General features: G+C 46.4%; 3 protein-coding genes and 1 non-coding gene across 6 annotated transcripts; 1 reads left to right on the top strand and 3 right to left on the bottom strand.

The window, feature by feature from the left end:
• Positions 1 to 23,165: 23,165 nt before the first annotated feature.
• Positions 23,166 to 133,496, bottom strand: LOC142803614 (uncharacterized). Of its 3 annotated transcripts, none has more exons than XM_075888991.1 (4): positions 133,439 to 133,496; positions 102,590 to 102,670; positions 91,672 to 91,864; positions 23,166 to 23,295 (listed from the first exon to the last, which is right to left on the bottom strand). In XM_075888991.1, the coding sequence occupies exons 1-4, from the start codon at positions 133,444 to 133,446 to the stop codon at positions 23,197 to 23,199; spliced, it is 381 nt and encodes a 126-aa protein (XP_075745106.1). In that variant the 5' UTR covers positions 133,447 to 133,496; the 3' UTR covers positions 23,166 to 23,196. The 3 variants fall into 3 exon arrangements, with proteins under 3 accessions (XP_075745106.1, XP_075745093.1, XP_075745101.1); XM_075888978.1 differs by lacking the exon at positions 133,439 to 133,496 and adding an exon at positions 128,533 to 128,946; XM_075888986.1 differs by lacking the exons at positions 23,166 to 23,295; positions 133,439 to 133,496 and adding exons at positions 85,753 to 85,934; positions 128,533 to 128,935.
• On the top strand, positions 46,862 to 78,269 carry LOC119183420 (glucose dehydrogenase [FAD, quinone]-like). The gene is made up of 11 exons (XM_075888970.1): positions 46,862 to 47,085; positions 47,844 to 48,046; positions 49,043 to 49,229; positions 53,743 to 53,874; positions 55,153 to 55,277; positions 57,185 to 57,352; positions 69,817 to 69,964; positions 71,981 to 72,141; positions 73,993 to 74,170; positions 75,223 to 75,445; positions 77,857 to 78,269. The coding sequence occupies exons 1-11, from the start codon at positions 46,905 to 46,907 to the stop codon at positions 77,996 to 77,998; spliced, it is 1,848 nt and encodes a 615-aa protein (XP_075745085.1). The 5' UTR covers positions 46,862 to 46,904; the 3' UTR covers positions 77,999 to 78,269.
• On the bottom strand, positions 97,228 to 97,299 carry TRNAP-CGG (transfer RNA proline (anticodon CGG)). The gene has a single exon. It is a non-coding gene; the product is annotated as a tRNA-Pro (tRNA).
• Positions 133,497 to 135,453: 1,957 nt separating the features above from the next.
• On the bottom strand, positions 135,454 to 136,880 carry LOC142769091 (uncharacterized). The gene is made up of 2 exons (XM_075871979.1): positions 136,675 to 136,880; positions 135,454 to 135,765 (listed from the first exon to the last, which is right to left on the bottom strand). The coding sequence occupies exons 1-2, from the start codon at positions 136,809 to 136,811 to the stop codon at positions 135,465 to 135,467; spliced, it is 438 nt and encodes a 145-aa protein (XP_075728094.1). The 5' UTR covers positions 136,812 to 136,880; the 3' UTR covers positions 135,454 to 135,464.
• Positions 136,881 to 144,179: the final 7,299 nt, after the last annotated feature.

The raw sequence follows: 144,179 nt of genomic DNA, 5'->3' as shown, positions 1-144,179 counted from the left end.
GTACCCACTCTGAGGGATTGGCAAAGAGAACATATAGTCTCATACGGACGATAACTGCATTATTGCTTACAACGAAAAAAAAAGGGGGGGGGGGGGGAGTTGTATAGTGAAGACAGTGTGTTAAAAAAAAGAAACCAAAGATTTAGAGATTGAGAAAAAGAATCAACAAGAAAGTAGACACAAATAGCTATAATTTGATTTTGGGAGCCGACCAGACAGCTGGTTTTGCCAAACCCGGTCAATTTTGTATGTCACGGATTTATCCAGATTTGAAAAATTATTTTTCGACGCGGTTTTTTTTGAGTACCTGTTAATGTGGGCTTTATGTTGAAAAACTTTTAGAGTCTTGATAAAAAATACACACCGCATCGAATGCATCTCTGCGGCAATTTCCCAAAACAGAGGCACCAAAACTTGAACATTTTCTGTGGTTAAATATAAACCTAGCTTCGCAAATGGAATATCTAAAAGTCGTTTCCTAATTAATGCATAGTTACGACATGAGCCAAAATATTGTTCAATAGTTTCTGATTCTTCGCAAAACGGACAAAGGGGGGAAAGTGTCAGACCAGCTCTGTGTAAATAAAAATTTAATGAGGGGACACGGCACCGGAATATGGAGATTACAATTTCAAATTTTTTTGACGGACTCCACTGGGCTTCCCATGGAAATTTGAGGTGTTGATAATCTGTCCACTGTGTGATCTTTTCTAAACTATATGTAAAAATAGCGAATTTGCTATGTCTAACCCCTGATAAGTATTGTAACTCGGGAAGTACTGAAATTACTGGTCTATCGAGTGATACTCGTGCCAAAGCATCTGCATATTCATGTAATTGTAATCCGCAGTGACCTGGGACCCACACTAATTTGAGGAGTTTTAATTGCGGCGGTGCTAATGTGTAGAACGCTGCTAGGGCTTGATATTGTTCGGGAGTGTCAGAGCTGCACACACCGAAAGGGAGTCTGTTAAAATGATTGCACTGGTCTCGGTCGTAGGAATTTTACGACGAGCTAAAATATTAGCTACTAGCTCGGCTTCACTTATAGGAGTGAAATCTGGAAGCCTTACTGAAAAAGACCAGCCGAAGAAATCAGACGCCATTTCTACGCCTGCCTTTTCATTGTTGACAGAAGCATCTGTAGCTATGACATTTTTGTTTCTGCATGTAATAAGTAATCATTAATTGTAGTGGTCAAAAATCTAAGAGACTGCAACTTGGCTTGTGGGGGAAGATTTCATCGTACTCTATTATAATGTTGAGGGTTGAGGAATTAATTTCAATTACTGTGCTAATGTTTACATTTATGTAATCCAGTTTCCTTTTAACGAAAATTATCTCAGGGGTATGAAATCGAGGCCATTGTGCAAGAAAGAAAGAGTCAGGGTCGCTGATAAATGCGTACTCTGATCTTCGCGCCGGTAAACTGTAAAGCTTTAAGAAGGTTTGAACCGTTAGAATACGGAACCGACAGAGGAGTGTTGGCAATCGCGCTTCTTGATACAATATACTATTCGCCACGAACCTGGGAAGTCCCAGGCATATTCGCAAGGCTTTTCGCTCTAACGTTACTAGCGGTTTAATTTTATAACCAGCGGCGCCCGAGAATAGTACACACCCAAATTCCAATATTGGTCGCACGTACATTTTATATATCATTAACATCGTGTGTCTGTGCAGCCCGTATTTTCTGTTGCTTAACATGCGTAATAAACCTAACGCCCGTTGTGCCTTTGCTGTTATATATTCAATGCGTGGGCTCCAATTTAGCTTTATATTATAAATCATTCCTAAGTACTTGACTGAATCTACTTGTGGAATAGGTTCCCGATTATACAATACACAAATTGAAACTGTATCTGCTATAGGAAACACCAAGAGCGCACTTTTACTGATGTTCAATGACAATGAAACGGAGTGCAACCAAATTTCTAGTGTATCAATATATCTTTGCAGTTTTTGATGTAGTGAGAAAATGTCGCTCTCTGCAGCCAAGAACGCGATATCATCTGCATAAATGTAGACACTAACATCCTGAACAATTGAAATAGAGCTCATCAGTATATTGAATAATGCTGCAGATAGGACGGACCCTTGGGGAACACCACGTTTCTGTTTAAAATTACGCGAACAACAGCCATCCTTCACGCAATACAACTCCCTTGATTTTAGGCATTCTGCAATCCACCCAGTAATATACTGAGGAATCTTCAGACTCTGCAAGGTGGTCAGTAGAATAGAGTGCTCGACACTCTCGTACGCTTTAGCTATGTCGAGAATTACTAATGTGGCGTACTGTTTCCTTTTACGAGCAAGCTGTATTCGACTCTCTAAATCCGCATGGGCGCATCAAATTGAGCATTCAAAACGAAAACCAATTTGATTTGGCTTTAATATGACCTTATTCGTCATCCAGGAATTTATTCGACCCTTTAGAATCCTCTCTATGAGTTTCACCATGTTCGAAGTTAGCGAGATGGGTCTGATATTTTCTATGGTAAAACCTAATCCTAGCTTTTTTAATAATGGGATTATCTTAGCTATTTTCCAGTCATACGGTATCCAGGCATTCTTTAAAGAGTAGTTTATCAGATTGAGGACGTCGCCGGCGGATAGCTTAAATAAAATTTTAATCATAGGAACTGTGATTCCATCTGAACCAGGAGCTGACGATGGTAGATCTCGAATTACTTTTGATGCTTCAGACAGCGTTATGTTTTCGAAGCCAGTGCTTATGCTAGACTTTTGCCAGTTGAAAGCCATAGTCGAAGAAAATCTAATTTATAGACCTCTGCCAATTGACTCTTAAGAGTTCTTCGTTTCTTCCAATGATAGTTCTTCATAATCAGTATTTCCTGTAGACGGCAGGATTTTGCGAGATCGCATATATTGAAATAAAGCTTTCTTATTTTTAGGTTTCGAGAGAAAATCGAAATGTCTTTTATTATATTCTTCTTTAGCTTGGGCCACCGTGTGTTTAAATACAGCGGCAAGAAATTTATAATCTGACCAGTTCTTAGGGAACTGATTATGTATTAACTTATTCCAAGCTGCCTGTCTTCGTCTGTGATCTCGTGAACAGTTGGGATTCCACTAGGGGCTATAGGGTACTCTCTTCGCCGATTTAACAGCAAATTCAGTGGTTTTGTATGTCCTTTTAATTGCTGCGCTTAATTTCATAGCTTTAGTGTCATCTCCATCCTGAGAAGGAGCGTCTAAACCAGTTTTTAGGTCGTGTTGAATTTTTGTATAATTTATGTGTGTCCGGGCATGGAAGCATGAAGGTTTGACGGGGCAAGTGATCTCGAACATTATTGGAAAGTGGTCACTGTTGGAGGCGCAATCAAGGGCTGTCCACGATGTACTCGCAATGGCCGAGCTTACAAAGCTTAAATCTAAGGCGGAGGGTGAATGACCTCGAATAATTGTGGGAATTCTAGCGTTGAGGCACAATAAGTTGTTGTCTACCGACCAGTCCCACAACCGTTGTCCACACTGATCAGTTCTAAAACCCCAGCAGGTATGGTGAGAGTTGAAGTCGCCAACAATAATTTTTTCTTTACAGCCTGAATTAGCAGCCATATCTAACAATCTCGTGTCTTGAACGCCTACAGGAAAGTAGACGTTTATTAGTAAAATAGGCAAATATCCTGGCAAGGTAATATCTAACGCGAAAATTTCGCATTCAGAAGACATACAATTGTATGAGTTTTTGACTTTTAAACTAATTTTATAGTTTATAAAGAAAGCTAAACCTCCACCTTTGGGTGGGCGGTCTAGACGAAAGATTTGAAAGTTGGGTAGGTGAAATAAATTATGTTTGGAAAGCCAAGTTTCTTGTAATGCAATAATAGCCGGATCGAATTCGGAAGACATATATAACAGATCTGTTATGGCTGAGTGAAGAGATCGGCAATTCCAATGTCTAATTTTAAGAGACCCTAGGATTTCCTTAAAATGGTTTCGGCAACTACCTTATCTAAAATACTTTCCTTTAAAAAATCGGTTTTTGAAAGGTTGTCTTTCTGGTATTTCTTTCTTTTTACATGTTTCGGAGAGCCAGGTTTTTTCGATACAGGGGATCTAGAATGCTTTAGGCATTTGACATCTATGTCCATATTTTTTGTGTCCTGAGAAGCTTCCTGTGTACCCTCGCTTTGCCTCTGAACGCCTTCTTCAGAGGGCTCTGCAAACTGTGCATCCGGTGGAGTTATCTCAGATTCTGCCTCACTTGTCGGGTGTGCAGACTCAGCATTTTCTACAGCCGTACTTATATCTATCTGTGTTCTATCGACTTGTGCGATTTGGTTATTCACAATGTGCGACAGTGACTCACATAGGGTGGTAGCAAGGCGTTGCATAGTCTTATCCACAACCTTCTCGATCATGTCCGCAATTGATAGGGAAAAGGTGCTTTCATTGCTATGTTATGGCGGGCAGCTGCTCCTGCATACCCTTGAGTTCGGGCTTGGATTTCAGCAATGGCATCCTTTCGCGAGCATCGCCTTCGGTCTACAATTTCAAGGATTTGGATTTCACGTGCCTTGGCTGAGCAGTTAGGGTTATCAGCGCAGTGTGCTTCATGGCAAAGACAGCACTTTTCTTCATTACTTTTACAGTCGTTTGAGTTGTGCGTCTCATCACAAATTCTGCATCTAGGTACGGACCTGGATCCTTTCACTGTGTGCCCATAACGCCAACACTTAATACACTGTAGGGGAAGAGGTGATAGTGGCTTCACTCTGTATATTAAAGGCCACGCTTTGATTTCGGGTGCGTGATTCGACCCGGCAAATGTAGCAATCATGGACTCCGTTGGGACATTGTTCTTGTCCACAACTCGACTACATCTATAGATAGCTATCACACCTGCTTCTGAAAACATATCTATTATCTAGGTTGGGGTCAAGTTGACATCGACACCCCGAAAGATGCCTTTGACGCAAGCTAGGTGAGATAGAATGAATGCGCTCACTGGGTTGGTAGCGAATACCGAGCATTTAGTAGGCCTCGAACACAGAGCTGGTCAGACGAGAAGCAAAGAATGCCACCCTTGCCGAACTTCCTGACCTCTGTGATGCTTTGGTAGTGAGTTGTAGCGGCTCTCAACTCCGTCTGAATAATTTTTGGATTCTTCATCCGTATAATACCATCGTTGCTTGCGACCAATGCCACAGGAACAGATGAGATGACATTGCGTGAAAACAAGTCCACTGGCAATTCCTGCGAAGGAAGAGAAGCAGACCAGAGGAAAGCCCCTGGTCCAGGTGAGGAAAACGGCATCTGCCTGGTCGTACTATCTGAAAATACACTCGCTAATCAATTAGGACACTATAGCAACGCTTATGAAAAAAAACAAACAAGATCAATCACAACTACTGAGTTCTTGGCCAAACACTCAGAGCAGGCAAACGTCAGTCGCGTTCGAGCACACCAGCACGAGTGACTCCAAGTGGAGACCACACTTCGTCCTAATCATCCCGCACACACGCGCATCGCCCCACAAAATGTCAAAATGCATGTGGCATAATTCCCGGCGGCAGAAGCACCGTCTCGGCGCATCTAGATATTAATGTCAGAGGGAGAGTGGTAAGGCTTCAAGCGTGCTACATGTAGAATTTCGGTGGTCTGTGGGGCAGTTGAAGGCGATGAGGCAGCAGGGGCAATTTTGTATGTCCCAGGAGTAACCTCATGAAGTACTCGATATGGACCTGTGTAGCGGGAAAAAAGTTTTTCCGACAAGCCGACTTGACGGGTCGGGGACCACAGCAGTGCCAATGAACCGGGTAAGAAGTGCACGTCACGGTGCCATTGATCGTACAAACGCCACTGGTTCTGTTGAGAGGCCAGAAAGCGAGTGCGGGCGATTTCGCGTGCGTGGGCAACCCGAGTGATAGCGTCAAGGGCATATTCGCTGGTCGGTGTCGGGGTAGACAGAATGACTGTATCTAGGGGTAATGTAGCTTCTTGGCCGAACAACAGAAAAAAATGGGGAGTAAGCGGCAGTGTCATGGCGAGAAGAATTGTTGGTAAATATGACGTACGCCATCGCGAGATCTCAGTCGGTGTGGTTGGTAGAAACATACTTAGCGAGCATGTCTCTAAGAGTTCGATTTGGAAACTCCGTGAGTCCATTGGTTTGCGGGTGGTATGACGTAGTCAGCTTGTGTCTTGTTTGACAGGATTGCAAGATGTCGGCTATGACCTTCGACAAAAAGGTGCGACCACGGTCTTTAAGCAGCTGCCGTGGGGTTTGTGTAGCAAAATCACGTCCTTGAGTAGGAAGTCGGCGACATCTGTGGCACAGCTTGTAGGAAGAGCTCGTGTGATGGAATAGAGCCTGGCGCAGCCGGTGGTCACGGCTATCCACTTGCTCCCCGAGGAAGACAAGGGGAAAGGGCCAAGTAGGTCCAAGCCAACGTGGAAGAACGGTTCTAACGGAAAGTCGAGTGGTTGAAGGCATCCGGTGGGAAGTATCGATGGTGTTTTGCGGCGCTGGCATTTCTCACTAGCCGCAACCTCTCTTCTGACCGAGCGCGCAAGTCCTGGCCAAAAGAAGCGCCGGCGTATTCGGTCGTAAGTGCGTGACACACGAAGGTGACCAGCAGTGGGAAGGTCATACAGTGGGAAGGTCACGAGAGAAGTCTGACCGAGTGGACTGCTGTCGATGTCAAATATGTCGCGGTAGGAAGCCAGAAGGCAGAATCAGGCGTCGGATTGCTCAGGTTTGAGTTTCGGGTAGATCATGGGGCGCTAGGCCGCATCGAGAGATGTGGCATCCTGTGGGTGACATGGAAGATCGGAGCATGCGTCTGCCGCGAAAGCAGTGACGTGGGCGTTTATTAAGGGTCGAATCGTGGCGACTGAAATTCCGCGTGGTAAGACTCGCTGCATGAAACCGAAATCGATAATGGGCAGACATGTTCGCTTAGAGGTCATGTATACGACGGAGTGTGGCACAGTGATGTCGCGCGCCAGGAGAACATCAGGGATAGTCGTGACGATATAATCACCGTCAACAACGGGTGAACATGTTGCCAAATCAATTTATTTGAGGCTTTTCGCGGTATCCGACTGAAGTCTGTGGTACAGAGGCTTTTTGGTAGCTCGGGGCGAGAATATAGAAGAAGAGGAAGTTCTAAACAGAGAGTGCCGGCGGAACAGTCAGCCAGGGCGGAATGCGCACATAAGAAGTCCATACCGAAGATGAGGTCATGAGGGAAATTGTCGAGCACGGTAAATAAAACAGTAACATGGCGGCCGGCAAGGCTAATACGAGCGGTACACATTCCAATAACGGCCACATTTCCACCATCGTCGACACGGATGGCTTGTGTTGCGGCAGGCATGAGTACTTTTTTGAGGCGGTGACAGAGACGAGCACTCATTATATACACCTGATCTCCAGTGTCAACTAAAGTAGTCACAGAAAGACCATCCACATGCACATCCAGCAAGTTCTTATTAGTAGGTAGCGTCAACAAAAAATTTGTGTAAGTCGCACTTGATGCAGCACTACCTCCAGGAGCTGCATAATCTAGTTTTCTATCCGGAGAGATCCATAGTTAGTTGGCGAGGATAGCGGCGGGGTTGGGGCGACGGAGAACGGCGGCGTTGCGGTGACGGTGAGCGAGCGGTAGAGCGGCTGTTAGGTGCGTCGGAAGCAGGATACTCACGGCTGTGCGAATACCGACGGGGGTCCGCGTACGGCTGAGGAGAAGAAGAAAATTGACTCCAACGGGGGGGGGGGGGGAGGCGTCGAAGTGTGCGGCAGTAGCGGGAGACATGGCCAACTTGGTGACAACGGAAGCGGATTGTCTTGTTGTCTGCTGTTCTCCATTCCGTCGGATTGCGCAATCTGGGCAGAAAGTATGAGTCGTGGCGTGGTGCAATTATTGGCATCAGTCTGTATTCCGGTCGGTAGATGGAGCAGACGACAGAAAAACCAAGGTTAGCAATTTCTTGCCGCACGACAGCCTCAATAATTGACACCGCCGGAGTTGTTTGAACGGTGCCGTGGTCGAGTGGAAGTGCATTAAACGGCGCCGGACGGGCCACCTCCAGCTCGCACCGGACGATGCGTGTGACATTCTCGTGCAAGGGTGTTGCGGCACCGAGATCAGTACAGGTTGACGTGACAGCCGTGTTAGGGAGCAATGAAAATTGAGGCCGAACTCGGTGGTGTTTGGCCATTTCGAAGCGGCGGCATTCCTTACTTATGAGATCGACGGTCGTGATGTTGTTGTACACGAGCAGGTTAAAAGCGTCGTCCGCGATGCCCTTGAGTATGTGGCCCAGCTTGTCCCTCTCGGTCATTTGCTCGTCCACTTTGCGGCACAACGTGAGCACGTCCTGTATGTACGACACATACGACTCGGTGTTCTCATGATGTTCTCATTGTCACTCGAAACAGGAATTTTACCAGACGACTGGAAGGAGGGAAAGGTCATTCCAGTCCACAAATCAGGTGACAGACAGTGTCCCCTAAATTATCGACCCATCTCTCTAACAAGCGTCCCCTGCAAAATCACGGAACATGCCATATATTCACACATCATGAACTTTCTTGACACCAACATTTTTTTTCATTCTTCCCAGCACGGATTTCGTAAATCATTATCCTGTGAAACCCAACTTGCTATATTTATTCATGATATACACTATTCTCTCCACCGTCACTTTCAGACCGATGCAATCTTTCTCGACTTCGCAAAAGCCTTTGATAAGGTACCGCACAACCGCCTACTGTTAAAACTTTCCCAGCTGAACTTGCACCCCAACATTCTTGCATGGATCACACAATTTCTTACTAACCGCTATCAGTTTGTCTCCATTAAAAATACCCGCTCTAGCTCCCTCCCAGTAACATCCGGCGTCCCCCAAGAATCTGTACTCGCACCCCTCTTGTTCCTAATATATATTAATGATCTTCCTGTTCATGTATCTTCCCATATCCGTTTATTTGCCGACGACTGTGTCATATATCGCACAGTTACTAACATTTCTGATCGAACTACTCTCCAACAGGATCTGGGTCTCGTGCAACAGTGGTGTGATTTTTGGTTAATGAAGCTTAACCCCACTAAATGCAAACTCGTCTCATTTCAATGCCAGTGTAATTATTTATCATTCTCATACCTAATCTCTAATTCCGCTATCGAACAAGTGCACTCATATAAATACCTAGGTGTCACCTTAACATCTGACCTTTCCTGGAACACACACATCAACAACATCATATCATCCGCGAACAGATCCCTCGGTTTCCTAAAGCGTCATTAGCGTCACGCACCACTAGACATAAAACTTCTGGCTTACAAATCGTTCATCAGACCTAAACTAGAATATGCAGTGCCCATCTGGAGCCCGCACCAGATATACCTAATAAACGAAATAGAATCTGTACAAAATCGTGCCACTAGGTTCATTCACTCTTCATATTCATACGACATAAGCATATCATCCCTAAAACGTGACATTGATATTGCTAATCTTTCTGTGCGTCGCCGCATCGCCAGCCTCTGTTTGTTTCACAAGTTCTTTCACAGTCCCCTCAATCAAGCACCTTACATCATCCCACCAACGCGCATAACTCACCGCACAACCCTTCTTTATTCAATCGCACGCGCGCGCACTCGACTACTACTTTTGCTGCCTCCTTTTTTCTTCGCACAGCAGTGGACTGGAATGGCCTTCCCCGTGACATTGCAGCCATCACGTGTTCATCAACGTTTGCACAAAACATAGATACATATTGTTTGTCAGAAGATCACTCTCTGTAACCTCCATTTGTTAACTCACCCCCTCAGTAATACCCCCTCCCCGGGGTCTTTAAGGTAATAAAGTGAAGTGAAGTGAAGTATGACTGTACTCGGGTGGCGTGTTCTTGTTGTGCGGCCGTTTGTCGACCGGACAGGTCCCCAAAGATGTCGCGTAGTCGCTCCTTGAAGATGTCCCAGCTGATGAGCTCGGCATCATGAGCGTCGAACCATACACGCGGGGTGTACAAGTAAAAGATTACGTCGATGAGCATTATGGTAGCGTCCCATCGGTGATACAGGCTAACGCGCTCGTACATGCGGCGCCAGTAGTCGACGTCAAGGCCAGGCTGGGCGGAGAACGTACCAGGATCACGGGGGTGGCGCATGGCAAGATACGCAGTAGCTGGAGCTCCAGTTGATGACAGTGACGGGTTGTTATCATTAGAAGCCATGGCCGGAGGCTGGATGGTGCGGCCACTGCAAAGCATCATGGTGAGGAAGGGGAACTTTCCACCTCCACCAAATATGTTACGGAAGAGAGACGCCGTATAGACGAGGCTGTAGATGAAGTATACTTCAAACAAGCAGCAGCAGCGGCGTGACCGGTAGACCAGACACCGAGCGGAGACCACTCTTTGTCCTCTTCATAAGACACACACGCGCATTGTCCCACGAAATGTCAACATGCATGTAGCAATATACACAAAAATGTACAGTCTGACGTTGGGTGGCCCCGACACCACTGTGCTCTGCCTTGTCATCTACGGCGGGGTCGCCGAAATGGAAACCGGATGACGAAGCCCGCGCCAGCTGGTATACCATAAAACAGCCTTCCCGAACTGAGCGACCGGTGTCGCTGAAAGCTGTCGAGGCGACCTGGACGTCTGCGTCGTTCACGATGCTAAGCCGCACCCTTCATCATCCTCGTCGTCATCGCCGTCGTCTTCATCGTCAGCCCACTGTACGTCGTCAACAAGTCATCGGTCTATCAAGGATTCAGATGCTCCTACAATTAAGAACCTGACTCGAGGCGGACCAGGAACGCAGGTCTTCCGGAACATGTAAAGCCTTCGGCCAGGCTTCCTTCTGATGGCGAACTCTTCGCGCCTTCTCCACGTGACGACAGCGGTGGAGTGAGCGACAGCCTTTTGCTTCAGCGTTCGTTCAACACAAGTGCGTCCTCCTTCCAGTGACGATTTCGAAAGTGACTCACCCGAACACTTACTTGTCCAAATGCCCGATGCTACTGCCTGATGACGGGGGTGCAGCCGAGTAGCGCATTTTTCACTGAGCTTTCTTCCCGGAGTTACTGTCATCGTCGTCGTCGGAGGCCCACCTCGAAGCCGGCACATCGAAGGCTTGGTCCATGAATGCCTGTTCCGGTATTCAGAAATGTCGCATTGAGGCTTACCTTCATCAGCTTCCTGGTGCATCGCGAAAACGGTGCAGAGTTCTGGAATGTTTGCTTGCGTGCTTTACGGTGATGGCGCCGGTGGCGAAGTGTCGGAGCCTCTGCTGTTCGTGAACCAACCCGAGAATGAAGACTTCGTGTGGAACTTCTTTTAGGGGCGAAGCTCCTTATAGCGGCACCCGTTAGTCCCTCGTAGTCGTAGTAGTTGTGTGTAACCAGTCTTACATTTTGACTATCAAGATGGTGCTGGTGGAATATTTCTTCTGTGCGTTGTTGAACAATAAATATTCGCAGAGTGCGCGTTAACTAAAAGCCGAAATCTTCTGTATCTCATTCCCCCTCAGCAGCCATTGGCATGTACATTAAGCGCTATCAGACAAGAAAGGTTTGCTACGTTATACTCGCTGGGCGTAACCTCCTAGGTTTTAGAAAGGTTTAGCAAGCGTTGGTACGCAGTGCCATGAATACAGTGAACTCGTTTATACCATAAACTCGAGGTGGTTAAAGGTGGGAAGTAGACACGAAGTGCAAGCCGTAAGAAAGTGTGCGTGTGCCCCCTGTCGTTCAGTCCTTGGAGTGTCCGCTGGATGGCGGTGCTTTTATATGAGGAATATATGATGAAAAGATGCGAGATTGTGGTACTTGGAGTGTTGAATAAGTGGACGAACGGACACACAGACAGATACATGGACGGACGCACGGATGGCTGCACGGACGGTTGGGTGCATGGACGGACGCAGGAGCGGATGCATGGACGAACGCAGGGATGCACGCACGAACAGACGCACGCACGTATGGGCAGGCGGACGCACGGGCGGCCATACAGACGCACGCATAGACGGACGGAAGCAAGAACGAATGGACGGACGGATGCTTCGCCCCACTCCCCACGGATGCTTCGCCCTACGTCCGTGGATATGCTGCCATTTTTTATTCCTTCTTGCCTTGTGACACGTTGGTGAAGCGACGAATGGTTGTCTCGGTCCTGGAGTTCGAGACTTCGATTGAGCGCCGCCGAGGGATTTGGTCGGTTTGGTACTGGAAGCCAGATTCCGAAGGTGGGCGTCGTGAAACGGTTTGGCCGCGAGCTCAAGGACGCGGAGCTCGAGCACGACCACGCTTCGCAAGGTTCGATAGTGAATGGCAGTCGGGGCCTTGCCGGTTCAAGGAGCACGAGGTCACGGAAGCACGCTGGTGGCAGCTGCCGATGACCGCCAACGGCTTTCTTTTCTTCCCCGAGAAATAGCGGCATGTTCTTGGTTGCTCCGTTCCGGATGCCCTAAAGGAGCAGCTTGCTTCTGTTAATTTAACTGATGCGCACCAAAAGACTGTAACCCCTCCAATACCTTGCCCGCAGTTCATTACTTCTGCGTTATTTAGCGGTGGCGTTAACTCAATGAAAGAGCTACACAGCACAGTGTACTGTGCATCGATCACACGTGTGAAGGGGAGGGTTTGTAAAGTGGGTACCTAATGCCTGACAAAGTGCAGTGACCCGTCATGGTCGTTACAGCGCAAAAGGAACTGAGTGATGTAAGTCACGTATGTCGAAAAGTTCTAGACAAAGAAGCAGTCTAGATTACAGATTTCTTGTGCCAATTTATGAAATATCGTCGGAAGAAAGTTCATACTTCCAGACCTGTGTGCAAGAATCACTTTAGAGCGATGGTGTATTGTAACATTATGTTATGTTGGGCTAGTTTGTACATATTAGACTGAAATACGTGGCGCAAGGTTGACAAAGAGAAAAAAAAGACGAGATAGAAAGAGCGCCAACTCACAACTAAGTTTATTTTCATGAAGGATTCACAATATATAGGCTCTTGGAGGAGGCGCTCTTTCTGTCTCGGCTCTTTTTTCTCTTTCTCAACCTTGCGCCACGTATTTCAGCCTATTGTAACATTCTTCTTTCATTGCCACAGAAGAAATCTGTGGAAACACCCCCAACTTGGTGAATAGCAAAGATACAGGAAGAAGAACAAGAGAGCAAGAGACAGACTGAGTAAGCTCTGGATGGTCAAACGCACAGTGCCGCGCTCAGCCTGAAGTTCTGCACACCCGCAGAAAGGCCCAGAGATAAAAAAAGTGGTAATGAATCTTTTAGCTTTTGCTGTTATGCAGCCATCTTGACTTACTCTGCATTAAATTTCTTTTAAATATACTCGGCATGTGCCAAGCTTTGCGGTAAACTTGCTCGAGCCTCCAAAAACTGCATTGTACGCAAATCATCTTAGAACTTGAACTGAGAACTACTTTTTGCGCGGGCACTCAACTAAGTGGTCGATTCACCCAGAGTGTAAATAACAGTATGGGACACCAACTAAGCGAAGAAACTAAAAACACGACTCATCATGTTCCTTCAATAGTCATTAATAACCGGAAACGTCACACGCTCCATCACAGCAAAGCCGAGTAATCGCGTACGAACACAAGTACCCTCGGGTCATGAGGGCACGGGGTGAGAAACAAATAGTATCCGTCTTTACTCGGACGTGACTCATTCATTCGTCTCGTCACGTGGCTCGGCGACAATTTGAAAACAGCGACGACGGCATCTTACGCGACTTAAAGGCCCGAAGTTTACGCGTGCGTCAATATATAACACGCGCTCGACGACGTCTCCTCGTTATTTCATGTCATCTATCTTTCGAAATCAGACATTTTTGAAGGAAGAAAAAACACTGGGAGGGGGGAGTTTTATGTGACAATCTCAAAGAGTTTGTAGTCATAAAAACAAAGTGGGGGGAGCAAGAGTAGCCGTGTGAAATTTCAAGGGACACTAAGAGAAAATCATTTGGTTTAGATTGATAAACCGCACTCTGACAACTCTGATGCCATAAGTTTTCTCTGTCATAAGTTCAATATTAGCAGAAAAAATTGAGGTTCAAGCTTTGTTTTGAAATATGACACCAAAAAGAAAAAAAAGAACTAAAGAACGCTTTGGCATCACCTCGAAAACGAGAGTCGATTACTTGCGCCCTCTTCCCTTACGTTTTTTAAGGCACGTTATTATTGATCTTGTTTTTATCGTATTGCCCTTTTGCTCTTTCCTTGAACATGCAACGAATAAAAATTTACGTTATAAGGTACAGTGTGGCTAATCCCCCTTGGGGGTATGAGCTAAGGTCTTCTAGGCGAGAAAGCAAAACAAAACCGGAGGAAAACCCAATAGCGTGATTGGACAGCGTTCGCGTGGCCTCCTCAAATGGTAGTCAGTCATCGCTTTTCGGTGGGCAACTATACACGCCTCAAAGCTAGGAACTATACAGCACGCAGAACATTGGCCGTTTCAAACTATGCTCGTTGACGTGCGGAGTGCCCCTTAGGCCACAATATTTTCTTTCAAGGGCGAAGCTCCTTAAAGCGGCACCCGTTCATCCCTCGTCATAGTATGTAATTGTTTTACGCTTTGACCTGCAAGGTGGTGCCGGTAGGAGATCTCTCCTGTGCGTTGTTGAACAATAAAAAAATTCGCAGCGTGCGCGTTAACTAAAAGCCTAATTCTCCTGTCTATCATTCCCTATTAGCAGCATTAGCATGTACATTGAGCCCTATCTGACAAGAAAGGGTTGATACGTTATACTCGCTGGGCGTAACCTCCTTGGTTTTAGAAAGGTTTAGCGAGCGTTGGCCGCAGTGCCATGAATACAGTGAGCAAGTATGTACCATGAACTTGAGGTGGTTAAAGGTGGGAAGTAGACACGAAGCACAAGCTGTAAGAAAGTGTGCGTGTGCCACCTCTCGTTCAGTCCTCGGAATGCCCGCTGGATGGCGGTGCTTCTATATGCGGAATATATGATGAAAAGATGCGAGATGGTGGTACTTGGAGTGTTGACTAGATGGATGAACGGACTCGCAGACAGATGCAGGGATCTATCTATCTATCTATCTATCTATCTATCTATCTATCTATCTATCTATCTATCTATCTATCTATCTATCTATCTATCTATCTATCTATCTATCTATCTATCTATCTATCTATCTATCTATCTATCTATCTGTCTGTCTGTCTGTCTGTCTGTCTGTCTGTCTGTCTGTCTGTCTGTCTGTCTGTCTGTCTGTCTGTCTGTCTGTCTGTCTGTCTATCTATCTATCTATCTATCTATCTATCTATCTATCTATCTATCTATCTATCTATCTATCTATCTATCTATCTATCTATCTATCTATCTATCTATCTATCTAATCTAGCCGAGCACGACTTTTTGCCATCCTGGCCGTTTTGATAACGGTATGGATGCCAAACTTGGTATAGCATAACACGACTGTATGAAGAACATATTTGACTAGTTATAGCATGAAAATTTTGATATGTATGTCATAAATGTCATGATTTACATTTCATAGTCCTGCAGCTCTTGCGGTGGTTTTGTTCACATGGCATGTTGCAAAACTGCTATGGTATGGCATGATTGCATGGCTAACACCAGCGACAGACCCTAACATGAAAATCATGAGAGGCGTGTTATGTAACAACATGACTACATGCCACGCTCGTGATGCGCTCGCGGCTCTTTCGCTAGCGTCACATACGGTATACTAAATTTGGTATTACAGTACGTGAATGGATGAAGAAGGTATGTGACTGGTACAAACATGATAAAATTATGATGCGTGTCATGTAACATCACCACATGACATGCAGATGTTGCCCTGGTGGCCATTTCGCAAGCTTCACTTGCACCAAGTATCGTATTACGGGACGTGAATGGCCCCGCCGCGGTGGTCTAGTGGCTAAGGAACTCGGCTGCTGACCCGCAGGTCGCGGGTTCAAATCCCGGCTGCGGCGGCTGCATTTCCGATGGAGGCGGAAATGTTGTAGGCCCGTGTAACCAGATTTGGGTGCACGTTAAAGAACCCCAGGTGGTCTAAATTTCCGGAGCCCTCCACTACGGCGTCTCTCATAATCATATAGTGGTTTTGGGACGTTAAACCCCACATATCATTATCATCGGGACGTGAATGGATGACGAAGGTATAATACTGGTGCAAACATAATAAACATGAGATGCGTGTCACGTAACAACATAACTACATGCTACACTCATAATGCGCTCGCGGCCGTTTTGATAGCTTCACATGTACCAAACTCGGTATTACGCGACGCGAACGGACGACATAGGTCGTCCGTTCACGTCGCGAACGTGATCATGTTTGGATGTGTCGTGAACGGACGACATAGGTCGTCCGTTCACGACACATCCAAACATGATCACCACGAGATGGCTGTCATGTAACAACATGAATACATGCCAAATGATGCGCTCGCGGCCATTTGTTTACCGTCACATATGTCAAGTTTGGTAGTACGTAACGCCATAGGATGATGAAGGTATGTGACTAGTGCAAACATGACAGTACAGGCGCCAATGCATTTTGACCTGACGCGGTGCGCGTAATCACCGGCGTTCAATTCGTCGCGTCATGCCGGCGTTGCCATGCCAGGCAGGCACCGGTCCTGCCATAGAGTTTCTCACAAATACGATTGTGAGAAACTACATGGGCCCTGCCATATACTCGAAGGCACGCGCCGCGCTGCGTCGCTTTGACGCATGCGCGTTTCAGCGCGTCTACCGCCCTCCGTAGCGAAAAGAGGGAGACGCAGTGTGGTCTGGCTAACGCATCGGCGCGAAATGCAGCATGCCGCATTTCACGCCGGTAGCCGTCGGGCCGCGGCGACGGAGGCTGGTCGCTCCGGTCGCGCCTGGCTTCAGACTATAGAGTGCTCGTTTTTTGGTAACGTAGCGTCGCTGTGCCCAACGTGCGCGTGCGTCAACGCTACAATGTAGTATAATGGGTCCTTCATGGTACACCTGTGTCCGTTTCGCTAGCTCCACATATACGAAATTTGGTTTTACGTGACGTCAATGGATGACGTAACATATGACTGATGCAAACATGATAATCCTGACACGCGTGTCATGTAAGAACATGACAACATACCTCGCTCATAGCAAGCTCACAGCAGTTTCGCTAGCTCCACATATACTAAATTTTGTATCACATGACGTGAATGTGAATGAATGAATGTGAATGAATGTGAATGTGAATGACACATTCAAAAACGATAATCATGACACGGAAGTCATGTATGGCATCATTTATCTCTACTACGTAACGTTGTACTGATTTTAAAGTGACATATGAACATTTATAGTTTGTGCTTCGCATATCATCATTCCCACTGTACGTGGGATCTGCCATTTTTTCGTAAATTGGCGAATTATCCACTACGTGTTCCATAAGGCAACACGCACACCAACGCAGCTGCATGCTTTGACAGATTATACTGCTGGCAATAATTAATGATGCCCTAGCACCTAGTTATGGCTGCGAAGCACGCCATAGTGAAGGTGCTTCCGATTATTTAAAGTTTGGGGTGCTCTAAAGTCAATAAAATTGATGTGCGTCCATCGTCTCGAATTTCGCGTGCGCCCATCGAAATGCCGTCGCTGTGGCCGGAAATATTAACCGCGTTCACGCCATCACAACAGGGAAACACGGCAATCACTACGTTTCAAACAGTCGCGTAAATTCAGAAAAATCAATTTTTTTGAATTAGTCGAGTGGCTTCTGCTAATTTCGTAGTCCTGTACCGATGAAAGGTATTGAAGGCAGTTACACAGTAAGGAATATTTAACCTTTAGAGGCGCAGAATGTGCTATGGTTAGCTCAAATATATGATGTTCTAGCCCTAATTCTCAAGAGGTGCCCCCCTCCCCTCCCCCGCAGACTGGGCATTGAGAGGGGGGGCTCCGACCCCACTGACCCCCCACCCCAATACTTATGCCAATGGTCTCAAGGCCCGTTCGACGACTGGGCAACAGACGGAAGAGTGACCGGATTGCCGTGGTCTAAAGAATCTTACGATAGCCAAATAACACTATTTTAATCGGCTACGGAACTATATCTATATACAAGAACATCTGATACGACGAGAATAGGCCCAGGCACAGCTGAAGCTTGGCCTCGTCATCTCCGTCGTCTTCGCAGCAATAGGCGCCGGATGAAGAGGTCACCGAAAGTCAGCACACCATTTGAAAACAATAATGGCGCTAGACACCGGGTGTCGCCGGAACTTGCTGCAGACGACGTCATCGTCTAGCTGCTTCCTTGTAGAGGCCGCAAGCAGTTATTGTCTTCGTCGTCGTCGTCGTCATCTGGCCCCAGAAGACGACGAATCCGAGCTGGGCAGAGTCCAGCCCACGAAGTCCAACGACGCTTGTCTGCCCAATTTGTGGATGTACCTTCGACATCGAGTCGAGCCCGAGACGAAGCAGCCGCGTCTTCCTGAAGGTAAACCTCCTCCGGCCAGGCTTGCCTCCGATGGCGAACTCTTCGCGTGTTCTCCACACGACGACTACGGTGAAACCAGCGACAGCCTTCAGCTCCAGTAACCGTTCAAAACAAAAGCTTCCTCCTACGAGCGACGTCTTCGAGAGTCGCTGGGGCCCTGAACACTTCCTTGTCCGAAGGCACGACGCTGCAGCCTGATGATGGTGGTGCAGCCGAATATTGAGTTTCTGACTGGCCGTTCTCCCAAAGTGTTCTTCGTCGGTGGTCCACCTCGGCGCAGGTGCACTGAAGGCTTGGTCAGCTCTTCAAAAATGTTGCGCTGTCCTTTACCTTGATCAGCCTCCCATTGCGTCGCGAGAAGGGCGAAGAATTCTGGAAGGTTTCCTCGCGGGCTGCACCATGATGACGCCGGCGGAGAAGTATCGGAACCTCGGTTGGTCTGGATGCGACACAAGAACAAAGACCTACATTTGCGGGCTTCTTCCTCTTCCTCCGGACCTTGAGGCGCGTTGGAGCAGCGACGATTGGCATGTCGCGGTTCTGGTGGTCGCGACATCGATGGAGCGTGGGTGAGATCTTCGGCGAGGTTGGTACTCGGATCGAGATTCCTGTGGCAGGCGTCGTGGAACGATTCGGTCACGAGCACCAGGACGCAGAGCTCGAGAACGACTGTGCTTCTCGGGATACGGGTAGCAAATGGCAGCCGGGGCAATGCTGGCGCGTGGGGCACGAGGGCAGCCCCACACGCTCTCGGCCGCTGCCGATAACCACCAACGGCTTTCTCTTCTTCGTCGAGAAATAGCGGCACGTTTTTGGTTGCTCCTTTCCGGAAGTTTTGAAAGAGCAGCCGGCTACTCTTCTTCTCGCCGATGTGCACAAATATTGTAATCACTCCAATATCTCACCCGCAGTTCATTGCGTCATTACGCGTTCGCGTTCATGCAGTTACACAAGCAGTTACACAGTACATTGATCACACGTGTAAGGGGCAGGGTTGGCAGCCGTAACCAGTCACACTCAATACAGCTCGCAAGGGGCAGTGAAGTAACGTACCCCCAATAAAAATGTTTTGAAAAATCAGCAGCCAAGATTACGAAAATTTCGTAGATGTTTTTAAAAGATCGTACGGAGAACATCCCGGCCTGTGTCAAAGACAAGCTTTATAAGAATAGGCTACTGTAACGCTATTTCTTAATTGACACAGAGCAGGAAATATGTGGAAATACCCAGACCCGTTGAATAGGAAACACGCGCGCAGATAATTGGAAGTTCAAATTAACAGTGCTGCACTGATACTGGAGTTCAACACACGAGCAGAGAGCTCCCGATATAAAAAAAAAAATGCTAAATCACTTAGACTTCGCGGCCCCGCCGCGGTAATCTAGTGGCTAAGGTACTCGGCTACTGACCGGCAGGTCATGAGAACGAATCCCGGCTGCGGCGGCTGCTTTTTTGATGGAGGCGGAAATGTCGTAGGCCCGTGCGCTCACATTTGGGTGCACGTTAAAGAACCCCAGGTGGTCAAAATTTCCGGAGCCCTCCACGACGTTGTCTCTCCTAATCATATGGTGGTTTTGGGACGTTAAACCCCATAAATCAATCAACGTCTACGTGTGATCGGCTACCAGCCCGCTCACACGAAAAATTACTTGTAAACATAGAGGAGAGCCATTTTACTAAGATAAAGATTGCACACCTTTAATGTATTATCCGGCTTACAGTACAAAGACATGTAACAAATTTGTTTAAGTGCATTTAAGCACATGTTGCCCATGTGGAGCACTGGATACTTCTCTTTTCTTGAAATATTGTTGCCGACGCAACACAGTGGGTAATCACAAAACAAAACAAGTAATTAAGTACACTCATTCATGCACTTATACACAGTACTTCAAAAGAAACATCTCTTCTACCGAACAAAAAGCCAAATCTACATACAAGTTCGTTTATCTCCATAACAGGAATATTTCGGCAAAATATGCACTGCAAGTAATACAGCGTAGGTTGGTAGACAAATCACGTTCTTTAAACAAAGTAGTAGTACTTCCGTAGTATTAGCTTTGTAGTAAGTGTCCACTACTTATGTATGTAATAACAACATGTAGCAACTGCCATGTTGCGAACTTTATTAGCATTACAGTTAATACTTGCAGTAACTACCTTCGGAGTAGTAAGACCATGGCCTTAACTACTTTCTTAGTATAGTTACAGACACCAGTAAAGTACACTTGCTCAGCAATAAATTTACACCTGCTCGGTTTATCTGTGCCAATGGCATTTTGATATCACGTCGAATTTTTAGCGAAACCATCACATCAAATAAAAAGAGAGTTACATGGCACGGCCTAATTTTGTTACACAAATTCACGATCGATAACTATTACTTCATGTGGTTACCCAAGTAAGTACACGCTCGATGACGTCCTCTGGTCATAATGTCTACACAGAGGCACGAACCCGCTATAAACGAGAACCAAGGGGGCTTGACGAGAACACGCACACGTACAGGTCCATGCACGCAAAGAATATGAAGAGAAGGAAGCAAACAAAGAGACACGGAGGTTAACTTGAAAGACCGAACACTGGGGGGTTAAGAAAAGAAAGATGAGGAAAAGAGGGGAGGAAAGAGAAATAGAAAAGAGAGAGGCACTGCTGCGTCTAGAACTTCACCGCATGTCAGAGGGGTTCACACAATATCGTTGTACTCTGAAAGTACAGGACGGCTCTCACTACCTTGTGGGCTGTCGCGAGATGTGGATGGTGCTGTAGTAGCTCCGCACAGAAAGTGGCCGAACGTCCAGTCACCGCCACGCGTTGGAAAGTACTCATTTTTCCGAGGCAAAACGAGGTGAGTGGTCAAGAATGTGAAGCCTTTTGCATGACTCATTACAATGGCAAGTGCATGGCTATCTAAGGTCCATGTATAACACGCATGGTACGGGCAGCGCATGTTGTACCGCTGAATTGACGCGAACTTAGATATCCAATAGATTTTTTGTAGACGATAGTCTTTCTTGGGGACCTTCGACGAAAAAATTTTGGTCTGTCTGTATGTCTGCCTGTATGTTTGTCTGTTTGTCCGCCCTTATTGACTGATTGATTTGTGGGGTTTAACGTCCCGAAACCACCATATGATTATTAGAGACGCCATAGTGGAGGGCTACGGAAATTTCGACCACCTGGGGTTCTTTAACGCGCACCCAAATCTGAGTACACGGGCCCACAACAATTCCGTTTCCATCGAAAATGCAGCCACCACCGACGGAATTCGATCCCGCGACATGCGGGTCAGCAGCCGAGCACCTCAGCCACTAGACCACCATGGCGGGGAGGTTTGTGTGTTTAAAAAAAGTGGGTAACGATTTAGAGTACTTGGTACTCTACTAAGGGAGAGCTGAAAGCCGTCCCGAGACGCTGGATGCAAGCGTAACTTTGTGCTGTCATAGGGGCGAAGCTCCTTGAAGTGGCGCCCGTTTGTTAATGCGCCCTTACGATACCCTTAATTACTACGGCACATACCGACACCACAGACCGCCAACCCCATCCGCAGTGCCCACTAATATTGCTCAAGATTCAGTGTTCATACTTGTGCGATTGTCAATTAAAAAACAATTATTGCGCATATCGGAGGCACCATAACAACACGCCAATAGTCTGTATGTGTGCCTTTTTACTAGAAAAGGCATACATACGTAATTCTAAGGACCGCAGCGCTTATCACGCTGGGCTGACCATGCAGCGCTTCCACGAAAAGGCAGGTGTTTCCAAGGCTTTGATAAGACGGCACGGTGGTGGCACCTACCCTTGGCCTTGCGTTATACACCTTATCACCTTATCACCTCCGAGACGTGCGCCCACGCCGCGCGCTTCGTTATCCAAGATAACTGCCAAATAGCGCTTATGTCTCACGTATGGCGTGACTTGATGCCCTCGTTCGCCTCCGCTGCACGCTCGAGGCACTCTAACGCAGTGCCTCCAGAATACCATTAACCGATTTTTTTTTTGCGCAGAACATAAACGTTTTGTTGCCTCTCTTTAGACGCAACACTATGGTATTTCAATGACATTTGCAGTGTAACATGCAGATAAGGTGGACGAACTTTTTAACTTATATTTTTATACCCTGCTGCTTTTAAACATGCCCGTGCTTTGAAGTAAAGCAAGACTGTTTTTATAGCATAATAAAAAAAATTCGAAAATATTGCAAACATGGTATAACATGCTATAGCCAGTAGGGGAGTGACGTTTACAAAAGCGTCGTACATGCAGTAGCTATTCAAACATTATTTCGCTGAGAAGTAATGACAAGGTATACTACGCCTACTATATTTATTTATTTATTACGATAGTAAAATGAGAGCGGCGTGCAGTGAAGCTGACATTCAGGTAGCCAGTGTGTCACTTACAGACCTTTTTTATACTTCTTTTGAAAAAGTGCAGAGCGTGCACAGATGAATGCAGCGTTTAGGCGAATTCGATTATATAAAATGCTGCGGGGAACGTGACGTCTTTGGCAATTCACTCCTTGCACTTTACCGATAAAATCATCAATAATCGCGCACCGCTTTCATTCAGGCTGACCGCCCCACGGGAAAATTGAGCGGCCTCCCCGGGCTTTGCGTTAAGCTCCAGCAGATGCGCGCGCTTTCAGTTGAGACAACGGGAGATAAATGAGCACTCACCCCCCAGGGCTTTCCCAGAGTAAAGATTGCCACAGAAGGCTTACTTTTCCAAGGCTCTGCTGCTTTGTGCTGACCGCTGATATGCTGTATGAGAAGTCGTGGGGAAAGCGGTTGACGATTGGAAGCCCGAACTCTGCGTCTGAAAAAAAATAGAGAGAAAAGAGCTTCACAATTTTGCTTGGGTGCCTCAATCTTTAACGCAATAGCGGTAAAGAGCTCGTTTCGAAGAAATTCTGGTGCCGGCGTTGTTGTCAGCTCCGTTGGTTGTGAGCGAAAAATCATCATCTTTGCTTGACCGAAAAATAGGCCATCTTTGCATAACCAAAAAAAATTGATAAATATGCAAATAGAATAGAGAAGACCTGGGGGTGAGTGGGAATCTAGCCTGTGTTCTTTTCGTGGAGAGTGGGTGTTCTACCACACAGCTACGCCTTTTTTTTCTTTATTGCTTGTTCTCAGACACTATAGGTACATGAATAATGATAATGCTTGGGAATAGAGTGAAAATAACTTCCTCCGCTTCAAAATGAGTGAAAGAAACCCTCACGCCTTGCGAACACATGCCTCCTGTGTACATGTTTAAAATGCGACATGAAATACTGCCATAATAATGCGTGGGACAAGCGTTCAGGGCCACCGGGTGTCAGAACATGGAATCATTATGACTTAATAGCATAAAGCCAGTCACCCACTATACAAGACACACATGCTACTGCACCCTTATCTTCACGAACTTACATAGCAAGTTCGAAAAGATTTCATAGACTAACCCCCGTATTCTAGAACGTCCCTTCACTCAACGCTTCACCTTCACTTGAGAAAGCCGATGGGAGCGCAGTCTCTAGGCACAGCATGTCACTGCATATCATCGATTATCTGCTGCAATTTTCGAGTAGCGCAGCGCCATTTTCAGCTGAGCGGTGGCGCAGTGCTCAACTCTGTCAAGTGAAGGGTGGAAGTAGAGTAGAGGAGCGTTTGAGAATAAGGGGGTTAGTGTTTGAAGTACGCACTAGAAAAAGGCTATCGCTATCGCGTTTCACAGCAATTGAAGGATCTCTTATATTTTTGTCGGGGCATGTCCGTTCAGAGACAAACATATTAATTAAGTCCAAACAAGCTGCTGCTAAACGGTATCAGGGAGAGGGAGAGAAAATATAACTGCCATATTAAAAAAAAGAAGGAAGGAGACAGTTGTATCAGTACCACATTGCAAAGCCTAAGAGGATGGAATGCTAAACCTAGTTAAATTCAGCTGTTTTAGTTACAGATGTTTTTTTTTTGCGTGCCTATTATGTCATTATTTTCAAAGGTATCTGTTTTTTTTATATACTACAAGTTTTAAATTATTCGTTGTAATTCCTAATGAATTCAACTCGTTCTTTCAGGAAGTGAATTAGTTTATCAAGCAAGGCAACGTCCGATTCATGGCATATCCCCCTAAGTGGGTTGCGCCAAGCTGTTGGGGAACCAACCAACATTGCAAAGTGTTCTTTCGTAGCATGACAAGCAAGCATTTAGAGCTTGTATTTCATGTTACTCACGTAAGCACACACCTAGTAATCATTCAAAATAAACAAACGTGAGCAACGGCTTGAAAAGCTTGATGCACCATAGTGATATTGGCATATTTGAACGGACACTTGGAGATCATGAGAAAGAAGAAGAGCGGAGATACGGCTATTTAGTATCTGACAAGCGGAACTAACAAAAATGAAGGGCATAGTACTGGTATGACTTAATAGAAGATGGATGGGAGAATCTGAATGCGTGATGTCTGTCTTCATCCGTTAAAAAACTTGTTTTTTTTTTTTTCGTTGAATGAAATGTGGCGTCCAACAAGCAATTACGAGCCTCAATCGTATAAAAAAAATCATGGCCGATCCCTCCATCATGGGAATCGGTATAACACGAAAGTCTAACGTGTTTTCATAGAAGTAGTACTTATTGTGTAGTGAAATGTGACAACTACAATTTCTATAGGTGTTTCAAAGCTATAGCTCTGTTTGGCATGGACACAGCAATGTTAACGCCTAGCGACACTTCTCTGTCACTACGCCTAGCACCTGTGAAAATCATTTAACCGTTGTGACAACTGAAGTTATTAACACAAACTTGAACACAGCGTATCGTCAGTCACACACAATGACATCAACAAGCCCACACTGAACTCTGCTACTCGATATGCGCAGCTTCAAAGATCATGAGTTATAGAGAAGAGCAGCATGGTGCGGGCTCTTTAAAACTACGCTAGCGCCCACATATACTGCGCTTTCGCGACGTGGGACAGAGAGTTTCGTAGCTTGAGCCGCGAAAGTGCGCCGGTGTTCCACGCCATGTTGCCCTCAGTTTCACTCCACCAAAGCGGGACATTCACCCATAGACATCGTTGCCTTACTGCAGTGCTTACTGCAGCAGTTTTATCAAAGAAGCTGGTGCTATCGTACTAGAAGTAGCCGGCGGTAAAACATCGTTGATGACGTGTAGCTCATCGACTTTAACGAGCTGTCACGTGCTTACACGAAGCGAACGGCTAAGAACATAACCGCGTCGGCGACTCTCCGTTGCTGGCTCGGTCAGTGTTTTTCCTTGCTATCGAGAAGCTTTAGCCAAGGCCTCCAATACTGCCCACCGGCCCACAGTCTTAGACGCCACACTTTAACTGCGTCATGCCGCATTACTTCTCATGAGCACAAACAGATGGTGGCACCACCGCTTCGCCAACAGAGAACGCCCAGGGAGGGAGAAAGGATGTATGAATTATAATAAACCGCGTTTGTACGCAACCCAGAAACTTTTTGAATAGCTCAGTTGATAGAGCACCTGGCGCGTTGCGTTGTTTCCCAAGGAGTCAGAGGCTGGATTCCCAGCGAGGGAACGTTTCCTAAATGTTTTCTTTCTAAATAGGTAGCGTTAATTTTACAAAGTCATATCTTTGACTGAAATAGGTCACTGAAGCCTTGGTGGACCCCGGCATTAAACACTTTCGCGTTAAAAAAATAGAAGCAGAAGCTTTCAGTAGGAAGAGGCGAGTGTCAAATACGTCCAATCAACGGCACTTCGTGCTATCACCTGCTTGCTCTTCTAGCGAACGATGTGGAGGACTTCCCCTTTCTGGCACAGTCCAGGATACCAGCCCTGAGAGCCTTTCTCAAGTGTGCGGTTCCTGCGAAAATCTCTACGTCATAGACGTGCGCTTTGTTTTTTGTACTAACGGCTGTGCGGTTAACTCTCTTTTGCCATGCGCCTTATTTTTTAGTTCTCTCATCTCTTCTTACCACCTTTACGTCCCCCTCTCTAAATGCGCTAAACCTGACTGTACCGTTCAGGATTACAAGAGGCCATTCCCTATTACAAGACGCGTCAGGAAAAACCCATTAACAAATGAGACAATGAAAGTAGCTCTTATCTGCAGATGCTGAGAATGCCGTCTTGATGGCGTGAATAAGATTTAAAGAAGCACCCAATTGTGTTCCATAATACGCAGGGTAATACATTGTATACGCGTGAGTACACAAACATTTCATTGATACATATGGTGTATGGTATAAAAAGCAGCAAAACATAGGTCCAGAGGATGTAGTTGCGGCCTTCGCACTAGCTAGCTATTTATAGCGGCCGCCGTTCAACATGCCAGCACGAATTGAGAACTGCTCAGGCATTTGATCTGGCAGCGTTCTGCGTTCACATACAGCACCTGCGCTTATATGTTTGGTGCTGGTGATGCTCGGCCTTCTACACAGCGCCCCGAACGAACGTCGGCGAGAAGAAAGATCGTGTCGATCATCCGGAGGCAAGTGTGCAACGGCCACAGCGGCGAGCGCAGTAAGTACGGACTGGACTGCGAGTGTCACGTCCTGCCGTCGTCCCAAGAGGCGCGTGAAGGCCACGTACCCAGCGTTGTCACCCACGATGGCGCAGGTGTAGCAAAGGAGGGCAGCCTCGCACCGCAGAATAGCCGGGTACAGGCTTATGGTGAGAAAAAACAAGAACGCGACGGGAAGGGTCAGCGAGAGTCGCATCGAAACGGGCAAGATGGTTTGCCATGGTGACAATCCCTCCGTAGGCGTGGCGAAGGCGACAGCAGACGAAGCGGCGAACACCAGGGTGGAGATGGCGATGGCTCGCTTGACTCCCTGGTCATGCTCCAGGATTGGCCAGACGATGACGAACATGGGACCCAAGCAGAGTAGGGTGGTACTACGCACGTAGGAGTCACTGGTCGTGCCTCGTTCTTCTACGTGGTGGCTGTAGGCCCAGCTAATAACGAGCCAGACGAAGGCGAGGATGAACGAGCGTTCTCGCAGCCATTCCGAACGGAGAATCCCCATGGTGTTATCGGAGGGCAGGTCAGCTTGTTCTCGTCGGTAGCTCTCCACTTCGCGGCGGAACTGCCTGCGACACTCAACCTGTGACACGCAATTAACACTACCTGCTCTGCGGACTACCTTCTCGGCTGTCTCGACATTGTGTGTGGCCAAGAGCCAGGTGGGCGACTCTTCGACCACGTAGAAGGTTGCCAGAAGCAGCAGGGAAAGCGTGGCGACCACGAGCTGCGACCGAGACCAGTCGAGCTTGAACATGTCCACGAAGAACAGCAACAGTGGTACAAAGACGCTCGGGAGCACCGGTGCGATGAAGCAGTAGAGTAACCTGCGGGATGCCGTCGTGACCTCGTACAGAAGTACGTACAGCACCGCCATGCTCCTCGACAATACCGAGACCGCAGCTTGCGTCATCACGAACGTGTGAAAGTCGCTCGCCATGCTGCTCCCCACGAGCGTGAGCAGAAGGCCCGTGTTGGAGACGAAGGCGACGGTCTTGCGCCCAGCTCGATCCGCCGCCACGCCCAGCAGTGGTAGCACGAGGATGTTCGTGGAGAAGACGACCACGTGCGCGACGTCGCTCAGCCAGCCACGCCGGCACACCAGGTTCCACTCGCTGACGACGGTGTTGCCGTGGTCGCTCAGGTTGAACTCCCAGGCAGTACACGGCACTATTCGAGCTGACACGCCTCCGTCGGGTGGTTCCCGCACCGTGCAGCGACTGAAGTTCCCAGCGACGCCCCGCGGAATGGCCAGCGCTTTCCACGCGGCGGCACTCATGTTGGAGAATTTGGGTGGTCTCGCGCACCAGTGGTCCAATTCTCGCAACGAATTCCTGAAGAGGCTTGCCTGGGTGAGCGCGATGCTGGCTGCGATCGCTGTGACCAGGAGCAGCCTCACTTGGAACACGCCGTCGCCAAAGGGAACGCACACCCGGGCACCGTCTGAGCTTTGGCGACGGTGCAACTCGGTCTCCTTCGACCGCAGCTCGGACTCTCTCGCGCGCTGGCACTTCTCCCTGGCGTCGCTGTCGCTTTTGTTCCATAGATAGTTACGCAAATGTCCGAATGGCGGAGGCCAGGAACTTCTTGCTTGCATAGCAGCCTGATGCTTCTTACTCCTCGAGACACTTCTTCTTTCTCGCGGAAGTGGGCGAGCGTGCCGCCGATCGCACCCGCGCAGCGGGGAACGTTTTTTTCGTCACTGAATTCATTAAGAAAAAGTGATGGTTAATTACTCTTTGAAAACTTCTTGGATACCGGCGGATTGGAAACTTTCCAAAATAATTCCGATACTTAAAAAACAGGGGCTTGGGTATACACTTGACAATGTGAGGCCAATTTCTCTTACATCTAATTTGGTTAAACTAACTGAAAGAGTTTTGAATGCACGTGTGATAAAATACATTGAGGAGAAATCAATATTGAACCCCAGTCAAATTGGTTTTAAATCGGGATGCTCCATATGGTGTGCGCACGCGGATTTGGAGAGTCGTATACAGTTGGCTAGGCGTAGAAGAGAGTATTGTGCATTAGTTACTCTGGATTTGGCCAAGGCGTATGACAAAGTGGAGCATAAAATACTAATAGAGCAGATGGAAAGGTCACATTTACCAAAATACATGACATCATGGGTAGCAGAGTTTTTAAGGGAGAGAGAGTTTTATTGCTTTCAAAGGGGTTGTTTTTCTAACAGATATCGACAATACCGTGGCGTACCACAAGATGCAGTGCTCTCACCGGTGTTGTTTAACATCTTCCTCAGTTCGATTCCAACACATAGCGATATTCATTTATATCTTTACGCAGATGACATTGCTTTCTTTGCGACAAACAGTGATCTGCAATTACTTTATCAGACATTACAGAATTACCTAAACATGATAGAGGAATGGCTTCAAAAAATTGGAATGTCTCTAAATGTAAACAAAAGCGCGCTTCTAGCGTTCTCGTTCAGGGATCCTGTTAACATCTCCTTGATGTATGGCACAGAGCAGATTCCCCAGGTGGATTCACTTAAATACTTAGGCATCATATATAACAGCTCGTTAAATTGGAAAAGCCACATCGATCACATTGCGTCCAAAGCAACACGAGCCATGGGGTGGTTACGCAAGCTCAGCAACATAAAAAGGGGGTTGCGAAGAAATACATTGGTAATGGTCTATAAAATGTACATTCGTCCTATCATGGAATTCGGCTGCGTCTTATTTTCGGGCAGTGCGACATATAAAATGAGACCACTAATACTATTAGAAAGGGAGGCCTTACGACTGTGCCTTGGACTGCCCAAGTTTGTTGCTAACAACGTGCTATACATAGAAGCGCGTCTACCGTCATTGTTAAATAGATTCAAAATGCTTACTATCCAAACATTTTTAAAACTATACGCTGTGCCCCAGAGAGCATCCTTTTATGCTTTTATTAAAGAACCAAGTTTATTTTTTGAAACTTGGTGGTCACGATTCCACTGCCCACAGATCTTGTTCGTTCAAGCGCTGCTAGAACCACTGAACGTCAAAATAAAACATATTTTCACATCAAGAGACGTTAACTTAGATCTTATGATAGAATTTGAGAATATTTATCCCTCTAACGCAAAGCAAATGCCATTTCAATATTTAAATGATCGGCTGCAGGATTACTTGGCGCATTTGAACTTGAACAACATAATTGCGACCGATGCATCCGTATCAAATGAAAAGGCTGGGGCAGGTATCTTCTCACGTTCCCTTGACTGGTCCTTTTCGGTTAGACTCCCAGATTACACACCAATATTCATGGCAGAATTATTTGCTATTGTACTGGCACTACGGAAACTTCCTTTGGGCGAATCGGAAGCAGTCGTAATTACAGATTCTTTTTCAGTATGTGCTGCTCTGTCTTCAGGAGCCAACTTAACACTTATGCACATGTTTCGACAACTCATACCGACAAACTTGAAAAAACTGCAGCTCTTATGGGTACCAGGTCATCGTGGCATATATCTCAATGAGATGGCGGATGCACTAGCCATAGTATCTCTTAGCGGTCCCATTATCCCGATTTTGCCTGATACGGCTTACGCGACAGCAATAAGGTTTAGAAACCTCTGTTTGCGTGAATACGACTGCTACTCATTGGATAAATATCGAGATTTCGCACATCTAAGATGCCGCTGGAATAGACAGTGGTGTGCAACACGGCACTTGGAAGTTACTTTTACAAGATTGCGTTGCAGAATTCCTCAACTGAATTATTATTTGCATAAAGTTGGTCTAAAGGCGTCACCTTTATGTCAGACTTGCCAAAAAATGGAAACGATAGATCACTTCTTTTTGTTCTGTCGCCGGTATTCTCATCAGCGGAAAAGATACCTGGTAGCTCCACTTGAAAAATTGGGATTAGAATTAAATGTGGCAGTAATTTTGTCGTTTGGCAGCATTAAATTCGGTTATAGCCACAGGGACGTCTGCTCTGCGGTATTTGAATACATAATTGAAACAAAGCGATTGCCATGTTAATCTGCCTATATATGTATGTATATGTATGTGTGTGTGTGTGTGTATATATATATGTATATATATATATATATATATATATATATATATATATATATATATTTATATATATGTATATATATATATATATATATATATATATATATATATATATATATATATATATATATATATATAGACCCACCATTACCTCTGTCTCAAATCGCATCTGATGGCCTGCATCGCTCCCTGCTCAGATATACTCCTTTTTCGATTTTCGGCTTTCCTTTCTATATTTTTTTAGCCCAAAATTACGTTTTCTTTGAAAAACCATTAGCCTTTTAGCTAAAATCCTGCCGCCCGGTTCTTGGCCGATCCTCCTTTGTGGGTGTGCGCCAGAGTGTCAAGGATCATCATCATCATCATCATCAAGTGATGTGCATTTCTTCATGTACTGCTCTGTACACTGAATTGTTGCTCAGAAACAGAACAAATGAAAGAGGTGCATGTAGAAATATCTTACCTTGAAAGAAAAAAAAGAGAGAAAACCTTTTTTGTGCACGGGAGGTAAATAATGCGCCATTATTTATAATGAACAGTGACGTTGGCAGCAACATTACACAAAGAAAACGAAATGTCAAGTTTAAATTTTGGATTGACCTTTCCCTGACCATGTGTGTTTCATTATGCTTGGAGTGGGCTTGGCAGCAGCATTCCTGGCATGATGCTCAACCCTTTTCGCTTCGTGCTGCAGGTTTGTAATTATTCATGCATTCAGTGTTTTCGTAGTGATGACCCATTTCTGGTGCTGCTGCCCTGCCCACTACGTTTAAGGGGTTTACTTTCTGCTGTTTGTTCTGTGCTGCTAGATCTGTTGAGATGCGGGGATGTAGAGGCAAACCCAGGTCCTACAGAGCAGATGTTGTCAGAACTGTTAAATGGTCAGGCACAAATTACTGCCTCGCTTGACGCCATAAAGTGCTCTCAACTTGGAATCGAGAAAAAATTTCTGATTTAACCCAGCGCATAGAAGGGGCTGAAGCACAGTTATCTGCTTTAGCTACCCTGACAAGTAAAGTACAAGGTATCGAGATTGCTATGTGAAAACGAGATGAACAGATATGTATGCTTGTATCGAAAGTTGACGATCTCGAAAACAGATCCCGCAGAAATAACTTAATTATATATGGAATAGAAGAACCTGCTAGAGAATCTAACGAGGAACTACTGAATGAAGTAACAGAATGTTTTCAGAAAAACCTTGAGGTAACGACATCCGCCATTGAAAGATGCCATAGGCTTGGCCGTAAGGTTGGAAATAAGCCACGTCCAGTAATCATAAAATTTCTAGATTATCGGGAAAAGACTTCTATATTAACGAACGCATTTGAGCTAAAGGGAACTACGATGTCTATTTCTGAGGACTTCTCTAGCAGGGTACGGGAAGTACGAAGAAATTTGTGGAAGAGCGCGGCTGAAGAAAAGAGAAATGGCGCCAAGGTTAAGCTAATATACGACAAATTGAGCATTGATGACACCCTGTATGGTTGGAATGAAACCGAAAAATCGCGCTTTAAACTTCAAAAGAAGAAGGGAAACTGACGTCGTGATCCTGTTTATGAACCATTAAGAATCCTAAATGTAAATTGCCGAAGTGTGGTAAACAAAGCAACTGAATTAGAATTATTGCTTCTTACTCATGATCCAGACTTAATAACACTTACAGAAACATGGTTGCATAGTACAATATTTGATAGTGAAATAATTCAACCTGATTATAGTGTGCTAAGAAAAAATCGCGAAAGTAAGGGAGGAGGCGTTGCAGTTGTATTTAAGAAATATCTCAAAGTAATTAGGATGCCAGATATTTCTCAAGTGGAAGGCTTATTCTGGAAAATGTACCACAATAATATTCAATATATTGTAGCTTCCATATACAGACCCCCGACCTCGTCCATTGAAGTCATCAATGAATTAAAAAAAATATCTGTGCACTCATGCAAAGTCAGGAGCTCGGATAATTTTATCAGGAGATTTCAACCTACCAGATATGGATTGGACCTCTCTTTCAACTACTAAGCATAACGATATTGTCCCGACGTCGAAACAGAGGTCTTGCGGCAGAAACTGAGACACCAGAAGCAGGTAGGTTCTTTTAATAGAACGCGCAAGAGAGTTCTTCTTTTTCATCCATTTCATAGTACTTCATGGCACATGCACAACTGTCATTGTCTTTCTTTTTGACAAGCACGTGACATTTGCCTCCCTTCGAAAGAGGCATCGTCCCGATGCGCAACCTAGGCGCTCTACCAGGCGTATGAAGTGGTCGCGTTAACTGGATAAATACGGTTTCATACGCACGACGTGTACGACTTCGGGTAAATGATTTTGACGCCTAGAACTACAGTCAGTGTCAGGAACAACTTCATAGTTCACGTCGTTCAAGCGTCGCGTGACGCTGTATGGGCCAAAGTATCGTCTTAGCAGTTTTTCCGACAGTCCACGTCGACGTATCGGAATCCAGACCCAGACCTTGTCGCCTGGTGTGTAGCTTATGAACTTGTGTCGGGGGTCGTACCGTTGTGCATCTTGATGCTGTTGATGACAGATGCGCACACGCGCGAGCTGTCTGGCTTCCTCGGCGCGCTGAGTGAACTCTTCGGCGTCCACATGGATGTCGTCACACTCATGCGGCAACATGGCGTCCAACGTTGTCGTGACTTCGCGACCATAAATCAGACTGAACGGCGTCACTCCAGTGGTTTCTTGTCGAGCGGTATTATAGGCAAAGGTCACGTACGGCAATATCTGATCCCAGTTTTTATGCTCTGTGTCAACGTACATGCTGATCATGTCTGTGAGGGTCCTATTGAGGCGCTCTGTCAGTCCGTTTGTCTGCGGATGGTAAGCCGTTGTTTTCCGGTGAGCTGTACCGCTGAGTCTGAGAACTGACTCCAAAAGTTCTGCGGTGAAGGCAGGTCCTCTGTCTGTAATCACTGCTGTCGGAGCGCCATGCCGAAGGACGATGTTTTCGATGAAGAACTGAGCGGCCTCTGCTGCTGTGCCGCGCTGCATAGCTTTAGTCTCCGCATAACGGGAGAGGTAATCGGTGGCCACGATTATCCATCTGTTACCTGTTGTGGAAGTTGGAAAGGGGCCCAGGAAATCCATTCCAATCAGAGTGAACGGCTTCGCTGGTGCTAGGACTGGATGTAAGAGACCGGCTGGCTTGCTGGGAGGTGCTTTGCGTCTTTGGCAGTCGATGCAAGTTCGCACGTGATGGTTAACATCAGCGGGTAACTTTGGCCAGTAGTACTTGCATCGCAGTCGGCACAATGTTCGGGTGTAGCCTAGATGACCACAAGTTGCTTCATCATGGCACGCTTCCATAATTTCCTTTCGAAGAGAGGCAGGCACGACGAGCAAGTGCGGGTTGCCGGTTGGTGAGAAGTTTCTTTTATAGAGAACATCATTTCTCAAGCAAAAAGATGGCAGTCCTCTGGCAAATAACCGCGGCACGTCCTTACGTCGTCCTTCTAAATATTCAATGAGTGGTAACAGCTCGGGGTCACTGCGCTGCTCCTGTGCAATAGTGGCCGTGTTGACGACTCCCAAGAATGCCGCGTCGATGTTTTCGTCATCACGACCGACAGTCTCCACTGGCGACCGTGAGAGACAGTCGGCGTCGGTGTGCCGCTTCCCAGATTTATAGACGATGGTCATGTCGAACTCTTGCAGTCTTAGGCTCCAGCGTGCCAAACGGCCAGATGAATCTTTAAGGTTGGTGAGCCAGCACAAAGAGTGATGGTCGCTAACAACCTTGAAGGAGCGGCCGTACAAATATGGACGAAATTTGATGACCGCCCACACCACGGCGAGACACTCCTTCTCGGTAGTCGAGTAGTTCTCCTCCGTGCGAGAGAGAGTTCTGCTGGCGTAGGCTATTACTCTTTCACAGCCGTCTTGCCACTGCACCAGAACGGCACCCAGACCTACATTGCTGGCGTCAGTGTGAAGTGCTGTAGGGGCTTCCTGGTCGAAGTGCGCGAGGACTGGAGGTGTTTGCAGGCGTTGTCGTAGTTCATTGAACGCCATTTGCTGTTGTTCACCCCAAAAGAAGGGGACGTCCTCACGTGTGAGTCGTGTCAATGGCGCCGCAATAGACGAAAAGTCCTCAATAAATCGCCGGTAATAGGCACACAACCCTAAAAAGCGTCTCACGGCCTTTTTGTCGCATGGTGCAGGAAATTGCGCTACGGCGTCTATTTTGGCCGGGTCAGGTCGAACACCCTCGTGACTGACGACGTGGCCTAGGAAGTTGAGTTCGTTAAAACCAAAATGACATTTTTCCGGTTTTAAAGTAAGGCCGGCCGAACGTATGGCTTGGAGGACGGTGAATAAACGGCTGAGATGTTCCTCGAATGTTGCTGAGAATACAATAACATCGTCGAGATAGACCAAGCATGTTTGCCACTTCAGGCCTGATAGTACGGTGTCCATGAGACGTTGAAAAGTGGCTGGCGCCGAGCACAACCCAAAAGGAAGCACCTTAAATTCGTAGAGGCCGTCGGGCGTCACGAAGGCCGTTTTTTCACGATCTCTCTCGTCGACTTCTATCTGCCAGTAGCCGCTTCGGAGGTCCATTGAAGAGAAATAGCGCGCATGACGCAGCCGATCGAGTGAATCGTCTATGCGGGGCAGTGGATAGACGTCTTTCTTCGTGACTTGGTTCAACTTGCGATAATAAATACAGAAGCGCAAGCTGCCGTCTTTTTTCTTGACCAAAACCACGGGGGACGCCCAAGGACTTTTCGAAGGTTGTATGACGTCATCCGCGAGCATCTTGTGTACTTGCTTCTGAATCTCCTCGCGCTCTTTCGGAGACACACGGTAGGGGTTTTGCCGAATTGGTCGCGCGTTGTCTTCAGTAATGATGCGGTGCTTGGTCAATGGTGTTTGCTGTACCTTTGACGTACGCGAAAAGCAGTCTTCGAATTGGTGTATAAGTTCAAGCAGGCGCTTCCTATCAGAGGTCGGTAGCGTAGAGCAGATGTCAACCGACAAAGTTGTCGAGGCGGGGACAGCCGCGTCATCTGGTTGCAAGGTAAAACAATCCCCGGCTTGGTCTACATCGTCGTAGTAGGCAATTGCGGTACCCTTCTGGATTTGACGGCGCTCGTTGCTGAAGTTTGTGAGCAGCAATTCCGCCTGTCCACCAGTAAGCGCCAGGACGCCCCTCGCGATGGAAATGCCTTGCGTGAGCAAAAGAGTGACTATGTGCTCCGCTATCACATCTTTATAGCAAGGACACCCACTGGACACCGACACAAGGCAGCAGGATCTCGGTGGGAGTGTCACATCTTCGGCTATTCGCAAACGGCCGCGTGGTTCTTCACTGCTGTTGTCGACATAAGGATGAGCGCAAAACGTCACCATACGTTGAGGAATGTTGATAACAGCGCCATGATCTTGAAGAAAATCCATGCCCAAAATTAACTCTTTACAGCAGTCTGGCAACAGGACGAAAGTGGCCACGAAGCTAGAATCTCCGATGCGAAGTCTAGTGGTGCATTTACCCGTGGGTGTCATCAGCTGACCACCAGCACTCCTTATGTGCGGCCCTGTCCACGGTGTCTTGACCTTCCTGAGGCGGTCGGCGAGCTCTTGTCGCATGATTGAGAAGTCGGCGCCAGTGTTGACCAGTGCTGTAACGTGATGTCCGTCAATGAGAACGCTCAGATCGGCACGTACAACTTCTTCAGCATTATTATTCGTCGTCGTATTCATCGTCGTTGTCGTCATACCTTCTTGCGATGATTGGGGGAACTTTTCAGTGTGTCGACGATTGGCAACCTTGCCCCCCGAGGTCGCATCAGTTAGTTTCCCCGGCGCGGGCTAGGCGAACGGCCTCTGGTGACGTCCGCGTAGCTCTGAGGGAAGTCACGGTGACGCGCAGGTGATGGAGAGCGCCAGCGACGCGGTGGGGTTGCTTGAGCAGGCGATAGTTGATCGGCATCGTGGGCACGACGGTCTTCGGAGCGGAAAGAAGCGGGACGAGAAAAGTTCCCGAACCCAGAATCGCCGTGACGGCAATAGCGGGCAATGTGACCGGGTTCTCCGCAGCGGTAGCAAATAGGTCGACGGTCGGCCATGCGCCACAAGTCAGTTCGGCGAACTGGTGGTCGTCTCGTAGAATCTCGTTGCCACCAAGGTACGGCAGTGGTTTGTGGCTGGAAGGGCGTCGCCACAAATGTCGGTGGAGGACGACGGACTACATCAGCGTAGCTCGCTGGATGTGGCTCAGGATTTGGCGCGGGTGGTGTAATGGCTTGCCTCAACTCCTGGCGGACGATTTCGGCAACAGATGCGACTGGCGGTTGGGCAGGGGGAACGCAGAGGGCCCGAAGTCCCTCACGCAGTATTTCTCTAATCATTTGCCGCAGGGAACTTTCGCATACGGCAGTGTTCTGAGCTGCAGCACTTACTGCCGTGTGGTTCTGCAGGCGGTCAAAGTGTCGGCGTCGTTGTTGCAGCGCGCGCTCGATGACTGTCGCCTCTCTTACGAATTCATCTACAGTTGTAGGTGGATTTCTTACGAGGCCCGCAAACACTTGTTCCTTAACACCCTGCATCAGGTGACGCACCTTCTTCGCCTCGGGCATGTCAGGGTCAGCTCGTCGAAACAGACGGATCATACCCTCTGCGTACATGGCGGCTGTTTCATTAGGTTTTTGCACGCGTGCCTCAATCACTTGCTGTGCGTGATCCCGTCGGTCCGAGTTCAAAAATGTAGCGAGGAGCTTTCGACGGAAGTCTTCCCAAGATTGGAATGTAGCCTCGCGGTTCTCACACCACGTGCGAGCGCTATCTTCCAGTGCGAAATATGCACGGCCAAGTTTGTGCTGTTCGCTCCAGTTGTTGGATACAGCGACCCGTTCGAACTGTTCGAGCCAGTCTTCGACATCCTCGTACTCTTCCCCACGGAAAACTTCAGGAACGCGAGGATGTTCAAGAGTTACCTGCGAGGGAAGAGTGGTCTGCGATGGCGGGATAACCGTGGATGTCGTAGGAGCTGCCATGCTGGAAAGAGGCGGAACAGGTGTGGACTCTGGACTTAGGCCTAGTAGGCGCCGACTGAATCGGTGCACTGGAGTCGTGACGAGGGGCTGAGTCTCTGGACTAGGTGAACGGGTCCGAGTAAGACTGTCCTGCATCAGGGTGTAGGCTCCAGCACCTCCACCAGTGTCCCGACGTCGAAACAGAGGTCTTGCGGCAGAAACTGAGACACCAGAAGCAGGTAGGTTCTTTTAATAGAACGCGCAAGAGAGTTCTTCTTTTTCATCCATTTCATAGTACTTCATGGCACATGCACAACTGTCATTGTCTTTCTTTTTGACAAGCACGTGACAATATCATAGGAGAAGCAATGCTCGACGTTGCTTTTACTTTCGATTTGTTACAAGTTGTTCACGATTTCACTAGGGTGCAGGGAAGTTCGAAGTCAGTACTACATCTCTTTTTTGTTAGTGGATGTATCAAGTCTTCGGCCACCTGTGAAGTGGTTCCTGGTATTTCTGACCACAGTGCTGTACTATTGACCCTGGCAAATGGCTTTATGTCACGGAAACAAAAAAACGTCATGTTTTCGAAATTTTTTGCGAGCTGACGATACATCAGTTATAGATCTCCTCTCCCTCAACTTCGACTCGTTTTTAAACAGTACTGCTGATGTGCAAGGCCACTGGAACTCATTTAAAGATTTGGTGAATGAATGTATTGATCGCTTCGTTCCATGAGTTGTTGAAAAGAAGAAAGAAAGGAACCCCTGGATTTCTCGGGACACGTTGCATCTCAAAAGGAAGCTAAAACGATTAAAAAAGCGTCGTAGTCTTGGGATTATCGCTGGTATAAACGAAGAAATTTCAGAAATTGCAACTAAACTAAAACACCAAATTCATATTGACAAAGAGCTGTATTATGGTGAATCATTACCAAACTTCATTAAAACGTGTCCTGAGAAATTTTGGCGGAGCATTAAGCCTAGATCTACTGAATGTAATGTTTTTGTAGTTGATGGAGTTGATGTGCATGATAGCAAGGTTTTTTCTAATGCCTTTAATCAACAATTTAAATTGGTTTTCACCATTGACAATAATGTTCTTCCCTCATTCGATGCAGATTATCCACCTATACCTGACGTTGTTATCAGTGAGCACGGCATTCTAAATATGCTACTTAAACTCAATGTTAAAAAGACACCCGGACCGGATAGCATTCCAAACGCATTTTTAAAGCGTTATGCCGAGTGGATCTCCAAATATCTGTATGTTTTATTTTCAAAATCGCTACACGAAGGTTGAGTGAGTACCAGATGATTGGAGGGCCACCAGAGTCAAGCCTCTTTATAAGTCGGGTAAAAAGCAACTTATCTCAAATTACCGTCCTATTTCATTAACTTCAACTACCTCTAAGCTTATAGAACACATAATACATACACATATCTCTGAGTTTCTTAGTAAGCATAATATCTTAACAAAACACCAGCACGGATTCAGAACAGGCTATTCAACCTGTACGCAACTTGTCGAGACAATTCACGATTTCGCAACTTCAATAACAATGGGACACAAACTGACACCATTTTTATGGACTTTTCAAAAGCGTTTGACAAAGTCTCACACAAGAAATTACTTTTTAAATTAGAGAAAACGCTTAATAATCCGCGCCTAATAAACTGGATAGCAGACTACCTTATAAACCGTAAACAATTTGTTGTTTTTAACGAATTCTGTTCAGAAGAGGCAACTGTTGACTCTGGCGTCCCACAGGGTACGGTTCTTGGACCCCTTTTGTTTTTAATTTTTATGAATGATATTGTGAATGAAGTTCCTGTAAAAATCAAGTTTTATGCAGATGACTGTGTCACATATTCTGAAATATCCAATGTAACCGATCAAATCATTCTGAATAGTGCCTTTTATAACATTGTGAAGTGGTGTGATTTATGGCAGATGTCAATTAACTTCGATAAAACAGTATTTGATTATTCCACCGCAAGTTTCGCCCTTTCTGAGGTAACTAACATTAAGTATCTTGGCCTTTGAATTACCAATGACCTTAGCTGGACTAAACATATTGACTCCCTAATTACAAACGCTAACCGAAAACTATTCTTCCCTCAAAGAGCTCTAAAACATTCTAATTTTACGGTGCGTACTCTAGCGTACAGGACTATCATTCGCCCAGTGTTAGAATATGGAGTGATTGTTTAGGACCCCTTCACTAAAGCTAACATAACTAAATTGGAAAACATGCAGAAGAAAGCAGTCCGCTTTATCTTTAATAGCTTTGGACGCACCTCTATAACTGAACTCCTACATCGTGCCAATGAGCCTTCAGTTACCGAAAGAAATCGTTTAATACGACTACAATTTGTTTACCAAATAATTAAAGGGCATTATAAGCTTGATGTTTCCAATATCATTTCCTTTTCTTCTGGGTACGCCACCCGCCAAAGGCATCAACTTACAATAACCCCTTTCCGGTCCCGAAATAACTGCTTCAAATATTCTTTTTTCCCTCGTACAGTAACTCAGTGGAATGGACTAACTAATAACCAAGTGATGGAGCCGTCCTTAAAGTTGTTTGCAGCAAATTTGACCTGATAGTTCACATCATGCTGTTCTATTTTTTGTTTGTTTGTTTGGTTTATGCATTCTTGAGTGCCAACATTGTGAAAATTATATCTGTAACCACCCTGCTAAAATCTCTGTAATAGGGATTGCAGTATGAATAAATAAATAAATAAAATTATTTTTGTTTTTTATTTGCTTTATTTTTTTATTCATAACTGGCTGTTGGCACAACTAAGCTGTTCATTCATATAAAAAGATTTAGGCATCCCCCTTTTTTTCCCCCGAAATACCACCGCCGCGCGATTCATGGCCAATCCCCCGTGGTGGGTTGAGCCATTCCTCTTCGGACCGACCGACCGCCGGCCCGGACATCCACTGGCTGCTGAAACACAGATTACCTATGGACACTCGATCATGAGATTCCCCCTTCTTCATTCTTTATTCGATCGCTATGTAAGTTCTTATTATCGGGATCAACATGTGCAATTTCCTTCATTTTAATTTTCCATCCTCAATTTACTTTGGCAGAACGCATCGTGATTGAAGAGGTGTGTGATTTTCCGTGTGCCACTGTAGAAGAGAGGAAATGGGTGGTTTTCGGCTACTGCCGGCCAGAGCGCACCACAAGGACCCTGTGCGATTTTGAATTGCTGGTTGGGTCTGTGATAGTTGGGTCGGGCTAGGTCGTAGGCTTGTTGCTGGTGAACGCTGATAGAGTAGCTGGCCTGGTTCATTAGTTGACGAGATCGTTGAGGACATGGTTTAACGGAAGCCAGCCACTGTGCAAGGAGGCTTAGGCATAAGCGTGTGCAGGGTTCCTTTTCAGGAGGAGGGGCGAAGATTCATAGCAGCACCCCACTCTTTGTCATGTCAATGCATGGGGCTGACATGGCACCTCCCTCTCACCCCCCTCCCTATAATGTCAATTTGGCTGGCTTACACAGGAGCCTATGCCCTATATCGAAACTATTAGGATCACAGTACAAGTCCAATGAAAAGTTAACGGAGTCAACCGTAAGAAAGTGGTATAACCGGAAACTAAAACATCACCAGCAAAATTGAATAAACTTCACCAATTTCGATTGATTGATATGTGGGGTTTAACGTCCCAAAACCACCACATGATTATAAGAGACGCCGTAGTGGAGGGCTCCGCAAATTTCGACCACCTGGGGTTCTTTAACGTGCACCCAAATCTGAGCACACGGGCCTACAACATTTCCGCCTCAACACCAATTTTTATGAACCGTTTGTTCTACAAAAATTCGCACTAGACACACAAACTACTGGTGGAAATCTCAACAGTACGCTGAGCTGAAAAAAAAACTTCCCGGCAGCTTACCTACGAAAAGCTATGCTCGTTCCATTTTTAAAAATAAAACAAAAAAGAGAAAACCAATATGTGTTCAAGCTATTTTTTATCCCGTTAAATTTCGTCCACGCAAGCACAGTAAAAGTTTACCACAAGCCTGCTCACCGAACTACGCCATTCACTCTTGCTTCACTTCATCCACCGTTTGTTCCGGTATTATCACTGTTTTTGCCCGTTGAGATGTTTCAGGTTCTGAATGCTTTAGTAAATACATAAGATGGTGCTGTCGATGTTTGTACGGCACCCGACAGGGTAATAATGGGCTCAAATTCTGCAAGGCGAGGGGCGTAGTTTTCGTCTGTCTAAAGATTTTTCGATCGACATTAGATGGTTGTGCATAGATAAGCCGTATTTAGGACGTAACTTTGGTTAAACCTTGAAACACCAAGATCAAAAATGGCACATTGGTGGGTCCACTTGCACAAATATTATGCTATCATTTACATGTCAAACAAAACAACAACAAAAAATGAGAGAAAGGGAAGGAAAGGGTTTTTTTGTCAGCTCAAGGGAAACTATCAGCACTCTAATCAGGAAAAATTAAACAATGCAGAAGCTATGTTTTGTTAAAACTGCGGGTGCAAGTCAGCAGACTCCCTTTAAGATCGCTGGAATAGATATATTTTGCTGTCCAAGCTCCCAGGACCAGCACTGCAATCTTGATGTCGCAAAAAATATATTACCCTCGTCAAACAAATTGCGCCGTAACAAAGCAAATTCTGAGCCAGAAGCAGTTTTAGTGGGGAGTGCGAAAAAGAAGTTTTGATGGGACCTCACAAAAGTAACATTTGCAGCTGTGTTAAAACTTTTTTTCATAATAAAATGAACTTATCACTTTAAGAGTTTCGAAGCTCCTGCTTAAAAATTGGCAGATCCCACGTACTGTGGGGATCGATTATATGCGGAGGACGAATGAGGAAGGCTGATATGTCACATTAAAATGAGCACGACGTGGCGAGGTAGACGTACATTATGCCGTACATGGCTTCCATCCCATGATTATCATGTTTGGGTGCGTCATTTGCAATCGTCGTCTGGTAACGTCAACTAATATCAAATTTTGTGTATGTGGAGCTATGGTTATCATGTTTTGACGTGTCATTTATCTTCGTCGTCCATTCACGTCACGCAATACTAAATTTTGCATATGTGAAGCTAGCGAAAGGACCGCGAGCGCTCCTTGAGCATGGCGTGTGGTCCTCACTAGTCATAACATTAAAACCATGACATGCATGTCATGATTTTCATGTGGGGGTCGGCCACTTATGTTCTTTATGCAGTCATGTCACATCATGCTAGTTCTGCAAAATGTCATATGAACGAAATCACCACAACAGCAGCAAGACCATGAAATGTAAGTCATGACATTTATAACATACATATCATGATTTTTATCTACTAGTCAATTATGCTCCTGATACTGTCATGTTATTCCATGGCAATTTTGGTATCGATACTATTGTCGAGACGGCCAGGAGAGCTAAAAGTTGTAGGCGGATAGATAGATAGATAGATAGATAGATAGATAGATAGATAGATAGATAGATAGATAGATAGATAGACAGATAGACAGATAGACAGATAGATAGATAGATAGATAGATAGATAGATAGATAGATAGATAGATAGATAGATAGATAGATAGATAGATAGATAGATAGATAGATAGATAGATAGATAGATAGATAGATACGCTCAAAGTCGCCGAAGTTCGCAAAAATGATTCGCATTTAAAAAACAAGAAATGTGGCATACAGTTTCACACTGCCACTATTTGATATCCATTTTTAAAGCGTAGCTCTCATAAGAGCTGTGCTTTGAAGAGACACTAAAGGCAACTATGAAGTCGACTTTGATTGTTGAAATAGCGGTCCAAAACCTCGTAGTGTTACTTTTGTGCTACAGAAGTGTTTATTTTGAAACTATAACATGTTTTAGTGGTCCATGTCCGCTTAGCACACTTCAAAATACCCGCCTCAAGAATCGGGCCGTCTAACGTCACCGTTGCCGTGCACAAAGTTGCGGCTCGTCAGATGATCGTCTGTATCAAAGAGAAGGTAAGTCCGGTTGTCTTCTTTTTTTTTAATTTTCCTCCTGCTTAGCTCAGATCACTATTGGAGACAGGTCAGGAAAAACAAAACACAATGCGATTGGGCCTAATGATGTTTCTACTACGCGTGAAATATAACTTCGATATAGAGTGTCTATGCAGCTCACAATACAAATGAACAACCAAACTCAGCTTTAGGGAATGAAGCAGAGGTTCGTTCTCTGTGAAACGTGCATGTACGCAAGAATGCATGGAGTGTTGTGTAAAATTGCAAACATGATATAGAAATACAGCAGATGCATTATAAGGTTGTTTTTTATGGTTGACCCCCCCCCCCCCCTGAAGGGATATTGCTGGCTATGCCACTGATTCGTGCTATTAGATAATGAAATCACATAACCACATGCCTGGTCAGCTGCCCAAGTGCCTGAGCCAAACATGTGTCAAAACAATCAGTGCTCAATAACACAACCATGTCTGTTCTTTAACGCAAGAAATATTAATGAATGTGTGCGCCACGAGAAGTAAAAAAAATGTGGCTTTAATATCCTAGCTATTACGTTTTTCTAATAGTCTTTCTCGCCTATTTTGTGTAGGGGCCAGGCTTAAAACAGAACACAGAGGAAGGGTCTCCTAAAACGTGCCGTATTAGCGGTGCATTGCACATTTTGCCCGACTGTATACAAAACACAAAATCTGCAGTGAATGCGTGCAGCTGCACTGGATTAGACACGCTGTGGTGTCTACTACCTCAATCAAATTTATTTCATGTCCTACGAGATAGAACTTTATCTTTACAGTCTGTCAGCTCCTTATGATTGATTGATGGACACTTTGCAGTTGCACTATTGTGTTTCGCATTGCTCTTCATCAGCCACGTGTAATAAAGGCTCATTTTGCCTTTCACAATTTCTGCTTTCTTCCTTTAAGATACATAATTACCACCATATTTGTCGTTTCAGAATGAGACAGGATCACAAAATTCACTTCTCCAATTCTACAGGAAAGCAATTCTACAAAAATCAAACTTGTTTTATATACGGCCGCACCACTCCCCTTCCGCGAAAATGAGATGGCGTGGTTCCAACGTGCATGCATGCTAATGCTGCAACAATAGCCGATATTTTATTTACAGGGTTCTGCCCAGATGTATTCGCAATGACTGCAATACTCTTGAGCATTTTAACACTTTGTTGCACTAGACTTCGTTAATTCAGCAGATTCTTGACACTTTCTCCAAGGTTCAGAGAACCCACACGGCCGTTTTTAAGACAGAACAGCGCTAAAAGTCAGAAGTGGCTTCAATTTTATGATTTACAGAAGAATAAAACAACTTCTATAAATTATGCACTGCCGAGGCTTTAGGCTGCAGCACAGACACCACGATCATTTTCGAGAGGTATTTTCAGCGATCATATTCTGCAGATAAAAGCCAAAACGCCAATGTAATGTGATATATAATAAAAATTACTCCCTCCACCGCACTATCTGTTCGGTGGCTACACTCGTGATCAGAAGGCTCTCGGCAAAGCGAAAGTAAACAGAGCAACAAACCGTCTGTTGTGCTCACTGTCATCACTCACGTAGTTCGTGAGTGATGACACACCGGCTAAAGTAGGGTCTGGAACAACACAAACGCAGACACTACCGTAAATATAAACTGCCATCAGCAAGTGCGTACGAGACGAAATAAACTAAGCACGTAGAAACAATCAGCAGCAGACGAAACGTCATCAGCTGTTCGTTGCACTGTCTGGTGTAGCTGTTGCCAGACTTGAAGCAGGAGTTTTGCTAACTCTACCGACTCAAGGCTTATGGAAATTACGCTACCACTCTAAATGCGTGCGTTTCGCTGTAATGTCAATTTATAAAAAAAGACTAATTAAGGAAAGCGTTCATTTATTGTACAGAGATAGGCATTTCTTAACCACAATTACGAATACTCTTGTTATCAGGCGCTTTTCTCGGCCCATGTTGTTCACTCAAGTGAAGGGAGCATTTCCAAGGCCTCCCTGGCGAAGGAAGTGTGGAGGAGCGTTCATGAAACGCAGCGGCTCCTTGAGTAGAGGAGCACGCTCCACCTTGACTTCATCAAGTAGAGGGGAGCCCTTGAGTGAAGGAGCGTTTTTGACTACGGGGGTAGTTTTTATGTCAAACTAAGTTTTGTGGCACGGCGAACCCACTCGCGTGCCAGTGTGCACGATGATTCTTGTGCTCCTTAATGTTCCGCGCACCGGTTTATGACAGCGATGCGATAGGCAGTCACAGCGGTTATCGTTTTTGTGGTTGATAGCAAAACGTGTTCATCGCCAAGCCACCATCATCATCATTTCGGCCCTGTCGAGACAGCAAAATGGGGCAAATGCTATGGTTGTCGTACACTAAACGTTAGGGAGCACTAGAATCACTGTGCGCACTGGAGCGCGAGCGGGTATGTCACGTGGTACATTTTGTAATTCGCAGGCGTTTGTAATCAGCACAATAACACAAATACCTAACAGTTATACAATTCAAAACTGTCTAATCGGATGGTTTGCATATATATATATATATATATATATATATATATATATATATATATATATATATATATATATATATATATATATACATGCATATATATGTATATGTATATATATATATATATTTGCGTGCACAACGTTAGCTAAGCTAGCCAGCTGGAATAAGTGGCAGGTCAGGTCAGCTGCCACTTGAGAGGCTGACAGTGTGACATCTGTGGAATTATGCCTGCTACTCTGACCTCGGTACATATTTTTTTTTCAAACTAAACTATTTCGTTCCTTTATTCAGATAAGGCCACCGGACTGGTTTAAGGACCCGTAGCACAGTGGAATCCAGACAGTATCGTGGCAGATTCCAAGGTGTTCAACATGAGCGGTGCCCTGGACGCAATGACGTTTGCCCTGTGGGGCCGCGGAGCTGCGCCCCAGAACTTCGTGGGCCTACTGCTGGCAATGATGAACCTGATTATCCACGTACCTTTCTCGGACCTACCGTTGCTCCAGGACTACGAGCTGGGCACATTAAAGGAGCAATATGACTACATAATTGGTGAAGTATAACAGTCACCCTTCGTGATACCGCGTATACTGGCTAGGGCGCTACAATGCTAATCTAGCTAAATCATGTGTGTTTCAACTTCACGGAAGCTTTACGTTTAGAGTGAAATTGAAAAGCGTCCGTGCACTGTGGTCGAGGTGCTTGTTAAGGAGCTCCATACTGTAATATAGAACTTTGCGGTGTCACGCCGCCGTGGTGGTCTAGTGGCTAAGGTACTCAGCTGCTGACCCGCAGGTCACGGCATTGAATCCCGGCTGCGACGGCTGCATTTTCGATGGTGGCGAAATTGCTGTAGGCCAATGTGCTCAGACAATCATTTGGTGGTCTTGCTGCGTTAAACTCCACATATCTATCAAACAATCAATCCTATGTTATGACGTCGTACATGCGTCTCGCTGAAGGTATCGTTGCTAGCATTGACCTTGCGTGGCCTTGAAAGTCACAATCATGCAATGAGGCATTTTCTAGGCTTGTGGTTGGAGAAGGTGAGATATCGTTCTAAAGGCATGTGTCAATCAAGATCAGCTTCTCAGTTTTTCATTTACTGTAGGTCTTGCATTTCTTTGAAATGTGACGTTCTGTTTGTTAACCATGGGGAAGGCCTGGGGAAAGTGCGAACTGAATTTTTTATGCCTCCTCACGCTTTTTTTTGTCTTCATACTCATGTATCCAATGTTAATTCGCTTAAAATCGTAATGTCTTAATGTAAGGGCCTCACTGGGGCAATCAACGCGTTTTCTTTCATGCAGTTGGTGGTGGGTCTGCGGGCTCCGTGATCGCCAACCGGCTGTCTGCAAACCCTGACGTCACTGTGCTACTCCTGGAAGCGGGCGGACTAGAGACGGCTTCTAGGCAGATACCAGTCATCGCTGCATACAACGTGGGAGGCCACGACGATTGGGCGTACTCGACTGTGCCGCAGAAAAACGCGTGTCTCTCCTTCCATGAACATGTTAGGAAAGCTGAGTGGATTTATTCACCGCCATGATTTCGTTTAGATCGTACTATATTGACATATAATTATTCTACGAAATTCATACTGCACGAAATATACAATACAACCATTACCCAACGCTGCTATGTCAGAGGTAGTTGCGCAGTATCTATATTTGAGCATGTGCAACACTGTACACAATGCAGTGCACTTTACAAACATGCACTATCTAACGAATGTGAAAAGCTCTCCTTCGTATAGTAAGGCTTACGCAACCTCATACAAGCTCACTCTCGTGACAAACTCGGATGAACAAACTGTGCTGTTTAGCTCTGGTACCACAGAACACCTTAACCTGAGGGCCTGCTAGGCCAGTGCTTGTTCTGTTGAGACCACCTTCTCAAGAGCACAGGAGCTGTGCAATCTTATGGTTAAATTTTTTGCCTGTCTGGGAACTGCGTTTCAGCAATTGGGTGTTCTTTCCCATTGGCCAATTCCCCAGAACTAGTGTTTGTTAGTTTGTTACAAGGGGAAAAGAAAGCTAAGATTAATTTGAGTATATGACATAATTGCGAGTGTATGTCCTTCACACGAAGATTTTATTCCAAACAATCATAATGCGCTTGTCACCCGTCTTCGTAACCTGTCCATATAGGACGGTAAGGCTGCCCTCGTTCCATGTAAAAACTATTCATATCGCTGCTATATCATTTAATTGGAACAAGCCTCGACTAATTTAGATGTCAGAACTCTGTTTGATTTACGCGTTTAATAATACTACATTTCATTCATACTGTCCGCAAAGCAATTTCTCGTTCGTCGTGAGGTAATATGCCACTATATCGTGAGATTATTGTTTTGATTATATCAAGTTTTATGAAAATGACTTGCCTATTTAATTATTATGATATGTTTGTTAGTTTTGTCCTATTTCCCGATTGAGCTTGGGATAGAATATTCTTTGCAATATAATCTGGATTTACGATGAACTTTGTTCTGCCCATACACGTACAGCGATGCCTTTTACCAAGAGGCAAAGTGCTGGGCGGCTCCAGCGTGCTGAACTACATGTTGTACGTGCGAGGCGACAGGCTCGACTACAGCCGCTGGGCTCGGAAGTACGGAGCCAAGGGCTGGGCATACGAGGACGTGCTGCCACACTTCAAAGATATCGAGGACTATCGCGTGGGACCACTCGGAGGTAATTAACCTTGTAATTTTAGCAAAAAAGTATAAAGAAATATATGTGACTCTAAGCACCTCTGTGGTGTAGTAGCGTTCACCGTCGTGGGTATGGTGTAGACCATTTTCCGCCCTGCGTAAGCCTTACACAGCAAAGGTGGTGGGCATGAAAGTCTGAATAAAATGTCCTTGATCAAGTGCGCCAAAGCAAGCAGTTCGAAATACGTTTCTTTCTTTCATTCGCACGCGCTAAGAAGTTAATAATCATTACAGGTCACCCTACTGGTCCCCATAATGTTTTTGGAGATGTACCAAATGCAAGCTTTCTTACTTCATCAATTTCTGCAATAGGCTATTGTCAGAAGAAAAAAAAATATGGAGTGGCACTCATCGTAAAAGCTGTAGAACTGCAAAGGAGCCAGCCGCTTGTTCTTCGGCGATGCTAGCGTTCCAGAGTGGCGCACATTGGCGTCCCAAAACGTTCAACCTTCATTTGAGATGCTGGGGCACCCTCTCCTGTCCTCCATTCCTTCGTCTTCTCTTTTCTTACTTCCATAACAACACTATCCTACTTCTTCTTACTTCTCCTCTATGCCATGCTTTACTTTTCCACTCGCCATTACTCACCTCCTTAGACTCACACTAGGGGCAAAGTTCCTTGAGCCGTGAGTCGTGCGACGTCGATCTATGTAGTAGTAGTGGTGGTGGTGGTGACAGTAGTAGTAGGTAGCCACCTCTTGCTTAGTTCTCGGAATGTCCGCTGGATGGCGGTATTTGTATATGATGAATATATGATGAAAAGATGCGAGATGGCGGAACTTGGAGTGCTTGCTAGATGAACGGACGAATGAACAGACATACAGACAGACGGACAGACAGACGAATGGGCAGGCGGAAGGATGAACAGACGGGTATATGGACGCACGGACGATGATAATGATGGATGGACGGATGAATAGACGCACGCACACACGAATGCTCGGATAGAAGGACGGATGGATGGATGCATGGACGCACGTACGAAAGCATGGAGGAAAGCATGGACGGACGAGCGCACGGACGGATGGAAGCAAGAACGAAAGGACGGACGGAAGCACGGTCAGACTGACGGACGCTTCGCCCCACTCATCATCCTTCACTCCGTGGATAGGCTGTGATTTTTTTTCATAACTTGCTATATGCTATACGCGACATTTTCATGTGCTGCCCACCCTCTTTTCACCCTCATTTTTATCCTCCTCACCATGACTTCTTTACCAGCCCTTTGTTGTGCTGCACTGTGCATGGTTATGCTCTGCTATATCTATTCCTCACTGTAACTCTCACAATCCATACCCCTCACACTTCTCTTCAACTCGTTGAAGTACTGCCCTCCACATGGCTACGATACACTACAAATGCTTATATAATACACTCTCTCTCCTTTTCTTTCTCCTCACCCTCAATCAATCTTCACCCTCATTTTCTTGTCCAACCACCTCGCTTCGGTGTGCTATACATATAAGTGTATACTTGGTTTTTGCCCGCATCAAGTTATACTTGGCTTCATGCGATGATTTTTTTCCTTCCCTCCCTCCTTCCGATCCTCATTAGTTTCACTTCATTTTCCAGTGCATGTCAGAGAACACCAGATGGTCAGGATTTTCGGAGCCTTTCTATGTGGCATCTATCATAATCATGTCGTAGATTTGGAACATAAAACGCCAGATACTGTTATTCAATTCCCTTTCATCCCCCTCTCCCTTTTCGATACCTTAGTATAGATTTCTTGCTATACATGGTTTTTCAAGCGTCACAAGCAACGACATGAGACGATGAACGCAGGCGACGACAGCATGCGACAGCACGGGCCAATCAACTGCTGACACTTAACATGCAAGCTTTTCCCAGAAAACCGGGACTCGATCGCTGGATTTCGTGCCGACTGGTGGTGCCCCGCGATCTCCGACGACAGCGCAGCTCTGGCCGACTATCTCGCCCTACGCCACCTTCTGACGGCGACAAGAGCTCTCGCCGAGTGGTGCCCCATCGTTGGACGCCTGCGACCGTGTTCTTCTTTCCTATCTACTCTTTACTTACATACGTGGTCTCTCTGCTGCTGAACCTCTCTCTATCGCTATACCTTTTTTCCCTATCCTTTTAATCCCACCTTACCCCCATCTTTCGTGAGCTACTGTTGAAGTGTCACACTGTGATGCAGACAGTTACGGGGCTCTCTTTTTCTTCTTTTCAATCTTCTCAGAATCACTTCCAGAAAACCGCGGCGGGAGTGCCTTTCGAACAGCATGCTTTTGAAAGACAGTAAGCTAGCTGGTTGACGTAAGTAATTTTAAGGGAGAATGTAAACACTATGCATGGTATGTGTTAAAGGTTCGCCGTTTATACCGAAAGCGCGGCGTTCGGCCTTTCACGCAGCCTGCGTGTATTTTCCCAGTATGGCGACATTTCAGGTGCAGCGTTGAACATGTCCAAATCCCGGTATTTCTTCATTTGCTCTCCAAATTCCAGGCTTAGAGCCGGATTTCCTATTCAGCCGGCAGCGTCCCTTCGTATTTGAGGTATTGCATACAACCACTACGGCATTTGCGAATCCGTTTGGTTAAACGCTTTCGAAGAAGTAAGACTGAAAATTCAGGATGCACGGGATTTTGACTTTCCGCTTCTTGAGTGGAGGTACCTTGCGCAGACTGTATTTTGCGGTCGCATTTGGCACCTTTCTCACGTCGTGCAACCATCTTTACGTATCGTGCGATCACAGCAGTCTGCTTTGCGTTTTGTTTTGGTCAGGTGGCACTGAGTTGTTCTCTTGTGTAGCACTGGGACATAAGCGTTCTCAGGGAGGCTTTGCTTTCCCTTCAGTGTCCATACGCTGTCGGCTGCTGGCACTGCGCTTCCTTTTGCGTCTATAGTGCAAGGGGAGGAATCTCCAGCACGAACGCTTGCATATTACTTCCTGGGTACTTACTTTCGGCATTTGATGCCTAATGTGCAACTTAACAGGGGGCCACAGTCAATAACACTTCCCGCGTTTTATGCAACAACTGTTGCATTTTTTCGCCATGTCAAGTCGAGCTGTCCTGGCATAGGTGCTTTGAACAACCAAATAGTCGATACAACTGCTGCTTTGTTGCTTCCGTTGGTCCCCCCAGTCCGCCATGCTCGCTCTAGACGGGTGTCTTGGAGCACGTTAACGGCTTCTTTTCTGCCTGAACACCTCCGGGACTTCGTGTGGCGCCTGGGATGGGGTGTGCTTCCCACCCTCGACCACCTCGAAAGGTGGAGAATCGCCCAGTCAGCATTATGTCCGAACTGCTCCCTTGGGGAAACAAATCAGCATTTTCTGAAGCATTGTGTCATTGCTTGCGTTTTTTGGAGAGCCGTACATGGCGGACTTCGCTGCCTCAGAGTAAATCGCTTCGTTTCTTCTGGGCGTTATTCGCGAGGCCGCTTCGCTTGTCTTCTCATGGTTGCCGGCTCTTTCTGCCTCTGGCGCAACCGCAGCGAGGTGGTTGCGGCGGGCCGCCGCCGCCGCGCGCTCTACCCGATCCTAGAAGGATTGTACTTGGAGCTGCTGTCCGTTTTGTCGGAGGAGCTCTTCTTTTTCGGTGAAAAAGAATTTCTTCGGCACTGGTCTTGCCCTTTTGTGTCGGTCTGTGACGGACGAGTGAAACTTGTCTTTCGCCCGGCCTGGTATTGGTAGGATGATGTGTCGATGCGCCAACATAAATGGCATGCCAACATGTAAATATGCAAAATGTACATATTCTTGTTTTATTTGCGTCTCTTGTTTACCTTGAAATATTTTTTGTGGTTGTATTTGTGTGAACCATCGAATGTACATATTCTTTCAATGTCATCTCAAATCCTTGTTCATGTAAATAACGTCTGTTTTGTCATCATCGTAAGAGTATGTCTGAGAAGGAAATGTTCTTTTGAGTGTTATTGACGTTTGTGGCAATAATTTTTTTTCTAAACACGGACTTTTTTATTTTATGAGGCTATATTTGTGTAAACCACTGAATGTACATGTTTTTTCAACGTCATCTCATATTCATGTTCATGTAAATGACGTCTGTTTTGTCGTCAATGTTATTGTATGTCTAAGAAGAAAATGTTCTGATGAATTTTATCGACGTTTCTGACAATAAATTTTTCGAAACACACAGGTCACTGCTCTCCTATGGCCAAGTACCAAGTACTGAAAATCGTTACACACTTGATCTAAACGTGCAGCTCTTAAGGTTGGGAGCCAGCGTTTGGTTGAGGCGGTTTCTTATTTAGTATGGTGAGCACAGTGTTCTAAAGGGTTCTTCCATAGACAAGCTATGAAAGATCGAGTGCCCGTAGACATGATTCTCAGCAAGGAAGCTTTCCGAGCAGATCCTGCAGGTTTTTGTGAAGACAAAGCTGTATGAAAATGCCTCACACGTTAGCTCAATGAAGAATAAAGAGCAGATTGTCTACGTGAAAACAACGATAACTAAGCATGACTGTAAAGAAACAAACGTGCTTACGTTTTGCGATTGGTGCAGATTACCACGGCACTGGCGGGGAGGTCCCCGTCGACTACGCCAACACAAGCACACCACTGAGCAACGTTTATCTGGAAGCATGCAACCAGTCTTGTTACGGCTACGTCGATTACAACGGACCTTCGCAGTTCGGTGGGTTCTCGGGCAGCATGCTGTAAGGACAAGGATACCCTGCTCATTGGTTTCAGTGGAATTAAATACAAGGGCAAAATATACATGCCGTATGTTTCCATAGCTAACAGCTCGTAATCGGCAAGTTCAGTAGGCTTGGCAATGTGATCACGGTAGGCAGACGCAACGAAGGACAGGTGAAAAGAACACGGGACACAGTTTTAACCGAAGGAGCGATACTGCCGTTTGCTTTTATCATTATGCGTAGTCAATATAAGTCGATATATATATATAAGAGCTGAAAAAGCCCGTGGAAAGAGATAGTGCACTTGACCCTTCCTATGTGACGTCAATAACAAATCGATTTCAGCAGGATATATATCTATCGATGGCCCACTGACGCATGTTTCGGCACCCAGAGATGCAACGAGCGCCACATCGTAAACCATTCTCTCTTTGCTGTCTTTTATAAGCTTCATAATTGTTGCTTTTCTGAACTGGGGTACGTATAAGCATTGATTACAGTGGGTAGCTGGGATCCCATTGACGGTAATCTGTTGACAATTACACCTGTGTTCTTTAAACGTAATGTTACCCCATCTTGAGGTCTTCCCGATATGTTTCCTTCCGCGCGTTCATGAAAAACAGTACACAACTGCTACATCACACAGAACGAAGCTTGGTGTCTGGCCTAATTTACATGTATTTTCTTCTTGCGTTTATTGTGTGGTACTACCTACTTTTACACAACCGCTGCAAATTTTTCGGTCGTGCAAATGAAAAGCTGGGCCGTCGTGCTTGTTGGCGATCTCCTTCGATCTATGCCATATTTTGCTGATGTTGGGGATAAACCCGGGTTGTTACAGCTGTTTTTCGGGTTCTCCCTTTTTTGCTTGATGAAGACATGTTATGGAGCAATTTTTTTCAGTGATAGCCACAATTATGAAAACAGGAAAGCCGCTAACGCTAAGCCGAGCTGCCGGTACATTTGAATTCTTTGAAGTCATATTGCCGCTTGATTTTTTTTTATATTTTGGGAAAGGCATTCCTTCTTAATATTTTAACTAATTATAAACGGCTGATGTGGTAGCTCATAGGGCCTTTGTAATCTTTCACTTTGCCCTCGGTAGTGAAACCACTGCAGAGCCAAAATGCACAGCTTTGATGTAAAGTGACAAAAGATGTACGCATCAGGCATTGGTATTACAGCCTGCTTCATTTCACATCGAAGGCCGACACGACGGTTCGACGGCTTTTGTTCACCTGTTTTTGACTATACGCAAACGCTTCTTCATGCAGGCTGCTCACGCGTGCAGACAAACACAAAGAATGGCGAACGATTCAGCTCAAGCAAGGCGTTCATACATTCCGTGATTAGGGCAAGAAAAAACCTTGACGTGGCTCTCATCAGCCAGGTAACAAAGGTACGTCTCACATGCAAGAGGGAGCCGAAATTATCTACGCGCATAGTATAGCGCCCCCTTTGCGCAAAGCCTGACGGAGTCATATTGCTTGAGAGAGACAATACTTTAAGGAAGCAATGCTCTAAGGAGACGTATTGAACTTCTGTGCTTGAAGGAGATAAGGCCGCTTCTCGAGCGTCGACTCGTGTGACATTCCGTGTTCAAGAATTTTTCATTTTTCAACTTTCAACCTTCCCCTGAAGTTCGGCCTAATTCAAGCGAGGTTGTGCAGGAATGCAACACAGCGTGGCAGGAAGGGAAGGGAAAGCTTTAGCGCTTTCCCTTTTTAGTTCGGAATACTCATTCGGGGATTACACTTCCGTACTTGATTCAATGAAGCGTCACATTTAACGAGTTGTCGGCCACTGAGAAGTAAGAAGACTCCCTAGTGGGGCCAGTTGGTTGACGTTCATCTTTGAAAATTTAATTGAAGCGCACCGCAGAAGAGCGACAAAAAGAAGTATACAGGACAACTCTTACGTAAGCCGTGGTGAAGCAGTAGATACGGTGCTGGGCTGCTGACTCGAAGGTTGCGGGTTCGATCCCTGCCGCGTAGTCACATTTCAATAAAGGCAAAATTGTAGAGGACCATGTTCTGTGTGATGTCAGTGCAGATTAAAGAACACCAGGTGGTCGTAATTTCCAGAGTCTTCAACTACGGCTTCTGTCATAATCGTATCATGGTTTTGGGGTGTAAAATACCAGATAATATTACGAGGACAGCGCTTACATTGACAAGTAAAGCTTCATTGATTACTACACAGAAGTATAATAAGCGGGCTAATGATTCCTCGCGCTTGTGTTACAGAGCAGGGCACAAAATAAAAGCACCCATATCGGGATTACCCCAATAATTTGCCGCGTTACTTGCCATTTATTACATATTACAGGCACCACGCACCTATATATACGTGCACCTTATCGTGCAGCACTACTGTGGCTTGATAAGCACAGCCACGTTCCCCCTTCGGGTTGTGGTACGATTCTACTATATCGAACTCTACTACCTGATGCTGATGTCACAAAAAAACTATTTTGGTTTTTTTTAACAAATGATCCGCATATTTTACAGTAAGCAACAATTAAAATGAGGGCTGCTCGACACCTTCGGAGAGGCGTGGCGTTTTTAAGCTGATCATTCACGCCTTTTCTTAACTTAATGACGTACACCTTACCACAACAAAATTTTAAATAATATGAATTACCCACTTTACGGGTTTGACAACATTACTGCAACGTGGACAAAAATACAACGCGAACGACACATAAAAATTTAAAGAGAAAGCAAGCAAGATATAAAAAATAGGAGACAGAAGTAAAGAAACAAATTGAAACAAAGAAAGAAAGAGAAATAGAGAGAAAAGAAACAAAAAACTTCGAAAAGACAAGAAGAAAGAGATGAGAAAAACAAGAGAAAGTTTAAGAGATAAACAAAGAAGGCCGCCGAGCTCCGCACTTCGTTCAGGCTTAGTACCGATAGGGTTGAAGCTGGCTCGTATAAGCTTGACTGCACGTGGCCGCACCAGCATGCCAATAATTGTTTCTTGTTTACATCGCAAGCCAGACAGACGCTATGTGTAGCTGTCTTCCCGTTAAAGAGAAATCTTTCGAGTAGAAACACAGCTGTAAACCACAGTTTGATGAAAGGACACAGACCAAGGCACTGCGGCCTGCGTTCTTTCTTCGTGCTCTCTATTCCCTCCTGTTCTTATTCTCGAAAGTCCGAGTCAACCAGCCCAAACATATACCGTGAAAAAAGAAAAAAAGAAAAAGCTTACTATTTCGTATCAACGGAGAATATTTTAACTGGAGCACAATGTGCAACATCGAAGCAACAAGCTGCTGAGGCCTCGTCTCTTTTGCCAAAGGTGAACTTCCAGGGAAGTCGCGCTCTTGGAGTGACGGTCACAAGATTCGGACAGTCGCAGAACGTGTCTGCTGGACGAGAGGTGATCCTTTCGGCGGGAACGATAGGAAGTGCCCAGATCCTGCTCTTGTTCGGAGTGGGTCCAAAGGAGGATCTCGAAAAGCTCAAGGTAAGGTTATGCAGAGCTGCACTAAAACTTTTTGAATAAGCATTCTTTTTAGATGACTCGATCCTTCCCACACCGGTCAACGCAGGCGAACGCTGATGATGACGTAAATGTTGCCCCACTTCGACAACTTGTGCTATGCGAAATTTTGTAAGAGAAAGAATTTGTAAAGCCTGAAATTTTATCTTCGCCTGTGCATTTTAAACAGTCGCAGAGGTAACAGGACGAATTGATGGAGGAATAACTGGTAGCCAATTATATTAGACTGCTGGCATATTTGCTACCATTGATATTGCGTATTTTTGACGCCTATCTAGCTTGATTTTCTAAGTAACTGTGAAGGATAAATTTATTTTATATGAAGGGTGTGTGATATATTGTGGTACTCGCTATGCCATAATCATTCATTGTGTAGCCCAAAAATATGATGTAAACCAATAACCTCCTGCACCTAAGTACTCTGGTTCGTGCGGTGTATTAGACCCTCTTTTACGGAGAAAGAGAGAGAAAAAGAAATAAAAGGAAGAGACAGGGAAGTTAACCTAGAAGAACTGGTTTGCTACCCTGTAGGGGGGTGGGGAAAAGGGACGGAAAGAGGATAGAGATAGAGAGATATAAAATTATAAAAGGAAAAAAATCTCATGCGCACACATTCAGGGAGTTCTGATCACAGTCGTTTGGACAAGCCGGTTGAACGCAAGAAGTGCAGGAGCGCCTTCACAGCCTTCTTCTGTGACATAAAGTCCTGTCGGTAGCGCAGGATTCGTTCTTCTGAAAGAGGCTGGTTGTCCAGTTCATCTAGTGCATTGCAGAGTGACTGTCTCTGCGAGCAGTATTGTGGGCATTCACACAGAATGTGCCAGGTTGCTTCGTCACTGTCACAATGGTCGCATGCAGCAGTGTCAGCCATTCCTATGCGGAACGCGTATGCATTGGTAAATGCGACCACCAACCATAATCTGCACAGCATAGTAGCGTCTCGTCGGCGTAATTCCGGAGGAATTGGAAGACAGAGTTGGGTCTAAGGTACATTACCATGCATGGATGAAATGTGGCTCGTTCCATTGTGAAGTGGTGCGCTTGCGAGCAAGCATGTGGTTTCCGCGCAGCGTCAGTTCTGGAAAGCGGAATTCATATTTTATTGCTTTCAGTATGGGCAGAACGGGCAGCTCGATCGACCCGTTCATTGCCAATTATTCCACAATGACTTGGAAGCCATTTAAAGGCTATTTCATGTCCTTTCTCAATGAATTCGTGAGTATTTTCTGCAATCTCGAATACCAGCTGTTCGTACGGGCCGTGGCGTAAAGGTGATAGAAGGGATTGCAGTGCCGCCTTTGAGTCACTGAATATTGTCAATTTTTGTGGCTGTTGATCGCTGATGAATTGCAATGCGGCACGAAGAGCTGTGAGCTCTGCTCCCGTTGATGTAGTAAGGTGGGAGGTCTTGTATTTTCTTGTGTCTTTTATCGGTATAACAAATGAAGCCGTTGAACTCTTCTGTAAAACAGAGCCGTCGGTGTATACGTGTATACAGCATTGATACGTCTCGTATAACAAAAGCAAGCTGCCTAAGAGCAGGTGATGATATATCTGCTTTTTTCTGGATGCCAGGTATAGTTAGCCTGATGTTAGCCTGAGTCAGGCACCAAGGAGGAGTCGAAGGCCTGGCCGCGGGTGTGAAGCATGTTGGCAAAGACTCGCGATATGTGGTTACCGTTTGGTAAAATGACGAACGTGGTCTGTGTGTTGGTAAAAAGGCTAGGTGGTAGCAGAGTGTCCGAGCAATATGCCTTATATGTGTCCTGAGTGCCTCAACGTCGATATGTGTCGTGATGAGGTGGTCACCGGCAATTGCTATAGTAGCCATTTCGACGCACTACGAGGCAAGCCGAGGCAAATCCGCAGTGCCTGGGACTGAACACTCTGTAGCGTTCGAAGGTTTGTTTTGCTTGCATTGGTCAATGCCGGTAAGCTGTACCGCAGGAAACCGAGAAAATGTACCGTGTACAGCTGTAGCATTGCACTGGGAGACATTCCCCAAGTCGTCCCTGCAATGAACTTCAATATATTACAGATGTCCATTAACCGTTTCTTCATGTACGAAACGTGATCGCTCCATGATAGATTCCTGTCAATTATGACGCCCAAAAACTTGTGTGATCGAACGTATGGTACAGTTAGACCATTGATGCTTATAGTGTACTTATGCATAGGCTTTCGTGTAAAAGCTACGAGGGCACATTTCTCGGAAGAAATTTTCAAGCCTCGATTGCGGAGGTAACTTGATGTTTCAGTGGCAGCTTTTTGAATTTTCCCTCGTAACTGCAGGCGTGTTACCGCCGATGCCCAACGCAGATATCATCTGGCTAACCTCCCTGTCCTTCCTCTTTCAATCCTCCTCCTCCTCATTTGCGTACATTGATAGCCTGACTGTGCCCGGCAGATGCTCAGTGAGAGCAAATAACGTGAGATTGAACAGCACAGGGCTGAGTACGCAACCCTGGGGAACGCCACGGTGGCTGTAATGTGGAGAAGTTTGGTCATCTTCAGTGCTCACAAAGAAGGATCGCATTGATAAATAACTACGTATCCAGCTATACACCCGACCACCTACTCCTACATCTTCGAAAGTGGTGAGAACAGCTTCATGCGTAGCGTTGTCATACGCCCCTTTGACGTCTAGGAACAAAGTTGCGCAAAGACGCTTACGGCCTTTCTCGTGTTGGACGTAAGTGACCAAATCGACTACGTTGTCAATCGATGATCGACCGCACTGAAATCCTGCCATGGCATCTTGGTAGATGTTGTTACACTCCAAGTACCACTCCAGGCGTCCCAAGACCACCCTCTCGATAACTTTGCCTACGCAACTGGCCAATGTGATCGGGCGATAAGATGAGAGCTCCAATGGTGACTTGCCTGGCTTCAGAAGTGGAACTAGGCGACTTGTCGTCCAGCTTGTCGGGACCATTCCATCTTGCGAGGATTTGCTGTACAACTCCAGGAGGAGGATTCGTGCGCGTTCACCCAGATGACACAGGGCCCTCTAAGAAATTCTATCTGGCCCTGGTGCCGACGTGCGTCCACACAAAGCTAGTGCTGCTCTGAGCTCAACGATGGAAAAAGGCTTATTCATGCGGGAACCCAGTGTTTGTGGACATTTGGTCGAGGGCAATAGGCTATTGGGCACTGCAAGTGACCCAGATACTCTGGCACAGAAGTCTTCTGCCACGTCAATGCCGCGTTTCTGTTCAGCAAGTGCGAGAGCTCTGAATGGTTAACACTGAGTGGGTTTTGTGCGGAGACGTCGTACCATCTTCCACAATAGGGATAAATTTTTTCGTGGGTCAAGCGACTCACAAAAAGCAGCCCAACTTCGTGACTCGAGTTGATTTATCCGGAGCCCAATCTCTTTTGTATACGTCGAGCAACTCGGAAGTCTTCTATTGCCTCCGTGCGTCGGTATCTTCGTTCAGCACGTCGTCGATTTGCTCGAAGTCGTTTTAGCTCGATGTCAAATTCCATTACTTTGAAAGAGCAGGTGAGGGTACACGTAGTGTCGTCTATTGTGCTTTTAATTATCTCCTTTATGTTGAGGCATCTGTTTGCTTCACAATGCTCTTTCATGCGAGACTTAAATTTCAACCAGTCCACTCTCTGAACACTACCACGTATCCTAGCATGGGACAATCCTTCGATTTTGACGTAAGTGGGAATGTGGTCACTTCCATGCGTTTCTATGTCTGGAAACCACTCAGCATGCCTGACGAGACCTCCCGAGACAAAGGCCAGGTCAAGGCAGCTGCTATACCTTGAACCACGTAGGAACGTTGGACTGCCGTCATTTAGCAAGAAAAGTTGGTTGTCGGCGGCGAAAGACACCAACTTTCGCCAGGAGAAAAATACATGAAAAACAGTAGGGAACAATACACAATGCTGTGGCTGGTTTGATAGCTTGCCCAGACCGAGGGGAGGCGAGGGGTGTGCAAAGGGGAGTATAGGTAACTTAGAGAAAAGTGGGATAACAAGCTATACGCCAGCACACGCGCACCTGCACTCAATAAAAGGTAGTCTCACCACGGGTCATCGAGAGCCACGAAGGCAAACCCTCGGAACAGGTGGTAATTTTCGTCAATGGCTGTAAAAGAAACCCTAAATCGAAAATGAAGGAAACAAATGGCAGCATATCCACGGAGTGAATGATGGGGAGTGGGGCGAAGCATTCGTCCGTCCATTTTTTCTTGCTTCCGTCCGTTCCTGCGTACGTCTGTGTAACCGTCCATGCGTCCATCCACCCTCCGTGCGTGCATCTGTTCGTGCGTCCGTCCCTGCGTTCGTCCATGCATCCGCGCCTGCGTCCGTTCATGCGTCCATCCATGCATCTGTCTGTGTGGCCGTTCGTCCATCTATTCAGCACTCCAAGTACCACCATCTCGCATCTTTTCATCATATATTCTCCATATAGAAAAACCGCCGTCCAGCGGACATTTCAAGGACTAAGCGGGAGGTGGCACATGCACACTTTCTTACGGCTTGCACTTCGGGTTTACTTCCCACCTTTAACCACCTCAAGTTCATGGTATATACTAGTTCACTGTATTCATGGCTATGCGGCCCAACGCTCGCTAAACCTTCCTAAAACCAAGGAGGTTACTCCCAGCGAGTATAACGTAGCAACCCTTTCTTGTAAGATCGTGCTCAATGTACATGCCAATAGCTGCTAATGGGGATCGCAGCAAGCGTGACCTAAAGGCCGAATGCTCCTGTCTCTCATTCCCTCTTAGCAGCCATTAACATGTGAATTGAGCACTATATTTTATTGTTCAACAACGCACAGAAAAAATCTCTCACCGGAACCACCTTGGAGGTCAAAATCGTAAGGACTGCTATTTCGGGTATGTGCCACTAGTGGTTATGTACTACGAGGGACGCACAATCCACGCCATAAGGAGCTTCGCCCCTAAAAAGGTTCACTGACAATATTCATATGGTTTAACAAGAGCTCTGAGCGTAGGTGCGTAGGTATTTGATTCTGAGGTAAGCTGAGGTGCAAATGTCTAGCTAGCCAGTCAATCAACTGTCCAGTTAGGCAGCGCGTGAACACGTTCCACAACAGCCGCCGCAGGCAGGCCTTCGTTCATACAACGCTTCATTTTTATGTATGGTATCATGGGACTCCCTCGCCGCATACCGCAATTTAAGGACGTGATCAGCGACCGCACGAAGGCGCACACTACTGTTATGATGGCTACTACTTTGGCGCAGCGCGTGGCCGGGGCGCAACCTGTCGTCTCATCATTGTCATCTCCTCCTTAGTCTCTGCTCGCTGTCACCGTCTTTCGTTCTCACCGTCACCGGATTTAGCTCTCTTTTGCCCTCGTTCGGTTTGCTTGTTATGACGACGCTGATGCCACTTACCGCTGGAACGGGCACCTGGAAGTTGCATCTCAAACTTGTTTCCGGATAACTAGACGTAAAATCCAAGATACCGCAGAAGCGTTTCGCACACGAAGTTCTCCTTCAACAAATGCACGCCATTTTATTCTCCAAATTCTCGCAAGCATGCACGAAATGCGTGTGTTGCGCTGTCATACGCAGCACGAGGAGGCACTGTGATGTGTGGTGCGCGTTCAAAGTGCGCGCCTTCGAAAAGTGCGCGTCACGAAAAAAAACAAAAACAAAAGGAGAAATACCAGAGTGCACGTGCGGTGCTGCTTAAACAAGAATGACGACGTTAAAGAGCGTCAAGCACGAGGATGCGTGGCAGGACGTGAAGTAAACAAAAGGTAAAACATCCAATGGGCAGCGAACACGGAGATTTCAAGGCCCAATGGCTTGACACCACGAAACAGCAGTATCTCCAATGAGAACGAGACAAGTGGGCCAGAGCTGAAGCAGGAGCCTGAGGGGACCAGAGCAAGGGGAATTCGAGGCAGGCAGTGCAAGCGGAAGGTCGTCACCGGACCGGGCGCTGAAGATGGGCCGTTGGGTTCCGGACCCGAGCCTACAGGACTTCCACCGGCCGGGGCCTCCTGCTGTCGGGTTCCCGCTCCAAAGGACCGTGGCCATCCGGTCCTGAACTCCTTTCCAGGGCCTGCGGACTTTGGTTCCGGCAGGCGAGCTACAGCCGTCGGGCTCCGGGCCCGAGCTGTGCGCCCAGCTGCTTGACTAGGTCGACCCTAGTTCCCGGACGCGTCGCCACCAGCCTGCGTTCTCCCGTCTCCGACGTGTCCACGCTCCTCAAGCCGAAACCATCACGATTTGGTAGGGCTTTTCGACGTGTCGCCAGCAGCCAGCGTTCCCTCGTCCTCGTCCAGCCCACGCAGTGACGCAGGAGTCACGGCGTTCCGGTTTCTCATCACCGCCGAAAACCAACTTGTGGGTGAGACTGCACCGATACTCTTGCGCTACTCCCATCACTCAGCCTCTTTCGAACGTTAGGTTTAGTTACTGACTTTGAACGTTCTTGTTGGGTGTTTACAGATGTGTTTCGTCATGTCCAGTCAACTGTTTATTAAGTGTTTTGTTTTGTGAGGAATCTTTGCCTTTTTACTTTTCAATTAAACTTTTTTGTGTGTTTCTTGGAAACCGAACGGCTTTGTCCTTATTAACAAAACTCTCTGAGGCTCAGCCCGGGAGAAAAACAAATCAGCAACAAGAACCCTGCATCACAAATTGGCGTCCGCGACAGGACAAAGTCGTTTGTTTTTCCAGTAGATTTTTTGACGCGGTTAACACGATGACGAACACGTGGGAGTTAATTGAGTTGGCGGATAAAATGGGACTGACGGGAGCGGAGTTTAGAGTATGGTACGAGGAGCGGATGGAGAGGGAGCGTGAGCAACGGGCTGCAGAACGAAAGGCGGCGAAGGAAAAGCTTGAATTGGTGCTTAGAGCTAAGAAGGAGGAGCTAGAGCGCGTAACGCGTGAAAATAAAGTGTTGCTAGAGCGTCAGACACGCATACTGAAGCAGCAGCTCCAATTAGAGAGGGTGGACTTCGAGCGGCGACTCGAGCTTGCGATGGCGAAAAGGGGGCAGCTGGCGATGCAGAAGGTCGAGCAAGCGGTGAATGTTTGCTCCGGTAGCAGCGTTTGCTGGAGGGAAGTCGATTCCTGCAAGGTTGGCCTCGAGCCTCGCGACAGCCTTACTTCGGAGCGAGAAGCTCAGATAGAGGAAGGCAGAGAGGTGGACAGCCAAGAAGGCAGGAGTCATGAGGAGTTTGTTGAAGCGACGGAAAGCTCCTCTGGCTTGGAACACATTACTTCCGTTAGCTGCTTGGGGACCTCTGAGAGGCCAAGCACCTATGAAGAAGAGCGCCTGGATATGGGCGACCTAGAAGCTGTGGAAAATGTTGTGGAGCAAAGCTTCGATAGCAGGGAACAAAGACGCTCCATTCAGAATGAGGTGTGTATCAGAACGTCGCAGAGGCCGAGCACATTTCGGGAAGGGGTAGGGCTACCTCTCAATAGCTCCATGGAAGGAGCGCTAGAACGTCATTGGGAAGATGGCAGCGAATGCCATGAAGGCTCTGATATAGTGGCCACTGATTGTTTTGTACCGACAGAGGTAGCAGCAGGCACCACGTCAATGGTCTTAGACCATACGTATATCTCACTCAGAGAGAGAGGGGATTCTAGTTCACAGGATAGCGTAACTGCTATTTGTCCGAGAAAACACGATGGGAGTGCTGAAGCACTCTTCAAAATAAACAGTATCGAATCGGAGGTGGGCTCGATGGTAGGTATGGAGAATGCCAGACAGGGTCTTGAACCTGAGAACGTGATTGGTTTTGAACCTATAATTAAGTCCACTCAAGATGAGCTGTATAATGACCGAGCACAACGGCATCCCTTCTCAAGAATCCAGGAACCTCACACGCTTGTCGGAGCGTTTGGGCTTGCTGAGGGCACCCCGAGCTTGTGTTCATTAGATGGTGAACTAAAAGAAAGCATTTGTGTGAGAGATTGTGGCATTTGGACATTCGTGTCTCAGTGCGTTTCGTGTCGACGCCGACGGCTCGAGACCGCGCCCTGTTCCTCTGTGACCGGTAAGCGTTCATGTGGCCGGCGGGGGCGCAGACACGCGTTTCAGCGAAAGTGCATAAAAGCATGTTTGCCACAGTTACTTTCGAAACGTGCGAGAAGGGCAGTGCGTCTGGTTTGGGACGCGATAACCTGAGTGTAGGGTTAGAAAACCGGTAGCTCTTTCTGGACTTCGACTTTTAGATGCGGACACAAGTAGCTTTGTCCATAGTCGATTTTGTAGTAAAAAGGTTTATTCCGGGTTTCAGAACTTTTAAATGCAATTGGGTGAATCTAAAGTTTAAGTGTGGACATTTGGACGATGTAGCGAACTGTAGCCCGGTGATGTGTTGAACTGCGTGGTGCAAATATGTGGTTTAATTGTGACGTAGTGCAGAACGCGCACTCATCGGCAGTTTTTTTTTTTCTAAAAAAAAAAAAAAACTTGAATAAAAGGGGGGCGTATGTGATGTGTGGTGCGCGTTCAAAGTGCGCGCCTTCGAAAAGTGCGCGTCACGAAAAAAAACAAAAACAAAAGGAGAAATACCAGAGTGCACGTGCGGTGCTGCTTAAACAAGAATGACGACGTTAAAGAGCGTCAAGCACGAGGATGCGTGGCAGGACGTGAAGTAAACAAAAGGTAAAACATCCAATGGGCAGCGAACACGGAGATTTCAAGGCCCAATGGCTTGACACCACGAAACAGCAGTATCTCCAATGAGAACGAGACAAGTGGGCCAGAGCTGAAGCAGGAGCCTGAGGGGACCAGAGCAAGGGGAATTCGAGGCAGGCAGTGCAAGCGGAAGGTCGTCACCGGACCGGGCGCTGAAGATGGGCCGTTGGGTTCCGGACCCGAGCCTACAGGACTTCCACCGGCCGGGGCCTCCTGCTGTCGGGTTCCCGCTCCAAAGGACCGTGGCCATCCGGTCCTGAACTCCTTTCCAGGGCCTGCGGACTTTGGTTCCGGCAGGCGAGCTACAGCCGTCGGGCTCCGGGCCCGAGCTGTGCGCCCAGCTGCTTGACTAGGTCGACCCTAGTTCCCGGACGCGTCGCCACCAGCCTGCGTTCTCCCGTCTCCGACGTGTCCACGCTCCTCAAGCCGAAACCATCACGATTTGGTAGGGCTTTTCGACGTGTCGCCAGCAGCCAGCGTTCCCTCGTCCTCGTCCAGCCCACGCAGTGACGCAGGAGTCACGGCGTTCCGGTTTCTCATCACCGCCGAAAACCAACTTGTGGGTGAGACTGCACCGATACTCTTGCGCTACTCCCATCACTCAGCCTCTTTCGAACGTTAGGTTTAGTTACTGACTTTGAACGTTCTTGTTGGGTGTTTACAGATGTGTTTCGTCATGTCCAGTCAACTGTTTATTAAGTGTTTTGTTTTGTGAGGAATCTTTGCCTTTTTACTTTTCAATTAAACTTTTTTGTGTGTTTCTTGGAAACCGAACGGCTTTGTCCTTATTAACAAAACTCTCTGAGGCTCAGCCCGGGAGAAAAACAAATCAGCAACAAGAACCCTGCATCACAGGCACGAGGCAGTGCAGGCGCTTGCACAGATGCTCACTGTGCTCCGACTTTGCTTTGAACTTTGAATGCTGTTTCAACCAGGCCCCTCTTGAGCAAGTGCTCTCACTGGAGGCAATGTTTCTACTAAGTAATATATATATGTGGGGTTGAACGTCCCAAAACCACCACATGATTATAAGAGATGCCGTAGTGAAGGACTCCGCAAATTTCATCCCCCTGGAGTTCTTTGACGTTCACACAAATCTGAACACATGGGCCTACAGCATTTTTGCCTCTATCGAAAACGCAGCCACCGCAGCCGGGATTCGATCCCCAGCCGCCGAGTAACTTGGATCCACGGCGGGGTGGAACACTTGTAGTCCTTGAAAAATATAACGTAGCGCCAACTGCATTCCTTCACTTCTGCCTCCTCACCTAGCAGCTGCAGCAGCGCCCTTAGCGTGCCCTGAAGGAAACTACGAGTTTTCCCCATTGTAGTGAAAATAACTTCTGTCAGGAGAATATAGTACCTGTGTATGCTGCCACTGACACAGCAGGTCGGCGAACCAAAGCATCCCGAACCGCCATTCTAACAGCCTCAAGCGCTTTGAACCTCGTACCGCGCACCGATCAAGTGAAGAACTCAGGCACACAAGAATAAAATGGTGCTCGCACACGATCTTCTGAAAAGGTAGTGCGGCACTCTTATTAAGAATTAGCGATTTGTTAGCGCCAGCAAGTTTGCGTTGGTGCTGACATGCATCTGGAGTGCGCAGTTCCTCTCCATAAAATTATGTACCATATAGTAAAGTACTGTTAGGCACCGTGCATTAAAATGCTGCAATTGCTTTTTTTATCCAATAAAATGTCTTATTTGTTGATACCTTATATACTTTTTTATTTCAAGGGCTCAGACCCCCGCCCTCCATGTATGCGGCACTTACGACCGCAACGCCATCATGCGCTCTACCGGAAGATTTGCACAAGCAGCTTAAGTAATTCTCGGGTTTAACTAGCTAACCAACTGGAATTTAGCTAATAACTAATTATATGGAATGAGGAATTAACTGGAATTCACAAAGCGCAGGAGGTGCCTGAACATTGACACAAATGGCACTACTTTAGTTGACTGAAAAAATTGCGCTACAGTTGCTGCGGAGAATGAAGTTAGGGAGAAGACAAGAAATGAAGTACATAGTACAAGCGCAAATGGTTACAGCAGCAACTGTAGTGCAATATTTTTAGTGATGAAAAACCAACTAGCTCAACACCTCACTTTGATACTTTAGTTATTTTTCAGGAACTTGAAGTTTCTGCATGTGGAATTTTCTTCTTCAACGAAGCTATTGGGTATCTCATTGTGCTTGTGTGCATACTTTGTACACTCTCTCTCATCCAAAATTGTGTCGCAAGACAGGGCAAGTGCGCTAAAGGGGTGGCAGAAGGAAAGAGTGGCTTATACTGACATAAGCTGACGAGCCTTATTGAGGGAGTTCAGCGGAAATACAGCAGTAGAAGAAGGCGAACGTAGAGATGGCAGCGAGGGGGGAGGGAAGGCACATGGCTTGTGTCGATTCCTTCTCTGCGTCAAAAGGGTGAAAGTCGCCCACCAACTATGGGCCGTCCAGCAGGCCCAGGAAGCGGCCGCCAGGTACTCCCTGTTGCTCCCTTAGAGGGAGACGCCCGCTACGCGCTAAGCGCGTCCTGCAGGACTGAAATAGTTTTCGAAGATGACAGTCTTTCTTGGGGACCTTCCACGCAAAATTTTTGGTCTGTCTGTCGGTCTGTCTATACATTTGTCTGTTTATCCACTCTTAACGGCATCGAGTATTTGAAACGGTCGACCCCCTCCGCAGCGTCCACCAATGCTGCTCAAGGTTGAACGTTCATACTAGTGCGATTGTCAATTAAAAAAGCAATTATTGCGCATGTCTGGGGCACCAAAGCAACACGTATATATTCTGCATGTGCGTCGTTCACTAGAAAAGGCATACATAAGTAATTTTAAGGACCGCAGCGCTTATCACGGTGCGATGACCATGCAACACTTGCACGGAACGCGGAGTGTTTCCAACGCTTTGCTAAGATGAGACAGTGGTGGCACCTAACCGTCTCCTAGCGTTGTACACCTTATCACCTCTGAGACGGGCACGCCCACCCGTCTCAAAGCCGCGCGATTTGTTTTGTAAAAAAACTGCCAGGTGGCGCTCATATAACACGTGTGACGTTACTTGATGCGCTCGTTCGCCTCCACTGCACGCTCGAGGCACTCTAACGCAGCGCCTACAGAATGCCACTCACCGATTTTCTTGCGCAGAACATCAAATAAATGTCTTGTTCACTCTCTCCACACGCAAGACTATCGTCTTTCGATGATATTTGCAGAAACATGTAGATACGGGGCCAATTTTTTCATTCCATTACATTGGAGTTTGGTTGGAGCATAAAGCTGAAGCATGCGTGTCACGTGTGAGCAGCGACTAAATATGATAATTTCATGGTCATTCGGCCTGTTTTTGTTGTATGTCTACCACACCAGATTGAATCTTTTGCTGCTGCTCCTGTTAGCTGCTTTTCAAGAGAATAACTTGAATGGTGCAAATGAAGTGTGGCACAGGAAAGGGTTGCATTTTCGCAGGCCTTTTCTCACTGACGAAAATAAACCCGGAACTACTGAGGCCGGCTGCATGTAGGTATACCTACTCCAACGATTGCACTTGTAAATAATTATACTGACCTTCTCAGAATTTTGGCTATTAGCCATCTTTCTGCAATAAGGCCGTTTTTAAAAATTTCTTCAGAACACACACAAATAAAAAGTAAATGCAAAAGCCAAAAAACCTTTTTTGAATAGAAGCTATCACGCAGGGGCAGTAAAGTTATTCTAGAATGAAGTATTTGCACATTGACTCTCATATTTATTGAATGCCATGCAGATACCAGTGGTCTCTGATCTTCCAGTGGGACGAAGCATACAAGACCATATTCTCCTCTTTACGGCAGTGCCCGTAATCACGAATCAGCCAGTAGGCATACCGTTATTTAGCCTAGGCGATATTGCACAGTACGAGCGTAACAGAACAGGTGAGTCCACATTATTACAGGTATCAACTAAAGTTGGAGTGACGCTAAGTAAAACAATGTTTTGATTAAGATTGACAAAGTTTACACTGGGAACTCTAACTTCGTTGCAGTAGTGCGCCTAACTGGGCTAAGTCTGTACAGTATTGAAACGACAAGAAACAGCGCTGGATACGGGACTGTGAAAGGAAGACAGAGAAGGGCGCTGAAATAACAACTACTGGTTTATTACTGGGATCTGCAACACATGCAAAAGCTTGGCACAGGAGAACAACAAATACTCGGTGTGTGCGTAGAGAAATACAACTCATCATGCCTGACACCTAGAGACTTAGCTGAGCACTGCGAAGAATGTGACTATCACCCTTTTCTTGAGCGGCGCACCACTTTTGGAAACGTATAGAGAGCGCAGAACACGTGATATTAGTGGAGCTCGCCATATCAGTTCACGTGAAAACGCTTGCGTTAGTGCACCGTCGACTTATTTTCATAACTATGAAGTAAAAACTTGTAAAAAAATGACAGCTTTTTTGTTCACGCATCTAACATGATGTGTGGTCTAGTGGCTAAGGTACTCAGCTGCTGACCCGCAGGTTGCGGGATCGATTCCCGGATGGGGCAGCTGCATTTTAGATGGAGGCGAAAATGCTATAGGTCCATGTGCTCATATTTGGGGCACGTAAAGAACCACGGGTGGTCAAAACTTCCGTAGTCCTCCACTACGGCGTTTTTCATAATCATGGGGTTGTTTTGGGACGTTCAACCCCACATATAAATCAATCATCTGACATGATGACTTCCTGTCTTTCTGCACATATACAGTGTTTGTTTGTTCTTATGTGCCAAGCTTTTGCATATACTGCATATATCTCAGCAACAAACCATAAGTTGTCAATTGAGAGCCCTTGTCTCTCATTCTATCACCATCCCATCCCCAGCACTGTTTGTTCCCGTATATTGTCAAATTCACCACCATTACCTCTTAAATAATAGAAGAAAATTATGGTCAAGGTTTCTTTTTATATTTCTCGCCGAAAGCGCCACTTCCGACATCGCGGATGTCGAAGGGTATCTTTCGTTGCTATGTGGGGTTCAACGTCCCAAAACTACCGTATGATTATGAGAGACACCGTAATGGAGAGCTCTGGAAATTTTATCACCTGGGGTTCTTTACCGTGCACCCATATTCGAGCGAAGCGTATCTTTCGTATCTTGACGACATTGGACAATACATCTAATTTTTACTGATTACGAACTATGACGTATACGTAAGACCTATTAGACACCATCAAAGTGTACGAAATCACAGCGATTGCTGAGGATAATTTAATATGGCGTCGCCCATCGCATTTTCTTTGTTGTGCTTTTTTTGCTTACGAAGTGTTTAATCGCAGCAGTAGTGGGAATTTTAGACTTTCGGAAGAATAATTTGCTGATCTGGGGAAAAGTGTCTTCTTTCTTCAGTGTCTTTTTAAGTGTGTACCGCATCCAGCAACCACGAATACACATTGCAACTTCTGTTTGTCAATCGCGAATGGACAACCTAATGCGGCGCGAGGATATTGTTTATCAATCATGTTGTTTTTTGTTGGTCATATTATTCTTGGTTTGGTCGTTTGACGCCTTAGATAGCCTTACCATTCAGTAAGGTTAAACAGCTACGTTATAAAACGCAAGACGCTCTAAAGCTGCTTCGTTAAGTGACACAAAGAGGCACGAAAGCGTACGAAAAACAAAACCCTGCCTTTCGTTTTGGTCGTCCAATTGCAACTCACGTCGGGTTGTTTCTCACGATCACGGCCCAAAGGGGAGCCCACTCTCGCTCCCTCTTTTCCGAGTCCCCAACCTCAGTGGCATAAACCTGCCAGTGGGACACATTTGTCGGCTACAGAGCATTGTTCTGGTGTTAGCACAGTTGTCGCCTCTCCGGACATTGAAAACAACCATGGTGACCCCGGAGGAGTGAAAGGAGAGAGAGAGTCTAGGAAACGCATACTTATAACAATTCATGGATGACAGGAACGATATCGATACCAGCGGCTGTGGAGGTACTGCACTTTCTCAACACTCAAAATACCACGAGCCCTGAGCCTCCCAACATTATACTCTGCCTACTTTCGAGTCAACCTGCCAGCCAACTAGCGAGAGCTGAGCTGCTCAACATAGGCATGCTACCAGAGGTGAGTAGCGGTTTTCTGTCAGCCCGTAAACCAGAACTAGATCTGTTATTTACTATTAGTGCCTCCAGGGCTGAGCGGACACCAGAACAATGGGAAACTTATTCCAACGTCATTAGAACAGATATTAGACGCGTCTTCCAGTTCTACTGCAAAAACTGCAGCTGCGCCCCTCTGTTGAATAACTGCGGCACTTTTTTAAAGAACGGTACTTATGTTGGTTGGACAATGTTAAAGCACAAAACGTTACCCGGAATGCTAGGAAGTAGTGAACACATGATCAGTACTTCAATTGTGCTAACAAAGAAAAATACGTCCTATGATTTGATAAAAAAAGGAAGTTGCGATTACATGTTCCACTGCTTTGTTAATGGGCGATATCCTATTCTATACGAATCTGTTATTAGGAGACATAATTGTCACAGAACGAGCGCTAAAAATGAGCGCGCCGCCAAATTCTTGCGACAACGGGCGGGAGAAACGCCGCGAGGTCAAAAGAAAAAAAAAGAAAACACGCATCCAGGGCTCCCCGGGCGCGCGACGCCTCTCCTCTCGGAAGCAGCGAAGCGATGAACCTCCTCACCCCACAGCGGCGGCCGGGCAAGCGCTCGATTTTTCCAGAACGAAAGGGGCGTGGTCATACCGAGTTGAATCATCCTCCGGGGAGGGCATTCCAACCGTCTTACTCTCCCCTCAGCCTTCGCCGCGTATCGCGCCGACGAAATGACGAGAAATTTCTGGAAGGTGGCGCGGAAGGTATTTAATCGAGCGGCCGAGACGAGAAATCAGGAGGAGACGGAAGTTAACGCCAGAGCGCGTAGGGATTCCGCCGTGTAGTCGGCGAAGGTTTTGGTCCGTAGGGACGAAGCCGGAGATGAAGAGGATTTCCACCTGAGGGGTGAAGGCTCGGCTACAGGCAAGAGCGTGTGTTTACCGCTATCGAGTGGAGACGCGGGGCAACAGCTGCGTGTGTGAAGCCGACGTGTTCCGGCGAAGAAGTTGAAGTTGGAAGAGTGGCCAATTGAAGACGGGAGGTTTTCCTGGAAGAGAAACTTCGAGGGCTGCGGAACGACAACAACGCTGAACTTTGAGTGAGTGATTCTCGGAAGAGTATCATCTAGACTTTGGTTCCAAGAACTTTGGACTGAATAGGTTTTCTATCTCTTTAGTCTTTAAGTGTCTTGGTTGTTCAATGCATGCGACTGCATTGTAGTGCGTATTGTTGTCCGTGTCCGTTGTTTCAAGTGTGGCTGATTGTATTGTGTAGTACGTTGATTGATTGGTTTGATTGGGGACATATTGTATGCAACTATTGTGGAGTGTGCATTTTTGTGTATTGTTTTCGATCTGCCATTATTGAGAATATAATTTGTTTGTTTATCAACTCTCGGCTCTGACTTGTTCTTTGGGCCACAACCGGCGTCTGCTGGCGCGCCAATAAGGACCACTTCTAAATTGTCCACGCTTTCGTGGTGCGGTTCGGGGGGCCGATACTTCGGCCCTTGGAATTAGCCCGGCGATCGCCTCCCTAATTAACGGGACAGGTGTGACAATAATACACACACTTTGTGTGTGTGTGGGGAGGGGGGGGAGCTCTTGACGTCTTTTCCTTGTATACTACGTTCCCAAATATAGGATAGAAATACTTTTTTGTTAAATGCATTCTTCCGTGAAGAATGGATGTGTGCAAGATATTGGTATTAGTCCGGTGAGCTATCTTTTTTTCGAGTTGGAAACGAGCAGTCATAGATTACCATGAATTTACACATCTTACAGTGAACCCTGTTTATATGTTGCGAGAGCCCACGTGCTTCGCTTACGCAAGAGCTAGATCTTCGCATGGCTCATGCGCAGGCTTACGACAGCTATTTGGCTCCCCGAGATAATGTTCCCGGCTTCAGGTTGGCGGTAATCAATGTCCGGCCCGAATCAAGGGGTCGCATCACGTTACGTTCATCGGATCCAAACGAGTACCCAGACATCGACTTGCGCTTGATGGAGCATCCTCAAGACGTCAGAGTGGCCGCTCAAGGCAAGTGGGTCTGAGCTGTCTGTGATATAGCGTATCTGAACTCATTTCGAAGCTGCCTTAAATGAAAACTACTTGATTTGCTTCAAAGTTTCATGCGATGAAACTGTATTGCTCTAGTTCCAATCTATGCGTAGATTCTCATTACACATGCAGGACGCCAGTAACAAATCTTTTGTGTGACTTGCCTGTTGAAGGGTAAATGAAGTGTTTCTGACTTTGTCGGAAGCAGTCACATCGTATCGTAAGAAATGTGTTCTAATGAGCCAATGAAATCTCATAACTGCACTCCTTGTCAAAAAGTATCTCACGGACAGCATATTCCGTACTATAGCTGCAGAATCTCAATCATAGCTCCAAGTGGTGAAGAGAAATAGGTAAATCAATTAAGAACATTCATAAATCAATGGATTAAAAAGATCTCGAAAGAGCAATTATTCCGTCGCTTAAAATGACCTGTTGTACTTAGCTGAGTCTTGCGATAAATTTGTCGTCCTTTTTACTAGGTGTGAAAGACCAGCAGAAAAACGTCACTCTAGTTGGTCAACTATACATACGCTTTTTGAAGGAGAGAGAAACAGCATGACAGGTGAAAGGCAGCGTGGTTAGCCAGGTTGAATGTGATTTGCTACCCTAGCTGTGATGTAGCTGTGATGTAGCTGTGAAGGGGGAAGGATGGCTAAAGAATGAAGAAATAAAAACAAGTGATATAATCTCACAAATGGTTGTCACGAGTCAGAACTGCAATAATATCCAGTTCAATCGCTGGCATCGTAGAGAAAGATACAAAAAAAAGGCTTATCAGTATTGTTACATATATCCTGGCATCGCTAGTCTGGTTTCAATAACATTCACTTTATTTGAAGCCCAGCGGAACGAGATTCTAACGACGACTTACTTGGTCAGACTGCCACACACTGCGGATATGAAGTGGCTCATACTATTGGCTACGTGGCACATGGGTGTTTAGTAAACAAGACAGTTCAATCAAAAAGTCTTCCTAGAGAACGTGGCTCACGTATACATAAAAGAAACTTACCTGCTCTTCATCGCAGGCACAAAGATCTTCATAGACAAGATACTAAGCACACATGCCATGAGGGAAATTGGCGCGAAGCCATGGGACGTTACCTTCCCTCCTTGTGCCGATGCGGGACCGCGGTGGAGCTTGGAATACATCGAGTGCCTCTTCCGACACATGGCGAATCCTGGGTGGCACGTTTGCTGTTCTGCACCCATGGGCTCGCATACGAACGCAGTCGTGGACGAACGCCTTAAGTATGAATATTAGATAAATACGCAAGTTAGAGAAGGGCATTCGATTTCATTTAGGCGCAGTGTCCGACTGAAGACAACGCGTGAAATACGCCAGCAGTATGCTCGGAAGAAGCCATGCGGATCTCAGCAGCTTTTGCTTATCTTGTCGAGAAGCAGTAATCTATAGATGTCTTACAGCTATGTCACAGCACAAACCCGCCGCGACCCAGTTTTTGTGATCTCGTGCTCAATAATGTTTTCGGTACATCGTCTGCCGGATATTTTGTTACGCATGCACAGGGGCCTACTATTTTAGTAATAATATTATTTGGTGGGGTTGAACACCCTAAAACCAGCATATGATTATGAGAGACGCCGTAGCGGAGAGCTCCGGTAATTTAGACCACTGGGGGTTCTTTAACGTGTACCTAAATATAAACACACGGACCTCAAGCAGTTTCGCCTCCATCGAAGATGCGGCTGCCATGGCCGGGATTCAATTCCGCGACTTCAGCAGCCGAGCGCCTTATCCAATAGACCGCCGTGGCGGGTGGGACAAAGCCTTTGGGTGGACATCGCTAGTCTATTGAAACAGCTTAGCCCCCCACGTGGGCGTGCCGGCGTGACGTCATCATAGCCGCCATCGGAGTACCAGTACTTTAAGAACCTGCGTCTGAGACGTCATGTGCAAAAGACTATTAGGATCGACAAAATGAAATATAAACATTCCTCGCTCAATAAAAAAGTGGTGTAGTAAACACTACTTTTTCTTGAGACCAACATCCTGAGACACCGTCCTAAAGGAGCACCATCTTTTTTTTTTTCGGATGTTCATATTGAGCGTCAAGTGTACGTCCAGAATCGCAAGACCATGCCCGAAAGGCTACAATATGTAGCCTCACACGCACGTAATAATTTAAAGTGAGAACCTTTGCACAGACAGTATCGGTATTGCTTTCGAAGCGCCTGTGTCTGTACGTCATGACCATGAAGGTTCTCGTGGTGTTGCACCATGCTGCAGCATATTGGCGCTTACTCCCACACACTGAGTTGTGTTCTTGGTTGCCAGCTTACGACATTAGGCTCCTCGAGCAGCCGAGAGCCCAGACCACTCAACATTAGCTGCTACCAAGTGTTCGCTCTTTCAGCCATGATGAGTATAGTTACAGCATAACTCAGAAAAAGTTTCGCCGCAAGGTCGACACATTCAGCACGGTAGCGACAATTGTGAATGTTACACGAGGAAAGGCCGGCCACTATTTTGGATCTGAGGGCGCATAACTTTACATAACGCCACAGATTAAACAAATATGGCCACGCCAGGGAGCGCAGCTCATTTCCTCGCGGCTGTCGTCTCGAAGAGAACGCTGATGCCTGTCAAAATAGCACACGCGCGTCAGCTTTCACTTCCACACCCTTATTATCGAAGTTCGCATGATGAAACTTATGATCAAAGTTAGCTTCTGCTTGAGGATCTGTATACGGAAGGCCTCGCACGTGGGGGCGATGTCTTGCAGAGCAGCGGAGATTAACGGCTTTTTTTCATATCTGCTTTAGCTGTGTTCATCCCCAGTACGGTCCTGTTTTTACTTGCACGTAGAACATACAATAAACTTGGCGAAGTTATTGATTTGAATTTTATGCAGGAGATGATGGTGACAGCCAAAGTAAGCTAAAAGTGTTCATATAGCAAAAAAAACTGAACGTGTTGGCGGAAAAGAGCTGCTATCGCAAGTAATTCACGGTGCTTGAGACTTGCCATTATTACTTCTTCTGGTGTTGGAAAACGCACACGAGCACTCACAAAAGAAAGCCCGAAAACGCAAGCTCGTTCAGTTTACATAACTGCGCATAGCTCTTACAGTCGATATCGTGAGCATAAAAACAGCCCAAGCATTCACGTGAAATGTCATCAACGTCATTTTACACGAAAATTGCACAGTTCTATGGCCTGAAAGTTTGACCATTCGGGTTGACTGGATGAGTAAAAAAGGAGCTAGTGTTGAAAATAGATTTATTGGGTACATTTCGTTGCCGAAATACGCACGACTCACAATTAGGTGACCGTGTCAAGAGAGAAGGAAAATCCATGCTGCATTGTGTCTGTAAAATTGGGCATTTATAGCAGCCTAAAAATTGCACGAAATTATATGCAGCAGCCGAACGAAAAAATCTGTGACAATGAAGGTCACGTGAACATTGCAGAAAAAGTCGAATGCATACATAATAAAGACTGTAGACTACAGAAAAATACATGCTATTCTATATTAGGTCAACTATTTATTGTATTTTTGTACTTACCTTCTTCACATTACGTGGGCAGCGTTATCGTTTGGCCACTAATATACAAAGCGACGTACCTACAGTCCATGAAACTTCTAGAAGTTTTGTAGTGTGTAATGTATCCTCCATATAACCACCCGTCCTTTCAGGGTCAGAGGCATCGCTGGTCTTCGGGTGGCCGATGCCTCCGTGATGCCGGACATTGTCAGCGGCACGACTCAAGCAGCAGCTATGATGATCGGAAGCAAGGCGGCAGCTATGATCATCGAGGACAATAATTCTGATGGGTAACAAACCCTGGCATAGTCGACAGAGTTTGCATTAATACTATCGACCATATGCTTTGGCAGGATCTTGTGGATTTCATGAACCGTGACAATGAAAGATACCGGTAGCAAGGAGTTCTTCACAGCGGGTCGCTTTCACATCAAGCGCCTGCTGTCCGGAAGACGTACGATGCGGCTCCCAAGTTGAACCTTAATTGCTGTTCTAACGTGAAAGCCGCCTGCTTCATCCCAAGGGTTGATCTTCAAGACGTGAATAAAGTTAAACTTCAAACCATAGCCGATAGAGTCTACCGTAACAATCTCTGGCAAAAGTTTCGAAAAGCAGAGCGTTTATCGAAGGAGGAGGAATAAACATTTTATTTAAGCGTCCAACGGAGATTTCAGTGGGTGGAGCCCTTATTCCAGGGCCCCACTGGCCCTAGCGGCTCGCTTAACCTTGTCCAAGGTTGCCCGCTGGCTTCCCAGGTCTTGCCGAGTGAGTTGCACCTCAGGCTGGCTCGAAAGAGCGAGCAAGTGAAGCTACACTTATGTAATTTTTATAACGTTTCAAGATTTCTTGGGCTATGATTCTGCACACTGTCCTATTTCTGTTTCTTGTGAGCCCACGTGTTTGGTTGGAAGATGGCCGGCACCCACAATCCTGACAATTCCTAAATACCTACCAATAACCTTACGTACGTTGTACCTCTGTTCCTAAAGACGTTCATTAAGGAACCTAACAATATCCCTTATATGTTTCGTCATATAATTGTCAGTTTACATTATTGTCTAACGAAGATAACGCGTCCTTAAATTTACCCTTGTTTCATTCATAGCCGGGATCTTGTTCTGGCAGACTTAGCCCTCAGGAAGTATGTGAGGGATCATTGGTCAGCAGTCAGCCCGTAAGATCACACACTACGGGACGCCAACAGCAACAGGCAAATGAGTGTTCCACATTCACCTCAATGACAACAGATCGTACTTACAAGCTCCCATGTTTAAATGCACAGACATACCCCACTGCAGGCGTTTGTCCCGTAGTGAACGTAGTCGATGGCAACGATGACGACGATGATGATGATGATGATGATGATGATGATGATGATGATGATGACATACTCCATAAAGTGGGCGGGGGGATAGCCGCCATGGATGCTCAAAGCGTCGGACGAGTTAGACGAATTTCGCAGGTTTGGTCCCTGCCCACGGCAAGTTATCTATTGGTCCACTTTTCTTTCCTCGCAACTAGATTACAATTACTTCTAATAACATCCCTTATACCTTCCTTGGCATAATTGCCAGTCAGCTCTCATTATTATTCTCCCTAACAAAGTTTAACAAAATTAACGATACTTTTTTTGGCAAAACATGCGATACCGATAATTCGTTGCTGTTACCTTGACTAATTTTATGTAGGTCGTCTTCTCTTTCTTGTGATACACTCATATCTATTTCTGTGGGAGAAAAATAAACAGTAGCAAGTTCAGAGATCTCTACGTCCACTCTATGCTCGTCTACGTTCCACACGCTGTGAAACGTTGAAACCATTCCACACCAAGTAGCCCAATGCTAAGCTTTAGTGCACTTTAACACTATGGAAGCCTTCTTGGTTAGTAACCACACTATTTCTGTACTAGCCTTTATCCAAGAAAGAGCACTAGCGTGACACTTGGGTGTGATTAAGTCGATCAAGTGTATTTGCTGAGAACAGAAGCAAGTAGCGCTAGACACAAGGCAAAACTATAGACAGTCACCGCATTGTCTGTCAATCTATTATAGACACTCGAATACTGTCTGTTCCAGTATTAACCAACAGCTTAGTTAGATGCGCTGATGCATTTAACGAGTACCTAAAATTTTCGAAGAGCTAGGGGTTTCTTACAGTGCCGTCTACATTCGAACACACGAGTTTTTCCATAACAAAATAAGTTCACCTGCCATTGCTGCCATTATAACTACAACACCGCCGCTATTAGCTCGTATCAGCGCAACGCCGCAGTTGCGAAGTCACTATGGTGAGTGTTGGGTATATGGTCATATTTCGGCATGGCTATAGCAACCTTTTGAGAGGACCATGACAGAGATTAAATCAGCTAGAAGCAGTTTTTGTGTGTGTGTGTTCAAAATGATTCGTGCGGATATGAGAAAGTGCTTATTTAAGAACTTTCCGCGAGGACCAGGCGATCTTCCGCTGAAGTGGCACATGGTGTGCTGTGAAGGAAAAGCTCCCGGGGAAAAGCTCCTGAATGAACTTAATAATTGCTCGAGTCTCAACGTACACACTCAGACGCAAGTGGTGTTTTGCTGGTTCATGGTTCTAGTGGCCAGGAGAGAGCATGATAAAGGAACATGATAAATCATAATAAAGGAGCATGATTAAGGAGCTTGTGTATATGTTAAAAACTACGCACACAATTACTGACATGAGAGGAGTCAAGACACCAAGGTCAATTGCAATACTGCCCAACGAAAAACTTTTGTACGTCCCCGTCTTTACTTATTCCTTATTGCTGCTCAAGACTGCAGCCAACCACACCAGTGAATGCACGGCTTTATTCTATGCCTCCACAAGCGAGCTACATTCTATCTACAATGGCAAAGGTATGACTTGCTTGCTTTAAATGCATACAACCGAGCCAAATTGCCCACAAATCTTGAATATACGATTTATGTAAAAAGGAATGATGATAGACTGCCCAGTAATTAAAAAATATCCATAAGGATTCTTCACTATACCCCAATAAACAAAGCCATTGTCTTTCCTGGAATATAATGTTCATTATCATGAAAACTGCTAGAAAATCTTCCCCTTTCCAGACAGTTTGTCACAATTCGTGTGGAAAAAGTGTTAAATAAAAACTCGTCAAAAATGGAAAAAGGCCAACCTTAAAGGCTCCTTTTCGTTACTCACAACATTAGAACTATTTCACTAAAAACATGGAGAGCACATTGAATATTAAGTAAATCTTGAAAAAGTGGACGAAAAGAACTTGCACCTAGGAGGAATCAAACCCGCGGTCTTCGAGAAATGCGTCCGATGTACTATTAAACGAAATACAGCGGAAAGCATCCGCTCATCCACTTTATGCAATAGATATATGCATGCAAACCTGGGAGCGTTAGTCAGCATCACTGATAGCTACGACGCAGCTGTGGAAAACTTCCATCCGGCTGGTGAAACGAAGCACGCGTGATGTTCACGAACTCGAAGCAGACCAATAATCCCTCGCATACTAGAATAAGCCACCCAGTCTACAAAAACGAGACTCTCGCTACAAACGAAAGTAGAAATTTCTGGGTTCCTTTTTCTATGTTAAGCGCTACGTGGAGTAGAACAAAATTAGACTCGCGCTAACAGTGCCACGGAAAAGCCGTAAATTTAGAGCAAGATTTCATATCCAGGTTCTGAGATTGCTCTTTACGTATGTGCACAACCCTGTAGATGATGATGATGATGAAAAACATTTAATATAAAAGAGAGAGGTACGGGGCCAAAGCATGACCCCGCTACATGGTCGGCGTCCTTAGTCCGGGACACCGCATGACGAGGCTCCTACTCGCGCCCGTCTCACCAGAGCCCGTTGAGACTCTAGTGATGAGCAGTTGAGGAAGGCAGTCTCCCATGCTTCTCGGGAAGGGGGTAGGAGGAAATTTTTTGGACATGCCCACACCATGTGGAAGATATCACATGTCTCCCCACAGTGTGGGCACCGCCCTGTAGAATATCTCATTCCAACACAAGAAATACCCATTGAATGTAGACTTTGCACGAGAATATAGCGTTCACAGCATAATCGACTAGAGCCACAGTATGTTACTTCGGCTGTGCAGCTGCGTCAGTAAAGAGACTGAAAGTAATGGTTAATTTTGAAGTACGGTAAGAGACCAGCACAAAGTAAACCGGCAAATTAACGTATTTTAATAAGTACCACGCACGCTTCCGTGACAAACTATCTACCACGTGGCGCACGCGGATGCAAGGCAACGAGCGGCACCCACAAACCAAAATTCTAACGAAATGCACGGGCCCAACATGACCGCGGCAACCAAAAAGCCCAAGTTTCCGACTCCGGGATTATCAAAGCACCGAGTGATACGTCAAGTCACTATTTGGTGCATAGTGAGCACCTCAACACCTTTGAACAATATAACAATTCACAGAACGACGGCTGCCACTAACAAAGATTGAAGCAAGGCGGGCCTTTGCTCACTGCTGCACTCACGAAAATACAAGAGTCATGCTTAATTGATGCAATGCCGGTAGCACGACACCATCGGTGATAATGCGCCATCAGTGATAATGCGGAATATACTCATGAGTGGCACGGGGTGTATTAGTACGTATATGTACTGCGTCAGCGCTCCTAGAACGAAAGGAAAACTTGGGAGATAAGTACGCGTAAATAATATAAATGAAGCCTCACGAATAATGCTTGAGCACGAAGCCAAAGTTTCTTTATGCGCACTTGTCTGGCAGCCAAGTTCAAGCTGCAAAATAAAGAGGGCAAATGGTCAGCATCTGCAAAGAAATCACGTAAATCGTGGAAAGAAACCCCAGCTAGAATAGGCGAGTGAACGAACGCCAGTAAACTTCAAGCACCTGGACACCACGTTGCGACTGCCGAAAACCACATTACGCACCAACAACGATACAGGCCCAAAATGATGGCTGCAGTCGAGCCACGGGCATTCCGGGTCGGGTCCACATCCCGTTGACAGAGGCCTAACTAAGCTACTTATGCTAACCCCGAGAGCCTGCTTTGAGCTTCAGGGAGGTTGATTTGATTGATTTGTGTGGTTTAACATCCCAAAACCACCATATGATTATGAGAGACGCCGTAGTGGAGGGCTCCGGAAATTTCGACAACATCCGGGCTCTTCAACGTGCACCCAAATCTGAGCACACGGGCCTACAATATTTCGGCCTCCATCGGAAATGCAGCCGCCGCAGCCGGGATTCGAGCCCGTGACCTGCGGTGAAGCAGCCGAGTACCTTAGCCACTAGACCACCGCGGCGGGGCGAGCTTCAGGAAGGTAGACCCGTGGTGTCACTATTGAAAGAACCTGCTCACTAAAGTTACACGCAACCTTAAAGTTCGGTTGTAGTGTGAAACTATAGCGGGTGATGTTCAGCGATCAAACGCCCGAACACCTAGCCGCTCTGTTATGATAGGGGACTCACCAATTTGATGCCGATGATGAAGCTCCCAGTGGTCCTCCATCATCAGGTGACGTTGCTAGTGGTGCACAGATCCATAAGTCCAGATAAAGTCAACAGGTAAAGTCCGCATACGTACGCAAAACAAAAGAAAGGTTGAAACTCGACTTGTACGTGTTACGAATATATCGCACGCTCCGTGCCTGAAGCAAGCCATCCCACATGGCGCTGGCGAGCTGATGTACACAGAATACGCAGCGCGACTGGCAGCGAATGAAGAACAAGGGGGGGGGGGGGGGGCAGCCCACGTGTAACATGTTTAAAGACGATAGCCTTTCTTGGGGACCTTCGACAGCAAAATTATGTCTGTCTGTACGTTTGTCTGTTTGTCCGCCCTAGCGATACCTCAAACGACATTAAACGGCTAGCCCCATCCGCAGCGCCCACCAATATTGCTCAAGGTTTAGCGCTCATAGTTGTGCAATTGTCCACTAAAAAAAATTGCCCGCAGCTTCCCTCGGGGGAACACTGAGGAGGATGCGGAGCATATAATTGGTTAACGGGGTGTTAAAGTGCGACTTACTTGGGTCGATGGCTAAATTGGTTAACGTGGTTGTGAAATGGGGTGTTAAATTGCGACTTACTTGGGTCGATGGCTAAATTGGTTAACGTGGTTGTAGGAGGGGGTGTTAAATGAGTGAACACGTACACACGTATGCGAAAGGGCGGCGCTGGTCGAAGGGACGTCGATCATTGTGTTTGTGGATTCGTTGGAATTCATTTCACCGCGACCTTGGACGTCGACGCGTCGTACAAACCAACCGACGAGCGGCAACTGAGCGAGCGAGCGCCGACCTTGAGTATATATACAGCACGACGGCGCATGCACTGTCAGCTGTTGAATGTTCTCGAAGCGCGACGCCACATGCGCGTCCACTGGAGAATCAGGAGAATTGTAGATGTCGAACGCGGTGTGTAGAGGAGGAAGGGTGCACAGATGGTGGAGGAGTGAAGCGCGCGCGGTGTGTAGAGGAGGAAGGGATGCACAGATGGTGGAAGAGTGGGCGACGGCGCGACGGCGCATGCGCGCGCGTCAGCTGTCGAATGTTCGAGAAGCGGTGCGGACGGCGCGGACGGCGCACTACAAGGCGCGAGTATAAGATGCTTCCGCATCTAAAACAATCATTGCGCATATCGGACGCGCCATCACAACGCTTCGATGTTTTGTATGTCTGCCTTTATACTAGAGGAGGCAGACAGAAGTAATTAAGAAATGTAGCGTTTATCGCGCTGCATTGACAGTGCAACGCGATGCTCAAAAAGGTGCTTCCAACGCTTTGCTACGACGTCACGGTGGTGGCGAGTGCCCGTCGCTTTGCGTTCCACTCATTATCACATACGAGACTGGCGCGTATCTTTCTCCGCGGGCTGCACGCCTTCGTTTTCGAAGATAACTGCCAGATGGCGCTTGCGTCTAACGTGCCTCGATGCGCTCGTTCGTCTTCGCTACACGCTCGAGGCACTCTAACGCAGCGCCTTTAGAATACCATTCAGCAATTTTTTTTTGCGCAGAACATGAAATAAACGTTTTGTTCACTCTCTCCAGACGCAAGACTATCGTCTTTCGACGAATTTTGCATTGTAACATGCAGATTTGGAACCAATTTTTTTAACGGGGACTCTCCGATATTCGCGCATGCGCTGCTGCAGCCGATTCTCGTGGCGTCATTACGTCATGCGATCGTTCTTTGCCATTGTATCGGCGATGGTCTGCGTGCGGTGTACTGCTGAGAAAAGAATTAAAACAAAACAATTGTACAAAAAATCGCAGAATAAGGCCCTCACGGCGCATGATCTTTGGGCTGAAAAAAAAAAAAAGACGGTAGCGCCTAAACCAACGTTACTAGATTACCTCAGTTTGCAAACTCCGCCGAGATGCGGCGGCGAAACGCGGCCCCCTTCGTTTCCCGCTCTCTAGGTGGCGCTTCCGACGCCATTTGACCGGTCGCCGCATCGTAACGGAGCCTTCGCGCAATGTTAAACGGAATTTACGCGGTTAATTTTGTGTAATGGGAGTTATTTCCCCGGAGGGTGAGCGAAGGTTATTACGAGTGTGCAAGTAAATCACCAGTTGAGCCGCTAAGGCGATGCCACACGGCAGAGACGTGAGCGCGATGCCCGAATCTTGCGGGACTTCTGTTCATACAGCTCTTTTGCGTTCCTGTTCTTTAAAATTCGATTGCCTATGTAAAAAAAAACCATTGACAGTGGGCCACAGCATTAAGTCTAAATGCTAGAGGGCTATGCACTTCGATTCAGGTGCACGTTAGAGAAACCCCAGGTGGTTAAAATTTCCAAAGCCCTTCACTACGACGTGCCTCATAATCATATCGTGGTTTTGGCCCGTAGAACCTTCGATATTATTGTACGATGAGCCACGTACTACAGCCATCTAATGACGCAAGATATGTTAAAGTGTAAAGCCCAGAACGACTTGTTCGTTCCAGATAACTGAATCGTATGATTCGCATTATTTTAGAAGAAAGATACCGAACTACTTCAATAAAAATTTGGCCTTTTTAAGGCTATAAAATGCGCGAGATGATGAGAACACAAAGTCAAATTAAACACAATTTATTGAACACTGAACAAAGTCAAATTAAACACAATTTACTGAACACTGAAACAAACAAACTGGAAGCCACTTTTCTTCAAAGGCAAGAGCCAGAGTTACAGGAGACGTGCTTTTTTGTTTGCTACAGCCACCTTTTCCTTGCTTTCTAATTCATGGTTGAAATCTCTGGAAAAGAAATGCATTCTTGTCACAATGACAAAGTCCAATATTTGGCAAGTGAATGCTGATTCATGGTCTGAACAGCCCAAGCGAGCAATGCTGCACTTTTCAAGCTCTTTAAATCGTCACACGATTTCAATTCAATATCCGCACCAGTGCTATACACGGCTGATGTAACACGTTGCCCCTTGGCACTGACAGACAAGGCCAGGCGGTTGAAAACTACTACAGCCCTGTCGATCTCTGGAATGTCTTCTCTCATTGTCAGCTTATATAACACGATTGTAGTGCCAACAGCTTCGAGTGACCAACCCTGGATCCGTTGGCCTGCTGCTGCTATGTCAGACAACTCGCTGAAGAGCTGTGTGTTGTTCTCCAGCGTAAGACTGTTTTCACTGCCACCACTGCTTTCGTTAGAGACGCCGAAGTCAGGTGTCGCAGCTTCTTGGTCATTGTCCTTTTGATCTTTTTTACGCTTAGGCTGAGGCGGTGCACGCACGGTTGGGGCCTTGCGTTTTCGCGCTGGCTTGGACAAGTACTTCGGGCAATTTGGAAAAATGCGCGGCACAGCATCTTCATTAAGAGCCTACTTACCACGCGGAATGAGAATTACGTCACCATGAACGTGGTGCACGTAGTCCTTCGCAATATCTACCTCTCGGAAGTGAAGATCACAAACAGCGCAAGAGCTTGTCAGTTCCTTATCCGATCTCGCTATAGCCCGTCGCCACAGTTGAAGGCGCACCTCGTCAGCGGCAGGCTTGAAAAAATGTCTCTTTTCGGCCGCGGATTTCGTCGAATCGTACCCACTTCGGCAACCAGTCACAAAGCAGGGAGGCATGTTTTCTCTAATTCAAGAACCGTCACATGATAGATGTGACATGTGAGCTGTGTAGCTCACAGGGAAAGCGATGACTGAGTTGAAGACATTAAAAAACACCCGGCATCATGCAGATCATGCCGACGCTGACAGCGTCGGTGCCACGCCGGGCACCACGTTGATCGCTACCGCAGTAAGTTGCAGCCAGAGCACACACTACGCGAGTTACGTCGAAATAAATCTTGCTGGGACTCAGTGACAGCGATGACTACGAAGCACACTTGAAAGCAACAAAGCAGCACCCGGCATAAGAACACAACTGCAGTAACTCCGCCGGCGTGGGTCCGGGCACCTCCGTGCTGCGCACTCCGCACCCTTCCCTGTACCGGTCAAAAAGCCGCAAGCGCGCCCCCTCTCGGCGGTGCCGTTGTCAGACGGCACCGCCGAGAGGGGGCGCGCTTGCGGCTTTTTGACCGGTACAGGGAAGGGTGACACTCGCGGCGCCGCACTTTGCAAACTGAAAAAAGTATCTAGTAACGTTGACCTAAACAGCAGATGCTGAAGCAGTTTTATGGCTTCCATGCGGTTGCCTTTTCGCGTACACCCTGGGCTCTTGAAATTCAACCCAATAACTGGCATGACTTGCAATTATGTTGAGACCATGATCAAATAATAACCTATCTATATTTGTGATCACTGCTTTACCTTTTGCCGTGCCGCCATTTGTTCTCTTTTTTTCTCTTGTAGTAAGATACCACGTATACGCTCTGTTTCTTTTACTCGTACCTCAAGTTCGCTGTTTCGGTACATGGCTACCACGTTCCGCTGATGCCCCGAAGGTAGCGGGTTCTATCCGGGCCGTGACGGTTGCATTGAGATGCCTTAGTGCGTTAAACACTGAATTTCCGGAGCAGTAAGTACGGCGTGCCTCTCCGTCATTTCGGGTTTCGGCTCGTGAATTGAAAGATATAGATATAGTGAAGCTCAGGCATCAGTGCCTGTGGGGCTTAGTAGACGAGAAGAACGAAGGGAGATAAAGAACAACCGGCCTAGAGCAACGGCTGTTCTCCGAGTTCCATTCATTACAATGGCGTAGTAAACGAAGAAGTCTTACGTCCCAGCTTCGTCGTCCAGGACAGCCACCAACGTGCGACCGCCGTAAGCGCACCTTGAGGACGGCGTCCGCGCCTCCTTGGCAGCTGTTCACCTGCCGCCACTGCCACCACCGTTCGGGTACGGCGTCAAAGACTCCTCGGCATCTCCAGTACACAACTTACAAGGAACACGGCCCACGCGTCCTAAGCCATAGTTCCTGCCGTGAGCACTGGAACCACCACGTACTGGGCGAACCCCACACATGGTGCATGGGGCACCTCAACTGACTGCAGCGCTGAGTTCTGGGGTGCCCTCACGCAATTGTCCTACCAGCTCGTCCACTTGGTGTCGTTGAACTCCGGATTCTGTCTGCCCTGTCACCATATAACGCTTTCTCGGAAGTGCCGGAGTTGCGAGGCTTCTAGGATGATGCTGATAACACCATCAGTTCTCACCTTGCCTGGCGGTGGTGCCGAGGCGTGACACAAATAAGATGGCATCATGCTACTGACCTTGCTGGAATACAGGGCCAGGCTCATTGTCGTTTTCGGCCGGATCCGCCACGAAACATGCACGCCGAACCAGACGAATACCGAGTATGGAGCTAAGGAGGAGCATGTCCTCGAGGCGGCACTTAAACACTGTGACAAGTAGTTTTGACGTAATTCCTCACAACACTCGGCTCGGCTGGTTTTGACATCCAGTTGAGAGAAACGACCTCCCGCTGAACTTCGGTAACTGGGCCGATAACGTGGCACCTGCACATGCATGACATCGAGCCGCCCAATACCCAACGCGACCTCTTCTTATGGTACAAGTCCGCGTCGATGGAATCACTGAACTCACGGCAGTTGTACAAACAGGAGCTCCACGTACTGCTCTACATAGACGTCATGCCCCTGTCACCCTCCAGCCTTCGTCTGATGCACCCTTGTGTGGCCTCAGCGGGGGCGTGTTGCCTGTCGGTGCACTGGATCTTCAGATACACACTGAAGCCGGGAGCAAGTTTCTCGTCGCTGTTCCTATCCTCGAGGACTTGCATGTGGACATAGATTTGGGAGCTGATTACCTCTTGTCAGGTGAAGCTCAGCTCGCCATAGAAGGTGGCTGGGTGAAGCTCCGCTGTTTGACACCGAGCATTCTCCCATCTTTGAAGTCCCTAGTTGAACAGCCATAGTCACAAACGTCCAGCAACGCGACCCCCTCAGTGACCAGCTGCATGAAAAATTGCCTAATTGTCATTTGCTGCGTTTGCGAGTGCTTCTCTCAATAAATCCACGGCTTCCAACGACACACCCTGCAAGGAGGCACATCTTGAGCTCCCACGCTGGCACCAGGAAGCGGAAGCCGAGCATGGTGACTGCGTGGAAGCTCCAGGAGGCCAAGCATGAGACGCAAAATCTGCCCCATACATACATGCAGTGTTTTAATACAGAGAGTGGGTGGAGCGATGAACTATATCCCCCCCTCGCACCTCCGATAAGGAACCCTGCGCACGCCTATGTGAACGGCCGACTGCATCCACCCATCCGATTAAGGCAATTAATGCTCGTGCACCTCGCCTCGCTCACGTGTTTGAGCGTTGCGTTGCTTTTTATTTATTTATTTATTTGTTTGTATGTTTATTCATTTATTTATTTACTTATTTGAAGATTTACTTATTATATCCTCAAAGGTTCCGTATGAAACTACATGAGGTGTGGGCGACATGACAAAGAAAAAACATGTGGGGCACGTGGAATTCGAGCAAGTGTCTGGATATATGACGTCTTCGATAAAACGGCCTGATGAATTGCGCCGTCGTACTTCTATACGGGAAAGATCCATCTGCTAGAAGCGATGCAGTACACTGAACCAGTTCCGCATTGCCAAAACAAGCTGCCTCTTATGGTAGCTTTTAGCACAAAATAAACACGAGAGACGGACGTTGCTACTGTACAGCAGGTGTATGCTGGGAGTGCTTTCAGTTCGCACTTCCTATACTTTGTCAGTCTCATCTTAAATAAGTAAGCTATAGTGGAAGACTTGTGTTTCCCTAATGACATCCTGAAGCACATACACGCACAGAAGAACCTCCGCTCAAGCTCTCGCCTAGAGAGTTTTCTATCTAGTACGTTCTTTGCACTTACGGCATCGTGCGATGCGTATGAGGCCGCTAGTCCGGATCCACTTTATCCGCTTCGCTCCTAGTCGCTATTCACCCAATAGTACCATGTGCACTTCGAGCACCCAGATAGTGTTACAGTGTCAATTATATGGTGGTTTGGGGACGTTAAACCCCACATGTCAATCAGTGTACAGTTGTGGTATGCAGCAAGCCGCCAAAAGAAAGCAAAGAGTCACTGAAACTTGTCAGTACAAGAAAGAGAGCATGTATTCCTCAAGTGCGGAGCACTGGATCGTCCTGTGCTATCGTGTGCTGTTATCGTATGCTGCCATCGTCGTCCCATGGCGCTTATCTTCATGCAGGCAAAAGCATCTATAGCCAGCGCCTCTGCTACAAAGATGCTTGGCGCGTGAGTCACAAAACTCGTGCTCTTCCGTTTGCCTTTCTACTAGTTTCTAATGGAGGCGCTTGCTAGCGCTCCTTGTGGTGGCTACTTGCAACCTACATGCACGCATGCGCGCTGCACCACCCCCGACACCACAACACCCTTCCCCCCTCTCAGAGCCTTGATGGACAGATCTATGCTATAGCGTACCCTTTATAACGGGATGGTGAGAAGTGGGCCACCAGGCTCTACAAATAAAAGAAACGTTTTCCGAATTTTGAAATTGCTCTAATGCACTAATTGATTATTTCCAAATAATCTATCTTACTCTAGAAAAGAAATGCAAATTGACTTCCCAACTCTGTGCCCTTTACGTCAGAATGTTCCTATTTCGCTTACTTCTTATTTTAATTCATTTATCCTAGTTTTCTTCCAGCAATACTTACTTATCTTACAATCTCTTACTTATCCCCATGATGGGCACTTTCAGCTTTCCGTTGTCATCTGTAAAACTCAAACTCACGCCCAAGCATACACCTTGAATGTATATCTGCACATTTAACCACAATATGCTCTGTCGTTTTCTTACCTTGCCCAAAGCATATGCATAGTGCTTCTTTGCTAAATCTTGCCCAATAACCGCTCGTTCTATTACGCAACCATATCTCGCTTCCAACAGTAAAGCGCTTTCCCTTGAATTATCATGAAATACCCCCTTGCTTATCTCACTTTTGCCCTTTCGGTAGTTATTCAGTGTCAGTTTTTTTTACCATCGCTGTCATCCAGTGAATTCCCTTCACTCCTCCGACTTTTCATTTGACGTTCTTTGTTCTCATACCTCTCACACTTCCAGTCGTATATTTATCAGAGCCTCCTAGTTCTCTTTCTCCACTGTGTGTCAGCGCTTTCTCTATACAAATAACGGAACACTTTCTCTGCCTTTCCATTCTCTATCATATTCGTAGCCTCACTTGGAACCTTATTTTGCCCCGAATTTCGCCTCGAAACTTGTCCATTCCTTATCGCCCTTTACATATTCAACTGCCGTCTTCCCGTGAGCGCCCACCTCAAAAGCGTCCCGCTGTCCTTTGATCTACATCCACTCCTGATTGCACTTCTCACCTCATGCACACCACTGAACTCCCAAAAGTAAGCACGGAACCATTACACCTTTGCGCAATCCTCGAAGCACCTCGTACCTATTGTATCGCCCCAACGCTCTGTACTTCATTACTGCAGCACTAATGTTCGCCTTTGCTGCCGTTGTTCTTTCCTATACCTCCACACATCTATCACCCTCAATTATCCATACAATGACGTACTTGTATTCGCTTACCAACGGTATTTCTTGCTTGTGTTGACACCGCTTGATCATTGGGCCGTGTAGAATGGGGCACCAAGATGGCGTATAAGAGGGTAGAACTGGGCGCCATCTCTCGACAACCGACCGCAACTCAACGCAGGACGGCTGCATCAGTTTAGCGAGTGACGCAGCAGGCATCTTTCTAGAGGAGGCGTGATATAGAGTACTGTAAAGAATGGGGGCGGGACAGGGAAGTGAGGGGGAGAAGAAGGAAAACCAGGATGGGAGAGCATAAAGCACAGCACAACCTTGCATGTCATTATGCAATAAAGGCGAAGAGATAAGAATAATTAGTGGCGTTTAACATCCCAAAACCACGATACAATCCAGAGAGACACCGTAGTGGAGGGCTCCGAAAAATTTGACCATCTGGTGTTCTTTAACGTGCACCAAAATCTAAGCACATGGGCCTCAAGCATTTTGGTCTCCATCGCGGCCGCGATTCGATCCCGCGACCTGTGGGTCAGCACCTATAGCACCATAACCAAACAAGACAACCAAAAAATAGAGTTGCGTGAGTATTCTATAATAAAGGGGCGAGACAGGTTAGCAAGGTTAAGAAATAAATAAACGCGGGGGGAGAGGGTAAAGTATAGCATATCAATCTGTTGGTCAGCATTCTTTAAATTTCAGTCCTACAGGACTTTAGTAAAGTTGTCATGTCATGTCATTTTACAACACCAAAAGAAGCGTATAGGTAGTGTTAGATTTTAGGGGCGAAGCTCCTTATAGCAGCACTCTTTTGTTCCGCGTCCCGTCGTAGTATGTAACAGTGATGCCAACTTGAGGCAACGCTTTATCCCTAGAATGACCCCTCAAAAATCCCTAGATAGCAGACAAAATCTCCAGATTGCATTTTTTTTCTTTTCGCAATTTGGTATTCACCTTTATTAGTCTAAACGCAGCTTGCTCTTCGCCTCATTTGCTCTGAATCTCATTAGAGTTAGTTTATAGCTTACTAGCAGCAACTTCAGCTCTTTGTTTCAATATTTTTTGTGGAGCGATGTGAATTCGCTTCTTCGAGCAGACGACTCTGGTTTCACAGCAATGCCTCTTGAAATGTTCTTGCAATAGTCTCTTCTCTGTATGCGCAAATTACTGAGGCAGCCGGCCGAGGCTTGCAGGACGACGAAAATGCTGGACATCGTGACACGTAACCCTTTGAAGTCTTAATCACCATACATTTCTTTCGTCATCCGCTTCAAATGCGATGGAGTGATCTGGATGGTGTAGCAGGAGCTGTCCGTCAAGGTTCTTTTTGCGTGCAGCAAGCCGCACAACGCGTCTGTTGACAACCTGTTTCTTTGCTTTGTTTTCAGCAGATTTACTTGCGAAAACACACGCTCGACCACAGCGCTGGAGTGTGGTAGGCACAAAATGTTTTTCATAAACGCTGACAACAGGGGAAACTCTTGTGATCCATCGCCTCTTCGCATCTGGGATACGGCGTGCCAAAACTGACTCGCAGTCAAGCCAGCGTGCTCACTCAGGTCCATGTTGCGGAGGAGACGCCCCTCCCTGTCCAGTTCATTCACTTTATTTTCCCTCACGATCAGGGGAAATGAGACCGCAAGGGGCGCGATTGATGGAATCGTCTTTCCCATGACAACTTTCGGGTCCAGGACTCGAAGGTTCTTCAACTGGTGACTTTTCAGGGGGAACCGCAAGTATATCTGACGAGCGGCTTCGATGAAAAACTCTAAGCACCGCAGCCTAAAGTTGTGAATCTGGTCATCGTTTAGGCCGTGTGTGCCACCGGATAGCGCTGCAGTTGGCTTTGCTCCGAGATATATTTTCTCTAGTGGCAGGAACTTGGCGGGGTCTTTGTACTGCACATCGGACAACGGCGTGGCCTCCAAGTAGTCCCGCTTGATGTAGCATTAGAGTATGCATTTTAGCGTGCCCGAAACCTTTTCGTGCAGCAAGTGGATTCTGGTTTCCTCGGACTGCATTTCTTTGTTTAGGTTTGTAAAAAAAGACAGCACGTACTCAAAAAACTCGAGGTAAAGCTTAGTCGACGGGTTGCTAAGCTTCTCGAGAATGGCTTCTGCGGCAAGCACGCGGTCCTCAGTGGCTGCTTTTTTGAAAAATGAAATCAAGGCCGGCATCTGCTCAAGTAGGCGGGTAACAACAACTTGGAGGGACAGCCACCTGGTTTGGCTCGGGTGCAGTAGCTTATGTGGCTTCACCTCTGCGAGCCTTTGAACCTCCTGGTATGCAGACGTCTGCTTGGGAGACAAAAAGTACTTGTACACATCGCGGGCCAGATCCTCCAGTCCTCTCGGTAGTGTTTTGCACGCGTAGGAGGCACAGAGATGGAAGGAATGGCAAACGCACTTCAGAATGAAAATTCCTGGAATTTGTGCTTGCAGCATCGATGCGACGGAATGATGAGCACCCATCATCACGTTTGCTCCGTCCGCCGCGAAACCAATCAAGTTTCTTTCGTATGGAATTTCTGCGCTAGTAAAGACTGCCTTCAGACTGCTGAAGAGAGACTGGGCGGTTCCGTCGCTGACTGGTACCAAGTCAAGAAACGCATCCACTACGTCGCCGTCGGCATTCATCACTCGGGCGACAAGGGACAGATGCTTCACTGTTCCCTTGTCAGTAGATTCGTCGACAAGCAGAGAGAACTTCTGTCTGCGCAAGAGTTCACAGATGTCTTGGCGACTATGCTCTCCAAGAACATTTTTTACGATGGCAGTGCACTTCGTCCGGCCACAGCTCACATTCTTTGCAATTTGGGAATCATCGCATGCTGCTTTGACAACGTCAACTAAATGCCCCATGACATTAAATGGCAGGTTATGCTCTGTGATGAACGCTGCAAGCCTTATTTCCGCCTCTTTGACAGATTTGTCTAGCTGAGTTTGCCCACTTACTGCAGGCATAGATGTCAGCGTGCGGGTCGATTGCAAGCTTGCAGCACTGTTCCTGTGCTTGGAGCTTGCGAGGTGGCGGTCGATTTCCGATTTTCCACCTTTGCAATCAGCGTTGCATGACTTGCAGTAGAAGTACAGGGGCCCTTTTTTACTCGCTGCTAGCCATCCCTTGTACTTTGGTTCAGCTTCCCATCTCGTCAAATATTTTTGATCGTATGCTTTCGCTTTCTTTCTACTCGGCTCACCTTGCTCAAAGTCTCTTCGTCCAGAAGTTGCCATTTCACATGGAGCGCGCCTTCACTTTGCACAGTGAAGGTGCGCGGCGGAGGTGAATTTCGCGCGTTTTTCCGTGCACTGTAAGTCACAATTGCACTTTCACTCGCGAAGCCAAGTAGTCACTCGTGAAGACAAGTTCGGAAAAGTTCCTTCGAGTGTACAGCACACCTCAGAGTTTCCACAGTTGCACTTCACTTGCGAAGAAAAGTTGTCACTCGCGACGACAAGTTCGGACAAGTTCCTTCGACAGCACACATCAGAGGTTGTTACTGAGAGAACCTCGCGTCATAGAAAATGAAATTACTTTCTCAATGCTCGCGTTACAGAACCAAAGTCGCCCTCTCTCGGCTTGCACAACGCCAATGCTCTTTTAAACGAAAAAATTGCCCGCAGCTTCCCTCGGGGGAACACTGAGGAGGATGCGGACCATATAATTGGTTAACGGGGTGTTAAAGTGCGACTTACTTGGGTCGATGGCTAAATTGGTTAACGTGGTTGTGAAATGGGGTGTTAAATTGCGACTTACTTGGGTCGATGGCTAAATTGGTTAACGTGGTGGTAGGAGGGGGTGTTAAATGAGTGAACACGTACACACGTATGCGAAAGGGCGGCGCTGGTCGAAGGGACGTCGATCATTGTGTTTGTGGATTCGTTGGAATTCATTTCACCGCGACCTTGGACGTCGACGCGCCGTACAAACCAACCGACGAGCGGCAACTGAGCGAGCGAGCGCCGACCTTGAGTATATATACAGCACGACGGCGCATGCACTGTCAGCTGTTGAATGTTCTCGAAGCGCGACGCCACATGCGCGTCCACTGGAGAATCAGGAGAATTGTAGATGTCGAACGCGGTGTGTAGAGGAGGAAGGGTGCACAGATGGTGGAGGAGTGAAGCGCGCGCGGTGTGTAGAGGAGGAAGGGATGCACAGATAGTGGAAGAGTGGGCGACGGCGCGACGGCGCATGCACGCGCGTCAGCTGTCGAATGTTCGAGAAGCGGTGCGGACGGCGCGGACGGCGCGGACGGCGCACTACAAGGCGCGAGTATAAGATGCTCCGCATCTAAAAAATAGAAATAGCGAAGGAAAGTTAGAAATAAAAAATAGAAATTAGCAAAAAATTACATTCTTTGCAGGTTCTTATTATTAAAAACGCGTGGTTACTCAGCAACACCAGTCATTAAGCTGCATAGCGTTTCATTTCAACACTCTAAAAAATCCCTAGATTTCACAAAAAAGACGCCAAATCTTTAAAAGAGACAAAAAACCCCTAGATCTAGGGATAAATCCCTAGGGTTGGCATCACTGGTATGTAACCAGTTTTACGCTTTCACCTGCAAACATTTTGACCTCCAAGGTGGTGCCGGTGAGAGATTACTTCTGTGCATTGTCGAACAACAAAAAATAGTGCTCAATGTACATGCCAATAGCTCATAATGGGGTATGAGAGACAGAAGCATTTGGCTTTTAGTTAACTTGCATGCTGCGATCCCCATTAGCAGCCATTGCATGTACATTGAGCACTATGTGAAGGGAAAGGGTTGCTACGTTATACCCGCTGGGTGTAACCACCTTAGTTTTAGAAAGGTTTAGCGAGCGTTGAGCCGCAGTGCCATGAATACAATGAACTAGTATATACCATGAATGAACTCGAGGTAGTTAAAGGTGGGAAGTAGGTACGAAGTGCAAGCCGTAAGAAAGTAAAAGCCGAATTCTCCTGTCTCTCATTTCCCATGCAGCCATTGGCATGTACATTGAGGTCTATCTGCCAGGAAAAGGTTGCTACGTTATACTCACTGGGCGTAACCTCCTTGGTTTTAGAAAGGTTTAGCGAGTGTTATGCCGCAGTGCCATGAATACAGTGAACTAGTATATATCATGAACTCGAGGTGGTTAAAGGTGGGAAGTAGACCCGAAGCGCAAGCTGTTAGAAAGTGTGCGTGTGCCACCTCTCGTTTAGTCCTTGGAATGTCCACTGGATGGCGGTGTTTCTATATGGGGAATATATGATGAAAAGATGCGAGATGGTGGTACTTGGAGTGTTGAATAGATGGACGAACGGACACAGAGACAGATGCATGAATGAACGCATGAACGGACGCAGGGGCGGATGCATGGACGAACGCAGGAACGGACGCACGCACGGACGAGCGGATGGATGCATGGACGGTCGCACAGACGGAAGGAAGCAACAACGAATGGACGGACGAATGCTTCGCCCCACTCTCCATCATTCACTCCGTTGTTATGCTGTCAATTTTTTTGTAGTAATGGTGCGCAATCTCGAAATAAATTGCGAGATCGTTTGACGTTCCTGGAAAGCTACGCAGACAGGAGCTCGTCAAAGCACAAAGGTAAAACAAAAATTGGGCTCGTCCGGGATTTGAACCCGGGACCTCTCGCACCCGAAGCGAGAAGCATACCCCTAGACCAACGAGCCGACAGCCATTTGGTTAATGCATATCCATTATTTTTATCATGCCATAAACGGCGTAAACTACCAGAACATGAATATTAAGGGGTTGTTTTGAAATCGTCCGGGGGGCCTACACGTTGCTCGCTACGCTAGAAAAGAGCACTTCATAAAAATTAAACCAACATGTTGTGGCTGTGCGTACGTTGCAATCTTTGACAGTCTGGGATTTTGCTTGGCATGACAGGTGTCGAAGTGTCCTCCCGTGGGGTTGGGGTCCCCTGCTCGTCTTGTCATGCCTCGGGCCAAATGGCCTGCCCGTTCATTCCCCTACACTTCTACGTGCGCCTGGCACTAGCGCTGTCGTTCGATGCCTCTTGTTTGTAGGTCACAGCTTCCTCAATTTCAGAGAAAAATGTATCCATACAGCCCGACTTGGGAGGTTTTATGAATATCCATGCTGCGTGTTTTTAACGACGTGTTCTGTTATTAGTTGTTAAACACTAAAAACAATTAGGTACCTGCAGAGACTAGGCAAGAGAACGGCTACGGCTATTACCGTTAGCACAGAAGTTCTGGTCCGCTTACTGTGCGGTGATTGCCTCATCTGTTACTTAAGCAGGGACCTCCGGTTCGCCGCCGAACATCCGGTTAGTTTTTATTTCAAAATAAATTGCTAAAATTGTTTAAACTGAACTACATGGTTTCGGTTCAAGATATTTGTTATCAATATTTATTTATTTGTTCGTATGATATGTTTGATATGATAATCCATCACGCGTTTACTCATGATGTAGGCCATTGAGCTCTCAGAACAGTTAATGAAAATAATCAAACGTATTCACTGCAAGAGTAAGAACAGTGGGGACTGTTGCAGCCTTTGGGAAAGAAGACCTTTACGACACGCGTGGCCTTTGTGCTGCATTTCTGCAGCGTTCAGGGGTAGCAAAAAGAAAAGCACCGGGGCGACCTTAACGTGCTCACAGACTTTCTCAGCTAAAATAATGTCCGAGGCACGTGCCAGCGAGCCCCAGTATTTAAACACTTTCTTTTTCTATTGTACAGGAAGAGCATGTCTTATTAAAAGCAAACAACTGCCATTTCTTGAAAAAAATCTCCGCGGTGTTGCCAAATGCTCTCTAAGCAGGATAAAAGAAGAAAACAGATTCTAAAGAGTTGGAGTCTATTACCCACACGTGACGATGATTCAGCTGTCACTCTTCATCGAACAAACGAGAACCTGCCGAGCACGTCCAAGACCAAGGTGAAAGAGCACCGAGTTCAGTGGTGAATGGGCGAATCGGAAGAGCGTAGGATGCGCAACGAACACGTGCGAACACATGACGCAAGAAGGGAGCGTCCCGGTGACACTGATTAGATGGATTTAGCCAAGTTTCCCAGCTTTCCATGCAGTTCAAAGCAAAAAAGCATCAATATGCCACTATATGGCACAATGTGAAATGATTCGTCTATCATGTATAAGAAAAACGTGCAAATAGGATCACCGATTTCACTGCAGTCGTATATGGTAGCGAAATACAAGAATGGCAAAACGATGCACCAAACATTACGCTTGTGCAACTTAACAATATGGGTCTATAACAGTATGGAAGTTACTAGAAACACCATATTTTATGTATGGCAGCCGAAAAGCGTAACATTTAGAGGTGCGACATTATCTGGAAGCTTTGAGATTGTCCTTAGAACAGCACCGTACGATAACACTGATTTACACCGACGTGAGGATGTTTCACACCAATTCACGGACCCCGGGGTGGTTCCGGAAAATGCCGGCATGTTTCCGTGGGGGCAAGGTCTGTCGCCCAGTTTTAATCCGCCATTACTCACAGCGCAGTGATGAGCGCCAACACAGAAGGGAGTCCCTAAACGGAGTGAAGGCAAATGGGCAGGCCACATCAATGGGCTGTGCTGCATGACGCATTCCCCGGAAGGCAAGCAAGAGGAAGGAACTCGAAGACGACTCGTTGTGGACGAATGGATGGCATGGCTATAGGTTTTCACCGATAAACAACCGGATGATATCGAAGGCTGAGAAGCCGTAAGGACGCCAAGAATTCTTGTTGAAGTGTTCTGGATGCACAATGCGCGAATGGTAACGCAAGATCACGGGGAACACAATATTTGAGACAATGTCGAGTTTTTGCTTGCCTAGAATTCCAGATTCCCAGGAATGGGTGAAAGGGCCTTTTTTTTTTCAAGTGGTAGAGACGCGGACGTTATATGCTGAACTTGCGGGTTCGAACACCTCGAACAAAAAGGGAGATTATGCGTACTCTGATTCTCATCTTTCTTAATGAAGTAGAAAATAAACGAAGCAGTTGTCACTGTTACTCGGCGACGGCTACCGCTATTCATTTGATATTTTCAACTAAAGATAAAGACTACAATGTCTTATATGCTTTCCTCGGGCTGATTGTTCAAACTATTTCGTTGCCTGTAACAAAGAAATCAACCTATGAAAACAATTCCCCTCTTGTTCATTCGAAACGGGAAGCTCGCCACATGGTAGAGTTATCAGCCTAGGTTAGCATACGGGGTTTTAGTAGTAATCAGCCATCTTGAGCCAAAGTCGCGTGCGATCCTCTGTGAAAATCTTCCACACGTCACCTTGCCATCAAGTGGCGCTGGCTAACACTTCTAGGAATTACATGAAAAGACACCCAAGTTGACGGGGACACTCATGCAACTTCGATTGGTAGAGCGTTAGACGTGTACTTTGAGTGTCCTGGGGTCAAATTCTAAAGATGAAATGGGTGCTATGTCGTCCACTTTAATTCCCTTTAATTAAAAAAATCATTCTGCGGTAGAGCAAATAACTTCGCCTATGCTTTCCTTGGTTTAGTTGTCTGTTCATTCATTCAGTAAGGTACACATAAAACAAGCTCACAGCGGACACTACTAAAGCGCAATGTCTTTGGCAAGGGTAACTATTTTCAGCCTTTTGAAATTCTCTCAACTTGCACAACTTCACAGTTTAAATTAAGTTCTGCGTCAGAGTCCATGTGCTATAAGCATGTCTTCAGGTGCAGCAGTGTGCTCAACTTGGACGACATAATTCTGTGGTTAAACTGCCAATTTCGCATGAGATATTGCAACCAAGAAACATTAAGTGCAATTATAGTGGCGAGCGCATGCAGTCTTTGGAATCTAATCTACGGGAAAAAAGCATCAGTTAGCGTGTGACTTGATCACATGTACACCACAGTATATTTGCTGGAGCAGCGAAAAGTACGACAAGTTCGTGCAGATGTAGAAAAACGGTCCATAAAATATGGAGACTTGGTCTGCTAATGAATTCATTCGATCTCATTTCTACATAATAAAATTCTTCAAATTAGTTTCTTGGGCATAGATTAGCCACTGTCAACGCGATTACCACATTGCAAGGGCTCCCAGAAAGTGAAGTGCCGTGAATGCAATGAGGTGTTGCATATGGTAAGTGGTGGGAGTGTCATTGAATCTGGCATATTCGTCAGGGATTAATCAGTTATTATGCGATCCTGGCAAGCTTCTTCCTAAAGCTCGTCTGAAACATCAGCTTCAATGTTTTCAAGACGATAGTCTTTCTTGGGGACCTTCGACGCAAGAATTTTGGTCTGTCTGCCTGCCTGTCTGCCTGCCTGTCTGTCTGTCTGTCTGCCTGCCTACCTGCCTGCCTGCCTGCCTGCCTGTGTTTAGAAAAAGTTTTTAACGATTTAGAGTACGAGGTACTCTACTATGGGAAAGCTGATAGCCATCCCGTGGACCTCTGTCTTACATTTGTCTCTTTGTCCACTCTTAACGGCGTCGGCTACTTGAAACGGCCGACCCCATCCGCAGCACCCACCTATGTCGCTCAAGGTTGAGCGTTCATGCTTGTGTGATTGTCAACTAAAAAGCAATCATTGCGCATGTCTGGAACATCATAACAACACGTATATATTCTGCATGTGCGTCTCTTACTAGAAAAGGCATACATAAGTAATTTTAAGGACCGTAGCGCTTATCACGCAGCGCTGACCATGCAACGCTTGCATGGAAAGGCAAGTGTTTCCAACGCTTTGCTAAAACGAAACGGTGGTGGCACCTACCCGTTACCTTGCGTTCTACACCTTATCACCTCTGAGATGGGCGCGCACACCCGTCTCAAAGCCACGTGCTTTGTTTTCTAAGACAACTGCCAGATGGCGCTTATGTCTCACATGTGACGTGACTTGATGCGTTCGTTCGCCTTCGCTGCAAACTCGAGGCCCTCTAAAGCAGCGCCTCCAGAATACCATTCACCAATTTTCTTGCGCAGAACATCAAATAAATGTCTTGTTCATTCTCTCCACACGCAAGATCGTATTTCGACGACATTTGCAGATTACATGCAGATACGGGGCCATTTTTTCCCCCGCCATTTCGTGGGCATTCACTCTGCGATCAGTTACGGCAGCCAACTCGAGCAGCCTTTTTTTTTTTTCTAGGGAATCGCCCTGGTACAGTGTACCCTTGCCTAACGAAGCCATTTAGAAATTTTTATTCACACGTGCCGATCTCGTCGAGGAATCTTTCACCAGACTCGCATTATCTCAAGGGCACAGCGGGTGGACATACATGGGACAGCGGGCGCAGATATGCAAGCACATAGATATCTTTCTCGTGAAAAACGCACATGCTTTCGACATTTATTTATTAGGATTAGGCACCCCCACCCTTCGCCCTCTGAAGGGGAGAACTGCGCACGCCAATAGGTAGGTTGATCAAACTTCGCGGTGTGAAAGTGGCACCGAGAACGTTTCGAAATAGGCGCAATAAAAGTCAAACTAAAATGTACATATGAATAGGGAGGCGTCCTGCGTGTGTCTTTTTGTACGTCGTTTTTGCGTCTACTATTTTGAACCATCTGTGTGAATTTGCGTCCTATGACGCAATTTTCACAGTTCTTGCTCTGATCAGAGTCAACACAATCTTAAGAGAATAGATTTCTCCCGGCCTGAAGTGGTTATTTCCAGCAATTATGCACAGCAGTCGTATTGAAAAGTGTTCTCATTCGAATACGTGAGTTTCGTACAGACGCGGCCACTCTTTCAAAGAAAACACTTGCGCGCAAAGTATGTGTAGATTTCATTTTCTTGCATAAAAACAAGGGTTTAGATTCGCATAAGACTACTGGTGGTTGACAGCTCACCTTTCCGATAACTAGTAAATCACACGTTCAACGTTTCCCCATCCACTTGCAGGTAGGGACCAGCAATAAGAAAGGATAATTCGAGTGTTTTAACAGTGACCGAGTCTGTACATGCATTACACGAAGTGTATGACTTGTACTTACGAGAAGTACCATGCAGGAGGCAACACATTGGAACCCGGAGGGATGCCAAGTCTACTTTCGCCAGGAATGCAAATAGACAAGCTGAAACGGCACAGGAATAGCTCGTTACTTCAGACAGTTCACGTGGCAAGACGATTGCTTTGCAACTTAGGCGAGCCAGTCTAGAGCGTCATCGGGAGAGGTGTCATGTACAATAGTGTAGATGGCCTGCGCCATTAGGCATGGCCGTTGTGCAAGACGCGGTGTTCTTCATACGCCTCATTCACTTGAGGGAATGAAATGATGAAGATCACCGAATCATGCGACCTTATACAGATGGAGTGCTCATTAAAAGATTGAAGAGCACACTGAAGGCACGATATGAATGACGTCTTAGTGCTAGAAAGGCCACGTTAAAGAGGGCTGGACACGTATGTCCCGTCTTTACAGTCTTGCAACGTCATTTAGAGGAATGATCCAAGTAGCCTAAAAATCTCAAAGCGCAATATAGACTTACTTTAAACAGCGCTGCCGAGATCTGAATAAAGTCAGAGAATCTGACCAAGGTAGAGGCGCATGTGCACCTACGTGAGAAAAACAAGTAATAGTTGAAACGGCTTTGGTACGCAAACTGAAAAAAAAAACGCGAAATGTATTACAATCTTCCGTAGGAAACTACTACATTGATCATAGTTATTCCCCAACATTAGAAGGGAGAATGGAAGGTATGAAACTAAAAGCGAAGAATTCAGCACAGGTCTTGTGCCTTTTGCACGTTGGCAACATCAGGTAATGCTACGTTTCCAATCGCAAGGGTAAAAAAAGAGGGAAAGACAACTAGGTTTAATTAGATATTTCTTTGGGGATTTACATGCTAATACCAAATGTAGAGAACATGAAACACGCCTTGGCGAAAGGCTAGGGAAAGTCCAGCCTTAAACGATGCTCTAAAATATATATTTTGACCACGAGATCTTGGTAGAACATTTAGAATTGACAAATTTACGTAAACGAAAAGAAACGTTACAGACGAGCACACAAGTAAATACGAGTGAAATAAAAATAGAAATCATACTTAAATCATTGATTGAGGCATGCCCATGATGTTCTCGATGAAGTCGATGCAAACTCCGAAATGTTAACAGGTTGACTCCGGGTGTCATGCACTCTAAAAAAAGAGCGAATAAAAGGGTGTCTTTTTGTCCCCCAACAATAATCGTCATATATTATGTGTTCCATCCTTGCGCTATCGCCCCGCGCCTGGTACATTCCGGTCACGATCGACATGCCCACTATCAGGGTTACATTGCATTCTCTATAGAAAAGTGGTCAGCGCCGAGTTTTCAAGAAAGGAAGCGCACGTAAGCCTGATGACGATTATTGTTGTGGGACAAAAAGACACCCTTTTTACTCGATATTTTTATAGTGTGGTGCAATCAATACAAGTGGGCCACGACCGAAAACATTATGCGAAATGTGCCAGGAACATACTCGAAAAACGTTACATGGTTCCGAACATCTTGTGCTTGTTATTTTTTTGACGCAGTCGTCTATAGAAGCCTTGCACTGACAACAGGGTGAAACAACCATGTTTCAGCACGAAGATAGCGGAAGGTGATATCTGATCGCATGTTCCTGCTACCGGCGCATCGCATGCCTGTTATACTGTTATGCCTGCACACGGGTCCAAAACGTCCCCGCAGCGTGTTTTCCCCATAGGAACAGCTTAGCCTCCCCGCGACTATGCTGGTTTGTGGTCATGAAGGCCGCAGTGGAGCGACGGTACCCTGTGTCCCGAGCACCACGAAGAAGTAATCGATTTAAGCGAATCATCAAATCTGATCGTTACTGGCACACAAAAGAGAGAATACCCTAGAAAAAACACATCCCTGAGAAAAAGAGTCCTAGTACGAACATGTTTGATTGCAACTGTCATTGTTAAAGGTAATCATCGTCATCAGCCTAACTACGTCCACTGCAGGACAAAGGCCTCTCTTGCGTTCCACCAGTCAACTCGGTCGTGTGCTTGTTGCTGCCACTTTATTTCCGCAAACTTCCTAATCTCATCTGGTCATGTAACTTTGCCTCCCCCTCACCCGCTCGCCTTCTTTGAGACCTGAGTCAGTTACCCTTAATGACCAGCGGTTATTCTGCCTACGTGCTACGTGGCCCGCCCATGTCCATTTCCTTTTGACTTCAAATGTGATATCCTTAACCCCGGTTTGGTTCCTGACCTACTCTGCTCTCTTCTTGTCTGTTAAGGTTACAAGTATCAGTTTCCTTACCATCGCTTGCGGCATCATCCTGAATTTCAGCTGAAGTCTTTGTAAGGCTCCAGGTTTCTGCTCGGTAGGTAAGTACTGGCAAGGCGCAGCTGTTATATTCCTTCCTCTTGAGGGATAGCGGCAGCCCACCAGTCATTATTTGATAATGCTTGCCGAATGTGCGCCACTCCATTCTTTTTCCTCGCTTCAGTGTCGTGGTTCAGCTGCGCTGTTACTACCTGTCCTAGGTAGACGCACACTTTTACAACTTGAAGTGCGCTGCTACCTTTATCGAAGCGCTGTTCTCTTCCGAGGTTGTATAGCTACGACACCTCAAAACGTTTTGTGGAGCCTCAAGCCTCACACGTACCTATTAATTTAATACTTCAGCAATTGCATGGTCAGTATCAGTTTCAATTTACGAGCATGCATTTTATCTTTATGTCATGACCCAGAAGGTAACAATTGTATCATAACCAACTGCGGCATATTGACGCTCTCTCCAGGCCACAGTATTGTCTTGTGCTCTGTGAGCGTGCAACCTATGTATTCTCGACGAATAGAAGCAGAACAGCCGTGAGCCGAACCGCCGCCATGTGCTGCTACCACGCGACCACCTTTTGAGCCATGACTACAACACACAACGTAACTAAAAAGAAGTCAGTGTTTCGCTGCAAGGGTGAATCAATGACTGCGATAGCAGAAAATTGGAATGCTATGAAATGTACTTCTAGCAGCTGTTTAGCATCGGAACGAGCGTAACACTCCATAGTGCTGGTGTAAAACGAATACGGTTGCTGCAGAGAGTTCTGGAAGTCCATTTCCTGATCACTGTTCTCTCAACGAGACCATTTATGTATGGCGAGGTAAGGAGCAGGAGAACTTTCGCCACTATGCCCTAATCATCAAAGCCCACCGTTGATGATCAAGCGACGCTGACCCCCTGAGTGTTGACGCCCCCTTCGCAGAAAGCCCCACGGGTGGGGCATTTCGTCTCTGCTTGAAGTGCCTTAGCCCCGCCGCGGTGGTCTAGTGGCTAAGGTACTCGGCTGCTGACCCGCAGGTCGCGGGTTCAAATCCCGGCTGCGGCGGCTGCATTTCCGATGGAGGCGGAAATGTCGTAGGCCCGTGTGCTCAGATTTGGGTGCACGTTAAAGAACTCCAGGTGGTCGAAATTTCCGGAGCCCTCCACTACGGCGTCTCTCGTAATCATATGGTGGTTTTGGGACGTTAAACCTTACAAATCAACCAATCAATTGAAGCGCCTTAGATGGTAGGCTTCGCACACGGGCCGATGTGTTGCACTGCATGCGACGAAGATGGCCGCACGTTTCATATCTTATTCAGCCGCGTTCATGCACAGCTCTTGGTCATGCGTTATGTATTTTAAATTACACACTATTAGCAGCCTAAATATACTACATGTTTATAGGAGACAGCAGAACGAACACGTAGGAAGAACAAAACTGACAGTAAATCTGCTGCAGGCAAAGAAAAGGTGAGACGGAAAAAAAAGAATAAAAAGACAATAGATCACACTATAGGTGACGCAATCCACATTTCGAATTTCAGTTTGCACTTTTGGTGTTTTGCTTCTCCAAGTTACGTGCGCTACGTTACCGTAAGGACACTTGTATACAAAACCCGCTTGTATACAAAGTCTACGAAGTTACTAGAAGTTCTATTTTCCTGAAGTCTACGCATGTCTCCTTCTCTATGCCACCACGCGTTCATCCAGGGCCCGAGGCAACATCATTGGTCTGCGGGCAGCTGACGCATCTGTGACACCTGATATTGTCAGTGGCAATACTCGAGTGGCAGCTACGATGATCGAAGGCAAGGCGGCAACCACGATAACGGAGTACAGCGGCTCTGATGTGAATAAAACATTGGGGTAGCCAGTAGAATGTGCTTAATGTTCGCTCTCGAAAATTGCAAAAAAACACTGCTGGCACTGTCGGTTTGATAAGCTATGTCGAAAATATTATAGTCAGGTCAGGTTAGGTTCGCATAGGTTACCTGTTACATCACTTGCCATTTCTATGAGCACCGCCAGTGCACCGCCAGCACACGAAACCAAGCAGGACATGAGACAATAATGTGGGCTTTTCCATTCGCGGCATACTCAACCCCAGACGACGATAAGTGTGCTGAAATTGGCTGACTGGTGCGCATTGAGCATGTAACACGCAGCCAATATCCTATTATAAGAAATTTTACGAATGCCGTAGATATAGCATGTAATAAGAGATGTTCTTGCCCTGACAACCATACATACAATATCATCGCATGAACTTACTTCGTCTAATGTACGGTTGTAACGTAGGCCATAGTCCTCATATTTTTGCAAGCGTATCGTAAAGTCAGAACAACTCGCCAGCCCCAGCTGATTTTAGACATCTGCGCTGAGCGTCACAACATTTTGGCCGATCAGCCACACGTACCCAATTTCCGGACATTTCAGTGAGCGCACCTGTTTTGAGAGGAGGGGCACACTTGAACGCAGTGGGGGGCCATCGCTTTCATTTCCGGCTTCTTTCTCGAAGCCCTCAGTCGATAGTCCCGTGCGGAGCAGCCTGGCTGCTCTGTCCGAGAATCGGTGTCGACGTGCGCTCGATACCGGCTGCTAATATTCTCCTGTTAGGCATTGGTGCATGCAACAGCGTGTACTGGATCTTGTTTACATCTCTCGCAAGATAGGAGGCCGAACTCTCCAGTAGTAGATGCTAAAGAAAAAAAAATGACCGATTTCCCGTATGCCTTCAATTAGCATGACTCGAAGCCGAACGAATCGATGTCGTTTTTTAGGGGCGAAGCTCTTCATAGCGGCACCCGTTTGTTTCTCGTAGCCGTTGTAGTGGCGTGTAACAAGTATAACATTTTGACCTCCAAGGTGGTGCTGGTGAGAGATTTCTTCTGTGCGTTGTTAAACAATAAAAGATTGTACTCAATGTACATGCCAATGCCTGCGAAGGAGGAATGAGAGGCAGGAGAATCTGGCTTTTAGTTAACGCGCACGCTGCGAATTTTTTATTTTTCAACAACGCGCAGAAAACAAGAAAGGGTTGCTACGTTATACTCGGTGGGCGTAACGTCCTAGGTTTCAGAAAAGTTTAGCGAGCGTTGGGCCGCGGTGCCATGAATACAGTGAACTAGTATATACCATGAACTCGACGTGGTTACAGGTGGGAAGTAGACACGAAGCGCAAGCCGTAAGAAAGTGTGCGTGTGTCTCCTCTCGTTCAGTCCTTGGAATGTCCGCTGGATGGCGGTGCTTCTATATAGGGAATATATGTTGAAAAGATGCCAGATGGTGGTACTTGGAGTGTTGCGTAGATGGACGAACAGACACACAGACAGATGCATGGATGGATGCATGAACGGACGCAGGGGCGGATGCATGGACGAATGCAGGGACGGGCGGATGGACGCACGGGCGGCCAGACAGACGCACGCATGGATAGACGAAAGCAAGAACCAATGGATGAACGGATGCTTCGCCCCACTATCCATCATTCACTCCGTGGATATGCTGCCATTTTTTTGCTCACTCGATGCCGCGCCACCATTTAAAAGCTTCTCTGCACCGAACGTCAATCACCTTGCATTGCCTTCAAGATCGGAGGCACGTCACCTACCTTCACTTTCGTGAAGGGACTGCCTTCGACCAAGCTACGTAACGATATGATGACGTCATAATGGGGAGTTGCGCAGTACGTGACATTACAGTGACTTCATAATATCACAAAATTTAGCGATCTGTTACGTCATGAAGACGTTTTATGGTGGCGTGATCATGCGATTTTCTTTTTCATCACTCACCCCCGACGCCGGTGACTCTGATGTTCAAATATCGCGCTTGGAGAGAAGTTTAAGGCTTTTGCCATAAAAGGGCTATCATACTCCTTTTTTTTTGGGGGGGGGGGGGACCTAACGAGCCGCCCCGCCGCAGTGGTCTAGTGGCTAAGATACTCGGCTGCTGACCCGCAGGTCGCGGTATTGAATCCCGGCTGCGGCGGCAGCATTTCCGATGGAAGCGGAAATGTTGTAGGCCCGTGTGCTCAGATTTGGGTACACGTTAAAGAACCCTAGGTGGTCGAAATTTCCGGAGCCTTCTACTACGGCGTCTCTCATAATCATATCATGGTTTTGGGACGTTAATTCCCACATATCAATCAATCGAGTCCTAACGAGCCAAGTTCACGTGTCTTTTTTAACATGTGAGCCAGGGGCGTAGCCAGAATAATATTTGGGGGGGCGGGGGCATCAGCCTTCCTCCGTGGCGTGACTATCGGTGGTAGTTTCAGCAGATTGTGTGCACATGTTGTGTCCACATGTTGTTACATGTCACGCATCTCATGTTTATCATGTTTGCACTAGTATCATACCTTCGTCATCCATTCGCGTCCCGTAATACAAAATTTGGTATAAGTGAAGCTAGCAAATTGGCCGCCAGCGCATCATGAGCATGGCATGTAGTCATGTTGTTACATGACACGAATCTCATTATTATCATAGTGGCACGAGTCGTATATTTCGTCATCCATTCACGTATTGTAATACCGAATACGGTAGATGTGACGTTAGCAAAACGGCCACGAGTGCATCATGAGCGTGTCGTGCAGTCATGTTGTTACATGACACGTATGTCATAATTTTCATGTTAGGGTCTGTCGCTTGTGTTTGTCATGCAATCATCTAATACCATACCAGTTTTTCAACATGCCATGTGAACAAAACCACCGCAAGAGCTGCAGGACCATAAAATGTAAATTATTACATTGATGACACACATGTCATGATTTTCATGTCATGACCAGTCAAATGTGTTCTTCATACAGTCATGTTATGCCATACCAAGTTTGGTATCGATGCCATTATCGAAATGGCAAGGAGAGCTAAAAGTCATAGGCGGCTAGATAGATAGATAGATAGATAGATAGATAGATAGATAGATAGATAGATAGATAGATAGATAGATAGAAAGTTAGATAGATAGATAGATAGATAGATAGATAGATAGATAGATAGATAGATAGATAGATAGATAGATAGATAGATAGATAGATAGATAGATAGATAGATAGATAGATAGATAGATAGATAGATACGCTCAAAGTCGCCGAAGTTCGCTAAGAAATGCTTCGAATTAAAAAAAAAAGCAGTCTGGTTGGAAGGCAGCAGTAATAAAATTGAGGGTGAGACAGTGTGCGGAGGCAAAGAACGATCGATAGATGCGTGAACGCTGCTTCGGCTTCTTTTCATTACCGCGGCCTCCACGGCTCTCAGGTAAACAAACGGAAGCCATGATGTCACATCGACTGCTCTTACGTACAGTCAAGCGCAGGGCCGCCATAGGGCCTTGATCGCAATAAGGGGGCTTAGTGGCCGCATTGTGGCGAAACAGGTCCCACCCAGCCTGCCTGAAAGGGCAGCCCAAGTGGCTCCTGTGCCACCTTTATTGGACAGCAGCTCCCGAGTGTGGCAACCCTTTGGGAGAAGGCGCCTTGCATTCAATACCGTGAAGAAAGAAAAAAGGTATTGAAGAATAAGGGAAGACCTCTGGAGCTATCACGGCTCCCCACGACAATGTGCAACGGCAAGGGCTGGGTGGCGTTGTGGTTGGGAAAGAGGCCAATTTCTGCAACTTGTGAGGAAGCATTACGGGACTCTATGAAAGAGAAATGAAAGAAAGAAATGAAAGGGAGGAATGGAAAGAATATGCCATCAAGAGAGCCAATGATACATTGACTGCGAAGCGTCAGGATAGTGCACCTTTTTTTTTCCTTTAGAAAAAAAAAGAACAGGGGTGCCCGGACGTACACTAACCCGAACATAGTATCCCTGGTATCACATGCGCACACAGTGCCACAACCCGCTGCAGTCAAGGTGGTGAAAATGCGGGATCTCAGTCACCAACGAGAAGCAAAAAAAAAAAAAAAATCACACATCCTGTCGCTAAAAGGAACCATGTGTAGACTCGAACCAACGGGCGCTAACACATACACTGGTTGTTGACGCTGGCACTCATCGGGGCGTTGCGCAGGAGAGATACCTGAGGGCACGCATAGTACGCAGTGATGAACAGGTGTTTTCTGGTGAAACATGTCAATCGCAGCTAACAAACAATGAGAGACAGGGGACTCTGATTAGACACAGGGGCCCACAGACCGCTTTTAGTTGCTGCGCATGCTGCGAACTTTTATTGTTCCAAACGCACAGGAGAAATCTCCCACAGGCACTACATTGGAGGTCTAGATCCCGTGCCTATATATACGGGGTGGCCAATGAACGGTTGTGCAGCGCGAGCAGTCGGCGTTTTCAATCAAAATACTCTCTAGCAGGTGCTGACTGCGTAGACGTTGTGAGACGAGAGAGAGGGAGTCTAGGAGAGGAGGGGGAGCGTGCGCGCATGCGCAACGGGGGTGTAAGCACCGCAGGGAGGGATGCCTAGAGGAGAGAGAGGCTGAGCAGGTGTAGTCTAGCAGGCGCTTCCTGCGTCGGCGTTGCGATCCGACAGAGGCTGGAAGTGTGGGAGAGGAAAGAGAGGGGGATGCACTGTAAGCACGGAAGAAGGAAAAACTTAGGAGAGGCCCTGACGTCACTTGCTGTGAAGCAGTGGTGAAGCCGGAAGTTCGTCATATTGACTGGGCTAATTCTCCTCTCTTGTTTACATCCGAATGTAAAGCAGAAACCGCAACTCTCTCTCCGGCTCGGAAAGCACGTGGGCTGCGCAGCGCGCGTGGCGTTACGATCCGAAACTAATGAAACGCGGCTCAACGCTCTGGGTCAGCGCGACACCTTCGGTGAAATCATTTCATCCGAGTATTAGCAGAGAGAAACGGCTCGCCGACAACGCACGCTAGGTGCACTGACAACGGCCAGTGTTTTCACGTCATTAATTCAGCAACTGTACAGACAACACAATTGGTCATGCGCCTTCTTCTATGGTTGCATTCCGACGCGAGGCCGACACAGCGCCTGGTTACTGTGCCCGTGTTCCGCGTGAAACTCACCGGCGTCAGCATATGTGACCATGGTGACTTTGAGCACAGTGCAAGTGACACTTGAACGTGGTTGCTCTAACGTTGAGATTACAATGCGGGAAGCGAGTGTACAAGCGGTCGGGAGAAGGTGTTTTATTGCGCACATGCAAGTTGTTACTGTACACATACCAAACATGAAACTTCGTATGTGCACATGGTCCTCATTGCATCTTGCTGGGCACAACAGTTTAGTTCGTTGCAAAAAGCACCACCACTGTCCAACCATCACTGACCTGCAAGGCGTGCGTCGTCGTTCCACTTTGTGATGGTGCTCAGCGCAATTTCGCTCAACACTTCAATTCATGCTTCATCCACGTCATCCGCCGAGTGACACATGAATATGCGCTCGTCCTATTCACTGTTCAGGTCCCGTGGTGGACGAAAGGTTTCGTAAACGTTGCTAAGAGTACAGTAACTGTCAGCAGAACACTGCGTAACCATTAACGCGGCGCAGAGCATGGATATTGTCCGCCACGGCTCAGCACGAGACTTGCGGAGGCACACATGCCGCCACCAGCAACGGCCGCCCACTGCTAGACCAGCTACACTGCGCAACACGTAACCATAGTAACGCCGCCATTGTGCCCAGTGAGTATGGCCGCCACGATGTCATTTCCTCCACACTTTTCACGTAGCGCGCCGGCTGAGCTTGCCCTCTCCTCTTTCCTTCCTCCATGGGTGAAGTGTGGTCACGCCATAAACCGGATTGAGTTCGACCATAACAAGCTTCGCATCTAAAACATACAAACCTTCTATCATGCCTTCCGCTACGTGAGACCTGAGGAAGCGTGTCACACGGGTACCTCATTCGTAGAGTTCCCACTGATTGAGTCAGCCAAGCGTCAATAACGCAAATGCTTGAACTAAGCATGCAAGGTTGCCCTGCTGGAGTAGAACCTTCATAAGCAGGTTTACAATTCGTTGCGCTTTATCGACTTTTGCCTGGTTGTTTTCGCCATCACATGTAGCCACGTAGTGACGCACCACAGCGCTCACGCTGGGGGTGTTCAGGGAGAGAGGCAATTGTTCGCTCTGCAAAGTGGTGGTGCCTTCTCGCGCATGCCGCTGCATTCGAGTCAGTCATACGGTTGCGAAACGTTTTAGTAAATTTAAGTGTAATAATGCGAGTTCTTCTTTGTTATTTTTCATAAATGTGTTATTTTAGACCTCTTTCTTTCATTTTAGTCGCGCTTGAGCACCACAAGCCTTGTTACGACCTGCAGTGAGCGCTTTACCGTGTGATCATGCCACATTATATACATGGGCGAAAACCTGAGCTTTTGAAGTGCTGCCCACTTAAAGTCCACTTAGTCAGCGAATCTCTCTGGTAACAGTGGGAGAGAGTTTTCGCGTAACCAGCGGGAAATTGCGATCAAAAAAAGGTGAATAGACAAGCATTTAAAAATAATGAAAACAGGATTGCACGGGATAAGCTCCATGAGGGCCTTTTACAGTGAACCATGAGGTTCACCTTTTTCAAGCTGGGCCTGGACGGAACTTCTAGGGGTGCGTGAATAGTGAACTTTAGTAGCAAATCAAATAGGAATCGAACAGGGATGAAAACAAATCATGAATAGTATTGCGATTCCATCTGAACAGTTTCCGAATGCAAGGCAACAATTCTCAATGCCGCCCTAGATCAGCAACGTGACAATTTTCATAACAGTTCTAGAATTTCATAACAGCTAGCCTGAGAATGCGCATGCAAGGGACTACAGTATTCAAGATTCTACTTTATCAACAGGTGTTAAATAAAATTGGCACATAAATATAAAACAATTTTCACCAGTAAACATCATCAAGAATTTTATAGTGAAGACTGCTGAAGCTGTTCCTTCGAAGAAAGTGGAAGTTTAAGCAAAAGCGTTCTCATCTTTCAATCAATATGGCTTCGAGAGGGCCCAATGTGCGTGGGCTGCATGGATCTGAGTAATTCGAAGACGTAATCAAGAAAAGGTACCGTCACTCTTCCCAGATCTCTTTCTTTCAAGCACTTTTTATCTAGCTGATTATTCAGAAACTATCAAAAAATATTCGGCTTTGTTAATGTGCGCTATCAAATTCAAGTACTGAACTAAATAGGCTACACTTTAATTAGTTACTGGAAATGTTCGCATATTGACACATGCCTAGAAAATTTAGCTCTAGGGCCACTATGGCGTTTACGCTTATGGCCTATTCTGTGGGAAAATTGTTCCCCATTGCATTGTTTTGCGCTATTCTTGAGACAAGAAGGAGAGAGGGAATAACACATACATTATTGATAAGTTGAGTCGCTAGTTGTTGGGCTTCCTAGTGCTGCCGAGCACTGGCACTTGCAGCCGTCTGAGCTCGCTCAACCAGGACCTGTAGCTGTATTGGGTAAGAGCTGAATCGGATCGCTGCCACTCGACTGTTGTAGGATAATATTTTGCCGATATACTGAGATTGTCATGATACTCCCTGGCCATGAAATGATGTGGCCCTCTGAGAAGAAAATTTACATTGTGGATTGTGCACAGAAGCACTTCTTGATTTCACCCTCCTCAAACCAAGCTGAGAGGACGTTGCTTATATTCACTAGACTACAAAAAGCATATTTCATGACAAAAATAACGCACTGTCGATCTGAGATTATAGGTACATGCACGTTCTCAAATTCTTTCAGCAATTGAAAGACCTCGCACTACCAAGATAGTGCTGCAAAATACCATTGCACACACCAACGTCGCCTACCGGCTTGTAAGGGCAGGGCGAAGGAGATGACATGCTAGCGTTCGCTTCACTTTTATACAATTTGAAAGTTCCCCCTAATGTGAAGTATCTAAGTTGAGCACCTGGTGCTCCCAATCGTTAACCACTTTTTCTAAACACACATTCTGATGCCCATAGTAGAGTACCCTGTACTCTAAGTCGTAACCCACTTTTTTCTAACCTCCCCCCCCCCCCTCAATTCGGGCTTCAGTGTCGGTTGCTTCTGGGGTGGCACCCGGAGACCCACGGGACGACTTTCAGCTCTCCCATACTAGGGTACTTAGTACTATAAATCGTTAACATCATTATTAAACACAATTCAGTGCTTAGTACTCTAAATCGATAACCACTTTTTAGGGGTGAAGCTCCTTAAAGCGGCACCCGTTCATCCCTCGTAACCGTTGTAGTGTGTAACAAGTATAACATTTTGACCTCAAAGGTAGTGCCGGTGAGAAATTTCTTCTGTGCGTTGTTGAACAATAAAAAATAGTGCTCAATGTACATGCCAATAGCTGCTAATGGGGAATGAGAGACAGGAGCATTCGGCTTTTAGTTAAGGCGCACGCTGCGATCCCCATTAGCAGCCATTGGCATGTGCATTGAGCACTATTTGACAAAAAAGGGCTGCTATGTTATACTCCCTGGGTGTAACCTCCTTAGTTTTAGAAAGGTTTAGTGAGCGTTGAGCCGCAGCGCCATGAATACAATGAACTAGTATATACCATGAATGAACTCGAGGTGGTTAAAGGTGGGAAGTATATACGAAGCGCAAGCCGTAAGAAAGTAAAAGCCGAATTCTCCTGTCTCTCATTTCCCATTAGCAGCCATTGGCATGTACATTGAGCACTATCTGACAGGAAAAAGTTGCTACGTTATACTCGCTGAGCGTAACCTCCTTGGTTTTAGAAAGGTTTAGCGAGCGTTGGGTTGCAGTACGTGCCATGAATACAGTGAACTAGTATATACCATGAACTCGAGGTGGTTAAAGGTGGGAAGTTGACCCGAAGCACAAGCCGTAAGAAAGTGTGCGTGTGCCACCTCTCGTTTAGTCCTTGGAATGTCCGCTGGATGGCGGTGCTTCTATACGGGGAATATATGATGAAAATATGCGAGATGGTGGTACTTAGAGTGTTGAATAGATGGACAAACAGAGACACAGACAGATGCATAGATGGACGCATGAACGGACGCATGGACGAACGCAGGCACGGCCGCACGAACAGACGCACGCACGGACGGGCGGATGGACGCATGGACGGTCACACAGACGGACACATGGACGGACGGAAGCAAGAACGAATGGACGGACGAATGCTTCGCCCCACTCTCCATCCTTCACTCCGTGGATATGCCGCCATTTTTTATAAACACACAATTCACTGCTAAGCGTGCGAGGCCTAGGGGATGGCGCTATAGCTTCTCATAGAAGACTACCAAACATTCGGAATCGTTGACCACTTTTTCTAAACGCTAAAATTTTCTAAATGCTAGGCGTTCTTTTTGTCGACACGATCTCGCACAGCTTCTTGCTCTCCAATGGTAGAATAACAACTACTCTAAATCGTGAACAATTCTTCTTAACACACGCAAGAAAACGGCATTCCATGACTAATTTTTGCTCTCAGATGGTAGAGTACTAAGTATTCTAAATCTCTAAACATTTTTTCTAAACACACGCAAAAGTTTTCAGGGTGGGGGAGGGACGGTTGTAGGTGGGGCTCACATTTGTTCTTAGGTTGTAAACCACTATATGATATAATAAATACTTCCATGTACAACTTACCTATGATAATGCTGCCTACATAGACCGTTTTCGCGTCCACACTAGTAAGTTACCGACATCGGTAATTCCCTATGTTAAGCGGTGTATTTCTGTACCCTAATGACCGTAGTATTAGTCGCCGCCATTGGGGAAGAGCCACGTGACTTCCGCGAAAACGTCTCGTGTGACGTCATACTACATTCACAGTAAGCAAATGAAAGGCAGAGACTCTGCCCCGAGTCGCATTAGAATCGCTATTTTGTCAGTAGCAATGGTATAGCCCTGCGGCGGCTGCATTTCCGATGGAGGCGGAAATGTTGTAGGCCCGTGTACTCAGATTTGGGTGCACGTTAAAGAACCCCAGGTGGTCTAAATTTCCGGAGCCCTCGACTACGGCGTCTCTCATAATCAAATCGTGGTTTTGGGACGTTAAACCCCACAAATCAATCAATCAATCAGCAATGGTATAGCCCCACGTCATTGGGGAGGACCATGAGTTACGCCATGCCGCTTCACGGTTCTCACTATTTTGACCGCATCATTACAGGCAGAACATGGGCCGAGAATATTAGTGACGTACTGTGCTACTAATGATGTCACGTGACCCTCACGCATTAGATGGCTACTGGAAGTTTCAATTCTGTGGTCCTTACGGGACTCCAGCATGCTTTAAGGGACACTGAAGAGCAAAACGATTTTCCTGTCACTAGTAAATAATAACCTTTCCCAAATCCAATAACACGATGCTCTCGCGAGAGGACGCTTGGTAAAAAGGAAGGAAGGAACAGCAGAGAAAGGAAAATAAAGGGTGTTAACCAGTCTAGAAGGACTGGTACGTTGCCATGGAGGAAGAAAAAGACAGGAAGGAGCATGACGTCACGCCACTAGCCTTTGCAAGCCAATCCGTTTTGAAGGCACAATTATCGGCTCAACACGTGGCTTTCGTATCAAGATCACGCAAGAAACGAGACTTGCCAAAGCTTCAGCACTCTAAAAAAATATCGAGTAAAAAGGGTGTCTTTTTGTCCCACAACAATAATCGTCATTAGGCTTGCGTGCGCTTCGTTTCCTGACAACTCGGTGTGCTGGCCACTTTCCTATCGAGAATGCAATGTAACCCTGATAATGGGCATCTCGATTGTGACTGGAATGTACCGGGCGCGGGGCGATAGCGCAAGGATGGAATTGATATGTGGGGTTTAACGTCCCAAAACCACTATATGATTATGAGAGACGCCGTAGTGGAGGGCTCCGGAAATTTAGACCACCTGGGGTTCTTTAACGTGCACCCAAATCTGAGCACACGGGCCTACAACATTTCCGCCTCCATCGGAAATGCAGCCGCCGCAGCCGGGTTTCGAACCCGCGCCCTGCGGGTCAGCAGCCGAGTACATTAGCCACTAGACCACCGCGGCGAGGCGCGCAAGGATGGAACGCCATATAGATGACGATTATTGTTGTGGGACAAAAGGAAACCCTTTTTACTCGCTTTTTTTAGAGTGAGAGTGTGGCGCCCGGTATATTTCATCTTAAACGCGCCGGTCCCAAACGCGGCTGGTCTGCGCCGGTACGGCGCAGACCAGCCGGCTCACGCAGAAGGTTCAAAACGGGACACCACTGAAGATACTAAAACCTACCGCCCATTCAGACTTTTTGGTAACGTGCTCGACCGACACGGTGGGCTTCACTTGTGGGACGTAATACTAATTTCTTTTTCGTTCCTTCATCTATACTATCCTACAATGGGGACAGGGATGAGGGAGTTCGAAAGATGGAGAGAGAGAGAGAGAGAGAGCACGCACACAAACCCGCACTTCACATTCATCATAACATCATACATTCGCCTATACCCACCGGTGCAAGTCGGTTCTCTTCAAGAACCAGCAACTAAAAATTCTTGCATGAAATCTCATGACGTCCTACATTTTGACGGTGTTTACTATGGCCTGCGTAAATCCTAATAAGAAAAAAAAGAAGCCCGTTGTCAGCTGATTGGGCCAGAGGCAACATACCAAGTTTCAGGAAATTTCTTCGAGCAAATGACGTCAAACTGCTACCAATACACTTTATTAGTGACCCCTAACAGACAGTAATGCGAGGGAAAATATAAAGGATTATATGGACTTTTGCAGAAATCGCAGCGCCATGCCTTGCCCTTGTGAATTGGGGGTCGGGCATTGTAGGAGGACGAAGCGCCGGGCGGGCAGAGCAGACGATGCTCTCCTACTTTCGCTTGTTTTCATCGCGTTCCGTGGGTGGTTTGGCTTGCGTTTTGCGCTTGTGTTGTGAAGAAACGGCTACCTCTTAGTGTTCTTAGCGCTCCGACTTTCATGCACGCCAAATAGATTGCAGCCTGTTCTGTTCTTGGATGTCATAGCACGCGAAAGACACCGGAAGTTTCATTTCATTGCTCAGTACTACTTCAGGACTACTGCTGGGATACTGCAGCTAAGTTTCATCTTTGCTAAGATGTTTGAGCTCTGATTCACTGCGTTACGGAGTTGGGGTTTTGCAATTGAAGCATACCATGTAAATACCACGCGACGTTATGCAGGCGACAGCGTCAAATCTTTCAAGAAAGTATCTAATGGTTCTTTGCGCATTCACATAAGAATATTCGAAGGTGAAAACCATCTCGTTTTTATTGTTAGTCCATGTGCTGATTCCACCCCACCAGTCCATGAAAGTGAGCAAGATTTTGACATGGGTGAAAGCCGTGTTGCATCGGGTCTGGGTGAGAGGACTGGTGTAGCTTAGGTGCAGGAGAGTACTAGTCTGACTTGAGTGGGGCAACTGCCCCGCTCAACTGTCCTATCCATATTTGTCATGAAATTGCCTTCCTCGTTTGCAATTTTTGCATATGCACAAGTTTTTCTTCACAGCTTAGCCTGCTCAATTCTCGTCATGTTATATCTTGTGATGTCATACACCTTTTGCTTATTGATTAACTTTGAAAGATCCGCTAGCTCTATTTTGTTGGTAGCATTTGAGGCTTTACTAGTTTATCGTTTCTTATTTTTTCGTCTCCTGAAAAAAGTTTTCCAGCCTCCTATCTAGTGACTGTACCTCCGACTTCCATTGCACACTATTTGATGATACTAGTAAGACTATCGCTCAGTGTGTCAACGCCAACATCAATTACCTCGTTTAGAGCCTCGAATATCTTCTGAAGCGAAACTCTGAATTACTGTACTTTCCCTCTCACCACTAGCTTATTAGTTGACTTTTGCTGATCAGTTTATGTCTTTGCTTTTTTTAAACCTAGGGGAATACGGGCTCTTACCATTCTATGGTCACTGCATCGGATCTTGCCAACTACTTGCACCTCCTGTACAATACGTGGGTGTGCACACGGAATGAAGTACATATCATTTTTAGTTTCACCATTAGGACTTCATCACGTCCACTTACGGTTAGTCTGTTTTCCGAAGAAGGTATTCAAGATCCGTAAATTATAAGTTCTATGAACTCTACTAATAACTCCCCTCTCGCTTTTCTAGAGCCGATACTATATTCTCCTTCTGCATGATCTGCGACCTCTTTTGTGCCTACTTTCTCATTAAAGTCGCTCATCATAATAGTATACAACATCTTTACCTTAATAATGGAACTAAACTTTCACAGAAGTGTTACCAAATCTCCATGACTCGATGTAGGTGCATAGACCTCTACCACCTTCATCTTGTGCTTTTCGTTAAACTTAATTTAATAGTTGCCATCCTCTCACTGATGCTATAGCATTCCTTGATGTTACCAGCAATTTTTTTTGTGTAAAAGAAACCCAACCCCTAGTTCATTTCTGTACTAATCCATGGAAGCGAAAAGCGTGCCCATTCTTCAGTGCTGTAACAAGCCTCATCATGTTCTCCTAACTTCACCAAGCACTATTACATCTCTTTTAAGACCCTCTCTGGAATGGGAACCACTAGGGATACGAGTTAATGAAGAGTACCTTAGTAACCTTCGCTTCGCCGTTGACATTGCATTGCTTAGTAACTCAGGGGACGAATCAACTCATGATTACGGAGTTAGACAAGGAGAGCAGAAAGGTGGGTCTTAAAATGAATCGGCAGAAAACAAAAGTAATGTACAACAACCTCTGAAAAGAGCAGCGCTTCGAGATAGGTAATAGTGCACTTCAAGTTGTAAAAGACTATGTCTACTTAGGGCAGGTAGTAACCGCGGAGCCGAACCACGAGATTGAAGTAACTAGAAGAATAAAAATGGGGTGGAGCACATTTGGCAAGCACTCTCATATTATGACAGGTAGATTGCCACTATCCCTAAAGAGAAAGGTATATAACAGCTGTATCTTGCCGGTACTTAGTTACGGAGCAGAAACCTAGAGACTTACAAAGAGGGTTCAGCTTAAATTGAGGACGACGCAGCGAGCAATGGAAAAAAAAATGGTAGGTGTAACCTTAAGATACGAGAAGAGAGCAGAGTGGATTAGGGAACAAACGGGGGTTAAGGATATCATAGCTGAAATCAAGAAGAAGAAATGGACATGGGCCGGGCATGTAGCGCGTAGACAGGATAACCGCTGGTCGTTAAGGGTAATTAACTGGATTCCGAGAGAAGGCAAGAGGGTTAGGGGGAGGCAGAAGGTTAGGTGGGTAGATGAGATTAAGAAGTTTGCGGGTATAAATTGGGAGCAGCAAGCACAGGACCGGGTTAACTGGCGGAACATGGGAGAGGCCTTTGTCCTGCAGTGGACGTAGTCAGGCTGATGATGATAATGATGATGATGATGATGGTGATGATGAATTCCCCGAATAGCATAGATAGACCAGTCTTACTAGATAGTGTTCTAGCGTGGACTTTGCCAAGTTCAGATTCCATTGGTGGCCTGTCCGGACCCAGAGATTCTTAGCACCTTCCCCTGTGTCGCAAGTTTGACCACCACTTGGACATTTGCTTCACTGTCACTGGGGGTCAAGGTAAAGGGCCAAGGGTTAATTGGTACGTTCGTAAGTAAGGCAGTAATCAGCAGAAATGCCGGCACTACTGAATCAGGGCATCTATAAAGCCTACGTATATATACTGGAAGAAATCTGCAGTGGCTCCACAGCCATCAGTGTTCTCCATAAAAAAGCGACATAATCCCAATATAGAAGGGTGCAAGGCAGGGAGACACGATTTCGCCAATGCTATGCACCTCATGTTTACAGGACATTTTCAAGGCCCTAGATTTAGAAGAGTTATGAATGAGAGGTATTGGAAAGTATCTTGGTAGTTTGTGATTCACTGATGACATTGCCTAGATGAGTAACTCAGAGGACAAATTACAGCTCATGATTGTTGAACTGAACAGGCAAAAAAGAAGAGTAGGTATGAAAATTAGTATGCACAAAACTAATGTAATGTGCGACAGTCTCGGCAGAAAACAGCATCTTGCGATAGGTGGAGAGATGCCGGAAGTTGTAAAGGAATATGTCTACTTAGAACAGGTAGTAATCATGGAGCCGAGCCTTAAGAGTGAAATAACTAGAAGAATAAGGATGGGGTGGATCACATTCAGCAAGCATTCTGAAATCATGAATAATAATGTGCCACTTACCTTCAAGGGGAAGGTATATAACAGCTGAATCTTGCCGGTATTTACCTATGGAGCAAAAACCTGGAGGCTCAAAAAAAGGGTACAGCTTAAATTGAGGACGACGAAACGAGCGATGGAAAGGAAAATGATAAGTGAAACCTTAAGAAACAAGAAGAAAGCAGTGTGCGTCAGAGAACAAACTGGAGTTAAGAATATCGTAGTTGAAATCAAAAAGAAGAAATGAACATGGGCCAGGCACGCAGCACGTAGTCAGAATAACCACTGGTCATTTAATGTAACTGACTGAGTTCTCAAAGAAGGCAAACGCACGAAGGGCAACAGAAAGTTATGTGGTCCGATCAGATTAAAAAGTTCGCTCGTATGACGTGGCAGCAGAGGGCACCAGACCCGATTGATTGGCGGATCATTGGAGAAGACTTTGCTCTGCAGTGAGCGTAGTCAGGCTGATGATGTATGTCTTTCGATAACGGGATCACGTGAAGTCATGACACGTTTTTATGACGTCACAATACATGAAGGTGTTTGACTCGGTATATGCTGTCGTCATCACGGCATTTTTCAGATCACTCGAGGCCACCGAGGCGGGACCTAAACTGTCAAGTTTCACGTTTGACGAGGCACCTGAGGTTTTTGCGTAAAAACAAAAATTTACCACCGGTGGCTTTGGCATGCCAGCGTGATGGCGTCGACAAGAGCGTCGCAAAAATCATCGCATGATGGCGTCACCATAGGAAAAAGACGACGGCGTCAAAATCGAGCCGAGAGTGTTCATATATTCGCTATCGCGATAAAACAAAAAAAAAATGCACGCAGGGCTTGCTCTTAACTTGAAATCGTCGGACAAACGCTAGCAGATTACCTTTCTTCAGCTGGCGCAAAGTTCGCCTACAGTGCCACGGTGGCAGAAACTGCGGCCGACCGCCTCCTCCCCGCAGACGAAGCGGGGAGGTCACAAACCTAAAAAAAAAAAAATAGCCCCGTATCTGCATGTTAATCTGCAAACGTCTTCGAAAGACGATAGTCTTGCAAGTGGAGAGAGTGAACAAAACATGTATTTGATGTTCTGTGCGAGAAAATTTGTGAACGGTATTCTGGAGGCGCTGCGTTAGAGTGCCTCGAGCGTGCGGCGAAGGCGAACGAGAGCATCAAATCACACTACACGTGAGACATGAGCGCCATCTGGCAGTTTTCTTGAAACCCGAAGCACGCGGCTCTGTGACAGGCGTGGGCGCCCGTCTAAAGGAAGTTTCACATGACAGAAAAAGTAGTGATTCTCAGTGCGCGAATTCGCTCGCAGCGAAAAAAAAGGCCAGTTCGCTCGCGCCGCAGTGGTCCGCGGTGAGCTTCCAACATGTTGGAAATTTTCGCTCCGGTCGCAACGGCGGGAGCGACTTTTGGTAGAGACCCGTCGAAATAGGGCCGGTCCGGCTATGCCGTCGAAATAGCGTAGACGTAATGGCTGATGCTGTGCATTTTAAAATATTTTACATTAAGAAGTGTTCTTAAACGTCGAAACACGCGGGCCCTTCGTTAACGTTTATAGAAACTTAATGATATAATACAGCACAAATCATTACATTACTTTCGAAATATTCTGTGGTGTCTGCCAGAAAGAAGGGTGGCAAGAACTCGCCGCTTCCGTCGCAGAGCGAAAATTATGTACCACGTGAAACGAAATCACCATTGGCGGCAGTTGCGAACAGAGCGAATGGAGCGAAAGGAACGATTTTTTTGCTGCAATCGCAGCATGTGCAACAGCCTTTAGAGGTGATAAGGTGTAGAACACAAGACTACGGGTAGGTGCCACCACCGTGTCGTCTTAGCAAAGCGTTGGAAACGCTCGCCTTCTCGTGCAAGTGTTGCATGGACAGCGCCGCGGGATAAATGCTATGGTCCTTAGAATTTTCTAGTACACACATACAGAATATATACGTGTTGTTATGGTGCCTCAGATATGCGCATAAATTGCTTTAAAAGAAGAGAATCTTTCTTGGGGATCTTCAACGCAAAAATTTTGGTCCATCTCTCTGTATTTCCGTCTGTGTATATGTCTGTTTATTTGTCAGTTTATTCACCCGTAAAAGTACTCTAAATGGCACCAAAGTGACCAAATGATACTCCAAATAGCCAACCCCTTCCGCAGCGCCCACCAATATTTCTCAAGGTTCAGCGTTCATACTTTTGCGATTACCAATTAAAAAGCAATTATTGCGCATATCTGAGGCACCATAACAACACGTTAATATTATGTATGTGTATTTTTTACTATAAAAGGCACATATGAGTAATTTTTTAATTGAAAATTGCACAAGTATGAAGGTTGAACCTTGAGAAACATTGGTGAGCACTGCAGATGGGGTCAGCTCTTTGGAGTATCGTCTGGTGCCGTTTAGAGTATTCGGTACCGTTAATGGTGGACAAACAGACAAATGTAGAGACAAACAGGCAGACCGAAAATTTTGCGTCGAAGGTCCCCGAGAAAGCCTATTGTCTTTAAAAAGTATCTTCAAACATTGGATGCGGCGGTCAGCCGGGGGGGGGGGGGGGGCAGCGCAGCTTGCGATGTGAATTAATAAGCGCTTTTGCAGCCAGCATGGCCGGTGTGTCAGTACCCGGCTGGTGTCGCGTAACGTCCTGCCTTGTTCTCGGCGCCGCCGCTAGATACACCAATTTCTGAAAAAACCCATTGAATTCCTTATTTTCTGCTAGTTTCTCGCTAAAATGGAGGTTTTGTGGCCACAATTGAGCATCAAATCTCTCAATTGGGCCATTTATCTCGGCTGCAAAAATTTAGTTAAGTATCCATGTATGGAAACTGCTGCTATGACAACTGTTCTTTTTTTCTTTCTTCTGACATAGTTTTAAGCAATAGCATAGATCGAACTCACGCAGACGGCCTAGATTTCTCATTATTTCTTGAATCATTCTCGATTCTTCGGTAACGGACAAGGTAATTTTTCTCTCAGAACCAACGGCGCCTACACCACAACCGGAATTCATGCGAAACGAATTCCTTAACGCTTTCGTGTTTTAACAGTGCCAAATATATGTCAGCTTCATATATGTTGTATTATGTCACGCTGCATGGGTTTAACAGGAGGGGCACTGACAGAAGCACCGAAAAAAAGAGACACAATCAGAACAGGTGAGCGAACACTGGAAATCATTCATGAGGCGGCGCTTCCGGCTGCCCCACAAAAGGAAGGATGGAGAACGAGTGAAGGGGTGAAAGCAGGAACATAAAAATGAGATAACAAAGCTACATAAGTGTAACCACCATAAAAAATGTTGCGTGTGTCATTGCTGTGCAGCGCTCCTAAGCTTACTCGTTGTTAGGGACTGGATCGTGTCGCTTAGGACTGTAATTTATGCTTTTCCCAGCGACAAAGCTGGAGTTCTTACTCATGTGTCTAATTTTACCCATTGCATGCTGTAGACCTAAACTAGTTCCCTCTTCTGCAGTTTTTTTTGTGCCAAACGAGGCATTGGCGTGATCAAACCATTAACAAACTGCATCTGCACTCTTTGCAGCACGAGGCCGAGTTCCCCGACTTGCTGCTGATCTGTCGGCATGCATACCGGTACCCTCGCAGTCAGGTGTTTAGGCATTTGCCTGTTTGTCATTTGTAACTGTTCTTGCATGTCAGGGGAATGTGACAAACCACGCCAATGGAGCATTCCGCGAATGATTTGGTGTCTAACCTTGCAAGAGAGTAACCTTGTTTACTCTCTTGCAAAAGCCTTTTTATTGCGCCAGAAAACAGCACGCCCGCACCACGTTTGACAGCATCTTTATTACGCTAAGCTGCAATGAAATGTGTATGTAAGGTGATGATGATGATGCTCTTGGGACCATTGGCACCTACCCACTCTGGGAGATCGGCCATGAGTTGGGCCGATCATACATATTGAATTTATGAGTAACATTTACCAAGAGCTAAAATTATTTTGAGATGGCTGTTTTTTATTGTAACGTTAATTAGGATAGATTGTAATTTTAAGTTGGGCTATTTTGTGTAACCTCTCAGACACTTAAGATCGTTTTACTAGGAAGGCTGATTCAAAAATTGTTAGTAGTTGATACACCTACCTAATCTATTCGAGTCACATATAAACTTCTCGACCGCTTTGAAAATATTCCTGTCTGATTGTCCCAGCGCAGAAGCCACGAATGATAACAGAACGACCGACGTAACCAATAGACCACATTGCCGCAATAAAATTTCCATACTGCGTTTTCTGTGTAAGGAAAAACGTCGGCCGCTCAACAAGAAGTGTTCGATAGTTTCGAGTTTGTTGCAATAGGAGCAAAAAGGGGAGATTGCCAAACCCGCTCTGTGCATGTAAAAATTAAGATTTGTAATTCTACAACGCATTCTTGTTATTACAACTTCAGCTCGTGTTGCTTCTCATCATTTCCTGCTCCAAGGGATTGTAGGTGCAGAAAGTCCGGTGATGAATCGAGACTTGGATTAAGCACAGATATGCGTACTTTCTGAACCTTACCGCAGCAACAAACGCCGTAACAGGAAGGAGAGAGATGTTTTCGCCAGAGAGTCCGCAACGTCATTGAGTACAATTACTTTGTGTCCCGGCAACCAAACTAATCGCAGGTTTCGCAAATGATGAGGAGCAAGTAATCGCAATATTCTTAGAATATTCGAATCTGTTGAAGCAGTTAGTACTGCACACAACGACAATGTATCTGTGACTATAGCACATAAGTTATAGTTAAAAGAACGTTACGTAGAGCTAATATAACAGCTAACTCGGCCAAAAAGATTTTTTTGTGTAATTTGGAAGCCTAACAGAAAACGACCAGTCTAGCTGTGTAGAAATGTTCTCCTCTCGGCCTTTTCTTCACACGGCGAAGCGTTGGTTGCTATCACAACCGTCGAATCAATTTGATTTAGTGCTCTTGGAAAATGCTATTCAGAAGACTACTGAGTGGTCATTTCGCATTGTTCGGGAATATATCGTCATATGATATGGCACTGAACCTCCCACTAATAGGCGCTATGTCATTAAGCCTTATGTGCAATGGGTTTCGCAGCTTCTGGGCAACGATTACTTGAGGAGTATGAAAGCGAGGCTATGTTATATTAAAAAACAGAGCTGAATCACTGATAAATATATATTCTTATCGTCTTATCGGGGAGTCCGACTCTTAAGAATATTTGAATTGTTAATAATTTTAATCTAAGGGGTAAAGAAGGAATTCATGATTCCTTATATAAAACAGAGTTTACTACAAATTCGGGTAACCCCAGACACCAGCGAAGTGCTTGGCGCTCAATTAAAGCTATAGACGAATCTTACATGCTGGTACGCCAGAAAATAAGGCACACTTTAACTCCAGTGTAGGGCATATGTACATCCAGTAAATCATTATTAAGGGGTCTATCCGCATGCCCCATCGACTATTACCAATCCTTCTGAGTAGGCCTAACGCACGTGACGCTTTGGTCACTGTATATTCAATATGCAAATGACAGTGGAGCTTTCCATCATAGATGATTCCGAGGTACTTGAGTGTTTGCACTTGGGGAATATCTGCTTGGTGGAATGAGAGGGGAAGATTTATATCGTCTTGCACATTTCTGTAAAATAACAGTCAAACAAATGCTGTCTAGCCAAGCTCCAAGGTAGATAAGTATCCTTGTAAAAGGATTTAAAGTGATTGAATGTCATACGCAGATGCAAAGAATGCTTTGTCACCCGCGTAAACAAACGTGTTTATCTCTTTGATGACGAGCAATGGAGCTAAGGAAGATATTGAATAGTAGCGTGGACAAAACCGCTCCCTGGAGAACACCTCGTGTCTGTCTGAATTTCTCTGTTGATATCCCACCATGTACTCAGTAAAACTCCCTGTCTAGCAAGAACTCAGTCGTCCATGCATTAAAAAGTCATGCAAGCCAATCTCTCTCATTCTTTTTAGTGAAATTGGGTATTCGACACTGTTGTGGTCTTTAGAGATATCTAATGTGTCTAACACTGCATACTAATGCTGCATACCGGTCGTTTTTTCTTGCCTTTCCTGCTTTGCTTCGGAGCACGGCAAGGCCTCAGCTCGCTCAAGCCTTTATCCGTTATCGAAACGAGAACCTATGAGAGACATTGAAACCCATTTTAACGAAATAATTTTCATTGGGCTCGGAGGCTGGGATCCTATTTTGTGTGGGACTCTGGAACCTGAATTAGTCTGCAAGTCTAAATACCGGGAGTTTTCTGCTTCTTGGAGTCTCCAATGCAAATTGTGATCCTGTGTGGGCAGTATCCATAAGGTCAAGGTGGTATGGGACGTTAAACCCCGCATATAAATCAAAATGTCGATAATCTCAAAGCGACTCGTTTCTGAACCTTCACGAAGAAAATAGCATATAATCGTTAACGTATTTATAACATTTCAAAGCGCCACAAGTGCATATCTTGTCTTCCAATTGCTTATCTCTTTTTTGCGAGTTTCAAATCAGCACTGTAGCGCTGTGCTTGACCCTAAAAATACGCCACCTTTTCGCCTGTACAATACTCTCTGGAATTTGGCATAATGGCGCCAAAGACATATTAAACAGTTCCATTAAATAGCCCGCACTCACCCTAAAGGAGTTCTGAAACTGCACACTTCTGTAGGCGTCAGTGCTCCCCCCTCGGCTGAGTAGTGTCCGGTTGCGGTACGCTGTGGGGAGTCTCTAATCGGAAGTGGGCTGTCGATCGGGAGGACCTGAAGGCACCTCTGAAGGAACTTTGTGCATATCTGATAAATGCCTTCTTTCTCGATCATCCGCAAAGGCTTGTTGTCCTTTTGGGTTTTCATGGTGGAACACGGGTTTAAACAGTCGTTATTGCTTTCCTGGATGCCTTTTGACGTTTTTTTTTTCTAATCCTGCTCTTTAGAAGATTTTGCTCAATGTTTTCGAGCTGCTTTCGGCATCCGCTCACCTGCGTCATCTTTGGCTTCAAAGTTTTTTTGCAAATGCAGCTGTAGCTCTTTGGCATACTCTTTGATGCACAGAATCACAAATACTTCGTTCTTCTCTGAGGTTAGAAGCAGCACCTTTTGTTCTCTCACCCACTCGACTGTGCTTGTCGTGCGTGTTTAATTAGCTTTGATCGATCGGTATACGATGGCGTGCTTCAAGGCTTCTAGTCCGTCCTAAACGCAAGCTTCTCTTTCACCTCCTGTCGCCTTTTTTGCCACGTATCGAAGCACGCAAATGTCTGCCGCGGTCGTTCTCTGTTGCACAGCGAAGTTCGGCCTCATTTCTAAACATGATGAAACCAGAGTAGGCCACGGTTACCTGGACGTGCTGATTACTGTGCAACTTCGAGTTGGGCCTTGGGCTTTTTTTTCCTTAGTAAAAAACCATGACATGTCAATTCACGTTTTTTTTTTCGTTCCGTGCCTCAGCTACTGTCAGAAAGAAGCTGAACCTTGAATGCTAAGAAGCGAGGTGTCATTTGGAAGTGGCTCTGACGTTCTGTTCAAGAAGGCAGATTTGCCTCTGGGATTCGGTGTGCAATATCTTGCAAAGGCTTCTGAAAAGTGGCATTGCTGCAAAGAGTGAATTAATCACCAACGCTGTCGAGGGCAATCAGCCCCCCGATAATGGGGTAAGTACCGGCGTAGAATATCCTTGATAGAGCACGTACGTGAGAAAGCGCGTCCGGCATCTTGAAAAAGCTACGCAAGTCAGCACAAGGAAACAGAAAAAAGGCGTGGAACGCAGAAGTCCGATGATCTCGAAATACAGTCCAATTAAGCCCTCCTCTGCTCTATGTGGTAGAAGCGTGATATATGTCGTGGATTGACACCGGGTATGACACCGTCCTTCTCATGCGTGCCGCAAACGCATCCGGCTGTCCTGCTGCGCCGCCAGCAAATCACGGGACCACCGACGTCACCATCGTGTCACCGCCGTCATCAACCAGTTCAACGACAACAGCTATAAATTGTCAGCAACCACCCGTCAAGCTTTGTGGGCTCTGTGGCTGTTCCATCGCACGGTCCACTAACCCTTTCGTCTTCGCAATGCAAGTTAGTGTAGCATATGACCTGTTCACTAAAAGAAATAGCAATTATTTTTTGGTACAGCTACCGAGCCCACATTGCTGTTGTGCCCTTGCCGTTCAATGTGTGAATGTCGCTCGTGCTCTCTTACTTCTGTCGGGGGACGTGGAATCCAATCCTGGCCCAAACTCTCTTCCTAAGGACCATTCACCTAAAGACCCCCTCCCAGCAAGCCTTATTCTTTCCGAGTTGCAAAAGTTATCTTCGGGTCAGTCTACACTGCTCGTGGAAGTGCAGGGACTCAAATCTGCGCTACTAACAACAAACAAAGCCATGGCTGATCTAACTAAACGTATTATGGAGCTTGAAGTTCACTACCAAGGTCTTGTGACAGTTAAGAAAGATGTCGAAACAATTATAGGTAACACCGCAATAATGGCCCGTCAAATCTGCGACATGGAGGCGCGGGTTGACGATGCCGAAAATCGTTCCAGAAGAAATAGGCTCATCTTTTACGGCCTCCCTGATCCGAACCCGTCCGAAAATTTTCAGACTCCGAAGAAATACTTATTAACCACTGTCGTGACCACCTAAACTTAACTCTTGACCCTAAACTTATTGAACGCGCTCACCGCCTTGGTCGGCACCGGCATGATCACAAGCGGCCTATAATACCCAAATTCACTTTTTTTAAAACCAAAGAGGAAATTCTCTCGAATGGACCCAAACTAAAAAGTACTGATTACAGTATTGGGGAAGATTTCTCCGAATCTGTTCGAAAAGCCCGAAAGCATCTTGTTGAATTTGCCCGTACGAAATCTGAGCCCTTCTCCGTGCGGTACAAGACTTTGTTTCTTGGTAAAAAAAGATACGTTTTCAACGAAAATTCCCAAACTGTAAACGAAATTTCCTAGCAATCGCCCCGTCGTCCAAAAAACAAACACACAAATTGTGTTAATGTTACAACACCTAAAACAAGCCTTTCCTTCTCTGTAATCTTCACTAATATACGTAGCTTCCTTTCAAAACGCGACGCAGTATCAAACCTTGTATCAACATCGGACAGCAACATACTGGTTCTCACAGAAACATGGTTGAAGGATGACGTCACAGATAGTGAGGTTCTTGCCGAATTGCCAGAGTTTGTTGTTTTCCGGAAAGACAGGAAACAAACACGTGGCGGTGGCGTACTTATCGCTGTCAATAAGGAGTTATCCTGTCCACTGATAAATGTCCCTTGCAAGCTGGAAATTCTGTGGTTAGTCTGCCGCGCTGTACCGGAGACAATTCTGTTAGGTGTGGGCTATGGGCCACCAGACAATGATCCAAATTTCGCATAAGATTTAAACGATATACTCAACCAGCTAACTACTAAATATTCCACCGCACATATCCTACTTTTTGGTGACTTTAATTTTCCTGACATTGATCGGCAAGACGCCAACCAATTAATAACAGGCCACTCTAGAACAAAAGAATTCATTAACGTCTGCTTAAATTTTAACCTAACACAGCTAATAACAGAACCTACACGTATTGCTGGTGAAACTTCTAATATTCTGGATCTAATACTGACAACTAAACCCGAAAGCTTGTCACATATTACACATCTTCCTGAGATTAGCGCCCACAAAGTTATTTAGGCTGTTTTTGAATTCGTCCCTAAACTACGAAAACCATGCAGTTAAACTATACGTCTGTACGACAAGGGGGATTACAACGCAATAAACGCTGAACTCGAAGCCTTCCTACCTCATTTTGAAACAACATTAAGTGAACGATCCGTGAACGATAACTGGTTAATTTTCGAAGATAAAACTAAGGAGCTAACAAACAAGTTTATTCCTAGTACCACCTTCCGTTCTAATTAACAAAATTCATGGTTTTCTAAACTTTTAAAACGATTTGAAAATAAGAAAAAACGACTTTTTCGTGCAGCTAAACACGCAGCTACCGCCAGCGCATGGAATAGGTATAAAGAAGCTTAAACCTTTCATTATAATGCCATCCGAACCGCAAAAAGAACATTTTTTCATACTGATCTTCCGAAGATCTTGGTAAATAACCCTAGGAAATTTTGAGAAGTAATTAACCCTAAGAGACTTCCAGGTATTATTTTGAATAATCGTTCGGGCGAAGAAGTTAGTGATTCTGAATGCGCAGAAGTATTTAACTCAGCATTCGCTTCCGTGTTCACAAACGAAACTAATAGTCCCCTTCCGATTTTTCCGTCTAGCATCGTCTCTGTAATGCCCAGTATTGATTTCGTTGCTTCCGGAATAATATCGTTAATAGACAAACTCAATTGCTCTTCTTCAGCGGGATCAGACGATATCACCTCAAAATTTCTGAAAAATACCAAGCACATGTCTGCCATATACTTATCACTATTGTTCTGTCAGTCATTATCCACAGGTAACCTACCAAGAAACTGGAAAATAGGAAAGGTCATTCCAGTCTTCAAATCAGGCGATAGATCATGTCCTCTCAATTATCGCCCCATTTCCTTAACAAGCGTGCCTTGCAAGCTCATGGAGCAAGTCATTTACACCGAAACCATGCACTTCTTGGACTCTAATGACTTTTTTCATTCCGCACAGCATGGATTTCGAAAAAAATTTTCCTGTGAAACCCAACTTGCCCTTTTCGTTCATGATCTGCACACTAACCTGGACAATAACATACAGACTGACGCGATCTTTCTTGACTTTGCAAAGGCATGTGACAAAGTATCCCACAACCGCCTGATGTTAGAACTTTCGAAATTAAACTTAGACCCTAAAATTTTAACTTGGATTCGAGAATTTTTGACTAATCGTTACCAATTCGTAACCGTTAATGGACATAACTCTTACCCTCTGGCAGTAACATCAGGCGTCCCGCAAGGATCTGTTCTTGGACCCCTATTATTCTTAATATACATTAACGATCTAGCTTTTCATGTATCCAGCAATATTCGTATGCTTGCAGACGATTGCGTTATATACCGTACTATTACTAACACATCAGCCCAAGTTGCATTACAAGATGACATTAACCATGTGCTTAACGGGTGCAATCGTTGGCTAATGACACTAAACCCGAATAAATGCAAGTCCCTCTCGTTTCACCGTCGGCGCAGCCCCCTCACCTATCCTTATCAAATCGGTAAAGTTGCATTGGAAAATGTCATCACATACAAGTACTTGGGAGTCACTTTGAGTAACGATTTATCATGGCACGTCCACATTACCAATATCATATCATCAGCTAACAGATCGCTTGGGTTCTTAAAGCGGCACTTACGTCATGTTCCCCCTCCTGTAAAACTACAAGCTTATAAATTTTTAATTCGCACCCAACTTGAATACGCGTCGCCTATCTGGAGCCCTCATCAAGCATACTTAACCGACGCATTAGAATCACTCCAAAATAGAGCAGCTAGATTCATTCATTCCTCGTATCCCTATAACGTGAGTGTTTCATCTCTTAAACAAGAATGCAATCTTTCAAACCTTGACATTCATCGCCGAGTTTTCAGCCTCATTTTGTTCCACAAGCTCTATCACAGTCAACTCGGCCACCCGCCTTATATCTTGCCTCCTGCCCGCACATCTCACCGCACCACTCATTCTTTTCATGTCGGCCGGCCACGCGCCCGTACCACGACATTTTCCGCCTCTTTTTTTTTTTTTTCGTGACGCTTCCAACTGGAATGGCCTTTCCACTGATCTTGCCACCATAATGTGCCACTCAACATTTACACAAAATGTCACTCGTTTCTTTTCAATTTGAATACATTACATTGTTCCTTTTTGTGCCACTAGTTCTCACTTTGTCTTCTTTTTTTGGCAATGTGTTACGCCTGTTAATATGTATACTGATCCTGCACATGTATTATTTTATTTCTGTATTGGTTACCCCTGTTCATACTTGTACCCATCCTGCATATGTATTACATTTGTTATATGTTTCCCACCACTTATGTTGTGCCCCCTCTAGGGGGTCTTTAAGGTAATAAAGTGAAGTGAATTGGATTATTGCGCTGCCCGAGCGTAACAGAGCGGGGTGGTGCGGAGTGGCAATAATGAAAGCACAGAAAAAAAACACAGCCAGAAAAGGTGGGCACTAACAGGAAGGCTTTCGTGAAGCGCCTTTGTAGCCGCTTCACAAAAGAAAAAAAAACAGAACGAGGAAAGGGCGGAATGTGGAAACATTAAAATGGGATCATAGCGCTAGATAGGTGAAACTGCTTTCAAACACATTGCGCGTGTTAATACTGCGTGCCACTTCTCCGCATGCTCCTCTTTGCAAGGGCTGGGATATGCCGCTTAGGAATTCCATTTTTGCTCTACTTATCGACAAACTTGGAGTGCTTACGCATGCACCGAATTCGCCAGATGCCATTTCTAGGCCTAAACTGCTTTACCGTTCTGGAATTGCCATGATGGTTAAATGTACGAATGTGTGTGTTCGTGTGTTTTTAACAGCCAACGAGGCTGCTTCCACTTCGTGCGACTTGAAGAGGCTCTGCAACATTTCAGCAGTGGAATGGTTCCAGTAAATGAGCTGATTGCCTCATGAAATGATCACTGCGAAAGTTTTAGAATCTGTCGAGTATATATAGTGAAGTAAAGGCATCTGTCGCACGTTGCCAATGCATTCTCTTGAGCACTTTTAACGCTACAGCATTAGAAACCTTGTTTCGCGAAAATTCTGACTCCGGCGTTGGTGTCGACGTGGGCGTGGTTGGTTGTGAGAGAAAAATAAAGTTGTCCGTGACCGAAAAAACAAGAAGCCCCGCCGCGGTGGTCTAGTGGCGGTGGTCCTCAGCTGCTGACCCGCAGGTCGCGGGATCGAATCCCGGCTGCGGCGGCGAATGCATTTTCGATAGAGGCGAAAATGCTGTAGGCCGTTGTCCTCAGATTTGGGTGCACGTTAAAGAACCCCAGGTGGTCGAAATTACCGGAGCCCTCCACTTCAGCGTCTCTTATAATCGTATGGTGGATTTGGGACGTTAAACTTCGCATATGAATAAAAAATAAAGATGCAAATACAATAAATGACAAAAACTTCTCTGCATGGCAAAAAAAGTAGGCAGTTCACATCATCTTTCGAATACCAACCAGTCGAGAGCCTATGCCCTACTGCCATCACATGAGAAAACTGCGGGCGTCCCGAATGGTGCCGCAAAGATCGTAGACGCAGCAGAGAATCATGCACCTGTTCTCCGCAGTTGCAGAGATAGCGACCATTTAAGATGTGTTACCGTGAAAGTGGAATATGGTACAACTTATCAGGATGGCATGTGTCTAACGGGTTAGGTCATTGCCAAGACTAGAGTGCTTTTCCGCCAGTGCTAGATATACAAGCACCGCCGCTTCTGAGAAGTGACGTTGCAGCTTTTCCTCCCACAAGATACCCTCCGCTTCACGAAAATTGTGACCACTTCGAAGAAAAGGCGCCGAGAGGCTAAAACAAGATAGCTCGTTTAAGAAAATGCAGGCAGGGCAACCACTGTCGCGTTCGCATGATATTCTTTCAGAGGATAGTGCAGGCCGATTTCTCGCTTCGACCCCGGCTGCAACTAAATGCACTGTCGAACTCGGAAGTGTTCATGGCAAGGTTACACGCGAGCTGACCGCGTGGCTCGCTGCAATAGTGGCTGCAGTAGCTCACGTAGAAAGTCTGTTCGTCAGACAGCCATTCTAGCAACTTCAGTCGCGTGGGTGATTTGCTCGGTTTCAGGGCCGAGCTCGCCCGCATGGCTTCCAGGGCCACGTGAACCGCAAACTGATCGATGAGCAAACTTCGTTCCATGTCCGACTGAGCCACGTCGAACCTGCGTGCGCACGCGCATAATGATCAGCGTCATCTGACGTTACTCAATGTAACAGCTAGCTCTCCGCGTCAGAAGTCTCGTCCATCACGTCGCTTTATGCGAGTGATACACATCACCAAAGATCGTTGATTGTATGTAATGAGAATGGTTCTGCTAAGTGAGAACTGTACGCAAGGATAGCTCATCAAAATAGTAAGCTCTACTTCAATGGAAACTATCTGTTCGTGCTAACATGTACGAGTATTCAGTTACGAGGTGGAGGGTGCACCGTCTCTGCCAATTTAGTGCATTTGTCTATGCCTATCACATACTCTGGGAACACTAGCGTTACTAACGGTTTCGGCTGGTGCGAGTGTTATGAGCAACGTCTCGCATATATGCTTTGCACCGTGTTTTACGCAAGCTCTCTGCATACGTACATATATTTCTGAAGCGTCTGTGTTCCACAGCGAGCTCCGGCATAAATCTTACAGCTAATACTGATTCAGACCACATTATTGAAAGCATTTGACCAATGGCAGGCTGCTGACCCGCAGGTCACGGGATCGAATCCCGGGTTCAGCGGCTGCATTAACCCTATCTTTTTTCAGTGAGTGAACGAACGTGCAGAGCCATACTCGCAAAAACAACTTAGCCTACGCAGTTGTTATTAAGACGAAGTTTCAACCAATCTTTACATTGGCCATATCAAACGAAGAACCCGACCAGTTACTTAGGAAGAACTTGTTAGTCGAATGATTTGTGAACTTGGTTCCCAATTTTGAGCATCCGCTTAGAACATGAAAGATCATAAAGAGTGGATGCTAAGGCAGCGGCTTTCATAAGGTATGTGCACTTCTGCGACTGATATTGAAGTTGGGGCAACTTTTCTTCGAAATGTCTGTTATGATCACCAACAAGATGACATACCGGCACTGTTGCTGCTTAGGAGTTTCCAGCTTCCACCACGAAATCGTGCGGCCGGTGTTGTCCAAGGCGCGACCGTGCATGTCAAGGGAGCGCGCCATTTGCCTGGCAACCTTGAAACCGAGTCCCGCAAAGGTCATGGCGCTCGACCCTTGCCGAACGTACGACGGCGGGAAGAGTGCGGACAGCGTGAACCGAAGCTCGTTCAGCGAGTACAAGTAGCGCATGCCTCCCGACTGCCAACGGTACCTGCCAAAAGTGAGAGACCGGATACACGCACGACTTGAGCCACCTAAGGACCATTTCTACAAAAGGTGATTCACGGAGACGGGACGTAAGAGATGAGCGGGAAATGAAGGCTAATAAAGTCAATAACGTTGTCACTCCTAAAAGTTTCTGCTGTTAATTTATGCCGCAATCTGCTGTGCGAGCAGTGGTGCTCGCAGCGTGTAGAACGCATGCAAGACGACCGGGTATCACCTCCAATGACACTCCTTGTATATATGACGTTAACTTAATCGGCTATAAATTATGTGCACCGTGAGCTATAGAAGCCACGGCACGGCTCATCTTATCTCGAAGGCGGTTGCGTAAACAGCTGCGAATTCCGTGTAGCAACAATTCCTAATATTTGAATTTTAATCCTAAACTTAAAAAAAGGTCAGGCTATTGACTTTCACAGTCACTTTTAGGCATGTTGCCCATAGGCTTAATTTAAAAAAAAAACGACTGCAACGGGAATTGTATTGCTTCGTTTTATATACGGAAACCACATTTGTCTGGCGGGAACTGTATTTGTTGAGTGCTGACTCGTTGCAACGTGTCAAACTGAATGAATAGAAATTATGGACAGTAAGGTGCATTGCAGGTCTTCGGGTGAGATTTGCTTGGTTACATGTGTAATTGGAGAATCAGGTGTGTCTAATATTAGTGTTGCATCAACCGATAAAAAATGTCTGGAATGATTACAGCAGTGCCTCACCTCGACGTCATCAGGCGCTCGTAGTGCGAAGTCGCGAGCGCCGCTCGTAGAGCTTTCCTCGACAACATCCAGGACTCGAAAACATTTCCGGGCTTATTGGAGAAGTTGGCGTATAGCGTATCTAACGCCGAATCAACCTGTAAATAAGGATCTAGTGGCCAGAGCCAGTATTTCCACACGAGTGTCTCGAGCTTCGATACGGCTTCCCGCTTCGTAAAATTAGATATTGCCGAAGATGCCAGCACCAGTTCGACGAGGGCATCGGAGATCTTTTGAAGTACATTAGCAACCTTCTCCTTTTCGTGGTCATTGAATGCGTTTCTGAACATGGGCGCCGCTTGCACTATTCCGAACGATTCTTGCGAGGCGACGAAGCACAGCACGTTTATTTTGAGCCGACCAGCGGTGGTCGCCTGCGCCGGGAAGTCGAAGCTGGCGTTAACCATCCAGGCGTACGCGTAAGAAAACGTCCATCCAACGACGTCCATCACTCTTGTAGCCGGAAGAGACACGAGCAGACGACCGAGTCTGCCTAACCGCTCCTTGTTTAGAAACAGGATATTCGTAGTGCTTGAGACGTTTCCAATGGCGTTATTGAGGTGCTTGTCCAATAGGCTTGACCACTCAATCACCGACAAGACTTTTCCGAAGGCCCGCGTGATGTTACCGAGGGAAAGCAGGATGTCAGAGACGTCTCCGCTGTCGTCATCTTCGAACGAGGGAAGCAAGATTTTTCTAAAAGATGCTTCGTCCTGCCGGAGCTGCTTTACAGACGCATCATCCAATGAGACCTTGCCGCCGGTGAGGTAGAGAGACATCTCCCGGAGGGCGGCGTCGTACGTCGCAACGTCAAACATTGCTAATTGCTCCGAACGCAGGGCGATCAGGTCTCCGAGTTCCCTTATGATCACCGTAGGGCCGGCGTAGTGCGAAACTGTTTGAGACACGATGACGTCGAACCAGAGGCTTACCCTCCAGTTCACGGCCAAGTCTAGGACGATGTCAAACACGCTGAATAGAGTAATGTTTCTCAAAGATGCGTCGCGATATGGCCATATGATGCCCCGGTCGTGCATGAATGCCGCAAAGTCGTCCGCGGCAGCGTGGCGGGTTGATTCGATGCAATTGACCACGGCAGCGAAAGCCTTGGTAGCGGCAGTGTACGTTTGATTCACCGCCAAGAAGGTCTGCAAAAAGTGAGAGATCGAGAACAATGTAAAGCCATGCTGGTCATACGCGGTTTTATTTGCCTGTATGGCTTTGTAACGTACACAGTAAAAGCGTGGTGTGCACCTATTGTATTGACGTGCACGCATGGAGGAACTGGATTCCATTTTCCGTAATAATCGTTCATGAATACCATCTTAAGGTATGGAATACAATCCTGTGGGTAGTTATGCGACATATAAATATCAGTCTTGGTGGATTAATGATGGATTACTGATTTGTGGGGTTGAACGTCTAAAACACACAATATGATTATGAGAGACGCCTTATTGAAGGGCTCCGGAAATTTCGACCATTTGGGGTTCTTTAACGTGCACCCAAATCTGAGTACACGGGCTTAGAACAGGTTGATAAATGACGTGTTGGCGGTTGCTATACTGGCACCACTTGTGTTTTTGCTTGGCACTTCTACCTATAGTTGCACAGATATTTTTTTGCTGTCATGAAAAGGGTTGAACATTTAGGTGGTGTGACATTCAAATTTTAAGGCCCCATCGAGGAGGATCTCTAGAAGCTGCGTTCCCAAAATGCGACCATAGAGTTAAGATCATTTTTGCAAACGGTGATTGGTAGGTCTTCCTGGCCCATACTCGATTGCAATCATTGCTAGAGACACGATGATGAGACAGACACACGCGTGTGTGAAGAAGGTTGTTTACACTATTAGGCTGAATAGGGTGGTTGAAAGCGTTATGTATGTATGTATGTATGTATGTATGTATGTATGTATGTATGTATGTATGTATGTATGTATGTATGTATGTATGTATGTATGTATGTATGTATGTATGTATGTATGTATGCATGTATGTATGTATGTATGTATGCATGTATGTATGCATGTATGTATGTATGTATGTATGTATGCATGTATGTATGTATGCATGTATGTATGCATGTATGTATGTATGTATGCATGTATGTATGCATGCATGCATGCATGCATGTATGTATGTATGTATGTATGTATGTATGCATGTATGTATGCATGTATGTATGTATGTATGTATGTATGTATGCATGTATGTATGTATGCATGTATGTATGTATGTATGTATGTATGTATGTATGCATGCATGTATGTATGCATGCATGCATGTATGTATGTATGCATGCATGCATGCATGCATGCATGTATGTATGTATGTATGTATGTATGTATGTATGTATGTATGTATGTACGTATGTATGCATGCATGTATGTATGTATGTATGTATGTATGTATGTATGTATGTATGTATGTATGTATGTATGTATGTATGTATGTATGTATGTATGTATGTAAGCTCAGTACAAGCGGTGTTGGCTTGTGCATACACGTATATACGCACGACAACTGTCATTTGACAGAAAGCCTTCTCCCCACACGAGTCCAAAACTGACAGTCCGCGTCTCACCTCGGCATCTCCGAGCGTTGTCATCACGTCGCGGATGTAGGCGTGCGCCATTGGGCCGGTATGTGGGGTGTCCTCATGGCGAGCATCGTCTCCACAAACGTAGGCGTACAGATCGTCGCAGGGGTCGGCAGACTTGTTGAGCCTGTTGAGGATGTCCTTGGAATGCTGCATGCAATCCTCCGTGTCGCAGACCCCGAACCGTTGACTGGAGCGAAGGTGCACGCTACGAACGACGATGAGGAACAGGATGGCCAGCGCCAGGCAAAAAACGGCGAGACCATAGAATGCCGCAAGGTTGGACATTGGTTGCTGCTTCAGCCGTCGGTCTTCTTCCAACCGATCCGCCTGAAACATGTTAGGAAATGTTATATGCAGTTGGGGCTTAAGCTGACGACAATATATGACGTAAGTCACGACCGTCGAAAGGTGCTTATGAAATGGAGCTGTTTCATTTTACCTTCGTTGTAAGGAGGATGGCTTGCTCTCGAGAAAAAGCTAGAGGTCTCCACAGCTCCGGAAATGTATTCTAAATGCGAAGCATTTCTTAGCGAACTTTGGTGACTATCTATCTATCTATCTATCTATCTATCTATCTATCTATCTATCTATCTATCTATCTATCTATCTATCTATCTATCTATCTATCTATGCGCCTATAACTTTTAGCTCTCCTGGCCGTTTCGATAATGGTATTGATACCAAGCTTATTATGACGAAACATGATTTTATGAAGAACATATATCACTAGTCATAACTTGAAAATCATGATATGTATGACATGAATGTCATGATTTACATTTTATGGTTTGCAGCTGTTGCGCTGGTTTCGTTTACATGACATGTTGCAAAACTAGTATGGTAAGGCATGATTGCATGGCGAACACAAGCGACAGACCCTAACATAAAAAGACCCTAACACAAGCATTTCATGTAACAACATAACTACATGCCACGCTCACGATGCGCTCGTGGCCGTTTTGCTAGCGTCACATATACCAAATTTGGTAATACAGTACGTGAATGGATGACGAAGGTATGTGATAGGTGCAAACATGACAATCATGAGATGCGTGTCATAACAGCTTGACTACATGCCACGCTCATGATGTACTGGCGGCCGTTTCGCTAGCTTCACTTAAAGGAAATTTGGAATTACGGGACGTGAATGGATGACAAAGGTATGATACTGGTGCAAACATGATAAACATGAAGGGCGTGTCATGTAAAAACATGACTACATGCTACGTTCATGATGCGCTCGCGGCCGTTCCTCTAGCTTCACATGTTACAAACTCAGTATTACGCGACGCGAATGGATGACATAAGTAAATGACATATCCAAACATGATAATCACGAAATGCCTGTCATGTAAGAACATGACTACAAGCCACACTGATGATGCGCTTGCAGCCGTTTCGCTAGCGTCACATATGCCCAATTTGGTAATACGGGACACCAATAGATGACGAATGTATGTGACTGGTGCAAACAAGATAATCATGAGATGCGTGTTATGTGAGAACATGACTACATGCCACAGTCAAGGCCGCCAATACCTTTCGACGTGAAGCGGTGCGCATGCTCGCCGGCGTTCATTTTGTCGCCTCACGCCGGCGTTGCCACGCCAGCCGCCGGTCCTGCCATATACCTGCAGGCGCGCGGCGCGCTGCGTCTTTGACGCATGCATGTTTCAGCGCGCCCGGCGTCCCTCCATCACAAAATGAGGGAGATGTAGTGTTGTCTGGGTAACGCATCGGCGCGAAATGAACCATGTCGCATTTCGCACTGGTTGCCTTCGAGCCGCGCCGATGGACGCTGGTCGCGCCTGGCTTCGGACTACAGATGGTGGTGGTGGTAAAAAACATTTATTACAGAAAAAGTTTACTAGAGAGTGCCGACGTGGCCCATCGGCGTGCTAGAGTGGCAAGACCCTATTCCGGGACGCCAGTGGAGCTGGAGGCTGCCCGTGCGCGCTCCACCAAGGAGCGTTGTGCAGCCAAGGTAGAGCAACCGAGCAGGTGCTCCTCCCAAGCCTCTCTAGTTGGGATAGGAAAAGGGGATGAGAAAGGGACGGGATTAACTGGGCACGATGCTACGACGTGATATGTGTCGGCGAGCACATGACAGGTCGAGCAGGTGCCATTGATTTCCGGCAAAAAGTGCCTGGCGACCGCCGGACTTATAAAGGTGTTCGTCTGCAGGCGGCGTAGCAGTCGTTCGTCCGCTTTCTCCAAACCGCGTGCGGGGTCCGGGTAGAGGCGGCGCGAAGCCCGGTAATAAGCCAAAATTTCGCAAAAGCGCGTCAGGTTGGTATTGCCAGATTCCGTCTTGGGACATGGAGGGGCAACGGCCCGGACAGGAGAAGCGCGGGCAGCGGCATTTGCCGCCTCGTTGCCGGGCAGGCCCGAGTGGCCTGGGGTCCACACTATACGAATGGGATGAGGGTTAAAGCGCCAAGAGGCTGCCTGTAGTAGGCTAGCCGCCAGCGGAGCAATGGAACCCTGAAGGTACTGAGAACAGGCCGAGCGCGAGTCCGTCAGGATGGTGCGTGAGGCAGGGTGAGAGGCGGCCAAAGCTATGGCAACCTCTTCAGCGTGCGTTACTGTGTTTGCTCGAAAGGAGAGGCCATCTACGTGTTTGCCCTCTGTAATCACGGCAGCCGTGAAGTGACCCGAGGGGGAGAGACCCGAGACGTCCACGTAGAAAACACCAGGATGATCGGAGTGTCGCGTATGAAGGGCCGCGGCGCGTGCTAGTCTACGGCCAGAATGGAGGTCAGGGTTCATATTACGGGGTAGAGGTTCCACCCATAGCTTTTGACGCCAGAGCTCTGGTACCGGCTGCAGAGGGTCTTGGTCAGATATCGGGTTAAGGCCAAGTCTGTGTAGAAGACGGCGCCCTGAAGGCGTCTGCGACAGTCGATTGATTTGGTTAACGCGATGAGCTTCGCGCATCTCTGCAAAGGTGTTGTGTACCCCCAGAGCCGTGAATCGGCTGTTGGAAGTTGCAATAGGTAGGTCCAGAGCGCGTTTGTATACTGAACGAAGAAGGACGTCCAGCTGGTGCTCGTGTCGACGACGCAGGCGAAGGTAAGGCAAGGCGTAGAGGACGCGACTGGTCACAAACGCGTGGGCCAATCGGAGGGACTGAGACCCGCGGAGGCCGCCGCGCTTGGTAGAAACTCGCCGTATCATGCGGCTCACCTGTTCGCTGGTGCGTCTGAGGCCTGCTATTGTGCCCTTTGGATCCAAGGACGATGTGAGGTGAAGGCCAAGAACCCGAATATTTTGCACTGACGGGACGGGCCCGGACGGAAGAAAAATTTGAGGCGGCGGTAGCGGAGAGACTGAAAGAAGAGCCGATTTAGCTGGAGAGCACTCCAGGCCGCATGAACCTGCGTAGGTGTCCACCAGAAGGGCAGCCTTTTGCAGGCGTTCTTCGATTTGCGCTAAGGAGCCGGTGTTGGTCCAGATTGTGATATCGTCCGCATATAGTGCGTGTTGTATTCCCTCGACCTCGCTTAGAAGAGAGGGGAAGTTCATCATCGCCAGGTTAAAAAGCAGAGGAGACAGAACTGCCCCTTGAGGTGTACCCCGCGTGCCTAATAAGTACGGGCCGTGTTCGGTAGAATTAAGGCGAATGAAGGCGGTGCGATGTGATAGAAAGGCGCGAATGTAGTTGAAAGTCTTCTGCCCGCAGTTTGTGGTAGACAGGTTAGTGAGTATAGTGCTGTGTTTGACGTTGTCGAACGCCCCGCGGAGATCGAGAGCGAGCACGGCTTTATCGTTATGGCGCATAGTAGTCGGCTCTATGATATCGTGTTGAAGCTGGAGCAGGACGTCCTGCGCCGACAGATGCGGGCGAAAGCCAAACATCGTGTCGGCAAAGGTGCTCCTGGCC

The sequence above is a fragment of the Rhipicephalus microplus genome, chromosome 1 (genome assembly GCF_043290135.1).
Source record: "Rhipicephalus microplus isolate Deutch F79 chromosome 1, USDA_Rmic, whole genome shotgun sequence".
In the NCBI taxonomy this organism is placed as follows: domain Eukaryota; kingdom Metazoa; phylum Arthropoda; class Arachnida; order Ixodida; family Ixodidae; genus Rhipicephalus; species Rhipicephalus microplus.
This window is presented reverse-complemented; position numbering and strand designations above follow the sequence as displayed.

Excerpts from the sequence above, each read along its gene's own strand:
- LOC142769091 (XM_075871979.1), bottom strand. The coding sequence starts at position 136,811 with ATGACCTTTGCGGGACTCGGTTTCAAGGTTGCCAGGCAAATGGCGCGC. Across the intron at positions 135,766-136,674 it reads CCTAAGCAGCAACAGTGCCG|GTTCGACGTGGCTCAGTCGG; the intron begins GTATGTCATCTT and ends GTGCGCACGCAG.
- LOC119183420 (XM_075888970.1), top strand. The coding sequence starts at position 46,905 with ATGAGCGGTGCCCTGGACGCAATGACGTTTGCCCTGTGGGGCCGCGGA. Across the intron at positions 47,086-47,843 it reads GCAATATGACTACATAATTG|TTGGTGGTGGGTCTGCGGGC; the intron begins GTGAAGTATAAC and ends TCTTTCATGCAG. Across the intron at positions 69,965-71,980 it reads GTACGAGCGTAACAGAACAG|GAACGATATCGATACCAGCG; the intron begins GTGAGTCCACAT and ends CATGGATGACAG.
- LOC142803614 (XM_075888978.1), bottom strand. The coding sequence starts at position 128,750 with ATGAAAACCCAAAAGGACAACAAGCCTTTGCGGATGATCGAGAAAGAA. Across the intron at positions 91,865-102,589 it reads CCTCCTGCATGGTACTTCTC|TACTCTATATCACGCCTCCT; the intron begins GTAAGTACAAGT and ends CATTCTTTACAG. Across the intron at positions 23,296-91,671 it reads ACAAGCAAGAAATACCGTTG|ACGCAGAGTTCGGGCTTCCA; the intron begins GTAAGCGAATAC and ends ATTTTTTTTCAG.